The 144179-nt window shown below is 37.0% G+C and overlaps 2 protein-coding genes and 1 pseudogene across 6 annotated transcripts; 1 reads left to right on the top strand and 2 right to left on the bottom strand.

Moving 5' to 3' along the window:
* Positions 1-24117: 24117 nt before the first annotated feature.
* On the bottom strand, positions 24118-24659 carry LOC118617326 (annotated as a pseudogene).
* A 25980-nt stretch (positions 24660-50639) lies between these two features.
* On the bottom strand, positions 50640-79953 carry AP5M1 (adaptor related protein complex 5 subunit mu 1). 4 transcript variants are annotated; one of them, XM_036261473.1, is made up of 8 exons: positions 79602-79952; positions 68807-69452; positions 61410-61637; positions 59654-59793; positions 58674-58759; positions 58462-58580; positions 52108-52204; positions 50640-51618 (listed from the first exon to the last, which is right to left on the bottom strand). In XM_036261473.1, the coding sequence occupies exons 1-8, from the start codon at positions 79673-79675 to the stop codon at positions 51536-51538; spliced, it is 1473 nt and encodes a 490-aa protein (XP_036117366.1). In that variant the 5' UTR covers positions 79676-79952; the 3' UTR covers positions 50640-51535. The 4 variants fall into 4 exon arrangements, 3 of the variants coding, with proteins under 3 accessions (XP_036117366.1, XP_036117381.1, XP_036117373.1); XM_036261488.1 differs by lacking the exon at positions 52108-52204 and having other exon boundaries at positions 51592-51618; positions 79602-79949; XR_004959512.1 differs by lacking the exon at positions 50640-51618 and having other exon boundaries at positions 58462-58575; positions 79602-79953.
* A 142-nt stretch (positions 79954-80095) lies between these two features.
* On the top strand, positions 80096-118860 carry EXOC5 (exocyst complex component 5). Of its 2 annotated transcripts, none has more exons than XM_036261454.1 (18): positions 80096-80375; positions 91077-91171; positions 91700-91847; positions 93734-93928; positions 95246-95310; positions 98267-98295; positions 99450-99559; positions 100738-100782; positions 100892-101032; positions 102002-102084; positions 103113-103322; positions 104593-104740; positions 107689-107797; positions 111842-111962; positions 113692-113778; positions 115749-115857; positions 116054-116269; positions 116894-118860. In XM_036261454.1, exons 1-18 carry the CDS (start codon positions 80349-80351, stop codon positions 117080-117082), a joined length of 2127 nt encoding a protein of 708 aa, XP_036117347.1. In that variant the 5' UTR covers positions 80096-80348; the 3' UTR covers positions 117083-118860. The 2 variants fall into 2 exon arrangements, with proteins under 2 accessions (XP_036117347.1, XP_036117354.1); XM_036261461.1 differs by lacking the exon at positions 80096-80375 and adding an exon at positions 87572-87753.
* Positions 118861-144179: the final 25319 nt, after the last annotated feature.

Raw genomic sequence — 144179 nt, 5'->3', positions numbered from 1 at the left:
GTGAACTATTTTTAAATTTAGCATTCTTTATGACTCTATGACTCCTCCTGCCTCTGCCCTTGCTGGCCCCCTTTTCAATGAGTTACTACCTGTCCCTTACCCCTGGGACATCCTTGAATGAGCTCATTCTTTTGAGGCAAATCCAGAAGAGAATTAGTGGCTGCTGGTAGTACTGTGCTGAAAAAGATTCTGAAGACAAACCTGGGACATAGTGTTGCAATCAGTTAAAGATGCCACACCTGTCTTGCATTTGCTAACTCAGACCATGAGTATCATTATACATATCCTCCCCAGAGCTACATCACTTTCACAATTCTTCCCCAAGGTTAAGGACACAGGACAATTCAGAAGTTTTTGAAATTTGGCAAAACAGAAAACAAACCCTCAACACCTAAAGCCTTTGTGTTCTGAGTGGTCATTTGCATCACTACTCTATTTGGTCTCTCTGAGTGGCTTTAAAAAGTATAGGAAGGGTTGTCAATTGCCCAGAATTGTTCTACTCCCTTTGAGTGGTTCAATTTTCCTTGGGTGTTAAGAATTTTTATAATCTTATTTTCTGTATGATCACAATGTCTTGGAGTAATAGAATCAGATCTATTTCATTATTTTGATGCTGAGCATAACTACACTTATACTGACCCTGTTCCTTTTTTATTTTTTTAATCTCTATGAGTTTCTATAGCTTTATAATTCAGCATCCTATCTTTGTATGTTTACTTCTGTTATATGTAGGTCTATTAAATAATGCCTTATTTTAAGGTCTATCACACATCCTATTAAAATTATGTTTCAGATTCAACTATTGTATATTTTATTTTCTTCTCAGCTGAAAAATAACCAAAAATGTTAACAATCAATGTTTTGTTTAAAATTGTTTTTTCTATATTGATTTTTAGAGAGGAAGGGAGAGGGAGAGATAGATAGAAACATCGATGAGAGAGAACATCGATTGGCCGCCTCCTATATGCACCCCACTGGGAATCGGGCCCACAACCTGGGCATGTGCCCTGACCAGGAATCGAACCGGCAACCTCTTGGTGCATGGGTCATTCTCAACCACTGAGCTATACCAGCCAGGCTTAACAATTAATGTTGCACTGAAACTAACTAATGAAAATGTCCTTTCAAAGATTCCTTCAAACGGGAATCTTATTTTCCCACGTCCTTATAATCAATGGAAATGTCTTTGATAATCATAAATAGAAGTGATAAAAGATTTTTTTTTTTTAAGTTTAGGAGGGAAGGGTTATTCTATGTTTAACTTTATGAGGAACTGCTAACCTGTTTTCCATAATGGCTGCTCCATTTTACATCCATACCAGCAATGTCTGAGGGTTCCGTTCTTCACATTCTTGCCAATACTTGTTAGTTGTCTTTTTTATTACAGCTATCCTAGCGGGTGAGAAGTAGTACTTATTTGTGGTTCTGATTTTCAATTTCCTGATGACTTATCATCTTGCACATCTTTTTATGTGTTTTTTTGGTCATTTGTATTTTATCTTTGGAGAAATGTCTATCCAAATCCTTTGCCCATTTTTTACTTGGGTCATTTGTCTTTTTATTGTTCTGGTTTCTTTTTGTGAGTTTGTTAAGAGCCAGACTCACACATTATCAATATTTAAGAGTAAAGGAAAACTACCCTCATTAATTTTAATGGAGAGAAAACAATCCACATTTTCTTTTCTTCCACCATAGCAAAAGAAATACTAGACTTCCTTTTTTAAACACAAGGTAAAATAACTAAATTTTTAATACTTTAATGTGGATTAAAAATATTTGAATAGTATTATTTTATTTTTAAAATGTAAACTAATAATAGCTGTCTTACAGGATTGTTGCAAGAATTAAGTGAATATTAAGTTCACCACTACATCTTTACAGCGTAGTACAGTGTTTGGTATATAGTAGACAATAAGTATACGCTAAATGAATTTGTAAAGTACCCAGGGGCCCTGGCCAGTTTGGCTCAGCAGTTGAAGTGTTGGCCTGCGGTCCAGAGAGACCCGGGTTCAGTTCCTGCTAAGGGTGCCTACCTCAATTGCAGTTTGTCCCTGGCCCTGGTTGGGTTGTGCGGGTGGCGGCCACTTGATATGTCCCTTTCACATCGATGTTTCTCTCTCTCTCTTTTCCTCTCTCTCCCTCCCACTCTATCTGAACAGAAAATGGAAAAATGTCCTCAGGTGAGGCTAAAAAATAAGTAAGTAAGTAAGTAAGTAAATAAATAAATAATAAAGTACCCAGGGGAGTCTCATGTGCACATCGATAAGTATGAGTTTCCTCCCCCTCCTCTTCAGGAAACTTGAAGGAGGAAAGAATAATCACACTAGCAGACCCCTTTGAACCAGCTGGTCTGGGTACATTATGATAAGTTGTGTCACTTCCCTCCTAAATGCTGTGAGATTTATGGAGCCCAGTGATGTCAAGTATGTGAATGCTGAAACTCTACCTGTTTTCAGTGACAAGTGAGAGTTTGAATAATTTTGGAGAATGTTTGGGTTAGGAAAGATGAAAAAGGCCCCGTAGGCTACAGCATTCCTAACTTTGTGACATCGAGTCTCTTGTCAATGCATTTTCTTATTTAATGTTCTGAGTGTCAGTGACTTACTGAGCCCACTGTCGCTACGCCCTAAATAAAGAGTGGAGAGGCCAGCATGCCTCTTCCGGACATTGAGGTGACTTGAAGACAGGGATGTGGTTTGTTTTTTGGAAATAGTTGTAGGGCTACTGTCATATTGGACATTTCATAATTGATATATTGATTGATTGATAATTGAAATTCCAGGTAACTACTATCTCATGCCTGCCGGTATAACTAGTTTTATCCTCCAGAAATATTAAGAGAATATTGCATAAATCAGGAAAATTTATTACTCACCCTCTACTAGTATTTATGACCATGCACAGTCCAACACAACTAAAAGAAGTCCTGTTTATAAACAGTATTTAACTCTGGACTTGAGAAAGGGAGCTACTTACTGCAAATTGGAAATTCCCCTGTCTGTGATATAAAATTGCTTGTGAGGGGCATGGCAGTGTATAATACCTGGAGAGTAGAAATGACTTACTCCTACAGTTTAAAGTAATGTAACACGAATAGCTGAAGGCACAATTTATAAATCGCTAGTTTTTATACTTAAAACATAGAAAGATATATTTAAATTTTTAAAAGATACTCTAATAATGAATAAACTTCATGTTGCACTTTTTAAAAGAAGGACTGATTTTTTTTTAAAGATGTATTTTACATTGCTAAATACTCAATGATAATCTTGGAAACAAAAAGAAAGTTATCTCTTAAAGCCATCTGATACAGGGAAAGCATTATGAATCTACAAATCTCTTCTAGTTCCAAACGGAAACGGTAGTTAAATTCTTTTCTTGGAGGTATACCAGGCAGAACTGAAAGACCAAGATCTCCTGATAAATTTGATGAACTCCCCCTGGTCAATGATTAGGAATACATCCTCTAGCAATGACTAGAGACTCAACACCCGTGAATTCCGTTATCTTACTAGGTCTGAAAAGCAGAATTTCCTTTTCACCTCTAGTATTTCTTAGCAGTTGCTGTCTGTGGTATGATCACCAGATGGTGTACTTTCAGCCAGCTGAGTATCTTCACAGAGATTTGTCTGTCTTGAACATTCAAAGAAAAAGAATGATTGGTTATACATAGACGATCTTGTTAGCTAAGATTTAAATCATCCTTAGATCAAAGCTAATTGAAATATGCTGTGCATTGTGGGGGAAGGGATAGTAGATGTAATAATATTAAAAAACATTACAAATAATAAAATTGAAAAAATTATTTATGAAAACAGGTAAATGGCTGTTTTAGCTACTGGTCAAGTTCTTTGAAAATGGAAGCTATGAAAGATAATTATGTGGATCTGCAAGCACTCTATTACTCAGAAGCAGCAGAGGGTTTTTGCCTAATAGCCTGCAGGAGCAGAGAGGTGGCAGATGATAGCCATGGAAACCCCATCCCTGGGACAACTGGGTGCTATGAGGGCAGTCAGGTGGCTAGTGCACACAGGCAGAAGCAGGCAAGCATTTTAACATGACCAGTCATGCCCGCGGCTCTCGGTCTGGCTACTTCTAAATTGAATTTTGCTTCTTGAGTATGTTTTTCACCTGGGAAATTCAGAGTAAGACCAACAAAAGAACTTATGGTGTTGGCATATTTTAGATACTATGTGGAAGAAATAAAAGAGCACTGAGGATTCAGGCATTTAAATCAATTCATCTGCTTTATTCTTCAAGGTCTTTATTCTATTTTAAAGCCTGCTCTGGATTTTATTTCATGAAGTACTTGTTCTTCTGAAGTTTTGTGTGAATGCTACCCACATAGCCATAAGGACATGGCTTTAAATATATGTGATCAAATTTGTCTCTTGACAGATGATACTTTTGTAAATAGGATTTTCTTTTTTATGTTAGATACCTAAGAATCTGGAAAGTTTTCCAAAAACGTATTCTTCAATTCTATAGCTTCCAGCAAGAATGATTATGCTTATTATTTGTACACGAGGCAGAAATGGAAATTGTTGAAACAATTTGTCCAAATAATCTAACAAATTCACTATTGAGCTATAATTTAACCTGACTTTCTAGGGTTCTATCTTAATGATTTTTGCCACTGTTTGTTCTAATAAAAGAATATTGATTTTAAGGCGATCACAACTGAGATGTAGTTCATATTTCTAGTAATTTTCTCAGTAATACTGTTTTATTTCTCACCTGGAAGTAAAAGCATGTGTAAATGTGTTTACATTATGTATTTTGGTAGTCCAGTCTCTAGGTTTTCATAAATTAAAAAAAAGAATTATAAGATGGAGGCTTAGTCAGGAGTCAAAACAAGAAATTTAAGCTATTAACATATACAGTCCTTTTTATACTTTTTATTGCTTGGAGAAATAATAAAGAGAAGAAATCCCAGAATGTCAAATAGGAAAAACACGATATTGAGAGTGATCTCCTAAGTAACACAAGTACCTGTGTTTCTGTCATGTAAAGCAAAGCAACGGGGTTTATTTAATTGGCTAATTGAATTTTTAAATTTGAATTTGCAAATGTCCATCTTCATCAACTAGTTCCTTTGCTTCAGCTGAGACATAGATTATATACAGTGAACAATGATCACCTATTCATTTTCCTAAGATAAAGAGTTGATAAAATAAATTATGCTAGAAAACCTCTCTGGAATACTATAAAATTACCAAGAATATGGTCAGAGAATTTTATTTATATGGAGCAGGTTAAAACATTTTTTTTTTAAATTACTAATTGAAATTAATACACTTTCTAAGAAGAAACCAAAAACAATTGCATACTTAAGTATATACAAAGAAATAATATGTTTTTTGAAAATTCTAATAGAACACTTAAAGCTATATTGGCCTTAACATTAATGGTAAATATACTTTTAAATGTGCACAGCTTATTATTGTCAAAACCCCCAGCATCACATTGATAATTATAAATAATAGCAAGACAAGCATCTTGATAAACCAAAATATCATGGAAATACAGTTTGTAGTTGTATAGTTTTTTATTTATCAAAGTGTTTTCACATTTATTATATCATTTTATTCTTGATTTTAAAATAATGACTTATTTTATACCTCATATATATTCATATAAATAAAAATCTCTTTTCAATGAAGGAAAAACAACCAAATATTTACAGACATTTGTACTAATTTTTTAAAGCCTAAGTTGATTTTTAAATGCTATTTGTTATTAACTCCTACTTTACAGTCTCTGCTTTCCCTTGTATTCCCTGGAACACTGCTACCTCAGGAAAATCTTCATCTTCATGATCAGAATTCTTTTTGTTTTCTTTCCTTTTCCCATCGAATAGGACCACTCAACACCTTCCTTGATAACTATGGCATATTCTTCTTTGTATTGTAACACCAATCATAGTGTTTTGCAGCAAGATGTATTGTATTATTCAGATTATTTTCCATATTTCCTTAATTTGTACTTTTTTTTTTATCCTCACCCGAGGACATTTTTCCATTTTTTGTTCAGATAGAGTGGGAGGGAGAGAGAGGAACAGAGAGAGAGAGAAACATCAACGTGAAAGGGACACATCGAGTGGCTGCCACACGCATGACCAACCAGGGCTGGGGACAAACTGCAACCGAGGTACATGCCCTTAGCGGGAACCAAACCCGGATCTCTCTGGACCGCAGGCTGAAGCTCTAACCGCTGAGCCAAACCAGCCAGGGCAGATAGTTCTTAATATCCATAACTATCTTCTTATTCTTGACATTCATAATCACTAGAAGAAAGAAAATGCTTTTTCATTTACTTCTTATTGGAGAAAACAATGATATTTCTTAAAAGTTGGTATACCATGACAACTGGCAGGAGACACTGAAAAGAGTGGTTTGTGCCCTGGCCAGTTTGGCTCAGCGGTTAGAGCATTGGCCTGAGGTCCGGAGAGACCGGGGGGGGGGGAGGGGTTCAGTTCCCGCTAAGTGCATGTACCTTGGTTGCAGTTTGTCCCCGGCCCTGTTTGGGTCGTCCGGGTGGCATCCACTCGATGTGTTCCTTTCACGTCAATGTCTCTCTCTCTCCCTCTCTCTCTCCTTCCCATTCTATCTGAACAAAAATTGGAAAAATGTCCTCGGGTGAGGATAAAAAAATAATAATAAAATAAAATAAAAATGATTTAAAAAAAGAGTGGTTTGTGAGGATTCATATCACAGTAAACAGTAAATGGGTAATTGAAAGAGTTTGGGTTGTCAAGGGTTATGTGGGAGATATAAGTGCTAGCATTAGAGGCTACGGCTAATTCCCTATGCCTCGAGAGAAAGGAAGCTGCATTTGGGTTCAGTTATTAAAGAAAGAATTATTTTTAACAGTGGTGTCATGCCTCATTTTATAGTTCATTAAAGAAGAGCTCAAGCTTAGAATCGGTGAAGCCTGAGGAATAAAATCTCCATATGAATAAGTATCCAAACATATACAGAAACAAGGGCTTTCCATGGCCAGAGCCCAGTCTTCTTGCTGTGGAGTTTTCCAGAGGAGGAGATGTGGCCAAGCTTGAGCTGGGCGCAGGTGCAGCCGCTCTTCACAGAGAAGGAACAATGTCGGGAGTTGGCCGTCCCTTGGTCTGGCGTACCCCGTGGTGACTGCCAGTCGTTTGCAGGCTTTTGTCTATTCTTTGTGTACTGCTGGACTCAGCTTGAGCCAAAAGAACCAGCTGCTAAAGCTGGAGCCTACCTTTCTGTAGAGAGAGTAATGTTTGATGTTTCTGGACATTTTTGTAACACCTAACCCCTACTCCGAGCTCCTGCTGCCTTACCAGCACTTCTCAGATGAAAGTACAAGACTCAAAAAGCAGTACCTTCCACACACTATACTTCCATCGAGGAGGCAAGCAGACAGTGTTTTCTGACAGCTGGCTGTCCAGCTGGTGTTTGATCTGGGGCAGAAAAGCACGGTGGGGTAATAAGGGAGATGGATGTTTTTCTAGGTGACAACCCGGCGTTCCTGAGAGCAGACTCCCCTGGGCTCCCTGCCCTTCTGCCCTGCAGGCTGCCTCTACCCACAGGATGGCAGCCGCAGTCGTAGTGTAGTGCCGCTAAGCTCTCTCTATGTACCTACCTGGCTTTTTATTGATTTGCAATTTCTTGAGGACAACAAACATTTCAATCACTTGGTTATGCTGTTGTCAGTATGAATGCACTGGAAAAGGTTTTTGTTTTGTTGTGCTTTTTTTAACAGCTTTCAATCTTTTTCCTTTTTCATTTGTGCCTGAAATTCTCCTGGATTTTTATTCACTTTTGAATATTTTCTAGCCTCTCTGTTCCAGAAAACTAGGAGGAATATGTATGCTGGGCAAAAATTGATCACCTGGAAAACTGTTAAGCCAGGGATAATTTTTTAAAAATAGTTCAAATATCAACATACACATCACTATATTATACAAATCTAGTTTAAGAACTGTTCAGATAGAAATCTTCTGAAACAACTACATTTTAAAAAATTGCTCTTGATGTCTACAAAATATTTTGCACTTTTGACAAAATATTGTTGCTTTCCCAGTAATAAAATGTGAAGAAGTATTAATTGTGCAAATGTCAGAATTGTCTGATTTCCATTATTACAGATAAAATAATTATTTTTATTTTTTAAAATATTTTTATTGATTTCTTTTTTGAGAGAGAGAAAGAAAGGAAGAAGGAGAGAGAAAAACATTGATATGAGAGCAGAACATCAATTCACTGCCTCCTGAACACCCCCCAGCAGGGATGGAGCCAGCAACCCACGCCTGTGCCCTGACTGGGAATTGAACCAGCAACCTTTTGGTGTACAGGACAACACCCAACCAATTAAGCCACACTGGCCAGGGTGAGACTATTTTTAAAACAACGTGAATCAAACTTACAAAAACCAATCATGTATACACTTTAAACATGGAAAATAATTTATTTTTTAAAATATGTTTTTATTGATTTTTTAGAGAGAGAGGAAGGGGGAGAGAGAGAGAAACACTGATGTGAGAAAGAAACATCTATCGCTGCCTCCTGCATGCCCCCACTGGGGGTCGAGCCCACAACCCTGGCATGTGCCCTGACCAGGAATCGAATTGGGACCTCTCAGTCCATGGGACAACACTCAATCCACTGAGCCACACCAGCTGGAAAAACATGGAAAATATTTTGAATTTTATTTTCAGTCTTAGCATGTGATCTGAAAATGAGCATCACTTAGAATTGATTAAAGAGAAGTACCCAAAGTCTGTGACTTGAAAAGAAGCAACTCTTCTCAGCTGTGTGATTATTAGGAAATTTATTCCAGGAGGAAGGAAAAGGGTACCTCAGGGAGTAGTTGACTTTCTTACTGTTTAGAACACCTTCAGGATCGAGAAGCATTTTGCTGCAAAGATGACACCAGCCTTCTTTTTCCATTTCTTTCTATTTCTCCTCACATTTTTTGCCCATTGGCAGTGAGAGAGAGGCCATCATTATTAGCCATGGCCTGGCCTCTAGTCTCAGGAATCCTTTAGTTCACAAGATGGGAGAAAACAGTCCAGAAATGGCCAAACTCAGCCAGGCCCACTCTGGTCCTTGCTCCCACCTCCTATATTGAAAACCCAAGTGTTTTTGTCCTTCCCTAGTAGACAGAAGGAAACAATGGATTGGATATTCTTGCTGGTTGTGATGCCAAATCAGCTGGATTTGGGGGATAGCTAACATGGAACTCTGCTGTGGTTGCTCTCAACATAGAAAGATGACTGATAACATTTAAGGTTTCTAATAAGTGAATTGAGGATACTTCTTGGGTGTTAGGACATTACGTTTGCTTTATTTAAAATGGAAAAAATCTTTTATTTAAAGAAGCACAGTTTTAAGAGGCCTATTATGTACAAGCTAGTAGTTTAAAAGGTAAATCAAGGAAAGTCATGTTGTGATTACTGTTCCAGCACTCTGGCCACAAAGTCTGCGTCTCCGGAGCAGTTCACTGATTTAGCCCACTCTCCAGTAAAAGCTGAAAGATAAAGAAGCAAAAAAAGCCAAAAACTAAAAAAAAAAAAATGACCACAAAAGCAGAAAACTATTCACCACCTTAGTGGTTTTCCTTCAGATTTTGAATTCTGTCCTTAAACTCCATGATCTTTTTTTACTTTTCTGGGTCCTCAGGTAATTGCTTCTATCCTTTGTCCAGATTTTTTATTAATATTCAGTGGGAGAGACAAAGTTATGCATATAGTGTGATTAAATATATATATATATGTAAAAATATATGTATGTACATATAATACTTAAAAAAAAAAAAAAAAGACCAGAATGTCAAAATTATTATCATGGCTATTTTGGACTTGTGAGATTATATTTTTTCCCTCTGTTTTCTATTTTCTAAATGTTTTATAACACACCTTCCTCAACCCTTTAGAGTTAATCATTTTTTTTCCTTCTGAATCTTTGGTTAGCTGAGCCTTTCCTAAAGGATCATGTAGTTTACGACCGTTAGAAACCATTAAACTCTGTACCAGCTAGATTGCTTTCAGCAGCAAGAAACAGAAATTACCAACTCAGTGGCTTAAACAATAATGAAATATATTTCCTCGCATAATGAAAAATCCACAGGAAGGTAGCTGCAGGCTTGGTTGACTCTGCAGCTCTATCTTATCACCTGCCATCCCGACGTTCGGCTCTGGCCTCTGGCTGGTCTCCTTCGTGGTCACACAATGGCGACGCCCGTTCCAGGCGTCATTTCTAGACACGACAACATGTAGAGGCTTAAAATGGGCCTTCTCTTTGGATTACTTAGGATTTGGTTTGATTGTAAATGACAGAAACCCCCAAATAACAGCAGCTACGTGTGGCATCTTTTTTGTTCCTCCATGCACGGTCTCCATTCCCAAGGTCATTCCGGATCTCAAGTGGCTAGGTCACCCCGCTCTCATAGCCACACTCCACCCAGCAGAACAGAGAAAAAGGAGGGAGAGGAGGTAAAGGGCACTTGTCAGTTGTCTAATGAAGAAGGTTCCCAGGAGTTGCCACACTGCACCCCTGCCTTTCTCCCATTGGTCAGAAGCTATCAGGCCTAAATGTGCTACAGCAGAGGCTGAGAAATGTATTCTTTATTCTGGATGTCCTCGGACACAGGTAAACCTGCCGCTGTCACTAAGTGGAGCGTGCGCAGTGGGGAACAAGAAGCGGGCACTGCCACGTTCTTTGTGCCTCTCAACAAGCTTTCCCCGAAGCCACCAGCAGGTTTCCCTTTACGTCGTACTGGCCAGAAGAGCACTGCATGACCATGCTGAAGCCAAAATCCCGGCAAAGGAATGGCGCCACCATAATTCGTTACATCAATCAAGATTCGCCACCGAGGTTTGGGGCTCGGGCGTCCTTTCAGGAAAAGGCAGATGGCAGAGAGATACCTGAGCAAAGTCAGACTCTTAGGAAGGAGAAAGGGGGGTAGGAAAAGGAGGGCCCAGTGGAATTGGTAGGCAAGGTCACCGGCACCCTCTGTGTATGGAGTACAAGTGTCCATGGCCTGGATTTCATTGTAGGGGCCACTGCAATGCTTACCTGTGGTGGCTCCTGTCACTGCCCCATTTCTCCACAGCTGCTTGTGTGGGGGATGAGGGAAGGGGTGAAACAAAGCCTAACAAAATCCCGGTGTCTCCCCCAATACGCATTCTCTCCTTCTACCTAAGAGCACATTTGAATTAAGTTCTGAGTATTGAAGTTATTTTTATTCAGAAGTACAGATTAGATAAGTGTCTCAGAAACAAATATGTGTTCCTTACTTACGGTTGACAAGGAGGATCCGTAAAGAGAATAAAATAGAGCAAAAAAATTGGCATTTAAGATTTAGGGGGTTGTGATTAGTCACCTCCACTCTCAAACATTTTGGGGAGAAAAGAAACCAGCATATGAAAAAGGATGAAAAAATTAGATGGAAGAAAATGGTGATGAATGGAAGTAGGCGAAAGAGAAACAGGGCATATATGTGAGAGGGAGGAAAGAAGCTGTGTGGTTTTGTCACTATTATGTTGCTATGGTAATGAGGCAAAATTAGACTGATACTGCTCTGTTGGTTTTGTTTTGAATAAAGGACCAAATACATGCAAGCAGAATGACACAGTAAGTCTTCAGTAAACCAAAGAGGTAGTAGAACTGTATTTCGTCTAAAAATTCAGTATGATTTTGTAAGAACTCCTACATTGAAATAATATCTAAAGAAGATTTTGAAGATGTATACAATAATTTTGAAGTTTTTTCATGAATTAACTTTGAATTAAAACGTCTCGGTTATAAATATATAACTGTAGAAAAAAATTAAATACATAAAAGAAGAAAGCAGATGATTAAAAAAAAAAAAAAAAAAAAGATACCTGAACCTGTCTGTCAACTTTTAGATGGGCTGCTCTTCAGTCTTTTCATTTCTATGTTTTTACCCATTGGGCTCACACTTTATGTCGGTTGAATGTTTAGGTTAATTCCAGTTTTTATTGTCTTAGTCAGCTTGGGCTGCTAGAACAAATGGTCATAAACTGGGTGGCTTAAAATGTATTTCTTACATCTCAGGAGGTTGGGAAGTCCAAAATCAAATGTCAGCAGATTCAGTGTCTGATGATTGCCTTTTCCTTGGTTTATAGACAGCCACCTTCTGGTTGGATCCTCACATGGTGGAGAGCAGAGAAAGAGACAGAGTAAGCTTTCTTTGTCTCTTCTTAAAGGGCACTAATTCCATTCACGAAGTTTCCATCCCCATGACTTAATCACCTCCCAAAGGCCCCCATCCCTAAATACTATCATACTGGGGATTGGGGCTTCAACATTTGAATTTTGGAGGGACACAAATATTCATTGCATAGCACACTGTTTTAAATAAGATTTTAAGAAAAATATTTACATACTTTTTTTGGTGCACGTTCAAAAAGTATCTAGAGCTACTCTTGACACATTATAGTCATTCAACAAATAGGAATTATTTTCACTAACCACCACACCTAAGTTTAGTGTGGTCAATAATTATTTGTTGATTAATCAACTGGGTTGCTCTTCAAATGCTACAAAAGTGCCTTGCAGAGGTCCTGTTCAGGTGTATGGCTGGAGGGGCTAGCAAACCTTCTGCCAGAGGGTTCTACAGGGGGCATTTACTTTTCTATGGCTTTCAAACCTGAGGTTTTACAGAAACTGTATCCAGCTACATAGTCAGAATTTGGAGATGCCAATTCACATAACTAAATCCAGTAGAGATGGCTGAATTAATACAAAGTCTAATTGGCAATGAAAAATATAACTGCAAGAAAGATGGTGCATTCCATCTGCACAATCAATGTATTCTCTTCTTTAGTCAAACTACCAAAAAGAAAATCAGAAAGTTATTTAAAAACAAAACCAGCCCAGCCAGTGTGGCTCAGTGGTTGAACATCAACCCATGCACCAAGAAGTCACCAGTTTGATTCCCAGTCTGGGCAAGAGCAGGTTGTGGGCCAAATCCCCAGTGGGGGGCATGCGGGAGGAGGCCAATCGATGTTCTCTCTCATTGATGCTTTTCTCTCTCTCTCCTTCTCCCTTTCTCTCTCTCTCAAATCAATTTCAAAAAATTAAAAACAAAATAAACAAAATCAGATAAGATTTAAATGTGTATACAGCTTGTCATTCAGGTAGATCACTCTCTTTCCTGGACAGTTAATCTCTAATTTTGCTACTATACAATTCACCATATTAGTATTCCCTTTCTAAACACACTTTCCAGATTACCTTGTTTGGAATTGCGGGGTTCCTAATTGTAGTGGGTTTAAGTCACATGTTTACAAAGTCTTGATTTACTTCCTCAGATGGTTGTTCATGTCCATTATATGTTAATATCACTAGTTTAACTCTATGGGTCACTGAGCAATAATATTTCTCATTATCATCATATTCATCAATGGTCTCTGTTGGATAAGGCATTTTAGCAGAGAGAATGAAAAGGTTTCAGTCTATTTATTAAAATATTTATAGAACAAAAATGTAAAGGCTATACATGTAACTTGAAAATATTATTTGCTGAACAAATATTTACTGAATACTTACTGAAAAAAAAGTAGAGTAACTCATCAAGTCCAGGAACTGTAGATTTCTTAAACATCAAGAACGAGCTATCATTTTAAAATTGTGGGAACATTCACTGGCATCTTCTGAATTTCCTAAGGGGAGAAGAGAGGCCTTGGCCCAGGAACTCAACCTTGGGCCACTTTAAAACTACCTGGTTTGGAACTATGCAGAGGTGGTTGTGTGCAAGTCAGCTGAGCATCATCTGAACCAGGACATGTCAGGAGTATGTGAATATTCAGGTCTCAGTCAAAAGGATCATTCAGGGTGGTGATGGCCCACCCTCCGGCTGGTCAGTGTCTTCTGTGAGTTTCTCGTGATCCTATACAGACTCACAATCAGATCCAATACGATGACCCTTGTGGTCCAGAGTGGATAGGGAAGGAAGCCAAGCTGGGAGGAGGCTGGTGCAATGCAGAAATGAGCAAGGGACTGCAGACTGGGGTCCTGGATGAAGCTGAAGATTAGGTTAAGTGCGTGTGTGAGATGAGAGTGGTGGAGACAAAGGTGGGGCGAGCGAAGGCTGTGATGGGAGAAGGGAATTTCTGAGGTGGAGGAATTCCAGAAGTGCACATTTTCAGGGTGTGGTCATGAGAATGAGTTCTTATTCGGAAGGTAATGGATGGAGGGATGCTGAAAAGATTTGTGGCTTTGAATAGTACTCTTATACCCTTAGGGATATAATCCTTCCATGTAAATGGTTCTGGTAGAAACTGCTAGTCAATGCAGCCCACAGAGTTGGGCATAGCATCAAAGCCAATATGAATTCTTCCACAAGATTTTTCAATACTTGGTTGGGCAAATGGGTGGCAGAGGCAGGAAGGGAGTTCCTCTCTTGAGCACTGGATGGTAAAGACATAATCCTAGAACATTGCCTCAGTTCACTCCCAAATCTATGTCTCTGGCTCTGATCTGTCCTTTAGCCTCTAGAATACCTTCAGACAGCTCCATCTGAATGTCTCATTAACCCATAGCCCAGACAGAATTATTCATGTTTCCCCACCCAAATTGATCTCCATCCTTCGATATTGTCCGAGGCACTAGCCATCAAAGCTAGAAGTCATCCTTAACATATCCCTCTTCCTCATCCTCAAACACAATCAATCACTAAAACCTGTTGATTCTATTTTATGACTATTTACAAAATTCTTCTCTTCTCTCTATTTCCACAGATCTTTATCACAAGCTCTTACCTGGTCTTCTTGCCACCAGTCTTAAAAATCTCCAATGTTTCTGCCTGTTCCAACCCACCCTCATCCTGAGAAGGATGAGCCTTTTCCTTCAGCACTCCCGGGGTTCACTCCTGCTCCCCCTGCAGTCCGTTCTCTGGACATAGCCCAGCTCTTCAGCTGCACCCAACAGCTTGCAGTTGCCTGAATCGTCCATGTGTTTTCCCTGCTCTAGGCTTTCGCTCAAAGGCTGCTCGCATTGCCTCATGTACAGTTTTTCTTCGTGACTAACTCCTGTTCATGTTTTAAGATGGGACTTGGGTACTGAGCCTCTGCGCATCCTTTGGTGACATCTTCACCATTGCCTCCCTGGTTGAGATCCACTGGACGGCTCTCACAGCACTGTGGCACATGTTAGCCGAGGCCTCACTGCCCTGTGTCGTGAAAGCAGATCTGCTTGTCTTTCTTCCCCACTAAGCTGCAAGATCTTTGAGGGAAAAGGATGAGTTTTTTTCAAGTTCGTATTCCATTTCCTGGCTTGGAGTCTGACACATAGTAGACCCTTAATAAATACCTATCAAAGAATAAATAGATGAATGAGTGAATCCAGGGAGGATGCATCGCTACCTTTAGTTCTCTGATTCTGTGAACCAATTCCTGTTTTGAGCAATGATGGTTCTGTGAAGCACTGCTAAATCATGTCTTATCTGAACACTATATCCTCATTAAGGTTTATTTTGCCATCGAACTGTAAAAACAGTCAAATGTCTTCATTTTTACAGATGAAGAAACTAAGGCACAGACATGTTCAATGGCACTCAAAGGCACACAGCTGAGCCAAGCTGAGAGGCTCCTGGGCTCCTCCACTCCTATACACACACACACACACACACACACACACACACACACGCCACCATCACACACTATTAAGCTCCCTCCCTAGACAAATTGTAATTTCAAACACTTTTGATCTTGTTTCTTTGAGAAATGTGTTCGGTGCTTCTAGCCTTCTAGCCTCAGGAAATGAACACTCCAACCTACAGATGACTCTCAGTAGATATTGAGCTCCTGTCTAAAATGATTTTACTCTATATTTCAGGCTGGAGAGTTCAATCGAGCACCTTACAATTTGGCTACAACTGGCCTCCTCCACACACTTCAGAAATGCCCAGGAAGGAAAGTCAGCTTCTCATCTGTCTGGGAGGTGCACATGGGCTCTGAGATAGGATTGACTTAGTTGGGTAATGTGCCTCCCCGCTAGGTTTTTATAAAAACTATTCACAAGTAAGTCACGAAACAAAAGCTTCTGGTGCTAGAGGTGGTCGGCTGGGGGTTCAAAAAGCAAAATGCAAAGCTGAGAGGTGTTTCCTTGATCCTTTTTCATAATAATTTAGTCTTTTTAAAAAGGCTATTTCTGGTTTTAGTGCTTGCTTTAATTTCCCTCTTTCTTCCATTCTGTCTCTGCCCCCATCTGTTAAAATGTCTCTCCTGAATTTTCTCTGTTTAGTGCTCTGATCACTATACTTACTGCTTGTGGGATTTACACACATTCAGCAAGTCAGCTTGACCAAGGTTCTCTTTAGTTATAGGACATAACAATTTAAATATTTGATTTATTTGAATTGTTAAATTCAAATGCTGTTGGGTGTTTCACATTAATTTTTAAACAAACATGTTTTATGGATGGTTTGTCTGTCAAATTATTGCCGTTTTAAAATTTCTCAGATGCTTGCTTATTTTTTCTTGTAAGTGATTGTTATGGATGTTTAAATAACACCCCCCCCCCCCAAATTAAATAGAAGAAAAAAAAAAAGCCATAAGCTTGAAAACTAAGTGGCAAACGGATGGTGCACTTTCCAATTAGTGAGGTTTTTTTAGGTTCTACTTTGAACCATAGATTGCATGCTATGTGTACACATACACACGTGTGTGTACATATGTATTTGTATACTAATGTATAAGTATAGCCACCATGCATGCGTATTGGGGTGTCAGATCAAAACACCGTCAGAAGCATTCTTGACTAATGACAGGAATAATTTTGAGCTCTGGGGAAATTTCTAAGCAGCCTAATTAAAAAATCATTGCATGAGCAGATATTGCTTTTCTTGTATCAAATATTTAGCACAGAATTTTAGCTTTCTTAAAAAAGGGCATTCTAAATATTTACTAATAAAACCTTCTGAAACAATGTCTTGCTCACTGATAGTTGAGAAATAATGAAAATTCTAGGTGATGAACCTGAGTTTTAGGATTACACAGTAGAGAAATGATTCTGAGACTTGAATTCCACGGCAGCTCCCGTCAGGTGGAGGTCCAGCGTCCTCACAGATCCTGTGCCCCTGCCCATGCTTGCTCGCAGCCTCCAGGAAGGCCCGCTAGGCAGCCTCAAGCTTCCGGTAGGGGTTGCTGTTGTCTAATACAAGGACTATTGCTCTTACTTGAATTTGGTTATTGTTTCAGATCGTTTCCAACCTTTGCCCTTTCCCAGGATTTAATCTGTTTAAATTGATAGTGGTTATTTGCTCTTGAGTTTACTGTGAATTTAATCTTACGTTACTGTTTAATACATTAAAGTACTATTTTGGTTGCTGCCACTGTACTGATTAGCATTAATTTTCTCCAAAATGTGTTCAGAATATCAGTGAGCTTGTTTGGGAGAATGAAAGATGATTCCATTGTTTTAAAAACAGTAAGATATTTGATTACTTTATAAAAATGCATGAAGTGAATTTTGATGAGATTTGTTTTGAAATCAAACTAAGACTTTGAGAGGAACTAAAACACTAAGCTTAATATACAAGTTTTGCCTTTAAAATTTTGTTTTTCTGCTGGTACAGATGTATTATATTTGCATTTTTGAGCCTGAATAATTCTAATTTCATTTTTATTGTACAAACCCAAGAGGAACATTTACTTTGTTTTCACTGATTAGTTATACAATCATTCTTTTCAGATACTACATGGACCATGAACTATAATATTATATTCCTTGCTAATACATTTTGCAAAAGTATTTACATGAAAACACAATACATAAAAATAATGACTTTCTCAAATGAGTACACTGTTGCCATGAAGCAATCACCTTTATTTTAATACAAGTAAAATTCATTAAAATTTTCTCAATTAGCAAAGCGACTTTTCCAAATGAACTAGTGAAGGAAAAACATTGCCTGTTTTATCCTAACCCAGCTAATTTGCCTTTATTACCAGATGCCTATTTGGGGAGGAGAAATAAAAAAGAAGTGTTTAATTTTAATAAACTTGATGCAGTGCAGACTCCTAGGGGATTAGGTATGGTTCTGATACACTTAGTTTCTTTTTTGTAGTTTCAAAGTAGAAGTTAGATTTGAAAGCAAAATCCTCTGAAGCAGAGATACTACCTTCAAGACTCTCATATTGAAAGGAGGAACTTGAAGACCCAAATAAACAAATCCTTTGAATTGCAAAACTTACTTTTAACAGAACATATTTTATTTTTTCCTTTCACTAAAATGTTTAAATCCCATCGTAAGTCTAATAATCAGATTCTGTCATTTGACACTGACAGTTGAATTGAGCCTTCTATCTATAAGTACAAATGTAGCTTTTAGGAGAAAAATACAATTAACCTTGAATTCACATTTATGTAGTATAAATTTCAAATTAATTTATCTTAACTGTCCCTTTCTGAAGCAATTTTTTATTTCTGGTGTTGGTTATTCGTTTTATATGTAAAGTGAAAACATCTTTTTTCTCTCCTTAATATAGGTTTTAAAAAATGACACCAGCTATGCACACACTGAATGACTCAGAGTATGGGACTTAAAACCTGTTAGTTGTTTCTAATAAAAATGCAAAGTCTAAGTCTGAGTGCTAACTATCTTATATATTTATGGGATTCCTGCTCTTAAAATACCTAATATCACTGAATCTCATTCTTGGAAAGAATCTCTGTTTAGCATTCTTCAGATAGATTATAAAATGTTAATTAAATAACATTGCTAAGGGTATAAGGTTAAAACTTAAAATTCCAATTTCTAGTACTGTTTTTCTAGGATAAGAGACAACTAATATAGTCCTATCTAGTAGTAAGATGTTAAAATAAAATTTACATTAATCCTGACTTAAGTTACCAATATCTTTTTTTTTCTCTGGTATATCAATAGCTTTTAAGTTAGGGAGTGGGGAGTCCTTGAAAAAAATCACAACAATAAATTAGAGGTATGTGACTTTTCTAATAAAAAGAAGCAGGCTCCTTGGGAAAACGGCTGATTATAAGGTTGAGGCAGAGACTATTTAAAATGAGCCTGGAACATCCTATAATGCCTGAAAGTAAAGAAATGCTCAAAAAAGAAAAGAAAACCAAAAATCCAAACAAACAAAACATTGAGCATGTTTCAAGAGAAATAGGAAACTACCAGTGGACACACCTGGAACAATTTGTGCAACAAAATAAGTAAGCTAGTATTCTATTACAACCCAAAATATAAAATAAATATCCAGGAATCCACAGTTGAACAAACAATTAATAAATAAATAGGAGAGAGGAGATAAATCTTTTCTAAGGAAGAAGGCCAATTAATGTATGTAGCTACTCACCACAGTCCCTCAAAGGGTGGAACTGAACTCTTCACTCCTCGAGTGTGGGCTGTGCTTAGTGACTTGCTTCTGAGGAGTAGCGTGTAGGAAGCGGAAAATGACTTTACAATGAAGAAATGTGACAGAAGCTCTCTGGACCAGGTGATCAGGGGGAACATCATCAGTGATCAGTCATATTGAGAGCATATAGCCCTGATATGATGTGAAGAGAATGGTATTTCACCTCTGAGGCCCAGTCTAACCATGATAATAACATCAGACTAACCCAAATTGAAGGACATTCTACAAAATACTAGTTAGAACTCCTCAAAATGGCCAAGTCATCAAAAACAAGGAGAATCTGCAAAGTTGTCACAGACCAGAAGGGGTTAAGGAGACATGATAACTAAATACAATGTGATAACCTGGAATATGATCCTAGAACAGGGAAAAATTAGTGAAACAGAATAAACCATGGGGTTTACTTAATAGTAAAGTACCGACAATGACTCCGTAGTTGTGACAAATGAATTGTTATAAGATGTTATCAGGGAAACTGAGTGAGGTGTGTAAGAGAACTCTCTATACTATCTTTGCAACTTTTCTGTAAGTCCTCGAGAGTATTCTAAAAGAATTCTAACACAAAAAATTTATTGAAAACAAAAGGTATTTGAAATTTTATTTCTGTTACATAGGTCTTGATAGATTTGGAGGTAGTTGGAGGTGGAGAAATAGGAAAATGTGACTCTAAAACTAATCCTCCCTTAATTATTATTTTTTCTTTATTGATTTTTTTTTTAGAGGGAGAGGAAGAAAGAGGTAGAATCATCAATGAGAGAGAACATCGATTGGCCACCTCCTGCATGCCCCCCACTGGGGATTGGGCCCACAACCTGGGCATGTGCCCTGACTGGGAATCAAACCAGTGACCTTTTGGTGCATGGGTTGATGCTCAACTACTGACCCACAACAGCCGGGCACTAATCCTCCCTTTAAAAAGCATATGTGATTTGTGAAAAGTGTCCCTAACCCACACCCATTTCACCCATCTGGATCATAATGTAAATTGGGTTTGAAGACGTTTGTGTTTTGTATTAAACTAATAGTTAACATAATGGATTGTCTATTCATGTGAAATATAGGCTAGAATTGTGATTCTGACATAACCTAGACTGGCCACTGATTGCTTTTGTCCTGAGAACTCCCTTTGCCTTTCAAAATGTTTAGGATCCTCAGTTTATTGGACTCCCAAGTTTTTTTTTTTAACTGGCTTTCTCTCCCCACCCCCCCTTTTTTTGTGTGTGTGATGGTGGAAGGACTTCCTCCAAAGGTTACATGAAAAGGGATTCATAGGAAGCAAACCTATGGGCCCTGGAATCGCTAAAAATGTCTCACTTAAGTGATATTTTGAGAGAGCCTAGAGTAACAGAATGGAAATTATTTTCGCTCAAAATTTTGTAGGCAATACTCCATTTTTTCCCCTAGTGTCTTGTGTTCTTCTGAGAAATCTCATCTGATTCGCAATCTTGACTGTTTATGTGTAATCGATTTTCTCCCTTTGGAAACATCGTGAATCTTTCTTATTGCCCTCTGAGTTCTGAAAGCTTGTATTTATAAGTCTATTTTCAGTGCTTGTACTAGACCTTTCCAACATAAAAACTCGTGTTCTTCATTTAATTTTGAAAAGTTTTCATGAATGTTTTTCTTGGTGATTTCTCTCTCTCCATATTCCCTATCACCCTATTATTCAGGTGTGATATCTCCTGCATTTCTCTAATTTTCTTATGACTACTCATATTTTCTATTTGTTTTGTTTTTTTTTATCTAATTTCTGGGAGAGTTGCTCAATTTCTCTTCTAATTCATTTATTGAATTGCTCTTTTCTATTATTATACTTTTAATTTCCAAAGTTCTTTTTTTACACATTTCTTAATGTTTTTAATAGAATCTCCACTTTCATGGATGCAATAATATATTATTTCTCTGAACATTTTTTTAAAAATTTCAAACTCTCATTTATTAGTGTACCACTAATAAATCAAAAAGGTGGCTCCAAAGATCTTTTTTGTAAATTTTTTAAAATTATAGCTTTATTGTTGAATGTATTACAGATGTTCCTCATTTTTTCCCCATTGACCCCCTCCTCCCCACTCCCGCCCCCGCCTCCTGCCTTTTCCCACACTGTTGTCTGTGTCCATTGGTTATGCATATATGCATATAAGTTCTTTGGTTTATTTCTTCCCATCCCCCAACCCCCCTTCCCTTTGAAGTTTGTCAATCTAGCAACCAATTTGTACTTCTTAATCCCTTCACCTTTTTCACCCATTCCCCCATCCCCCCTCCCATCTGGCAACCAACAAAATGTTCTCTGTATCTATGAGAATGTTTCTGTTCTGCTTGTTCATTTTGTTTGTAGATTCAATTGTTGAAAGCTATGTATTCATTGCCATTTTGTTTGTTCATATTTTTTATCTTTTTCTTCAAGAAGACCCTTCAACGTTTCATACAATAATGGTTTGGTGGTGATGAAATCCTTTAGCTTTTCCTTGTCTGGGAAACTATATGGCCATCGGTTCTAAATGACAGCTCTACAGGATAATCTTGGTTGTAGGTTCTTGCTTTTCATCACTCTAAATATTTCTTGCCATTCCCTTCTGGCTTGCAAAGTTTCTTTTGAGAAATCAGCTGACAGTCTAATGGGAACGCCCTTATAGGTAATTACCTGCTTTTCTCTTACTGCTTTTAAGATTCTCTCTTTGTCTTGAACCGTTTGCATTTTGATGATGATGTGTCTTGGTGTGGGCCTCTTGGGGTTCATCTATGGGTTCATCTGTGCTTCCTGGACTTGTATGTCTGTTTCCTTCACCAAGTTAGGAAAGTTTTCTGCCATTATTGTTTCAAACAGGTTTTCAATTTCTTATTCTCTCTCTTCTCCTTCTGGCACCCCCAAGATGTGAATGTTGGCACGCTTGAAGTTGTCCCAGAGGCTCCTTACACTATCCTCATTTTTTTGGATTCTTTTTTCTTTTTGCTGTTCTGATTGGGTGTTTTTTGCTTCTTTACATTCGAAATCGATGGTTTGCTTCTTGGCTTTACCTACTCTACCATTGAATCTGTATAAATTATTCTTTTTTTTATCCTCACCCGAGGACATTTTTTCCATTTTTTGTTCAGATTGAGTGGGAGGGAGAGTGAGGAAGAGAGAGAGAGAGAAACATCGACGTGAAAGGGACACATTGAGTGGTTGCCACCCACACGACCCAACCAGGGCCGGGGACAAACTGCAACCGAGGTACGCGCCCTTAGCAGGAACTGAACCCAGTTCTCTCTGGACTGCAGGTCAAAGCTCTAACCACTGAGCAAAACCAGCCAGGGCTGTTATTCTTTATTTCAGTTAGTGCCTACTTCATTTCTAACTGTGCATCCTTCATTTCTGACTGGTCCTATTTTATGCTCTTGAGGCCCTCACTAAGTTCCCTGAGGTTCTCACTAAGTTCACTGAGCATCCTTATAAGCAGTATTTTGAACTCAGCATCTGTTAGGTTGCTTATCTCCATTTCATTTAGTTCTTTTCCTGGGGTTTTGTTCTGTTCGTTCATTTGGGACCTGTTTCTTTGTCTCCTCCTTTTGGCTGCCTCCCTGTGTTTGTTTCTATGTATTACTTAACATGAGGTATGAGGCCTGCTGAGACCAGATGCTGCTTGTTTGAAATAATTTAGGAAAACCTGAAGCAGGATCCAAGACAGGCCAATCCTATGGTTAAGCAAGTGGCAAGAGCTTGGGTGGGCCTGACAGTTGGGTGGGGTGGGGCCTCAGGGAATCACCAGGGCGGGGCTACCAGTGTGAGCCAGGTTGCTGGAGGCCCAGATATGGCTTCTGTCTGCCACCCCAGGGAAGGGCTCACCAAAGGAACAAAGGCCTCTGACAGCAAGTCTGTCCAGGAGAAAGCCCCATCTCCAGCCCTCGTTCCAGTGCCAAACAGCTCAGTTCTTCCCTGTATGTCTCTGGCGCCCCTCGAGCTGCCTTCCATCCAAGAATAGAGGGAGGGAGTCCGATAAGTCCATGCGCGGGCCCTTTAAGAGGAGCTGCCTGGGGCTCCAGCCACCTCAGCCTCCCTGGGCCTCAGTTTCCGCTGGTTTTTCCAGCCAGAAATTATGGGGATTCTCTTCCTGGCACTGGAACCCTGAGCTGGGTACCTCTTGCGGGATGGGGACCCCTCAGTCCTCAGGGGCGACTTTCCCAGCTGAGGTGTCCTGATTTTTATCCGCCACACATGGGTGTGGGACCAGCCCCTCCGCCTCCGCTCCCCCTACCAGTCTCGGTGTGGCCTCTGCTTTAATCCCGTAGTTGTAGGACTTCCATTCAGCATAATTTCAGGTGGTTTTTAATGATGGTTGTTCTGTAGTTTAGTTGTAACTTTGATGTGGTTGTGGGAGGACGCGGTACCGCGTTTACCTACGCCGCCATCTTTTTTGTTTTTATCCTCACCCGAGGACATTTTTTGATATTTTGTTCAGATAGAGTGGGAGTGGGGGAGAGAGAGAGAAACATCGATGTGAAAGGGACACATCAAATGATCACCACCCACACAACCCAACCAGGGCCGGGGACAAACTGCAACTAAGGTACGTGCCCTTAGGGACCGAACCTGGGTCTCTCTGGACCGCAGGCCGACGCTCTAACCGCTGAACCAAACCGGCCAGGGCCCTACCCACCATCTTGACCAGAAGTCCAAAGATCGTCTTATATCGTTCTTAAAAAGGAAACTTCCTTTAAATTTTACACCCACCCCACACCCCAGTTTCAAAATATATCATTTAATTGTCTTGGTCATGGACATTTCCAAGATGAGATTTTATATTTTGTTCCCATAGCTTCTGGTTATCAGAAAACCCATGCTTTCCTTTATTAAAGAAGTTTGGTCCTGCTGATGTTGATGTATCCCTTCCAATATTCTTCATCCTCATCTTTGCTTCTGGTGGCATTTCCTCTGGCTCTTCTGCTATCTTCATCTTCATTAAAAGCCGCTGCTACTGAAAGGGTTTTTGGAGCAAGAGTGGGAACAGTTTCTTTAGGTTTACTTGCTCCAAGTTTGATGGATCTGGCTGAGGCTTTCTTTGTCGTCTGACTGCTATGGCAAATTCGAACTTGGAGATCTTTGTAGGCTTTGTTGGGAGTTCTGCAGCTTCTTCTGCAGCTGATCACTTCTCAGTGCTACGACTGGAACTTTTCCCTCCATCACTGGAAGAAACAGTCTTAGTTTTCCCAGGTTTTTCTGCTTCTTCTTCAGGTCCTCGGCAGCTCCAGCTCGCTGTGACTTCTTCTCCGGCTTCTCCTCTCCCGCCTTCCCATCTGCCATTGTCCCTTCTCTGAACACTTAATGATCACTTTTAAAAAGTTTTAATCTCCTTCTACACTCTTTGTTTCTTCTAAGTTGCAATTCATCATTGGTATTTATTTTGGACTTTGCCTTTTTTTTTTTTTTTGTACGTGCCCCTGGAGGGAACTGAATCGAGACTCTCTGGTCCGCAGGCCCATGCTCCAACCGCTGAGCCAAACCTACCAGGGCGGATTTTGTCTCTTATGTTGAAGGTTTTCCTTAGATATCTAGGGATTCTTACCTGCTAGGTAATAATTAAGAGTGGATCATTTTAAAGCTCCATGGAAGTTCTCTGTTGGCCTGGGAGTTCTGATGACCATGGGTCTCACTGTACAATGGTTGGGCTGCTCTGTTTATGGGAATTTCCACTCACACCAGTATTTCTGCTCATTTTTCTTGGTGGGATCAAATTTCAAAAGAAGAAACTTTACCACTCTTGTGTGGGTGGTATGAACCTCGCTGTCTGCTTTCTGGGAGTCAAGTTGGGGAAGAGTGCTGGCGGTGGTTCCAACATTTAGTATGTATATATATTTTTCGTAATCTTCTTTTCAATATAGTGTCCACACCGTTAATTGTTCCTAGAGCCCCCCCTTTCTCTCTCTCTTTTTTTTATAGCTTTCTAAAGAAATCAGGCCCCAGTTCTCTGCCAGGTGGAAGAAGGAATGGATGCAGTTGTTTGTTTGTTTGTTTTTTGCTTTCCCCAGCAATGTCTTAGGATTCAACTTTCTCTGGTTTATTAGGTAAGATACCTGTTGTCCTACTTTCCAGCTTCCAACATTTTCCTATCATCTCCTTTCCCACTGTCTTTGATACTTCATGCCTCTTTTAAAAAAACTTTGTTTTTTGTAAGTATGTCAGAGGAAATGCATATGTTTAACCTGTCATTTTTAGATGGAAGTTCAACATGCCTTTATTGAGCACCTGCCCTGGACTAGATTGTGTTGGGAACAGTGGGGAATACACAGATATTCTGTTGGGTAATGTAACTGAACCATTGTCAGGTCTTAGTTTTCACCTGAAAATCTAGACTTGACCTTAGGAAGGACTGAGTAATTCAAGATGGTGATTTCTCTGTGATCGAGAGCCAAATTAAAGGAGGAAAGAAAGCTGATTGATGCAATGATTGTGACAGAATGAGCAAGAAAACCTTTATATAAGTACTTTATGTATTGAAATTTCTATATACCACAGTATGTTTTCTTCTTTTCTTTCACTATTAGATCAAAGGAAAATAATGAAGCAGATAGAAAAAAGAATGACTCCCTCATCCCCCACCTCTGAGCATGTCCAAGACAGTCTTGGAAAAATAACTCTTCGAAGGGAATCTTCTTGAATTTCGCCAGGATTCAAATATATTAAAATGAAAGCCAAACAATCAGATGTTCATAGGAGCCACCCTGGTACTATGTTCAGTCACATTGCAGAGAAATAATAGTACATAATAAAAATATATAACAAGACGCCTTTGGCCTCAGAGTTGGAGAGACTACAGGAAGCAATAGGAACTGTGGAGAACTGTAGAGGGAATGCCTTATTTAAGTGAGTCCTTGCTACAGAACTTTAGCCTGTTGTTGCCTTGTGGAAATGTAATCCAAGTTGTCCACAGAAACCAGACATCTATATTTAATATAAAATATGAAAATGAGATATTTTGAAATGGAATTTTAAAGTGTTAATATCAAATAACTCAATTTAAAGTGTTTAAACATTATCAAGTCATTTTTAAAATGTTTAAATACTGTACAAAGAGAACATTTGTAAACCAAATTGAAGTGCAGGTCTTCAATTTATAACCTATGCCATAGTCTTCTATTTGCCCTGGGTTCATTTTCAAGATTCTATAGGGTTATTAATAATTTTCATGGCAAATGTAACCCTAAAGTTTGATGTTAATCTCTGGGGAATAGTAAGCTTGTTAAGATATAGATATAGATATAGATATAGATATAGATATAGATATAGATATAGATATAGATATAGATATAGATATATATATAAGGAGATTTTGATTTACTAAAATATGGGGCTTGAAATTCTGTACACTTTTTGCCATGGAGTGAAACTAGTTTCTCATAGAGTTAACCCATCCCCTCAAAATCAGCCTACATTTCCAAGGTCCTTCTGATCAAAGTGGATCCTGTAGAATATAACTGCTTAAAGGAGCAAAGAAGTTCCCTACTCACTGATAGGAAAAGGTTGACAAGATACACTGTTAAGTGAAAACAGCAAGGTGGAAAGCAATATGTCTCATGTGACAGATTTTGTATTAAAATAGACTAAAGTAGACATATAGTCTTATAGTTGTTTGTACATGCATGAAGGAAATCAATAAGGTTACATAAAAAAATTAAGAATGTTAACCTGGGTGGAAACTGGGCAGATGGGACAATCTGGAGAGGAAGCTTTCACTATATACCTTTTGTTTCAGGCATGCTGTCCCCTTTTTGAAAAATAAAAACTTAAAATATATTTTATTTTAATCACAAATCTATATCCAATTAACTTAAGTTTAAAAAGGTGGTTTATTGGCTATGTACTGGAAGAGTCCAGTGCAGGGTAGCTGGAAGGGCACGGTTGGATAAATCAGAACTTGTTTTGTTTTCTGTCTCTCTCAGCTCCTGTGTGTTGGCTGCATTCTCTTTTGCAGCAGATGGCTGCCCCCTAAGGTTCAGGAAAAATGGTCACAAGATGCATGAGTCATAGGTTATATTATTCTGATGGCTTGCCAAAGAGGAAGAGAAAGCATCTTTCCTTCACTGGCAGTGAAGTCCCAAGAAGAACTTGGGACCAACTTGGATCACATATCCTCCTTGATCCCTGAACCTCATTGTAGTCAGGAGGGAGAATACTCTGATTGGCCAGGCCTAGGTCACATAGGGATGGTGAGGTTGCCCTCACTTGTACCACATAGAAAGGGGAGGAACATTCCCCCAAGCCAGGTCAGTGATGGGCAATGAACACATATCTACTATAAAGCCACGTGTGTTTAAAACCAGAAGAAACCTTGGAAACATTAAAAATGACTGTAAACTACACAACAGCATGTTCTCCATTGATATGGGTTGTGAAGCTGAAACTGGAAGATGACATCTTTCTCTAAGACCCTTCCTGAGTCAAGTTGTTATAAACTGGGAAACATATCAAGCCCCTTCCCTTCACAGACTGTTTATTCCCTTCTGGTATTAGTAGTTTTTTTAGTCTAAACTTAAATAATGAGACTAAGAAAAATGTTGGCCAAAAGGAATAATACAAGAAGCTCAGATATCAGAAATGCTGAATTAATCTCCACAGGCTTGCCACATTTTTTATAAAATATAAACCTCAGCTAAGTTTATTAAAAAGTCATCTAACCTGATAACTGAAGGCAAAAGGGTGTCCAGTTAGTGAGCTATCTAACTCATGCATCTTTCAGTTTTTTCATTTTTAAAATTAATTAATTTATTTATTAACCCTAACCTGAGGACATTTTTGCATTCATCTTCAGATAGAGGGAGGGAGAGAGAGAGAAACATTGATGTGAGAGACACATCAACTGGCTGCCAACCACACGACCCCAACTGGGCTGGGGACAAGCTGCAACTGAGGTACCTACCCTTAGCGGGAACTGAACCCGGGTCTCTCCGGATCATGGGCCAACACTCTAACTGCTGAGCCAAACCCGCCAGGGCTTTCAGTTTCTTCAGAACCTTGTGAAGCCCATCTGCTTCAAGAGAGAATGCAGGCACACTCAAAAATAGCTATACACTATGCATTGCGAGAGGAAGCCAAGTGAGCTAAGCCATTTGATAGCCTTGAAATACCAGTTTCCTTATCTGTAAGTGGAGATGACTGTTTTGCAAAATTATTGGGAGTTTGTATTAGTGCCTTCTTGCTGCTATAACAAATGACCACAAACTTAGTGGCTTAAAACAACACAAATTTGTTATCTACAGTTCTGGTGGTCAGAAGTTGAAAATGGGTTGGCAGAGCCGCATTCTTTTTGGAGTCTCTAGAGGGAGAATCTATTTTATTACCTTTTCCAGCTTCTAGAGGCTTCCCACATTTCTTGGCTCGTGGCCTCATCACTCTGACTTCTGCTTCCTGTGTCATAGCTTCTTTTCTAATTCTGACCCTCCTACCTCCCTCTTATAGTGACCCTTGTGATTACACTGACCCACACAGATCATCCAGAATAGTCCAGACCCTTAAATAATCACATCTGCAAGGTTCCTTTTGCTTAATAAAGTAACATACAGGTTTCAGGGACTGGGACATGGACATCTTTGGGAGGCCATTATTCTGCCTACTACAATAGTATAAAATGAAATAATATCTGTGAAGTTCTCAGCGTTGTGCTTGCCACATAACAGATACTTGATCAATACCAACCAGAAGGTTGTAAATTTTAACTACCCAGATAATTAACTATGCATCCTTTCCAGCATTAAGTTCTTAGATATTAAATATCCTAATGGGGGTGGAATACATAATGTTATGTTTGCAAGGATGCTAATGTGTTGTCTTTTTTTACATTTATGAGCTCTGTGTACTGATCTTAGAAGATAATTTCTGTCCAAAAATAAAGGAGAGTCCTTGAATGGAACAATTTTAAACAGCAAAAGAGTCAACATGCAAGTTCTCTTCAATTACACTTTAATAAAGACTAAATACAACACATGGGTTGTGGAGAGTTTTCAGATAATACACAATGTCCTAACAAATGTTACATCTTGCAAAAGATGGGAAAAGGGTTATTTCATTGTTATATGGTAGGAGGTCAAGATTTGGCAATACAGATGTTTGTGCCTCGACAGATCTCCTCATTTCTATTTCTCAGAGTCCCAGGGCAACCCAGTATCCCTCTTTGGAGAGGGTCCCCCTGGCTCCAAACTGTACTAAAGACAGCTTAGTGGCCCTGAATCAGAATGGCGAAATGTTGTTTTTCTCCTGGCTCATTATACTGCAAGGACTTCACAATGGCCAAACAAGACTCCCCATCACTTTGAAGAAGGTGTGTGGTGGCCTTTGAGAGCCCCGCCAAAGGATTCATGAAGCTCAGCTTATATATCTCAAGAAGGTAAAGATTAAGGCTCTCCTAATTTTAGTGGGAGAAAAAAGAATACTCATGATACCCAGAGGGGTCAACCTTTGCAGTAAAGAAGTTTATATTTGGTACGATGGGCAATCCCTCATATGTGTTTTTTGTGCCTAATAATAGTCTTTGTTTAGTAGTCACACTCCTAGGAGGGAATGCTAATGTAACACTCACTGAGTTTTCTGCTGCTGGCCTGGAATTATCAATAGGTCATAAATAAACGACCAACCCATAGGAAAGACAATAAGATTATATATACTCCTACTACCTCCAATTACGGTAAGAGCAACAATTATAAGGTTGTACTCCCAGAGCCACCCTAGTGAGAAAATGAGAGGAAAATGTTCCATTAGCTTAATGAAGAGAGCACAGCAGAGCTCCAGGCACGTGTTCTCACTATTAGCACCTGTGGTGTGCCCCAGCACACGGGGGAGGCGCGAGACGCAGGAAACAATGAAACTTTCTGACAATTAGCCCTACCAGGTACATTCCCTGAACCCGAAGGAGACTTTTCGAAGAATCACATTTATATATATATATATATTTTTTTTTTTTTCGTCTTCCCTATGAAGTTTGAGTGAGTCCTTTGCTTGTGGAAATGGAGGGAGTCAGGACCAAAAGTTAATTTTACAGATGACTCTAAAGGACTGTTGGCAGGCTGGCTGGATGGCACACAGCCACTGAATGGCATCATTTGTAAAAGGAGGGTTAAGAAAGACGAAAGCAGGGAAACGGTCAACCTAATTAGGGAAGAGATGAATTGGATTAACGTGAGTAATCTAACTTCCGTGTACCTAGGCTAGGAAGGGGACCACAACAGGGGAAAAAAACAAAAAACATCCGGAGTCTCTCATTCTCACAGCCGAGGAATGAGGTTTGCCTCCTGAAGGCGCTGTGCGAGAGGGAGCTGTCTTGAGAAGGGGCCCTGTGCTCAGTTCTGGCTCCACCACTCATCTTGTCAAACTCCAGTTCCTCTTCTGCAAAATGGAGGTACCACACCTCCATGGGGTATTGGGAGGATTTAAGAGACAGCGGCTATGGATTAATTGATGAGTGGAAAGTGCTTAACAAACGCTAGTTATTATTATCTATGTTCCAAATCAGTCTAGAACATTATACATTTGTACCTTGTGAGGAAATATGTGATAATTGGCACTCACAACATTTCCTTCTGGAGATGAGGATTGAAACTTTATGTGGTGGTAAACAGTGAAAAGTCGCTTGTTTTCATCTCCATTTAAGTAGTGAAAGATATTTGTGCAATTTGAAGATGTCTGAATTGCTCTACAAATTATCCATAAATACATGGATATATGTGGACTAATAAAGCCCTCTCCCCCTCATTATTCAGAGTGCAAGGAGCTTTTGCTTAGTTCAACTTCTCCACCCAATGAAGCAAAATACTACTGATCTGGATCATGTCAGTCCCCTCCTGTGCACCAGTCTGCCCAGTACCTCTGGACCAGGACTGGTTCAGCCAAGAACCTTCTCTCTCTTCACCCTTCCCTGGAGTTCACACCTCTGGGAATTAGGCAACTTGTCAGTTTAAACCCTCAAAACACCCTCAGAGGGATTTCCTGTTTTGCAAATTTCCAACCTCTGACTTCCAATACATTACTGATAGAAAGCTGAAGAAGAAAAATGGGAAGCCCAATAGCAGGCGGTATCTTATCGAGGAACAGTATTCCCCAGGATAGAGTGTTTCAAGTATTTGTGCTTAGTGTCTTGATTTTACTGGTGTGTCAGAGGCTAGTTTGCAACTGCAAATAGGCTCTAGATGTTTTGTCAAATCATTGAAGTTGTTTACAAATCTTTCAGTTTGGATCAAGATTAAGGAGTTTAAGAAGTAGAAGTACATCTCAGTTATACCTTCATCTGTTCTTGTGACACCTGCTGTCCTTGTGACAGGCAAGGACCAGGTCACTTCTCTTTCCTGAATAGAGTGTTTGCTACTTTTCATAGCATTTGTTGCTCTTTTCCTGATTACCAGAAGGTTTGCTCTTGCCCCCAACCCCCTTTCTGTGACAGTTATGCATCATGTTGTAAAAATTGTACCCACTTCCACCCTTCCAAACTCCTCATCCTTCTTTCTTCCTTTTCTTCTTCTTTTTTAAAAACTCCAAAGAATGTATCCCTGCCTGAAAGAGCACATCCTTTAGTGTCATGACTTTGTTAAATTAGCATTTGTTAACTAGATCCCCAGGATGTCAGGTGGTGAGCGGAAGGTTCAACAAAAGGCCACAAGAGACAGTGAAGTAAAGAAGTTTATTACTCTTAGGTCTTGGAGGAGATGCATGGAATGCTTGAGGGGCCACGGGGTGGGATGGGGGAGGCAGAGTGCAGGTGGAGGGAGCAGCAGAACCTGGAGATCATCTCTATTAGGATCCACGGGTGGGTGCTTTGGGATTCCCAGGCTAAGGCCTCATCAGTCCACTGAAACCAAAAAGAGTGGGGTTTTGGTCCGCTTCATGGGGTCGTTGAGGGAGTCATATCAAGAATTTAGAGCCCTGACTGATTTTGCTCAGTGGTTAGAGCGTCGGCCTGCAGTCCAGGGAGACCCGGGTTTGGTTCCCGCTAAGGGCATGTACCTCGGCTACAGTTTGTCCCCGGCCCTGGTTGGTCGTGCAGGTGGCAGCCATTCGATGTGTCCCTTTCTCATCTATGTTTTTCTCTCTCTCTGTCTCTTCCTCTGTCTCCCTCCCACTCTATCTGAACAAAAAATGGAAAAATGTTCTCTGGTGAGGATTAAAAAAAAAAAAAAAAAGAATTTAGATTTGCTTTGTGACTGAGCTGTTATCTAAGGCATGCACTTAAGTGAGAGGCTAGTGTCAGGTCAAGTCCTCTGCAGGCAGTGTCACCACACAAAGTGGATGCCAAGGCAGCAATATGACAGAGCAGTTTAGGTAAATACTCAACACTTACTATGTCTTTTTTGTGTGTGTCCCTTTATATAGTATAAGCTCCAAGAGAACAGAAGATTTTGTTTTATTCATTGCTGAATCCCTAGTCCCTAGAATAAGGCCAAACACAGCAAGAATCTGTGGATAGAACGTATCAAAATCTTTTTTTTTTTAATAAATTCTATAAGGGAAAGATCTTTTTACTTCCACAACTTCTCTTCCTAACCATGAGCTTTGAAATTGTTGTCAAATCATCATTTCCTATTATTAATAATTTGTCTACTCTCTTTCCCAAAATCACATGGCTACACATGATAAAATTTAGTCTATGTAATGCTTGCAAAGAAGGTGAAAAGGACCTTAGAGATCATCCAAGCATCTTGCCTTGTTCCCACATTTTTCAGCTGAGGACATTGACAAAAAATAATGTAGTTGTGGTTGCATAGCTACCAACACTGAATCTAGAGGTGTTTTTTTTTTAGTTTGAGGACAGAATGGTCTTGTGACTTTATAAAAAGATTTGAAAACATGTCCTGATCAGGATAGAAGCTCCCATAAGCTCACATTTGCAGTCATGAGGGAATCATTTGGGCTAAGTCACTTTATCAGGGTGGACCACACGAGTAAGGAGTCCTTGATGCCATACAACCTGAGAGGCAGTATGGAGGCCCTATACCCCAAATACCGAATACTCCCAGTGTCAGAAATTGCACTACTGGCCTTTGTTGCTAAGCTCTCCTCACTCTGCAATCCTCCTTGAAAAGCAAATCCTCTGAGTGACGAGACATACAGATTCCTAATACATTAGTGGGGACACAAACTTCAAAGTGACCCCAGAAATCTAGGACCACAGGAGCACTGGGATTCTAGGATTGGGGAGGGAACAGAGTGGAAACTAGGAATGTGCTTATAGGTGAAGCAAAAGACTGAGGATAAACTGCCTACTTATAGCCAGCTCTGTTTTCTCTCCAATTAAGTGTGTGTGTTTGAGTTTTAAAGGTCTTTATACCGTAAATAGTGGGGTATAGTGCAGAACGAATCATATTGTATGACAGCACTGGGAGGTGGGGACAGGGTTATTTAACAATCAATTTTACTAATGAATAGTACCCATCTCCTAAGTGGACGTTGATGAGTACGTAAAGTGAACTTTGAGTTTGGTGAGGGTCCACTCTGGATGCTTTCTGCAGTTGAGGTACCTGGCACAAAACAAAGCAGGTTTTGTGGGTCAAAATGAAATTAGAGTGTGTTGAGGGCAGGGTGGTCGCTCCTGATATAGGCAGTAAGGGCACTGTCTGTAGAGAAGCAAGCCAAGCACAGAATGAAATGGACCAAAAGTGGGTCTACTTTTTATTATGGTCACATGCCAACAATTCTACACAATGTTAGTGATGAAAAACAGTCCTCGTCCACACTGTCTCTTTTTGTTTATCCTCACCCGAGGACATTTTTGCATTTATTTCAGATAGAGAAGGAGGGAGACAGGGAAGAAGAAAGAGAGAGAGAGGACTTCCGGTCAAGATGGCAGGTAGGTAAACGCGGTATTGTGTCCTCCCACAACCACATCAAAGTTACAACTAAACTACAGAACAACCATCATTCAAAACCGCCTGGAATCAAACTGAATGGAAGTCCTACAACTACGGAATTAAAGCAGCAGCCACATCCAGACTGGTAGGAGGGGCGGAGGCAGATGGGCTGGTCCCACACCCACGTGTGGCGGATAAAAATCAGGATACCTGGGCTGGGAAGGTCCTTCCTGAGGACTGAGGGGTCCCCGTCCCACACCAGGTGCCCCGCTCAGGGTTCCAGTGCCAGGAAGAGAATCCCCATAACTTCTGGCTGGAAAAACCAGCGGGAACTGAGGCTCAGGGAAGCTGAGGCAGCTGGAACCCCAGGCAGCTCCTTAAAGGGCCCGCGCACGATCTTATCAGACTCTCTCCCTCTGAGCTTAGAGGGGAGGCAGCTCGAGGGGCACCAGAGACATACAGGGAAGAACTGAGCTGTTTGGCATTGGAGCGAGGGCTGGAGAGGGGGCTTTCTCCGGGAAAAACGTGCTGTCAGAGGCCTTTGTTCCTCTGGTGAGCCCTTCCCTGGGGCGGCAGACAGAAGCCATATCTGGGACTCCAGCAACCTGGCTCACACTGGTAGCCCCGCCCTTCTGACTCCCTGAGGCCCCACCCCACCCAACTTTCAGGCCCATTCAAGCTGTTGCCACTTGCTTAACCCTAGGATTGGCCGGTCTTGGATCCTGCTTCAGGTTTTTCCTAAATTCTTTCAAACGAGCAGCATCTGGTCTCAGCTAGCCCCATACCTCTCCTTAAGTAATACATAGAAACAAACACAGGGAGGCAGCCAAAATGAGGAAACAAAGAAACAGGTCCCAAATGAAAGAACAGAACAAAACCCCAATAAAAGAACTAAGTGAAATGGAGATAAGCAACCTAACAGATGCTGAGTTCAAAATACTGCTTATAAGGATGCTCAATGAACTTAGTGAGAACCTCCGTGAACTTAGTGAGGGCCTCAAGAGCATAAAAAAGGACCAGTCAGAAATCTTGGATGCACAGTTAGAATTGAAGGAGGCATTAACTGAAATAAAGAATAATTTACACAGCTTCAATAGTAGAGTACGTAAATCCAAGGAGCAAACCATCGATTTGGAATATAAGGAAGCAAAAAATGCCCAATCAGAACAGCAAAAAGAAAAAAGAATCCAAAAAAAATGAAGATAGTGTAAGGAGCCTCTGGGACAACTTCAAGCGTGCCAACATTCGCATCTTGGGGGTGGCAGAAGGAGAAGAGCGAGAACAATAAATCGAAAACCTGTTTGAAACAATAATGGCAGAAAACTTTCCTAACTTGGTGAAGGAAACAGACATACAAGTCCAGGAAGCACAGAGAGTCCCAAACAAGATGAACCCCAAGAGGCCCACACCAAGACACATCATCATCAAAATGCAAAAGGTTCAAGACAAAGAATCTTAAAAGCAGCAAGAGAAAGGCAGCTAGTTACCAACAAGGGAGTTCCCACAAGGCTGTCAGCTGATTTCTCAAAAGAAACTTTGCAGGCCAGAAGGGAGTGGCAAGAAATATTCAGAGTGATGAAAAGCAAGAACCTACAACCAAGATTACTCTATCCTGCAGAGCTGTCATTTAGAATTGATGGCCATATAAAAACTTTCCCAGACAAGAAAAAGTTAAAGAAGTTCATCACCACTAAACCGTTATTATATGAAATGATGAAGGGTCTTTTTGAAGAAAAAGATAAAATATATGAACAAACAAAATGGCAATGAATACATATCTATCAACAATGGAATCTACAAACAAAATGAACAGGCAGAACAGAAACATTCTCATAGATACCAAGAACATTTTGTTGGTTGCCAGTTGGGAGGGAGGTTGGGGGAATGGGTGAAAAAGGTGAAGAGATTAAGAAGTACAAATTCATTGCTAGACTGACAAACCTCAAAGGGAAAGGGGTTGGGGGGGGGGTGGGAAGAGATAAACCAAAGAACTTATATGCATAACCAATGGACACAGACAATAGTGTGGGAAAAGGCGGGAGGGGGGGCGGGAGGGGAGCGGAGGGGGTCAATGGGGCAAAAATGTGGAACATCTGTAATACATTTTACATTCAACAATAAAGATGTAAAAAAAAAAAAAGAAAGCGAGAGAAAGAGACATCGATGTGAGAGAGACACATCACCTGGTTGCCACCTGCACAACCCCATCTGGGGCCAGGGATGAACCTCAACCTAGGTACTGCCCTCCCGGGACTCTCTGGTCCACTGGCCGATGCTCTAACCTCTGAGCCAAACCGGCCAGGTCCACACTGTCTCATATTAGTCTAAATTCTAAGCAATTACCATGGCTATTGTTGAGTTGAAGTGAAATATATAAAAGTTTCAAATGAGCACATTGTGATAACTTATCTTTGCTTCTTGCATGTAAGTTAATTAGGTGCACCCCCAGTTACTGTTAGCACCTACATTGGACAAGGCGGCGCCCATTTCTTTCCAGAGTAAAAACAATGGTGGATTGTCGAAGCTTGCTTGCTTTGAAGCAATTCCTATCTCCAAATTTTGTGGTACTACATAATCCTATGTTTAAAGGGAATATTTGAAATTAGTAATTGAGCACACTGTGATTTGGTCATTCTGGGCAGGTTTGATGACAGTAGTGAACTAGTATGCTAACTTTGAGGAGTAATGTTTTTGTTTGAGAAGTATAAATTTTATTTCAAACCTCAAATCTTTTACTAAATTTGATATTTTATTATTTATTTTAAACAAAAGAGTACCTCAAGACAATAGAATGCTCGGTCAGTGGTATGATTTAGTTATTTAAATTGTACCTTTTGCAGGAGAAACATCTGTGACAAAAATAAGTTAATAAAAATTGCAAAAAAATTGTATCTTTTGCTGATGTTTTGTTTTATTAAAGTCTATTTATCAGAATGTTATTATGCATTACCATGACACACCAATATGTATGTATAAATTCATTCCCTTTTCCAAATACACTCATGTAATTTAAAAGTATTAATATATTATTATTTGCTCTGTAATAAATAATCTTATTTTGCATTTTTACTGGCATGATTACTATGATATATATGTACACAAACATACAAACACACACATATATGTATATGATACCTATACACACATATGTATACATTCAATAATAAACAAGTTTTACTCTCTTTACTATTAGAGTACAATCAAATACTCTAAGCAATTTTCCATATCCCTAAAACATAAGGTCAATGAATAAATTAAAGCAATACTTTAAATACATATACAATATGCACTAATAAACTATATTAAAATTTTTAAACACTTAACACAGAAGTACACATACATTTTTGCAAGAGTGAAGAATATTGCAAACAAGGTAACTTCTTTTCTAGATATCATTCTTATTTGTTTCATGATTATTACTGAAAATAATTTTGTCATATGGAGGTGATGGGTGTTAAAAAGTAATTCACGCCCTGGCTGGTTTGGCTCAGCGGTTAGAGCGTCGGCCTGTGGTCCAGAGAGACCTGGGTTCGGTTCCTGCTAAGGGCATGTACCTCGGTTGCAGTTTGTCCCCTGCCCTGGTTAGTCATGCGGGTGGCAGCCACTCAATGTGTCCCTTTCACGTCGATGTTTCTCTCTCTCTCTCATCCTCTCTCTCTCTCCCACTCTATCTGAACAAAAAAATGGAAAAATGTCCTCGGGTGAGGATAAAAAATAAAAAAATAAATAATAATAAAAAAAAGTAATTCACGCTGAGTATTAAATACTCTAGGTGTGCCACTAATGTCTACTATGCTGAGGTTTCCCATGATCTGTAGTAACTAGCTGAAGCATTGCAAACATACCTGCACTTTGGCTGATTTTTCTAGTGATTACTAAGCCAGCAATGGGCTATATATATATAAAAAATTGAATTCCATTTTTAACTGCATCAGCAGATAAGAATTCTTATTATTGTAATTGTTTTGTCTTTACTGGTTAAATTAACATTCAGCTTGTGCTTGCTATGAGATATTATTTTACCTACTGTGTGTTCAAAGCAGTCTTGTCACAGTAACAGCATGCTAGCATGAAAAGACTTATAACAAATAGGTAAATACATGTCTTTTGTGGATTAAAAGGGGGTAATTATGTCAGCCTTACTGCATTTGTGGGTGAATGGCTAAAAATAATAGAAGTAAAAATGTCAGGAAATAGTTAACATTAAATACAAATAATCACAAGATTGTCATAAGCATGAGAATGACCTATCAAACATAATTTTTAGTTTTTCTTGATAGACTATCCAAATTAGAATATAAAAACACATGCACAAATAATCTTATTTTCCTTTCATTTTAAGCAGTACCAAGCTTCTATACTATAGGTACAATTACTATAATTTTCTTGTCAAAGTAGATCTTTGTTATAAAGGACCCCCAAATTATTATTTTTATTTAAAAATATTTATCTTTATGCTTTATACAAACAGAACCCAAATAAATCTTGATATTGAAAATATTTTGCCTTCCTAGAAACATGTAGTATTATGCTGTATGAGGTGTGCTTATTACTGAGTCATTTGAAAACAAACACACCAGAACTTGCAACTGAGCTTCAAAATATTCTCTTTGGTCAAATCTTTCTGGGAATTCCTTTTTCTTTGTGAATGACCTTCAAAGCATGTGGCATATTTTTCCAAATATTTGATTTTCTAAAATTGAGCCCCATGAACATAAGGTGGTTGATTAAGCTAGGTAAAGTGGTTTTTATTTAGAAAGAAGAGGCAATCATAAGGTTCATTTTTCTTCTGTAGCTTTTAAGTTAGGTTCCAAGGCTTTTGCAAAGGGAAGTCCCCTAAATATTTTCTAGCTGTGATGGCTTCACAAGATTTGTGATAAGAAACACAATATCTATTTGAATACATTAACTGATATAATTGTTAATGATGTTAGTGTTATTTAAAAAGAAATAGTCAAATGGATTCTAATGGTTTTTGATGTAAAGCAATGATTGGTGGCATAACTAAGTTAGCTGTATTTGAGCAAGAATGAAATGCTTGAAGTTAGAAGTCACCAGGGAACTGTCTGATTTAATCAGTTTCAGGATCATATTAAATATTCTCCAATCTTTGTCTCTTAAATTTTGCCTAGCACATTATCAATGGTGGATTAATAACACTATTTTGCATATGCAATTATTCTTAACCTTACTCCAAAAACAATTTGAGAAAACTAACAACAAAAAAAGATATAATAGTATAACATTAATAAAGATCAATATAATAGGATAGTATAGTACATACAATAAGATAAGAAACACATGGAGCAAAGAGAAAATAAAGATAGAATAGTAAAATAAATACAATGGAAATATAATAACCAAAAATTTATATAAAAATACTCTGGAAGAGGTCAAATAAAGGTCAAAACTTCAGCTCTCACTTTTTTATTATTATTAAATTAAAGGACAATTTATTTATTTATTCATTTATTTAATTTATTTTTTAATCCTCACTGGAGGACATTTTTGCATTTATCTTCAGAGTGGGAGGGAGGGAGGGAAGAAGAAAGAGAGAGAAACATCAATGTGAGAGAGACACATCAGTGGTCACCACCCACATGGCCCCAACAGGGCCAGGAACAAACTGCAACAAAGGTACTTGCCTTACGGGAACCGAATCCAGGTCTCTCTGGTCCACGGGCCGGCGCTCTAACCGCTGAATCAAACCGGTCAGGGCCTTACTTTTTAGTTACCAAAGCAGAGAAAAAAATTGCCTGTTACAAGAATATATATGTATGAGTTCATTCTCTCTCTCTCTCTCTCTCTCTCTCTCTCTCTCTCTCTCTCTCTCTCTGAAAGAGAGAAAGAGAGACAGACAGACAGACAGAGAGAAGGAGGAGAGAGAGAAACAGTGGGGCTAGTTAATATAAATAGATAAAAATCTAAATCTGACTTTGCTATTACACAAACTTTTAATTTCTCTGTGTTGCAGAAATGTGGGGCTTTAATACTTCTCCTTTTCCCATTTTGCTAGCATATCACCAAAAAAATGTAGTGTAAATAATTGGGACCTACTTCCAGTTCATAAGTCTTTAAGAAAATAGAGACAGCTGGTATCTTACTAGAGAGTCAGAGGGAATGAAGCAACACCATCTATGTCCCACTCACTTTATATGTGCTGTCATTTCAGTCATACACGAGACTTATGGGGTAAGATTCCCAGTCTACAAATGAGGACCCTGGGCTCAAGGTTTACTTAAAGAGAAGAAGCATTTGGTCTACCTAATCCGAAATCCAGAGTATATTTTCCATTAATGACACTGCTTATTAACCCTTCCAAGGGCTTTACTTAAAAGTCTTAAGTAGCATATTAAAGTTATCTCTATTTCAGATTGACAGTTCACTATTAAAAATGTAAAACCAGGGTGTTTGCAAGAATGAAGTATAAAGAGAAATTATTAATACATGTGAACCCGTGCAGCCCTTAGGAAGCTCTCAGGCACCACTAACTGTGCACGTGCAGGACTGGAGTTAGTAAGCGCCTCCCCTCCCTGGGTGTAGGGGCGTGGTCTTCGAGTTTGCCTAGGGTCAGAGGCTTGGCCTTGTGGTAGAGACTCAGCCCTAGGGAAGGTGAAGGAATATGCCCACTGCTAATAAAAAAACTGCAGCTGCAGCTTAGAGTATTCAATAAATTTGCTAATTTGGGCAAAAGGGTTGGTAGAATAAAACAAAACAATGTTCTTACTCGATGAGAACAAATTATCTTCAGATCTTTTTAGCATTACTAAAATTTAAGAGCCCTTCTTCTAAAACTTCAGATTTCTAGGAAGGTAAATTTAACAACTCAAATAATGTTTCATTAAAACAATAATCAAACAATCTGATATTTAAAACATATGTTGTCAATTAAAATCAGTATTTTTCTATTGTTTTTAGATAAAAATACTTCAAGAAAATCCAAGAGATAAACAGCTGGGACTTAAAGCATTTCTATTATCTTTCAGATTATAAATTCTGGGAAAGCACTTAATCTTAACATATTTCCTAGAGCCTAATACAGTATATTACATAACAAAAGTGTATGTCAGAATATTCCAAATGTATTTATTTCATTACCAGACATCAAACTCAGTTTTAATCTGGTTTATTTTATAAAGAAATGATGTCCACTCATAGCAATTAGTTATGAATGGTGCAGACCATATCTTGGACTATATATATATATATTTTTTTATTCTCACTCGAGGATATTTTTCAATATTTTGTTCAGATAGAGTGGGAGGGAGAGAGAGAGAAACATCGACGCGAAAGGGACACATCGAGTGGTCACCGCCCACACGACCCAACCAGGGCTGGGGACAAACTGCAACTGAGGTACGTTCCGTTAGCAGGAGCTGAACCCGAGCCTCTTCAGACCGCAGGCCGACGCTCTAACCTCTGAGTCAAACTGGCCAAGGCCCTTGGCCAATATTTTAAAAAGCCTTCCAAAAGTTAATTGAGCTCTAGTAATAGTTTTTGGGTTATTACTGCATTTGTTCTGTGTGCCTGTGGATGAATTTCAGTTTTGTTCAATCCCATTTCTTGCAGAATATGACTATTTTTTTTTCAAATTTTGAGTAAATGTCTTTCCATGAATAATGATGAATCATTAAACATTAGCAAAACTTTATAGAACACTCACACCCACTTAATTCTAAGGCTGTTTCATTAACTCCAAGGCCACATTCAAGCAATATAATATACACCTGAACATTCAAAAACAAGGTAAAATGGACAATTCATATAATTTTGACAATTTCAGAGCATAACTAATTATAGGCAGAGCAGTTGAATGAAAAGGCCATCTTTAAACTCTGACACAGAAGGGAATGCATATTGACTGGATACCTACGCACTTAGAATTTGCTATCATTCAATGCACACTATAATCCTATGAAGCTGAGAAAGTGAAGACCACTGAGGGTTAATAATTTATTCAGGACCACCCAGCTTGTAAATGGCAGAGCTGGGATTTGAAATCAGGCCTGTATTAGTTGAAAGATTGCCTATTTCCTCTATACCATTCTGCCTCTATGGTCAATGAAAATGTTCAATATAATCACAATTGTTGGGTACTGGCAACTCCATTTCATCAGTACACGGGAATCACTGAAAAGCTGTGGCTTTATGGAGTGTGGGGAGTCATAACATATCAGGTCATATTATACTGAACAAAATCAGGATCAATTTGGGTGAACAGTGGGGAGCTCACAAAGCCATTGTAGAGTGAGTTCCAGAAGGGAATTTCTCAGATGGGAGGGCCAAGTGCTTTAAGGTTCACTGAAGCATAACTGCCAAGAATGTGACCTATGATGGGCAACAACTGCAGGCCTCAGCTGTTGCTAGTCTAACAGGTTGAGCCAAAGTTCTGCACAGTGTGTCTGAAGAGCAGTGTCACATTCTCTGAATAGTGCCAGAAATGGCAATCACAGGGCAGAAATCACCTGTACTTCATGTGGACCGAACACTGAACGGACTTTTTATACATGTGCAACAATCGCTAAAACATCTATTTATTTTAGGTGGGAAAACAACCTACTTTATTACATATTAACATTTTGCTACTTTATTGAATCAAGACTAGAATTTTTTTGTGTTTCTCATGGCACTAAGAATACAACGATGCGAAGATGAATGTTGTCCTTAAGAAGTCAAAATATTGGCATGAGAGGTGGAGGAAAGATTTACAAATATATCTGTAACCTGTGTTCTAGAGCTCCCATTTTTCTTGTTTTGTACACACACACGTGTATGTATATATGTAGATGTAGTCAACTGATTCAAGGCTAAGAATGTGTTCCAAAGTAGAAGTTCTACCATATGTATTCTAAAGAAAAATATAGCTTATCAATTGACTAATATATTATAACATTAAAATTATGTAACAGTTAACTTACTTTCCTCATAATCCTATTTATATGTTTTCTTCACTGGCAAAACAGAGGCAAATCTCATACTAGCACACGTGAACATGCATTCAAAATTAGTGACAATGAGAAGCAGAAGGGAGAGACAGAATGGGTGAGTATACATTTACTATGTAGGAGTACCTTCATATTTCTGTGCATACTAGGCTGGAAACTAAATATAGTATTTTTGTTAGAAGTTTATAATTATTTAAATACCCAAATCTCAAACATTTGGAAGAAAAAAATATTCCCTTGTGTGCTTATTCTTACCATATAAGATGTTCAAGTTTCTGGGATTCTGCTTGTCAGGCTGACCTAGAGAGATATGTTGCCCTTAGGATACCCTTCTTTCGTCTGCCTGATGAACTTCAACCATCACTTATTTTGGACAATTTCTATAAGTATTAACAATGTCTAGAAGTTTCCCATATTACAATTTTAAAACATTCCAGCTGTTATGCTACTCAAAATCAGGTGTTTTTTTGGTTTGTTTGTTTTTTGTCTTTTTCTAGTTCTGGAGTGGCATGTTATAGGAGCACAGTAAGTTTAACTTTTGAGTTTTTATTGATCAAATTAAGGTTTCCATTTCAACTAGATAATCAGCAGTTTTTAATTCCAGGTCATATTTTATGTTAATTGTGTTTAGGCTTTTAAAATAAAATAAAATGGCATGTACTATTTTAATATGTGTAAAGAAAATACATATTATGGGCATGAAGCCACTGATACTCATATTAGTTAAAAAGTCCATTTGCCCCTATTAGTTAACAAGCTATAAGTATCACTATTTCTGGGTACTTCCTTAGCAAAGCAGAGCTAGTGGCTTGCCATTTGCTTTATTTTAGATTTAAAAACTTTTTTTTTTTTTTTAATGTTATGGACAAAGATTGAAGTTCCTTAGAAAAATGTTAAATAAAATATTTAAATATAAATTGATACACAGTATTCATAACTTGTAAATAATTTTTATAAATTTTTTCTGGACTTTAATATGATGCTTTGTAAATACATATAGAAAGGGTAATAATAAAGTATCTGGCTAAAATGTTCTCAAGAGCCTACAGCATGGGTAATAATCTTTGCTGTAATAAGATTTTTAGGCTGAAATATATAAGACTAACTTTGCTGTTGGTGAATCTAATAAAGTAATTCTTTAAAAATTAGTCCATAAGAGATTACAGAATACTGAATTGTATGCAATAACACATGCCAAGAGATCTAGTAAAATATGGTACTTTAATATCTGCTAAATTCTATACTTCTCTTCTAAAATGTGACTTAAATTGTTCATTTTAGACAGGTGAAAGCTTAAATTCTTTCAGATTTTTTAATTATTAACTTTCCCCCTACCTAGTAGTAAATATAAAATTTTAAACGTCTGATTGGCATGCCTGTTTTCCACTGCTGTCTTGTCTATTCTCAATTTAGTTTTTATAAAGTAGCTCAAGATAAATGCTCACAAAAGCTCTCTCAATTATCAAGCTGTTTCTCCAATGAACATATTATATATTCAATAACACACTCACTTCAGTAATTTCACAATTGTTTTATTTTATTTTTGTTTGATTTTCAGTTTATTATTTATTTTGCATTGTAGTTTCTGGGAGGAAAGTTACGTAAAGCATTTGGAAATAACTGGATTGCTTCTCAGCCTTTTGGCTAAGATTGGGTGTGGAAATAATTGGCAGGTATAATTCAAGCAAATGAGGTTTGTTTTTTTAAAAATTTTTTTTCATGGGATACATTTCCAGGAGACAAACATCTTTAAAGAAGAAATTATTAAGTTTTTTACTTAAATATTTTGAAGGCAGTTCACAAACACTTAGGTTAAATGTCATTTATTTTTCTAAAATGTACAAATGACTTAGTTTTTATCATTCATGCACTATAATAGTAGGGAGAACAGCAAGTTGAAGATGCAACAAATATTCTTTGAACACTTTAATAAACACAATGTAAACATTCACTTTAATAATGTTTCATTTGTTAATGCAAAACTGAGTGCATTTCTTTCCTTGCCTCTGACTGAGCCATGACTAGCTGAGTAGCAACAGCAGACTGCTGGAAAGAATTTTTCAACAGCAATTTGCTTGTTCTAATTTACTTTTCAAGCTGATGATCAGGATCACGATGTTGATTGCAAAAAGATCTATTTCTTTTAATGTGATCCAATCATTCCTCTTGTTCTCATCATATTTAGTTCCCCAGGCAGCTGTAAGTGAATTAGAAGTGCCACCAGTGCTCAAGTTCTATAGTTTTAAATACAAAATGAACTCTTCTATCCTTTAGAAACAAACCTGTTATCCTCATTGAGAAAGATACAGAAATGAGTGACTCAGTTGTGAAACCTTTGCCCTTTGCTCTTCACACAGATATTCTCTTTGTAGTCGGTATACCTATGTAACAATAATGCCAAAGCATTACCTGCTCAATCCTAATTATGTTTGAATAAAGAATTTCTAAGAAGCTTGTTTTTTTGGCTTAAACACAATCATCACTCATCAATAAGATCAAGAAATATAATTCATGTAATTTAAAAATGTTACATGATGCACATTGAACAAGTAATACTTATTTCAAATATATTTTCTAAAAACATAATGGGGAGTAATCAGGTTATTCTTCAATAAATTTCAAAATAGCTAGATTTCCCCAATCTCCCTTCTGCGAGATTCCAATGTATACAGTTTCAATATTCAAAGAGCCCTAGCTAACTGATTTGGAAAAGTCAATGGTATTACATTCTTCACATTAAACACAACTATAAAATAAGCAAGAAAAAAAAACTCTTCCTTCAATCACTGGAAAATTAAAAGTTAACAATATAAATAAAATAGATCACATTTATGCAGGCTATGCTTCTAAAAGGGAAAAATCACAGGGTTATAAAAATAAATATAGCCATTAATTATTTCTTTACAACCTGTAGAGGGCACTCAAGTCCCTTGAAAGAAAAAGTAAAAAACTAAAAGGGAAAACAATTTTTAATTTTTCACTTTTGTTCTTAAAAGTGTGTTATCTAAATCAATTTAAAAAACTATCATTTAAAAAGACATTTAAAGGAAATATACACTTAGACTTTAAATATTTACTAGATTAAAATATACTAATTTTCACGGCCTGTTGGAAAAACAGTTCAGCAGGTGGTTGCCATCCCAGAGCATCCCTCAATCTGTGAACGCTGTCCATCATACATTAACACCACACTGCCAACAGTTACGCAGACTAGCCAGGGCCTTAGAGAAATCAACCTGGACCTCAGAGTAACCTGCTGACAAGGCAGTAAATTAGTAATACAGATAGGGCCTTGCACAGCTCCACGCTGTATGTGGATAGTATTATCATATCCTTAAAATGGTTGATGAAAAAAAAATTAGAAGCTAGTTGAAAAGCCTTCAGTTCATAAAAGTTTTACTCATTTTGTAAGAGGGATCTCATGAGTTCTTTGACAATTTTTATTTTAAAGAACCTCTTCATTACTATGAACTAACATTGTGTTTAGAGGAAAGATATTTGAATATCTGACTTTAAATGTTCTTCTTCCTCTGACATACTAAAATCTTTCATAAGAAAACCCATCAAGTCACACACACTAATATATGTATTATATACATTACATATACATACATGTACATATTTTATATAGATTTGCTGGTGGCATATATCAAAATATACTGCAACATTTTATTAACTAAATATTAATTGCATAGTGAATTATTAAAAATACTGATTTCTTAGCAACATAGCCAGGGGATCCTGCCTTTCATCTTATATTTTTTCTGATCCTCAATTTCTAAGATTAAGTAACTTGCTATCAAAAGATATTTGGAAACAGTTTGGTTACTAAATTGAAACTTGAGAGGCTCCTACCAAGGTAAGTTAGACAAGTACTTCTTTGAGTCATTGTTTCGATTTAGACTTTGAGCTAGAAAAATACAAATTATATAAATACATAACTTGTATTGCAAACTGCTACTAGAACAATGGACAATTACAAAACATTTAAAAACTATAGTATATAATACAATTAATCACTCATAATAAATTAATATTTAAAAACAAATTTTGTTAAAAATCATTATTTTTTTAAGGGTCTTGAACTATATATGAGGAGTAGATCCCCAAGTTTGTTATCTTGCAAGATAAATATTGACATTGATAAGTTTTTAAACATGAATTTTTTGAGAAACCCTAGCATTGAAACACATCTTAAAATTTTATTCTTAAAATAATGTGCAGAAATCCAAAGAATATTTCAAAGTTTTAGAGTCATGGAAGAAGAGGTACACAGTTAAATGAAAATAAGGCAGAAAAATAGTAAACAATACTGTGGAAAATGGTTATTTTGATAATTTAAAATAATTACTTAGAATTATTTTTGTAATAGCATCCTTTACCTTTCTTTAGGAGCAAAAATCTTTATTCTGAAAATAAATGCAATTATTATGATGGGAACATAAGCTGTTTTCCCCAACAAAGGACAGAGTTAACAAATAAAGCTTGAAATTAGAAGTCTTAAGATGAATACTTGTGTATTACATGTTTTCATCAATTGGATTTACCACCTTTTTTAATGGGAGGAGAGTGGGAAGAAACCTTGCAATTTAATAAAACAGAAGCATTTTCTCAACCTAAGTTGTAGCCACTGCTATGATTTTTGGGTTATCTCAGGGCCAGTAAGTATACACTCTAGCACATGAAACAAAACTAGAAGATACACTTAGAATGTAGTCTTTGTTTTTTCTTTCTTCAAAGTCTGTTTCCTACAATCATTGTTAGGCAAAGCAAAAAGAAATGTTTGTTTTATTACATAAGAAATAAACTTCATTTAATATTCAATTGACTTTCTAACTTAGCAGACAGGACTTTACATCTTCAAATACTGAAAATAAATTGCATTCTTGGCCCTTGCTTTAAAAGGTTAGAGAGAATAAACGCACACCCTGGTAGTGTTCTAGTGATCTCCCTAATCTCAGTTGCACTTTGTCAGAACGAGGTAACTGGTAGTTAAGTGAAATACCCTAGATCAAAGGGGGATTAATCACCAACTGAATCCTTGCTGAATAAACCTGTCATTCAAGAAAATTATTTCCACTGAACTTAGCAGAGGATTGAAGGTATTTGCATAACAGGGACCAACGTACTTCAGCCAGGTTAAAAGGTTCAGAATTCATCCTATGTTTAGCTTTTTGCCTCCTTTTCCTTTCAGCAGCGTGGTACAATGGTTTCTAATCTGATAATACAGCTAACTATCTAAATGATGTCAGAACAGGAAAGTATTGCAAAGTTTGGATGAGGGATGGATCAATTTCACTTTCAGTAACTCCTAAATCTGATTTGTTGGAATTTAAGATGTAATCCTAAAAAAGTCCCTTAAACCTGAGGACTGTTTATTAACATCCCTTTTCTGACCTTTGTCTTAGAAACAACCGTTCTGCGGTGGCAGCAGTCCCTGCAGAGGCTCTGGATGAAAACTAGACCTACCTACCTCCCAGGGGCGGTGCAGGAGTCTACGAATGGATATAAAGTGGTTTGAAATACTATAATAAAAAAAAAAAAGAAAAATATTAGCTCTTGTTACTATGTATAAAATTGTGTTTTGAGAGATATTAATTAAATCATACAATACATAAAATCACAATAATTTTAACTCAAATATTTAGTTGGTATAAAACACTTAAACTTTATGAGACAGACTAATGTTTAATCAAGAAAACATTTTAAAACAAATAATTCTCTTAAGAATTCCTGACAAGGCTGGTTACTTCAAACTTGATATTTGAATCAATTATTTATCAAAAAAAAAAGCCTACCCCTGTAAGGGTGTTGCTGGCTTGAAAAAGTTTTAAAAATATTGTTTAGAAAAGAAGGGTTTTACCAAAATCATGAACCATCCTTTCTGGAGCACATTTTCAGAAATTTAACACTTTTTGTAACTTTTGGATCTACTGAAGAATAATTACCTATATGATAGACAACAGATTTCATAATCATATTTTGGCACTAAAAGGGAATTTAGCAATTGTGCATCTAGAGTAAGTCTGACACCATCCAAATCTTTGGAAATAGGTGCTCATATTCACTGCAAACGCAAAGCATCTTTCAAGTTTAAAAATGCAAAGAATAGTTATCAAAGAAAATGAATAAAATCCATAGTGAGATAATTTTTTAGAAAATGATTGAAGTTTTAACCCAAGAAAGGACTCTTAGAGTGTCTTATAGCTTAGAATAAGAACATGTCAATCACGATTAAGCTTCTGGAATCGGAATCCCTTTGAAATGCAGCTGTTTCTTCTTTAATTGTGGCAGCGGTCTCTGAAGAAAAGAAAGGTCCAGCCTTAAAGATGAGTAAGGAATACAAAATAGCTCAGGATTAGTTGTGGAGTTCAAAGGTCGCTAATTACACTAAGGAGTTCCCAGACACAGGGAAAACATTAAACAGGTCACCTACCAAACGGGAAACAGACTTTGTCTTCAGAAATTATCACGAAGTGACAGGTTTCTAGACAAAATCAAAAGCATCACAATGTGTCCAGCTGATCTCAATGGGATAAAAACATGAGTTGGTTTTAGTTCTGTAGCGTTATGTTAGAATGGAATGGCAACAGATGGCCAAAGGTTGCTCATGGCCCCTACACTTTTCCAGTACTCCCTAGATTTTCCTCCAGTTTCTAGAACTGTCAAATCAGATTCACTGGTTTTGCTGATTGCTTATAAAGAAAGTTTTCTCTAGAGGATTATTATACTGAATCTCTGCCTACTCAGTAGATAAATGCCTCTTGCCTAGCTTAGTGTACTTTACTAAACATTTATATAATTAAGATGTCCAAGTGGCTCCATTAATATTAACATAAGTTTAATGATAAGCTTTCCTTGAGTTTAAGAGAGATCAAATAACTAAAGGGGAGTAATTTTTTATTCTTTCAAAAGGAAGGTTTTTTTTTACTACTGATTATCTATGATTAAGCTAGACTAACAAGTTAAAGTCCTGGTCAGGAATTTATTCTATTTCCTTTGGTATTTGGGATAATTTTGAATGGAGAACATTATGTTATGATAATGCCTTGCAGAAAATGGGAGTTTATAATGAGCAGGATTGGCCTTAATTAAAAAATCACATTTCAAATCCTAAATTTATATGTAATATCCCTTCAAACTATCATAACTCCCCTTCAAGGAGTTAGCAGCTTTTTCTAAGCTTTTCCGTAGGAGACTCATTAAAAAATAGAAACCAAGATATAATTTAATTAAATACTTATCTGTAATGTATATTTTTTCATAACACTTCTAATTCTGTTCTGTGAAAAGAAATTTGACATGGATTAAATTTTGAGGATCTTAAGATTTCATCTTTCCTTGAATGGTCATTTAAAGTCCAACTTGACAATGAACTGCTTTGGGAATGAAATGAGACATATAATTGTCAAGACAGGTAAAGAATAAAGAGTATGACTAGATGGTTCCTGAGAAAACCAAGAGAATACTAATAAGTGACAGAGTGACGAATTGAAAGAAAATATGCTACATTAATTCTTACCTGAATTTATTCATTAATGAATTTAATAATAATAAAAATGAATAAAGCAGTATTACACCTAAATTTATCTTTAAAAATTTGGCCACACACATTAAGTAATTACAAAACACTATGTTCATCTTCTAAAGATATACCACCCCTTTTACTATTCTTATTGACACCCTAAAGCAAATTGTTATTGTGGCAGATTAATAAGCTTACCTGAAAAGTAACTCTAGAACAGAGATAAACACCTTAAGTAGAATTATGCAGATTCTTCATAAGTCAATGAATAGTTCTGACTAAAAACAGTTTACTATTTAAACAATTTTTCTTTGTTTTCATTGGCTGTTTTTTCAAGAGATTTACAGTTGTTTCTAACGTGGCCTCTGGTATTCTGAAACAGTGCAGTGTAACTTAGTACTCAGGTTTGGAAGAGCAAATAGTTTTTTTTAATCTTGCATGTCATCTACAATCCAACAGGAGTGGCTGCCTGCAGCTCTGCAGTGAAGAGGAGCCAGAGCCTGTATCTGGGAAGCTCAGTGGAGAGAAGAGGGCTGTGATAGATTAGCTACGTCTGCCACAGGCAAAGGAAGGAACATGTCTGGCAGGAAGACCCAGGACTAGTCTAAAATAAGACTGAAATGAATCACTACTGGTTATGCTTTGAATCATATTTGAGTAAAATCAAAGGGTAACAAAAGTGGAGACATTAGTCTTTAAAATGTTTTTTTTTCCTTCCCCAAACTACATCAGACTAAAAACATCAAACAAGAACATCTTTAAATTTAAATCATTTAATGATTTCTCACTCATAGGTTATATGCATACACATTAAAAATAAAAGACTGTGATTTAATTTAGGCTATGTTACTATTGTACAGATCATATTTAAACATGAAACAATTACAGTAATAATGATCCATATGTTATTGGAGCAGGAGCTTTAGAATTCCAGATGTAATAGTCAGAAGAAATTAATTTCCGGTCTGAAAAATAAAAGAAACGATGAGACTGTATTAACAAAAATTTGGTAAGAGACTGATAATTGTGAAACAATTACTAATATTCCATTTTACAGATAAGGAAACTAAAACTTTGAGAAGTTCATTAACTTGCCTAAAATTACCCAGATAACAAACTGTCTGAGCTAGACTTAAACCCATGTCTGTCCAATACCAAAGCCCCTGTGAACAACCCCTGAATAAGTGTATTATAAACAGAGCAAAGTAAATCCAACTTTATACTAAAGCCCATCTCTCTGTCAATCCTTGCTCATCCAGACAATTTTATAAACAGAAGAAGGCAGAGGGCTATGTAAGATACACAACTGTTACAGCTAATAGGATCAGGCCAGAATTTTTACAAATTGGGATTATTCCCTGATATTTTTCTGTTACATTTTAATTTTACCTTAAGTGATAACTGCATAACACCATTTTAATTCCCTCAAGTTAATATAAATCTATACAACTCACGTGTACTTATTTTTGGTTTTCCCGATGCAAAAACTTGAACTGAATGTTGATCCGCATAACACCCAGTAAGTGTGTAATCTAAGATCCTAAAATGAAGCTAAAAAAAGAAGAGAAATGCACCAAATTGAAGAGATTCTTTGGTAAAAATAATGGTCACATTTTTTTCCTTGATGCAATTTTAGGAATTTACTTCACACAGTACACAAAATTTAAATCACAAATATTAAACCTGAATATTGTGTGTATGCATATGTTCACATATACACACACTATTTCCCCTTAGCCTTAGGGCCATTACTTCGTAAGGTTGGCATTATGAATTCCTTCACATATACAAGGCACTTCACTAATATGAACTCTAATCCAGATTGCAAGGTATCCTTATTATACAAATGAGGAAACAAGTTCAGAGATGAAGGCAATTAGCATCCCAGCATGTAAGTAGCAGAGCTGGCATTTGAACTCAGACCTGACTGATTACAAAAGCTGATGTTCCTTCCTCTATGGTGTCTGGTGTTCTGGATATTCTCTTCTATGCCTAAGGCTATGTGGTTGTGACATATTCAGATCACAATTCTCCTACAGGCAGAAATATATACATCTTCTACCAAAATACAGGAATGCAACAACTAAAAGAGAAACACCAGTTTATTCTGCTGTTTAGATGAAATGAGATGCTCTACTTAATTTTCCAGAAAACTGAAATTTAACTTTTACATAACTAAGCTTAGAAATCACCTCTTCTCTCACCTATAACCCTTTCTAAAATGTAATCCAGTTTCCAGATTTAATTGATATTGTAGCATCATCAGTATAAATGCCAACTAGTATGTTGGACTATAACAGAAAGGGCCATTAGTGCCTTCTCTGAAAGCACAGCCCTGGGTGCCTGAGTCACAATGATATTCACATTAACTGGGAAAGTTCTATATCTTACAGAGCTCCAGTCTCCTTTTGCTGTGGTTCTCTTCATCTTTGTTGCTAAAAGCTCCTGATTTTGTGGACAGTTTCAGACCACGTCAAAGCACCACCACCCAACCTCCTCCACAAGCTACACACTCATGGAGTGGACTCAGAGACCTGCTGAAGTCTTGCTTTGTGTTGTGGGCCCCTGTACAGCTGATTCTTCAAGGTAGTCAGAGGTCAGTGGTCAGTGGGCACAGCCAGTCCTTGTAGCTGATCAGCCTGAGTAAATCCCTCCTACTGATGTGTCAACAGCAATGAAGACTCGATTACAACAAAAGGGTGTGCAATCCACACTAGGGATGCACCTTGAGGGCCCAGCTGAGGCGATCAAGGGGGCTCTGCCACTGGACCCTACCAGACACATACCACAATAGGCTACCCCATAAAGCCTAGGAGACACAGCAACTCTACCTAATACACAGAAACAAACACGAGGAGGCAGCCAAAAATGAGGAGACAAAGAAACAGGTCCCAAATGAAAGAGCAGAACAAAATTCCAGGAAAAGAACTAAACAAAACAGAGATAAGCAATCTAACAAATGCAGAGTTCAAAAACACGGGTTATAAAAATGCTCAAGGAACTTTGTGAGGACCTCAAATGCATATTAAAGGACCAGTCAGAAATGAAAGAATCACTAATTGAAATAAAAAACAATTTACAGGGAATCAATAGTAGAGTAGGTGAAGCCAAGAAGCAAACCATCGATTTGGAATATAAGGAAGCAAAAAACACCCAATCAGAACAGCATAAAAAAAAAAGGAATCCAAAAAAATGAGGATAGTGTAAGGAGCCTCTGAGACAACTTCAAGTGTGCCAACATTCACATCATGGGGGTGCCAGAAGGAGAAGAGAGAGCAAGAAATTGAAAACTGATCTGAAAAAATAATGACAGAAAACTTTCCTAACTTGATGAAGGACAAGCATACAAGTCAAGGAAGCACAGAGAGTCCCAAACAAAAGGAACCCAGAGAAGCCCACACCAAGACACATCAAATCAAAATGCAACAGGTGCCCTGGCCAGTTTGGCTCAGCGGTTGGAGCGTCCGCCTGCGGTCTGGAGAGACCCGGGTTCAGTTCCCGCTAAGGGCATGTACCTCGGTTGCAGTTTGTCCCCGGCCCTGGTTGGTCGTGCGGGTGGCGGCCACTCGATGTGTCCCTTTCACATTGATGTTTCCCTCTCTCTCTCTTCCTCTCTCTCCCTCCCACTCTATCTGTACAAAGGATGGAAAAATGTCCTCGGGTGAGGATAAAAAAAAAAGAATCAAAATGCAACAGGTTAAAGACAAAGAGAGAATCTTAAAAGCAGCAAGAGAAAAGCAGTTTGTTATTTTCAAGGGCGCTCCCATAACACTGTCAGCTCATTTTACAACAGAAACTTTGCAGGCCAGGAGTGGCAAGAAATATTCAAAGTGATGAAGAGCAAGGACCTACAACCTGCAAAACTATCATTAATAATATATGGACATATAAAGAGCTTCCCAGAAAATAAAAGCTAAAGGAGTTCATCACCACCAAACCAGTATTATATGAAATGTTGAAGGGTTTTCTTGAAGAAGAAAAAGATAAAAATTATGAACAATTAAATGACAATACACATATCTATCAATGACTGAATCTACAAAAATAAGAAATGAACAAGATAAACAGAAACAGACCTATAGATATAGAGAACTTTTTGTTGGTTGCCAGATGGGAGAAGGGATGGGGAAATGAGTGAAAAAAAGTGAAAGGATTAAGAAGTACAATTTGGTTGTTAGACTGAGGAACCTCAAATGGAAGGAGGAGTGGGGCAGGAGAGATAAACCAAAGAAATTATATGCATATATGCCTAACAAATGGACACAGACAACAGTGTGTGGAAGGTAGGAGGGGGATGGGAGTGGAGAAGAAAAGGACAATTGGGGAAAAAATAAAGATAAGTTTAAAAAAAAAAAAAAAAAAGTTCTGCCCTGGCCGGTTTGGCTCAGCGGTTAGAGCGTCGGACTGCGGTCCTGAGAGACCCGGGTTCGGTTCCCGCTAAGGGCGCATACCTCGGTTGCAGTTTGTCCCCGGCCCTGGTCAGTTGTGCGGGTGGCAGCCACTCGATGTGTCCCTTTCACATCGATGTTTCTCTCTCTCTCTCTGTTCCTCTCTCTCCCTCCCACTCTACCTGAACAAAAAAATGGAGGAATGTCCTCGGGTGAGGATAAAAAAAAAAAAAAAAAAAAAAGTTCCTGAAAAAAAAAGCACTGTTTCTGCCTGGTTTTCTCTGATGCTGAGATGGCATCCCTGAGGCACAACCTCCTCTCTGTAGAGTTGCTATTAATCACGTCGCATCTTATGAGCTGCATATCAGTGATACTTATTTATCTATGGCCTGTTATTACAACCAAGACACGGGAGCACCTCTTTTTGCCGCATTCTTTGAAGACCAAGCTGAGGTGAAGAGGGAACATGCAAAGCAATTCCTAAGATATCTAGTAAACGGGAGAGTAAAATCTGCCTTCTGGTGATAAAGAGGCCTGACATAGATAACTGGGGAACTGGAATACAAGCTCTAGAGTCTGCTCTGGAGTTGGAGAACAAGTTAACCAACCTCCTGCAAAACCTGAAGACAATGGCTTCTGCCAACAAGGAAACCGATCTCCTACACTTCATGGGAAAGTACCTGGATAAACAGAAGAGGAACACAAACTACCTGGAACAACAGCTTGCATATCATAAGAGATTGGAAAAGCAGGTCCAGAAGGAAGACCCTTTTAAAAAGCCCGCTCAAGTGTCAGGTAAAGAGACAGATGTCTGAAGGTAACAAAGCAAGTCTTCCCATTGTAGTAGGTCCCCAAATCAGCTACTTAAGAATCTTAATTGTCTCCATTTAACTGAAGATGGCTTTCCTTCATTAGGGTGTGTACAAATAAACCTGTTTTTGCATTATAAAAAAAAAAAATCCTAATTTTGCAATATCATAATATCTTTTCTATACGCTTTTCTTCCATCTCCCATTCTCTGCAAATTTCTCCCATTTCCTAACTTTCTCCTTTGGTAACCAAATTAACTGATCACTTGCACAGAATGTAATTTTCAGATCTTTGCTATTTTTTTTTTCCTTTGCAACTCAAATTATCTCAATAGTAAAGGGTGTTTGCTTGCTTGTTTAGTAGGTATAATTCTGGATGCTGAAAGTTATGACAGGGCTGATATCCAAAAAACTAGATATAATAAAGTCTATTCAGTTAACACAAATATGTAGTACATGTTTTTCAATTATATTGTAACTGGTTAGGTGATGGAAATGAATAGAAAAGTCACAATCCCTACTTCTGAAAGATATACAGTGCAGGAACATCCCACATTTCTCTGAAAAATATCTGGACGTGGGAATTTTTATAATAATCCTTGAAATAAAGCTTATGGACATAGTTGAAACCAAGACAGAAGAAATGAATATTATGAGTGTACTTCTGACTTCACAACCATTTCCCCTAATCCTTTTATGTATAGATTTCAATCTCTCATCTTTGATACCATTCTATTTAAGTTTTCCTGCTACCTTTTTGATCACCTCTTTAATTTCCTTCATTGGTTCTTCCAAATCTTTCTCCTTATATTTTTCTGATCTTATTTCCACTGACTCAACTATTTCTTCTCCGTGGATAACTCCTAAATCCTATATATAGTTGAACTCTCACTTGAGAATCAAGCTCCAAGTTTTTAGCTACATATTGAACACTTACACTGGGATATGTTGCTATTACCAGCAACATACAAGATATGAACCCCACTCCCTCCCAGCTTTCTCCACATCAGTATTTTCTTCTAAGTACTATATTGATCCATTCATCAAATATTTATGTGGCAGGTACTGGACTAGATGTTGGTAGTAAAACAATGAATGAATGAAACTCACATGGTCTCTTCTCTCTTGGAGTTTCAAGTCTGGTTTAAGTTACATACTTTTTATTTCTTTTTTCTTTATTGATGTTAGAGAGAGAGAGGGAGAGGGAGAGAAACATCAATTGGCCACCTCCTGTATGCCTTCCACTGGAGATCAGACCCACAACCTGGGAATGTGCCAACTGGGAATTGAACCGGCAACCTCTTGGTGCATGGGTCAACGCTCAACCACTGAGCCACACTGGCCGGCTAAGTTACATACTTTTTAAATAACACCACCTATGAGTTAAAACTACTTCTTGTCTCTATATTTAATTAGTGAACAAGGCTTTACCTCTATTACACCTCCTATAGCAGTCTCTTCCTTTTATTCTCTTCCTTTCTCTTTTTGTGACACTACAGAAACTCAACATCATTAACTTATTACCTTATATCTGGAATACTAATAGAGCTAAATAATAGTTCATTTGTCTGTAGTTATTTTTTTCTCTCACCTTCCTCACATACTTTCTAGATTGATCTTGATAAAGGATCACTCTCTAAAACACCACTCTCCTATTAAAAAAAAAAGAACATTTTCTAACAAAGGAATAAAAGTCATATTAAAATCCTCTACGAACCAAATCTAGATCATTTATCCAGCCTTATGTGTTACTATTGTTCCTGGCATTGGTTCCTACGCATGCTTTGCTATCCTTCATTCCTCTAATTATGTTATCTCTTTAACCTACACAAATGTTAGTCAATCTTCAAGGCTTCATATTCATGCTTATTTGGGTCTCAGAGTTTTGCTTAAATTCCATCTCTACTACAACACTTTCTTTGATCACGTTGGTCAGAAGTGCTCACTCTTTCCTTGAAACACCTAAAGCAGTTAGCATTGATCAACTGTTGACATGGATCATTGAAAAAATCCCTAGGGGAAAAGAACTACTACATCTTACATTTTTCTTATATAAATCTCAAATGTGATAACTATAGCTGGACAAAATTAGATCGAATTGAGGTATTTAGGTCATACTTACCTGTTTCATCTTAAAAGTTTTAAAGTATTAAGTGAAATAGAACGAGAATAATACTAAACAAAAAGAATCTTACAAAAATTAAAAAAACAGCACAGGGAAAAAAACCCCAAGTTTATTTATTTATTTATTTTTATCCTCACCCGAGGACATTTTTCCATTTTTTTCGTTCAGGTAGAGTGGGAGGGAGAGAGAGGAACAGAGAGAGAGAGAGAAACATCGATGTGAAAGGAACACATAGAGTGGCTGCCACCCGCACAACCGACCAGGGCTGGGGATAAACTGCAACCGAGATACATGCCCTTAGCGGGAACCGAACCCGGGTCTCTCAGGACCGCAGGCCGACGCTCTAACCACTGAGCCAAACCAGCCAGGGCAAAAAACCCCAAGTTTAAAAAAAATGGCTAGAAAATATTAATAATCAATTAGATATATGCAATTTAAAAACAAAGGAAAGGTTTCCAAGGCAATGAGCCATACAAATATATTTACCTTTAAATACGCTGTACCCCCAATGCAAATGTGGTCAAATGGCTCCTTCTCATGGCTCCTGGCTCCAAAAGTTACAGTTCCAGAAAGACTAATTTCCATTGATTTTGGAAACTTCTGTCCTAAAAACAAAAATATATCAATCAAATATCCTAAATTAAGTAGATCCTACAGCAATTGAATGAAAAATAATAAACAAACAAAACCTGGCTCACCGATAATCCAGATCAATAAGCTTTTCTCTCGTAATACTTCGAGCTGGCCAAAACTAACTTTGTATTCCACATGTGTGATTGGACCTCTTTAAAAAAGCACACAAAACCAAAAAAAAAAAAAAAAAGAAATCACAGATATAACAATTTTAAGAAATTGAAGTGTTAATACAAGGAAAGCATAAAAGCATTTCTATATTCAAGTTTGCAGAATAGAGTGGAACAAATAACATTACATCTCAAAAACAACCAGACACACAATAAACATTTTTGGCAATGATATACGTTATTAATTCTAAATGCAACTCTAGAGTCATACAAAATGTATTAACAGTCACATGGATTGACATAACATTAAAACTGTAATTTTACTGGGTATTTAGATACCCTTTGAAAAGAACTATGCTATAGAACAAGTCTAAAAGAACTGATGAGGAAGTACAGTTGACCCTTGAATAATTACACAGATCCCTACACAGTTCAAACCCGTGTTGTCCAAGGGTCAACTTTTTCAATCCATAATTGGGAATCCACAGGTGTGGAGGGCCAACTGTAGTTAAGTTTTTGAGGAGTCAAAAGTTGAACATGGATTTTCCACTGCGCAGGGGTCGATGGCCCAACCCTCGATTGTTCAACTGTAATAAGACTAACTTAATTCACCAGATAGTTGATAGTTGGGCTTGACTTGTATGTAGAGTACAGAGAAATTGCTAGAAATAAAGCCAGGAGTGAAATAATCCCTGAGAAAGCTACGCTGGCTTAAGTTTATATTTCTTAGTAAGTTTAGCCAATAAAATAAAGACATAAAGTTAAAGAGATTATTTTTATGACTATATTTTGGTTCAGAATCAGCATTCATTAGAATAACATTAAAAAATCTTAAAAATAAGGTAAAAAACAAAGACAGGCAATTTATTGTAGGGCAGTGGGGATGTACTAATAAGGAAGGCAGAAATCATGGCATCATGTTATTTTATTCCTACCTATTGTAAAACGGTATATGAGCTTCACAGAACTCAAAATTATTTTTCACACTTTCATGAAGTTTTAAATTAATTGTTATTTTTAGTTGTACTTCTTCCTCTTTCATTTGATAAAAGCCCAAAATTGGTGGGACAGGAACCTGGAAAGAAACATAAACAAACTTTTATATACTTCTCAGGTTAATGGCTCTAAAATATCAATGGTGATTGAGAACAAAGTCTTGCAGTAATATACTCATTATTTAAAGATATGTCTTTAATTACTAATGGGTTACTCCAAGTTGTTTGGATAACAAATGATGGAGCTACATTCATTGTAAGGGTAAGGATTCTTCCATCGCTATTTGTTTTCAGAGATGAGAAAGGTGCCTTACAAAGGTGTGCAATACATTCTTATATTCTTTTTCCTACTTTTGCTTGTCCAGGTTCTCCTCCTCCAGAGTCTCTGACCTGTAATGTAGGACATGCACAGATACCCTGCCGATAGTTCCTGTTGCCGTATTTGTATATTGTGACTGCCCCCTGCCTCCCAGCTCAGCAGTAGCTTACTAAATTGTTTATCAATAATTGATTGAAAGAGATAGGCTGGGGTGAGCCAATCACTATTTCTGGTACATCTGAAGTAAGAAATAGAAAGGACCCACTTTTACAGTATACATCCTGGAGCTGGAAGAAATATATAAGGCAGAGAAAGCCAGTTGGAAGGGGAGACTGAGAATCAGAGGTGAGACAGACAGTACAGACCTTGAGTACAGAGTGATTTTAATTTGTTTTTCTGATTCTAGTTCCAGTATGGCCTGGGTCTACTTCCTATCCTTAAATGACAATGAAATTGCCTTACATTCTCAAAATAAATTCCATTCACTTAAGCTAGCTTGAGTAGGTTTTTCTAAACTACTGATTCACAATAACAACAAGAGACAAATGGTAGAGTAGAAAAGATGTTGGATTTTGGAATCTGGTAAATTTGGGTTCAAATTTAGACTCTGCTACTTATCAGTTATATGACCTTGTATAAGTCATTGAACTTCTCTAAGACTCTCCTCATCTGTAAAATGAGACTAATATTATCTATCTTAAGCATTCTAAAAATACTAGAGAAAATACATGTAAAGTGCCTAGGACAATGTCTGACACACAGCATTTATAAGCAATAATAGCCATTAATAATATTATAAATTTGTAACCACAGTGGCCTAACATTAGAGGCATTTTTTTTTTTTTTTTATCCTCACCCGAGGATATTTTTCCATTTTTTGTACAGATAGAGTGGGAGGGAGAGAGGAAGGGAGAGAGAGAGAGAAACATCGACGTGAAGGGACACATCGAGTGGCTGCCACCCGCACGACCAACCAGGGCCGGGGACAAACTGCAACTGAAGTACGTGCCCTTAGCGGGAACCGAACCCGGGTCTCTCCGGACCGCAGGCCGACGCTCTAACCGCTGAGCCAAACTGGCCAGGGCTAGAGGCATTTTTACATGTTCATGGTTCAAACCCTATCTAAGTCATACCAGGATCTTTCTTATGACCACGAATTCCCTATTAGGGAACATTAAAAAAATAATAATAAACTCCATGATTTTGAAAACATTCAGTGCTGTTATAGACACCAGATATAACAGGCATCCTATTCAAAGAATTGAATCTTCATCTTCATTCATCAATTACTGTCTGGTAAATAACACATCAAAAGTTCTTGTTTGAACCAAATATATGAGTGATTTGCAAAGTCTCAACTTTTCCAAGGTTGTTTACCTGGGAAGTGTAGTAGCATAAGTTGAATGACTCTAAAGGCGGAGTGAATGGAAATTTATAAGGTCCGCTAAATGCAGAATCATCCATTGCATCAATGCTACTAGAAGTCAGAATGGCAGAGTCAAGAGAAGTCACACAAGGATGAACTAGAATATCCTGAAGTGGAGATCCATTGGTGGGGAGACTCAAGCTGATGGTAACATTGGGCATGATTCCTTCTAAATCACACTGCAATACAAAAGGAAACATATTACCAAGATATTAGAAGCATACATCTTCTGGGTGAGGCTTTTCTGAATTTATCTGAGTCATTTTCCACAACTTAACTCACTTTTCTCTCAAGGTATTGTTTTCTTTGCTTTCTGTGTTCTCGTTAATAGTTCTATCATGCCCTCAGACACTCAAGCCAGAGACCAGGAGAGCCTTCCTGGAGCCCTCTGCTTATATTTACAACCCTTAAAAAGCTATTTTAAATCCAATGACTTCCCTCCACTCTTGTTGCAAACACACTGGTATAGGCCTTACAATTCTTGTAATAGTCTTTGAAATGTATTTAGATTTGTTTTCCTCTAAACAATCCACCCTCCATCAGTGTCGTTATCTTAATGAAAAATAATTCTAATTCTATTGTAGCCGTGCTCAAAACCTTCCAGTAGTTTCCTCTCAGTTTTGTATTACTTTTAAAGTCTGTCATTGTTTGGCTCCCACCTACCTCTTTAATCATTTTCTACCCTGCAATAAATGCTGTAGACATGTTAGATTCTTTAATTTCCCTGAATAACTCATAATTATGTCTTATACCTCCTTGCTTTATATGTGCTATTCCTTCCAGCTACAATCTTCTTTTCTCTTTGTAACCTCAGCTCATGTGATGCGTGGTGTGAAGCCTTATGTGCTATACTGTCACCTCCACAGCCTACCTCTGCAATGTAGAGAAGCCCAGGAGCTTTTTTCCTAGGTAGTCTGCCAATAGGGTTAGTTTGCCAATGAAAGGTACTCATGAGAGACTTGGAAGGTAGAAGGGAAAGGGAAGTCAGTATTCTAGGAAGACCATGGAGGCCAGATTTAACAGTTTCACAGACATCTTTTTCTTTACATCTCGAGTGTCTAGCACATTGCTATGTACAAGAGACACTCAAAAATGTTTGCTAAATGGATATAGTTTTCTAATAATGTAGTATATATTTGTTTTCCATTCTAATATGAAATGTTTCACCTTTTTAATGTTTTATCTACTACCTGAAATGTGCAAATTCAAGAATATAGGGACTTCTGGTCAAGATGGTGGCATAGGCAAACGCAGTACTCACCTCCTCCCATATCCACAATAAAATTACAACTAAACACAGAATAGCCATCATTCAGATTCCTGAAACTGAGCTGAATAGAAGTGCTACAACTACAAAATTAAAAAAGATGCCCTGTCTGGCCAGTGTGGCTCAGTGGTTGAGTGTCAACCCATGTACCAAGAGGTCACCGGTTTGATTCCCAGTCAAGACACATGCCCAGGTTGTGGGCACGATCCCCAGTGGGGGACATGCAGGAAGCGGCCAATCGATGTTCTCTCTTATCGATGTTCCTATCTCTTTCTCCTTCTCACTTCCTCTCTCTCTAAAATCAATAAAGGGGGGAGGGAGGCCCCATCAAGACTGGGAGGAGGTGGAAAGTATCATCCTAAGTGAAACAAGCCAAACAGAGAAAGACAAATTTCATATGATCTCACTGATTTGTGGAATATAATGAACATAACAGTTTGAGGAATGGGGTAGTCCCAGAGACGCAGAAGCGGGGTACAGACTGACAATCCCCTAAGGAGTGGGGAGGTGGGGGAGGGATGAAGCACAGAACTTATACGCATGTATGCATGAACAGTGGACATGGACAACAATCTGGGGAAGGGACAGGGAGGGGAGGGGGAGGGGGGAATCAGTGGGGGAAAAAAGGAGAATCATCTGTAACAAAAATTAATCAATAAAAAAGAAAAAAGAAAAAAAAAAGACTGGGAGGAGGAGTGGAGGCACAGAAGGGCTGGTCCCACGCTCATTTGTGAGGGATAAAAATCAGGAGGATACCTCGGCTGGGAAGGTCCTCCCTGAGGAGTGAGGGGTCCCCATCCCACACCAGGCGCCCAGCTCAGGGTTCCGGTGCCAGGAAGAGAAGTCCCCATAACTTCTGGCTGTAAAAACCAGCGGGGATTGAGGCTGAGGGAGGCTGAGGAGGCTGGAGTCCCAGGAACCTCCTCTTTTTTTATCCTCACTGGAGGACATTTTTCAATACTTTGTTCAGATAGAGTGGGAGGGAGAGAGAGAGAGAGAGAAACATCGATGTGAAAGGGACACATCAAGTGGTTGCCACCCACACAACCCAACCAGGGCCGGGGACAAACCGCAACTGAGGTACGTGCCTTTCTCAGGACCCGAACCTGGGTCTCTCTGGATCGCAGGCCGACACTCCAACCACTGAGCCAAACCGGCCAGGGTGCAGGATCCTCCTCTTGAAAGGCCAGCACAAGGACTTACTTGAACTTGCTCCTTCTGGGCTCATGTGGGGGAGGCAGTTTGAACGGCACCAGAGACATACGTGGAAAAACTGCATTGTTTGACAATGGGGTGAGAGCTGGAGGGGCAGCTTTCTCTCAGACAGCCCTGCTGTCATCTTGTCAGAGGCTGTTGTCCCAGGTCTATGGACAGGTGCCATACCTGGGACTCCAGCAACCTGGCTCACACTGTTTGCCTCACCCTGGTGATTCCCCGAGGCCCTGCCCCACCCGACTTTTGGGCTCACCCAAGCTGTTTCCCGTGGCTTCACCATAGGATTGGCCTGTCTCGGCTCATGCTTCAGATTTTCCTAAAATCTCTCAAACAAGCAGTATCTGGGCTCAGCAAGCCCTATACCTCTAGCTAAGTGGCCCCAGGCCCAGCAGCAGCAGCAGCAGCAGCAATAGCCAGCCTTGGTTCACAGCCTGGCCTTGCCCGGCCATCTCAAAGCCCAACACAAGAAGCAGCCATCAGCAGATCACTTTGTAGCTTATGCCTGGTGGCCCTGGGTAGAACACCAGCAGTGGCTGACCTTGGCTTGTGCCTCCCAAGAGGCCCCAGAGCCAGCGTACCCAGTGGACAGCTTCAGACCATGTTGAAGCACCAGGACCAAACCACCTCCACAAATAACACACTCAAGGGATGGATGGACTCAGTGGGTACCAGAGTCCTGCTGAAGTAAGTCTTATTCTGTGTGGTGGGCCACTGTACAGCTGATCCTCCAACACAATCAGAGGTCAGTGGTCAGTGGGCACAGGCAGTCCTTGTAGCTGATCAGCTTGAGTAAATCCCTCCCACTGATGTGTCAAGAGCAATCAAGACTCAATTACAACAGAAGAGTGTACAATCCATACTAGGGGTGCACCTTGAGGGTCCAGCTGGGGTGATTAGGGGGGGCTGTGCCACTAGATCCTATAGGGAATCTACTACTATAGGCCACCCATCAAAACCTAGGAGATGTAGCAACTCTACCTAATACATAGAAACAAACACAGGGAGGCAGCCAAAAATGAGGAAACAAAGAAACATGTCCCAAATGAAATTCCAGGAAAAAAAACTAAACAAAATGGATACAGACAATCTAACAGATGCAGAGTTCAAAGTAGTGGTTATAAGGATGTTCAAGGAACTTAGTGAGGACCTCTAGAGCATGATAAAAGACCAGTTAAAAATGAAGGATGCATTAACTGAAATAATAATTTACAGAGTATCAACAGTAGAGTAGGTGAAGCTGAGAATCATTGGTTTGGAATATAAGGAAGCAAAACACACCCAATCAGAACAGCATAAAAAAAAGAATCCAAAAAAATGAGGATAGTGGAAGAAGCCTCTAGAACAACTTTAAGCATGCCAACATTCACACCATGGGGATGCCGGAAGGAGAAGAGAGAGAGCAAGAAATTGAAAACCGATTTGAAAAAATAATGACAGAAAACTTCCCTAACTTAGTGAAGGAACAGACATACAAGTCAAGGAAGCACAGAGAGCTCCAAACAAAAGGAACCCAAAGAGGCCCACACCAAGACACACCAAATTAAAATGCAACAGGTTAAAGGCAAAGAGAGAATCTTAAAAGCAGCAAGAGAAAAGCAGTTTGTTACCTACACAAGGTCAGTCCCATAACACTGTCAGCTCATTTCACAACAGAAACTTTGCAGGCCAGCAGGGAGTGGCCAGAAATATTCAAAGTAATGAAAAGCAAGGGCTCACAACCAAAATTACTCTACCCTGCAAAGCTGTCATTTATAATCGATGGACATATAAAGAGTTTCCCAGACAAGAAAAAGCTAAAGGAGTTCATCACCATCAAACCAATATTATATGAAATGTTGAAGGGTCTTCTTAAAGAAGAAAAAGATGAAAAATATGAACAATAAAATGGCAATAAGTACATATCTATCAACAGCTGAATCTACTAACTAAATGAAAAAGCAGAACAGAAACAGACTCATAGAGATAGAGAACTTTTTGTTGGTTGTCAGATGGGAGGGGGTTTGGGGGAATGGGTGAAAAAGGTGAAGGGGTTAAGAAGTATAAATTGATTCTTAGACTGACAAACCTCAGAGGGAAAGGGGATAGGGAGTGGGAAGAGATAAACCAAAGAATTTATATGCATATATACATAACCAATAGGAACAGATAATAATGTGGGGAAGGCAGGAGGAAGGTGGGAGTGGGGAAGAGGGGTTAATTGGGGAGAAAAGCAGGACATCTGCCCTGGCTGGTTTTGCTCTGTGGTTAGAGCATTGGCCTGTGGACCAAAGAGTCTTGGGTTCAATTGTGGTCAAAGGCATGTACCTCGGTTGTGGTTCATCTCCGGCCCTGGTCGGGGTTATGCAGGAGGCAACCCGTCGATGTGTCCCTTTCACATCAATGTTTCTCTCTCTCTCCCTTCCTCCCCCTCTAACTGAAGATAAATAGAAAAATATCCTTGGGTGGGGATTTAAAAAAGCGGGGCGGGGGCATGGGGGAGCATATATAATACTTTCAACAATAAAGATAAATTAAAAAGGAAAAAAATATATATGTGCTATAAAATGTAAGCATTTAGAGAACAGGCAGGGATATAAACAGTACCATGTATAATTATAAAGGTCTTTTGGTGACAGTTATAATAATATCAATCACATTCAAAAACAAAAATGCCAAATAATCTTACTACAAAAATTAAAAATAGTGTTTCAACTTCTAAACCATCTGCCACTTCACTCTCTATATGTGAACCAGCAAAAACAAAAAAAGTTGTTTTTTGACAGATATTTACAAAGATAATAAAATAAGCAAATATTAATAGCAAATACTATTAAAATTTTTACATATGCAGTTAATATCTGTTAAATTAGCTTCTGACATTCTTTCAGGGATCGGAAAATTACAGCCATTATGAAAAACACCAATAAATTATCCACTTCCTAGGGATTTAAAATCAGCAGTCATTTATTAGAGAATGAGGACATTCATTCTAGAAGAAATCTATGTACTACCCTTTAAAGCAATCTGGCATATGTAGATTTGGACCTTTAACTAGGGATTATAAAAACTGAAGGGACATAGGAATTTATCTGATTTTCAAAATGAGAAAGAAATTTAAAAATTATTACTTTTCCAAAGACACAGAGAATTAGTGGTGGAGTGGGGACTAGAACTTTAGTCCACAGGCTTTTGGTTGACTACTAGGACTAAGATGACTAAGATAAAATGAAGATAATTACTTCCATTTACAATAGCTTTCACAACAAAACTCTTTTATATACTAAGCTCCTGAAGTACTTAAAAATGTTTGGCTAACAGGTATACTATTTACATACAAGTTTACAGAAACATTTAGAGTGTGGGTTAAGGTACACTGCTACTCTTTTTATATTTAGAAGAAAGTTTTCCACCATGATAATTTGTATCAAACAAAAAAACAGAAATCAAAAATTCCCAAATGCAATAAACTCGGGTCAGCTTATTAATGAGTTAAAACATTTGAACATCATGATATTAATTAGCAGTCAATTATACAAAACAAATTCTCTATTGATTGTCACAGGATGAAAAAACAGAAATGGTGAATTTCCTACTTTTATCTCACAGAATTTATAAGAACCTAACTGTGTTAAGACTTACAAATAACAAAATCCATGAACACCTCATTTTGGAGCTATTTACAATACTATTTCTAATAAACTTAATAACTGCTATGTATTTTTTATCATGATGGAAGTGAGTTTACAGAAATAAACACTTAAATCACTTTAAGGCTAAAATGGAAGAGGAAGACCCAATTTGTCTGCCAGGACTGTTCTACTTCTCTGTTCTTAAAATCTCCTTTTATCTATAGGATTTGTATATAGCTACTCAATATTAAGTTTGATATATAAAAAGTTTATATTCACAAGTACAGAGAATAAAGGAAGATAGAAAAATAAAGACATCTGAGAATATTAATACACGCTTGTAAAAATTATACTTGGAGAATTTTTATTATGGATGTTTATTCAACATGGTACTGATCGCTGCTAACTATATTATTATTTCTATCATCTTTTTCTATTTTCTAACTAGAGAATTCTATATTTAACTCACTGACTTGTTTAAATGAAACAAGAACTCTTCAAAATAGATTTAGATACTAAATCAGAGGTTTGTCAATTTCACCCCTCTGGAGAAAATGGATAATAGATATGGTGGTTTTAAATATTTTCACAAATTATTTGACTTTTTAAAAGGGGGAGCTTAATTCCAGCCCCCTTGAACGTGGAAGAGACTTAATGACCTATTTCTAATGAATGGAAAATGGTGGAAGTGATGCTATCTGACCTTTCAAGTCCCAGTAATAAAAAAAATTTCTCCCTGTGGCCCATGTCTACCTCCTGTCTAATTATTTGATCTACAGGAAACTAGTCACCAAGATGAGGACATTCTTAAGCAGCTTGTTGAGAAGTCTACATGGAAAGGAACTAAAACCTCCCGCCATTAATCAGCCATGTGAGTGAGCCATCTTGCAGGTAGATCTTCCAGCCCCAATAAAACCTTTAGGTGAAATCTTGACTGTGATCTCATGAGAGACTTCACACTAGAAGTTCCAGCTAAGCTGCTCCTGAAATCCTGACTCACAAATTATAAGGATAATAAATGTTCTTTGTTGGGACAATGGGACAATTCATTATCTTAGTAAGATGTAATTAATACAACTAGTAAGAAATGCAAAAAGGTAATTTTACCAAATTTGACACGAACCTAACATCTAACGACTGCTGTTTATGATAAAAATCAACAATGTCATATAACAATATAAACTAATGTTAGTAAATTTTACTTTTCTCCATAGATGTTAAATGGTAGGACAAAATAAGTACCAGAGAAAAATCTCACCTTGCAAGTGACAGTTCCAACTACTTGCCATGTATCTGCTATATCCTGTTTGTCATACTGCATAGATTTTACCTTTTCGGTGATAGAAATAGAAACTTGTGGTTTTCCTTTGTATGTTCCAGCTTTCCAGGCTGGCTGTTTTTGTGGATGAGTCAGAGAAGCAAAATTAATACTATCCAATGAATTCTGTAAGTTGACATCTAACAAAGTTCCAAATGGGCAAGCCTGTAGAAGCAAGTCAGGCAACTGGCTCAATTTTGTACTTAGCTCAGCATCATTTTTTTGACTTGAGTAAAGAAAGTCTTGTATCCCAAAAAGAAGTTCAAAGCCTTGTGAAATTGCACTAATGCTAATTAATGGTGGATGAGGGGATAAATTCTGTTCAACTAGTGGAACACAAGCATATACCATGCCATTCTTCAGAAAAGCAACAACTGGCCAGAGTTCTTCACCTCCTACTTTAAGTCCATAGACAGATGTTTTATTGATACGAGAACAACTATCACGGCTCTCCACGAAGTCCTTATCTTCATCCAATAATCTAAGTTCGAAGAGTAGTGATTTGAGAAAGGGGCCATCTTCAGGAATAGGCACATAACTTGCTCCATTGAAGACTCTGGCTCGTTTTTCAACAGTTGGATACCGTCTGCAGTATGGAAACAAATACATTACAAATGACTCTTCCAAGTAATATAAAAACGGAAGAATCCAAAAACAAAAAACAAACTCTAAACTGAAGGCAAACAGCAGTAACAAAATACACAGTAACAAACAAATACATACATGACCACAAAAATCACAACCAAAAAAATATTATTTTACATGTTACATGTTAAGTTCTGACTATAATAACTAACTGTGGCATACTTGGTATATTATCTCAAATGATAAAGTATCATTATCTATTACTAAAAATAATTCAGTTTAGTTGATTTTTAAAAAATAGGTAGCACGTGGTTTTAATTAGAAAACAGCTTCTTGGCCATTCTGATTTTCACTTGGTAGGCAAAGAGTATATACCTGGATACACTTTAGGCAGCTACAGAACTTTTTTTTTCTGATTCCATATTAGTAGAGCAGGATCAAAAGAAGTGTTTAACCCTCTACAACTTTGAATTCACTAGCTGAGAGGATACAATTATAAAAGGACTGTTCTATTCTACTTAACCTATAGCAAATAACTGGTACCCTGATTTTTTTTTTTTGCCAATCCCTACAAAAATATGAGTATTTTTTTTTAATTTTTTAAAATTAATTTTTGTTACAGATGTTTCTCTTTTTTCCCCTACTGATTCCCTCCCTGCCCTGTCCCCAGCTTTGTTGTCCATGTCTGTTGTTCATGCATATAAGTTCTGTGCTTTATCTCTCCCCCACCACCCCCTCTCCTGGGGACTGTCAGTCTGTACCCCACTTCCACGTCTCTGGGAGTACCCCATTCCTCAGAATGCTATGTTCATTATACTCCACAAATAAGTGAGATCATATGATATTTGTCTTTCTCTGTTTGGCTTGTTTCACTTAGGATGATACTTTCCAGGTCCCTCCATGTAGTCTCAAAGGATAAGAGATCTTTCTTTCTTACCGCTGCGTAGTACTCCATTGTGTATATGTACCACTGCTTTTTTATCCATTCGTCTACTGATGGACACTTGGGCTGTTTCCAGATCTTAGCTATTGTAAATAGTGCTGCTACAAACATGGGGGTACATATATTCTTTCTGATTGGTGTTTCAGGCTTCTGAGGGTATATTCCTAGAAGTGGGATCACTGGGTCAAATGGAAGTTCAATTTTTAATTTTTGAGGTAACACCATATTTTCCATAGTGGCTGCACCAGTCTGCATTCCCACCAGCAGTGTACTAGAGTCCCCTTTTCTCCACACCCTCACCAACACTTGTTGTTTGACGATTTGTTGATGGCGGCCATTCTGACAGGTGTGAGGTGATACCTCATGGTTGTTTTAATTTGCATCTCTCTGATTATTAGTGATGTTGAGCATTTCTTCATATGTCTCTTAGCCATTTGTATGTCCTGTTTGGAGAGGTGACTATTTAGTTCCTCTACCAATTTTGTAATTGGGTTCTTTGTCTTCCTTTTGTGGAGTTGTATGAGGACTCTATATATATTGGAAATAAACCCCTTATTTGATGTATCATTGGCAATTATGCTCTCCCATACAGTGGGTAGCCTTTTTGTTTTGATGATTGTATCTTTCGCTGTGCAGAAGCTTTTGAGTTTGATGTAGTCCCATGTGTTCATTTCCTCCTTTGTTTCTATTGCCTTAGGTGATGTATCAGTAAAAATTCTGCTGCGTATGATGTCTGAAATTTTGTTGCCTACAGTCTCTTCTAGGATTTTTATGGATTCATGAGTCACATTTAAGTCTTTTATCCATTTTAAGTTTATTCTTGTGTAGGGTGTAAGTTGATGGTCTAGTTTCATTTTTCTGCATGTAGCTGTCCAATTTTCCCAAAACCATTATTTATTTATTTATTTATTTATTATTATTATTTTTTATCCTCACCCGAGGATATTTTTCCATTTTTTGTACAGATAGAGTGGGAGAGAGAGAGAGAGGAAGGAGAGAGAGAGAGAAACATCGACGTGAAGGGACACATCGAGTGGCTGCCACTCGCACGACCAACCAGGGCCGGGGACAAACTGCAACCAAAGTACGTGCCCTTAGCGGGAACCGAACCCGGGTCTCTCCAGACCGCAGGACGACGCTCTAACCGCTGAGCCAAACTGGCCAGGGCCCAAAACCATTTTTTAAAGAGGCTGTCCTTACTCCACTGTATGCTCTTGCCACCTTTGTCAAATATTAATTGAGCATATTGCCTTGGGTCCATTTCTGTGTTCTCTGTTCTGTTCCACTGGTCTATATGCCTGTTCTTGTGCCAGTACCAGGCTGTTTTGATTACGGTTGCTTTGTAGTATAACCTGAAATCAGGTAATGTGATCCCTCCAACTTTGTTCTTCTTTTTCAAGACTGCTGTGGCTATTCGAAGTCTTTTTTGGTTCCATATGAACTTTTGAAGTACTTGTTCTAATTCTGTGAAGTATGCCGTTGGCATTTTGATGAGGATTGCACTGAATCTATAGATTGCTTTGGGTAATATGGACATTTTGATAATGTTAATTCTTCCAATCCATGAAAAGGGTATGTGCTTCCACGTTTTTATATCTTCCCCTACTTCATTTGTCAATGACCTGTAGTTTTCTGCGAATAGGTCCTTTATTTCTTTGGTTTTTATTCCTAGGTATCTTAATTTTTTTGCCGCAATGGTAAATGGGATTGTTTTCTTAGTTTCTCTTTCTGTGAGTTCATCATTGTTGTATAAGAATGCCATCGATTTCTTGACGTTAATTTTGTATCCTGCTACTTTTCCAAATTCATTTATTAAATCTAGTAAATTTTTGATGGAGTCTTTGGGGTTTTCTACGTATAATATCATGTCATCTGCAAATAATGACAGTTTCACTTCCTCCTTTCCAATTTGGATCCCTTTTATTTTTTCTTCATGTCTGATTGCTGTGGCTAAGACTTCCAGTACTATGTTAAATAAGAGTGGCGAAAGTGGGCATCCTTGCCTTGTTCCTGTTCTTAAGGAAAATGCTTTTAGTTTTTGCCCACTGAGTATGATGTTGGCTGTAGGTCTTTCATATATGGCCTTTATTATGTCGAGATATGATCCCTCTATTCCCACATTGCTGAGTATTTTTATCAGAAATGGATGCTGGATTTTGTCAAAGGCTTTTTCGGCATCTATTGATATGATCATGTGGCTTGAATTCTTCATTTTATTTATGGGGTGTATCACGTTTATTGATTTGCAAATATTGTACCAGCCTTGCATCCCTGGGCTGAATCCCACTTGGTCATGATGGATAATTTTTTTGGTGTATTGCTGGATCCGATTTGCTAGTATTTTGTTCAGGATTTTGGCATCTATGTTCATCAGGGATACTGACCTGTAATTTTCTTTGTTTGTAGTGTCTTTTTCTGGTTTTGGAATTAGAATTATGCTGGCTTCATAAAACGAGTTTGGAAGTCTTCCTTCTTCTTGAATTTTTTGAAATAGTTTAAGGAGAATGGGTGTTAGTTCTTCTTTGAATGTTCGGTAAAACTCCCCCGTGAAGCCATCCGGGCCTGGGCTTTGGTTTGCTGGGAGAGTCTTGATTACATCTTCAATTTCTTCTGTTGTTATTGGTCTGTTCAAGTTTTCTATCTCTTCCTGGTCTAGTTTTGGGAGACTACGTGTTTCTAGAAATTTGTCCATTTCGCTTAGATTGTCGAATTTGTTGCCATATAATTATTCATAGTAGTTGTTAACGATCTTTTGTATTTCTGTGGTGTCAGCTGTTACTTCTCCTCTTTCATTTCTAATTTTGTGTATTTGGGTTCTCTCTCTTTGTTTCTTGGTGAGTCTAGATAAGGGTCCATCAATCTTGTTAATCTTTTCGAAAAAAAAGCTCTTTGTTTCATTGATCCTTTGAATTGTTCTTTTTGACTCTGTCATTTATTTCTGCTCTGATCTTTACTATTTTCTTCCTTCTAATTGCTCTGGGGTTTCCTTTTTGTTTGCTCTCTAGTTAGATAGTCTATTAGAGATTTTTCTTGTTTTTTGAGGTAGGCCTGTAGTGTTATGAACTTCCCTCTCAGAATTGCTTTCGCTGTATCCCATAGATTTTGTGTTGTTGTGTCATTTTCATTGGTTTCCAGGAAGTTTTAAATTTTTTCCTTGATCTCCTTGGTAACCCATTCATTGTTTAATAACATGCTATTTAGCTGCCATGTGTTCAATTTTTTTTTATGTTCTTCTTGCAATTGATTTCTAGTTTCATGCCATTGTGATCTGAGAAGATGCTTGATATGATTTCAGTCTTTTTAATCTTGTAGAGACTTAGTGTGTGCCCTAACATGTGGTCTATCTTTGAGAATGTCCCATGTGCACTTAAAAATGTGAATTCTGTAGTTTTTGGGTGTAATTCTCTGTAGATATCTATTAAATCCATTTGGTCTAGTGCTTCAATTAGAGTCTCTGTTTCCTTGTTAATTTTTTGTCTAGAGGATCTATCCAGTGACGTTAGCGGGGTGCTGAAGTTCCCTGCTATGATTGTACTGCTATCAATTTCTCTTTGAAGGCCTCCAGAAGATTTTTGATATATTTTGGTGCTCCTATATTGGGTGCATATACGTTTATCAAGGTTATATCTTCCTGTTAGATAGATCTTTTCAATATTATGTACTGGCCTTCTTTGTCTCTAGTTATGGCCTTCATTTTGAGATCTATTTTATCAGATATGAGTATTGCTAACCCAGCTTTTCATGATCTTGATTACCTGATGCCATTTCCTTCTGGACTGTAATATTTCTGTTGAGAAGTCAGCTGAAAGCCGTATGGGGTTTCCTTTGCAGGTAACCTGTTGCTTTTCTTGCTGCTTTTAGGATTCTCTCTTTGTCTTGAGTTTTTGGCACTTTGATTACTATGTGTCTTAGTGTGGGTTTGTTTGGGTGCTTCTTACTTGGGGCTCTCTGTGCTTCTTGAACTTGAATGCCTTCTTCCTTCACCAAATTAGAGAAGTTTTCTGTCACTATTTCTTCAAATATATTCTCTAACACTTGTTCATTTTCTTCTTCTTCGCGGACTCCTATGATGCGAATGTTAATACATTTCAAGTTGTCCCACAGTTCTCTTAAGCTGTTTTACTGTTTTTTAATAGTTTTTTCCTTTTGTTTTTCTGATTGGTTGATTTTTTCTACCCTATCTTTTAATTCCCTGATCCAGTCCTCAGCTTCCTCTACTCTGCTATTTAGACTTTCCAATGTGTTTTTTATTTCTGATATGTCATTCTTCATTTCTTCTTGGTGGTTTTTAATTTCCAACTGGTTGATTTTCAACTTTTCTATGTCTTTACTCATGGTGCTCATGTCCTCACATATGCTGTTTAGCTTCCTCAAGATCATGGCTCTGAATTCTAGTTCTGTTAACTTGCTTAACTGCACCTCATTTATCTCATCTTTGGTAGAGGTCTCTTGTTCTTTCATTTGGCTTTTGTTTCTGTTTTTCACCATTTTGGCTACCACAGTGGGCTTTGAAGTCTGCCAAATTTTCCCTGTGGATGTTGGTGTTCTGCTGTTTGTGGCTCCCTCTCCTGGGTTTGGATGAGGCAGGGAGGGCCCACTTTAAACACCACTGTCAAGTCTTAACTTTCCTGGTTAAAGTTGCTAGCCCAGGGAGTGGTAGTTATCCTCTAGCTTTTTTGCCTGGAGGCTATTAGTAGCAGTCACCTGAAGAACATTTGGTTTCTGAGTGGACTGGAAAACTCCCTCAGGTGCTCAGTGTAAGAAAATTTCCCGAGGGTTGGGCAGATGCTGGTTGTTAATGGGCCTCAATTCGCATTTCAATGGCCACCGGGTGGGGTTGAATCTCCCAGGGAGGGGCCGCCACCACTCCCCAGGGCCCTGGGAAGGAGTAAGACGACCACAGGCCTGCGTGGCTGCACTCAGTAAAAGCTCTGAGCACCCTCCAAATCCCGAGTGTCCCCACACAGTTCCAGTCCAGTCTGCACTCCCTCTCCTGGAGCCCAAGGTGAGTGGCTGCTGCCAATTTAGCCTCTGTCTGGGCTCTGCACCGTGGAGCCGCCTGGGACTTTAACCCGAGGGCACTGCTCCCAGCTAAGGGCGTAGGACCCAGCCGAGGTGGCCAGTGGTCCCAGCTGAGGCCACAGGACCCAGCCGAGGGCGCAGCCTCAGCTGAGTCTGCTGGTCCCATACCAGGCCACTGCAGACAGTGGGTTCCCCGCCCCCGCTCGTGTCCTTGGTAGCCTACCAGGATTGAGTCAGTGTCCCTGGTTATGTGGTCCTCCAAGCTGCCTTTCCAAAATATATGAGTATTTTAGTAATAATGGTTTACCTCTCTGGCCCTGGAAGATAGTATGAGGTAATAAAAAGATTAAAATCTGAATAATATTTTATGATTTGTATGCTCTAGGCTGAATGGTGAGTTATTAATTCATCCCTTTTTTGGGGGAATCAAAATAGAGGTGCTTTTGTTCATTTACAGAAATGTTAATGGTTCAAAAAATATGTGTTTTCCATATTCCTTACCTCCCCACTCCACAGCCCCAAAGTCAATCTATTGGCTATTAACTTTTGTGTAAATCATCTAACTTCCCCAAGTATTTTTTTCTTATTTGTAAAATAAAGAGGTGGCTAAAAGCACATACCAGTAATTCTCATCAAGAACCAAGAACAGACCTGGTCAAAAGAATTTTTTTCACTAATTCTACTAATAAAATATTGATGTTTACTAATATTGTTTAAAGAGAAAAATAAGAATGTATTCAAAGTTATCAGTATATTATTGAACCACATTCATTTACATTCTGCTGCATTTTCTTCGTTGAGAAAGGGAAAGAACTAGCTAGCACTTTAGTAATGGAGTTGTGGGTAAATGCCATTGCTTTCTCTGTGTCTTTGAGTAAGAATACTTGAGAACTTTGGACTAAACTCTAATACAGTGCCTTACCTTCTAGTTACCTAAAAGATAATTAAAATTCTTCTTAACTGCAAGAATCTAATGGCTAAATGTAAACATAGAAGTTAACCTGGGACCTTTTACAATGCTTCAATGTGTGCTCAATAAATATTTTTGTTGGATGACTCAACCTGTCATTTCAGATTTATTTTAGGCCTTTTCTAAAATATCTTAAATGGCCCTACAACTATGAGGTACAATACCAACCTCAGCCAGACTTAACCTGATACCATTACTAATATCTGTTTCAGCAGCAAACATCTAAAATGGAATCTAAACCAAGTTTGTGTTTTTTGTGGGGGAAAAAGTAGTTAGATACAGGAAAGATCATCTGCCTTTTAAAATCTTAAATTATGGCCATTATCCTTTGGCATATGTGTGGGTAGTGATATGCTAGTTTATGGCTGTTTAGCCCTACCACCAGCCCAAGAAGTCAGAAATATGAAAATAATAAATCTTAACTAGTTCATTCAACAATACAGAATTAATAAGTGACAGATGAATTATGTGAACCCAGCTTGCTGCTTCCATAAAGATGTTGAAGCGCTCACTAAAATTCACCTGAATTTTTCTTCTGAAATATTCTGAGCACAGTGGGAAAAAATTCTGAAAACAAGCTTGACTTCTTCAAGGAGCTTATTTTTGTAAGTAGGGAAAAAAATCTTACCTCTATGAGATATTGAGTTAAGCTACAAAGCCACAGATATAAATACAGTATAGTATTTACACAAAAACAGAAAAATAAAGTAATAAAACTGAGAGACCAATGACTATATGGAAAACATAATAAACTATCAATAGCCCCACAAATCAATGAAGAAAATATGTATTGTCTGGAATAAACTGGCCCATAGTATAGAGAAAAACAAAATAGGATTGCAATATTAACACCATATTCAAAGATAGACTATGGATAGATTAAAGATCTAAATATAACAAATAAAATGATAAAGTTATGAGAAGATAATGTAGGAAGACATCCCTGGGAAACAAGGGTAGGGAAGGACTTCAACAGATCTCCCAAAGCACTATTTTGCTTGCAATAAACTTACTGATTTCTGTTCAATCAAGGGCACCATCAAGTTAATTGGCAATGATCAATTAAGAGAAACCATCTGTAATAGCTAAAACAAAAATAACATAGAACTAATATCAAGAATACACAGGCCCTGGCTGGTTTGGCTCAGCGGTTAGAGCGTCGGCCTGCGGTCTGGAGAGAACCAGTTCCGGCTAAGGGCACGTACCTCGGTTGCAGTTTGTCCCCGGCCCTGGTTGGGTCGTGTGGGTGGCAACCACTCGATGTGTCCCTTTCACATCGATGTTTCTCTCTCTCTCTCTCTCTCTCTCTCTCCCCCTTCCACTCTATCTGAACTATATATATATATATATATATATATATATATATATATATATATATAAAAACGTCCTTGGGTGAGGATAAAAAAAAAAAAAAAGAATATACAATGAACTCCTGCACATTAACAGAAAACAACCAATCATGTCTCAAAGAAAAACTGAACAAAGGGTATCTATAGGCAAGACACACAAGAGAAAACCCTAAGGGCTAACAATTCTTGCTACACAGAGAAAATCAAATGAAAATAAAATACTATACTGGCAAAAACTGGAGTGTTAGGAAAGAAAGGAGGTATAGGAACCCTCACTCACTGCTGGTGAAAGTGCAGACTGGAGAAAGTAGTATGAAGAGCCAATCATTTGGCAATATTTATTCAAAATCAGCATAGATATGCCCCATGGATCTTTGAAGATATTACTGCAGCACTGTCCTGATGGCACTTGAGGCAACCTGGGATACACATCACTGGGGAAGAGGATAGGTAAAGTATGGAGGGTGTAAACTATGGAGTACTACAGAGCAAGCAGAAGCAATGACCTAGATCTGCACTGTCCAATATAAAGCTACTAGCCACATGTGACTATTTAAACTTAAACAAAATTGAGTTCCTCAGTTACAACACCCACATTTCACAAGCTGCATGTAGTTAGTGGCTACAATATTAGACAGCACAGCTTTAGAACATTTCCCATGTCCATCATTGCAGAAAAGTCTATTGAACAGTGCTACTCTGGACAAATATAAAATAACATGGAAGTTTCTTTAAAATAATGCTGAGAAATCTGACACCTGTAAGAAAAGGGAATGAAGTCTATAGAACAATTATGTAATTTGAAAAATGCACACAGACACAAATGTAAGATCAGTAACAAAGATATAAGTTACCTATGAGGCAGGGAGAATGGCAGAAATAAAGATACTCAAGGGAATATGTAAATAAAATGAGAAGTACTTTGGATAGACTAATAAAGCGGATAAACTATACTAAAGAATATTATTAACCTCCTCACTTGAGGTACAACAACAAATGTAAGTCAGGTATCCCGTGGGAAAACAGTAAACTCCAACTCTGATGCCCTTAGTAACAAAAATTGTTTAGGTTGCAAAGCGGGAATTTTTCATGTCCACATTGCTAACCACTTTTCATATAAAATTACACTCATCTTTATCTGCTTTAGTCTCAATTCAGAGCTACTACTTCACTATACAGCTTTCTTCAGTGAAGAATGAATTTGTCGGCAAGATTTAACTGTTAATAGCTACTGAGAATAAAAGGTGAAACAAATTACTCAATTGCCACCCACATTTTAGGAAGAGTTGTTGTACAGAGCTATTTTGATATATGTGGCAAATTCTAAAAAGGAAACCAGATCAGCTTACACCATCTAAGATAACGAGAATACAATTTAATTCTTGTACCTTTTCAATTTTCTTCAACCATCAGGAACCTTAAAAGCAAACCACCTGAAATTTTCTAGGAATTAAACATAAGATGACAATAACAGTCTGCTATTGCTCAGCAAAGCCTTTCCAGAGAATGACTTAAAATGTCATTGACTCATTTTTATTAATGAAAGATTTTTAAAAACATGTGTTGTACTCAATACGTGTCCTTCCGTTCATCGTCTCCATAACAATACTAAGAGTTAATTTTAAGACACAGTACTATCAAACACATAATTAGTCTTCGAAAATACATACTTAAACGTGCCAGGCATCAACTCATTTAATTCTCACGACACTATGAGGTGGCAGTATCCAGACATCACTGAACAGACGACATGGAGGTGGGGTAACTCGCCCTGGGTGGCGGGGCAGGGATACAGCGCGCCACAAAACTACGCGGCAGGATCCATTCCTTCCACTGACCAGCCCTGAGGATTCAGACCTGATTTACCTGGAGAATCTGACGGTGCCACACGGTGCAGTTCCCGGTTCGTGGCTTATGAGCCACAGTGCTCGCTGAGCCATGATGAGCGACTAGAGCATCAGTCCACCCCTAAGGCCGCCCCGGAGGAAGAGCGCAGGCCGGCTTTCTCAGATGGCCTCTTAAGGAAGCCCCGAGGCTCCTTCCCGTGAGCCACCTTCCGTCCCACCGCACACTGGCCGGGCTCCGCGGAGAAGCTAGCTCCTTCAGCTGAAGTGACAAAACCTCTGAGCCCGTCCTGGCCAACACATGCCACAAGAAGTCCTGTGCATCCGCACCTACAATCCCGGGAATTTATTATTCCCCAGCAACCCTAGTCCGTGCTTCCTCTAAATTCCACTTCCGGGATGGTGGCCCGCAAGGATCACGGCTCCTCACTAGCCAAGCCTCGAGCCGCTCCGCGGTTCGCCAGCTGTTCGCGTCGCTCATCAGCCCCTCCCGACCGCCCAGCCGGCGCGCGCAGCTCCACTTCCGGCGTCGAGGCGGTGACAATGGGAGCGGCGCGGGCGGCGCCGGGAGGCAGCTGACAGGCGTCTACGGCTTCGCTTCATGGCCGCTCTCCCGCCCCGCCTGGGCTCGGTGAGGAGTCGGGGAGCCCGCGGCGTCCGGGAGCCGGAACTGGCGAGCGGAGCGGGGACCTGTGCGCCGCGCCGCTGAGGCGCAGCATGTGAAGCGGAGACGGCGTCCAGCGCGAGGCGAGCCTCTCAGCCGGCCGGGATGGCTACGACGGCCGAGCTCTTCGAGGTGGGTCCCCGCGGCTCTTCGGGGAGTGGCAGGCCCGGGGTGCGGGCGGCGGGGTGGGCGGGCTGAGGAGCAGCCCTCGGAGAAAGGTGCCCAAGCGCAGGGGAGGGGTGGCGGCTCCGGTGTCCGCGCGGGCGGAGCGTGCAATGGGGGAGGGGTGGCTGGGGTCGGGGTGGGGAGGTGGGCCGGGAGGGAACCCCGAGTCCAAGCCTGGAGGGAGGGAGCCGGGAGGTGGGGGCGTTGGGAGATGTGTTCGGGATGAGGGGCGCGAAGGGCCGGCTCAGGCGCGGAAAGAGGAGTCGGGAGCCCAGGTCGGGCGAGCCCCCTCGTCGCTGGGATCCTCGTGTAATTTTCTCGGGGGGCCACCTGAGCTCGGGACGACCGGGGCTCCCTCGTTGTTAGTAAACAGAAGTGGCGCTCAGTTTACCCTTCCCTTGGAAAAGGCCTGAGTATTTTATTTTATTTTATTTTATTTTTGGATAACAGGCCTGTTTAGCCCTTCAGATTGAATGGAGGCAAAAGTAAAATGAACATGTGTGTGCGAGTCGCAGGGAATCGGTGTGTGTCACCAAACCGCCTCCCTGCCTGCCCGAGACTGGCGTTCCGATGGGTTCCCCTTGAGTTTCCACCTTCACAACTTGAAATGGGATTTAGTGAAATCCAGGGTGAGGAGCTGTGACGTTTGAGATAACAGACTAGGACAATTCTAACGGGACCACAAAACAATGAAACGTGTCAGGAAAGGGTCTCCTTTTGTGAAGGAAATTATAACCGAGATGACCAAAAAGGAAGGAAAGACCCTTTCAGTGCGTGCTTGTGTCTCACATTGAGTAACAAAGTAATTGAGAAGACGGCGGTTGACAGTCATTTCTCCATAAGTGAAAATTGGATCCTTTTTCTGCTTAAGATTCAGCAGGGTTTTGTGGGGTTTGGCGGGGAGGGGATTTATTTATTTATTTTTGTTTCAAGTGTAAATGCCAAGGTTTTTATAACAACTGGGAACGATTCACATTTGTTACTGTTACCATAGCTCCGGGTTTCTGTCAGTTTTTGGATAGATAAGGCTCTTGTTGAGAGGAATAACATGCCATCGTTATAATAAACTGTAATAAAATAGAAATTGGTGAGTGAAGGATTTATCATTAGAGGAAAGAATTTGGAAATACTAATTTCCTATTCTCAGATTTAAGTATTAGGAGATACACTGCATTTACTTCTCTAATTCCATCTGTTTATTGACACAGGATCAGGGAAACATTGTTTTTTCTAAAAACTTTTACTGTGTGTTGATGGGAAAGATACTAAAGTAGTTCTGTAGTTTCTCGTTTTATTTTTTACATCTTATAAAGGTAGAAACAATTTATGAAGTTGAGATCTTTAATTTACTTAATGAAGTACTTGACTAGCTAGGTTTTACTAGAAAACTTACTTTGTCATACAGTTCGGAAGGCATTAATCTTTGAGTTAGTGAATACTGCTTGACATTCTCAGTTGTATTTCAGACCATGTTATGTCTATTTTTCTTTAAATGTTTGACCACATCCATATAACTTAATTGAAAATGTATTTGATTTCTGCCCCCATGGGGGAGGGGTGCAGGAAAGTGGTAGAGAAATATATATTTTTCTTTCTAGAGTCTCACTATTTAGTAAAGTATTTAAATCTAATTAGGGTTTAACTTAACGCAGTGACTCCAGTTATGTGATAGCTGGTAATACTCACAGATAGAGCAGTGTTTTTTCAACAGGTGTGCCACTAGAATTTTTAAAACATGCAATACCTGTTTAGTCAGGGACACTGACCTCTTTTTCCTTAGATTGTTAAATAAAAAAATGACAGCAGCCAATACAACAATAGCCATTTGGTGTGAACAGATCAACATTATACCTATTTTTTTTTTTTTTTTGTCAGATCAGTAAGCAATATAACATTTTTTTGGTGTGCCACAGAATTTTCATAATTAGTTTGTATGTGTCATGAGATTAAAAAAAAAAAAAAGGTTGAAAATCACTGCAGATAGTGATGATAGAGAGAGACGACTGTGGCCAGAGGGTTCATAGTGCTTATGAATCTTAACTCATATGACTTTCTTTTTCCTGACCATATGTAGCTTGTTGTTTCATCACTATGAAGAGCATTATTACATTAACCGTTACAATTAAATGTTAATAGTATGATTAAGAAATATATATATTTTTTCAGCCTTACAATGGGCTCTACTCTTGAATAAATTTTCATCTTTAAGTGAAAAGTTAGTCTCATTGTTTTAGAGGGAGGGGAGAGAAAAAAAAAAACACAAAAAAACAAACCTTAGTCATTGTTGCTGTTTCCTGTTGCTACTTCGATAGGATCTAGGTTGTAGGACAAGTCTGGGAGTATGTTTTTCTCTTCTTTTTCTTAGTCACAGCTGGGAACTGTGGGAAGCAAAGGTCAGGACGGAGTCTAGGATATTTTGTTTTTATACATCCTTATTTTAATGCATTTTTAAGTTGAATTTTGCTTTCATGTTTCCACTTTGAAAGAGGTCAAATCAATACAAAATTATGCTTTGAATTCATGAAATTTCATGTGTTAACTCTACTTTTAAAATCTTATAATTGGTCCCATGAGATGGCCTTTTTTTTAACATAAACATCTTCATACAACAAAATCAACTGTAGGATGTTTCCTCAGGTGACAGAAATTATTAGTAATAGCTTATTCAGTTATTTTAATAGTGAATATCCTGGAAATTGACCAGAATACTTGATTAGTTTTAGCCCTTCTTGACAAATCTATCTAAAAAGGATCTATGTGCATTGTTTCCAAATGTTCACCTCAGGAAGGACATTTTAAACAGGAATTCCTGGGTGGTTTGGATTAATTATTTCTCCAGATGTAAAAAGTGGCTGGAGTAGTCAATTCTTGTTCTGTTGTTGCAAATATTCTTCTCTTTTCTTACAGCACCATGGAGGACATTGTGCTTCTCACTTGCTTTTTTTTCTCTCATTCTGGAGTCTTCTCTTTGGGAAAGTTACCTTAATGGGAGAGTTCTTTGTTAGATAGGGACAATTAGCCATTCATTCAACAAATATTTGCTGAGTAACTATTAAGTTCAAGATAAGGTGCCAAGATTAGTGTGGTTGCATAGAAATATTAATCCTATGTAGTGCATTGTAAAAACCCCAAAATGGTTCAGAGGCCAAATAGGTTTAGGAAATGGGCATACCTTTTTTTTTTGTTGTTAGAGATTTACAATATATGTTAGTATGTTAAAAATTCTGAGCTCATTTTCCAAACTTTATTGACCATGAAACTTTTATTTTGTAGTGCTTATTAATTTTGTGGATTTCATGGAAAATGTTGAATTATATTTAGAACCTGTCCTTATTGTTAAATAGAGGGAGGGACATACTCTTGAAATAAAGTTATAAATGGTGTCAAAGAAGTCTAGATAAAGTGATATAGGAGTTGAGAGAATGGAAAGATTACCTCTAGAAGTGTGAAAGGATTAGGAAGTGACATTTGATTGATATACAAAGGGTAAGTTTGATTTGAGTTTGTGAAATTGGTTGGGTGAATTTTCTAATAAAGCAGATAGTAAAATCCAAGACATGAAGGTAAGTGTAGATCCTGGAGAACAGGGGAAAAGTTCATTTGGCTGGAGTATAAGCATGCATGAAGAGGAATAGCATATGTAAGATAGGTTGGGAGTTAGTTGTAGAGGTCTGAATGCCAGAATTAGGAATTAGGTTTTGTATTTTATTTTTTACTGTAAATGTAGGTACAATGCCTTGATAATAGTATTTGAGGTCAAGTAATTTGTGGTGACAATAGCTTTTGACTTACAGATTAGAATTTGAGTAGCCAAGAACACATTTTCACGCATAAATTTATGTCTTATTTTCTAACTTAGTTACAAAAGCTATTTAAACAGACTTATTGAAAGTTCTCTTGTTAACTAGCCAAATATATATTAATGAATATGAGATATACAAGTAAGGACCACTGTTTTACCTTTAAGGTGCTGAAATGTTACTTGTTTCAACCATTTTACCTGTTAAATAAATGTTTGTGGAACCTGGCTACCAATTACAGTATCATGTATGTGAGAAAATGTATTTATTCAGCAAACATTTTATTGAGTAACTTAACTATTCTAGGCCAGAAGTCATTCTGAATGCTGGAGTTAAAAGATGCTTTGAGTTAAAAATCTAGTTGGGGAAGTGAAAGGAACTCTTCTCTCAACGTTCTATCATTAGTTTCTGACACTAGATGTGTGGGGGTTTTCCTCACAACAATTCAGTTTTCCAGTAGACACTGACTGGGTGTCATATAATTCAGTTTAATCTGACACACACCACCTGGAGTTAGCATCAGATCCCACAGGTTAAGGGCTCAAGTCCCACAAAACAATCCCTACTTCTGATATCAGTTGCAGTCCAGATTGTTACCTGTGCTTCTGATGTACTGGGGGTTCTCATGACCCCCTCTTCAGATTTGATAATACGCTGAAACAGCTCACAGAACTCAGGAAGATAGTAAGTACTAGATTACTGCTTTATAATAAAAGGATATAACTCAGAGACAACCAGATGGAAGAGATGCATAGACTAAGATATGGGGGAAGAAATGCAGTGCTTCTGTGCCCTTTCTGAGTGTGCCACGTTCCTAGCATCTTGAGGTGTTCAGCAACCTGGAAGCTCTTTGAACCTCCTACTTTAGGGATTTTTTAGATTTTTAAAAAAAATTTTAATTTTTATTTTTGGTACGTGCCCCTAGTGGGAACCGAACCTGGGACTCTCTGGTCCGCAGACCAATGCTCCAACCGCTGAGCCAAACCGGCCAAGGCAATGTTAGGGATTTTTAGGGAGGCTTCATCATGTAGGAATAATCGATTATTAACTCAATTTCTGTCCCTTTTCCCCTCCCTGGAGTATAGAGGGTGGGACTGAAAGTTCCAGGCTTTTAATTATGCTTGATCTTTCTGGTGATGAACCCCTAGCCAGGAGTCCACCAAGAATTGCTCCAGTAGAACAAAAGATGCTCCTATCCCCCAGAAAATTCCAAGGGATTTAGGAACTTTTTGTAAGTAACCAGGGTCACATACCAAATGTTAGAACAAAAGATGCTCCTAGTGCTTTTATCACTTAGAAAAGTACAAAGATTTTAGGAGCTTTGGCCAGGAACGGAACACAAAGACCAAAATATGTATTAAAATATCACAACATCACAGGAAGATATTCATTAACAGATAATACAGTGTAGTGGAAGTACAGAATCTCTTCCTGGATAATTAGGAAAGGTTTTATGTAGTAATGACATATAAATTATGTGTTGATAGATGAGTTGAAACTTTTTGGAAAAGGGCATTCCAAGGCAGAGATAGAAGATGACTACAATTTATAAGGTGAGGTGTATTCAGGAAATACTTAGGAGAGATAGGATCTATATATGCATGTTTTAGGGGTGGGAGTGGTGGCTCATAACAAGGTATTGAGACCACAGGGGAAGTTGGGAGAAGCTTTAAAGTCCGTGTTTAAAGAAGCTAACATGCCTTTTTTGGTGGGGGGAGAGGAGTGAAGACAGATATGGGTGATTGTAACACATTGTATTAGATCTATTTTGGGAAAGATATTCTAAGAAAATATAAAAGTTTAGTTAGATATCTCAAAGAAACAATTTTAAATTGGGGATTTATGTTCCTGTCCAAGGGCTTGATGTCTTAATTTTTAATAGAAATGACCACAAATCCCATGTTTTTCTCACAATTTGTAGCATATGTAAGGAGTATGAAATGAAATCAGTTTAATAGAGCAACACAGTAACCAATATGTAAAGTTGAACTTAAAAAAAATTTTTTTTTCTTTATTGATTTTAGAGAGAGAGGAAGAAAGAGGGAGAGATAGAAACATTGATGAGAGAGAACATCGATTGGTCGCCTCCTGCATGCCTCCCACTGAAGATTTGGCCCACAACCTGGGCATGTGCCCTGACCAGGAATCCAACTGGCGACCTCTTAGGTGCATGGGTTAACGCTCAACCGCTGAGCCACGTCGGTGCTGTAAAGTGGAACTTAATGTGATAGTATCTTAGTCTGTAGTGTATATTCTTCAATTTTTGTTTTTGTTTTGGCAATGTTTGCTTTTAACTATTATACTAAAGTAGAAGGTGAAGATATACTTTTTTCAGGTTCATGAAATTCTAAAAGATTTTTGGGGGAGACTTGTTTACAGATATGTTTGAGAATCCTCTTGGGAGGTGTTGGTCATTTGGAGGTCTTAGAATTTGTTAGTTTGGTTATCCTTTTCTCATTGTAAATGCCTTTGAAGCAAGGTTGAGTGTTAGAAAGCAAGTAATTGAGATTTATTTGGTTTTATATGCCAAAATATTTTTGTTTTGTTTTTTGCTTTTTTGAAACTTCATTTACATTGAGATTAGTAGCTGATTTATCTTAAACCTTTGTGGTAATTTGATTGCCTCTGAAGATAAAACCTGTACAGTGATACCTCGGTTCTCGAACATAATTCGTTCCAGGAGGACGGTCGAGAACCAAATTATTCGACCGAAGCAATGAAACCCAATAGGAAATAATGGAAACTGGATTAATTCGTTCCAAGCCCCAGAAAATGCCTATTTACTGGCCTAATTTGTATATAATATGTAGAAAAACATAAGTCTCAACAAGAAATAAAAGTGTACAGTATGTCTAAGGGTTAAATTCAGTGTAAAGCGTGACTCTCTCCACAAAGCGTGACTCTCTCCACAAAGCGTGACTCTCTCTCTGCACTCACACTGATGACGCAAGCAAGGCGCGCTGGGCCGAATGAACGCCATTCGGCTCAACTCGGCTCATCTCGGAAGTTCGAGTTCCAAATATTTGTTCGGATTCCAAGACAAAAGTTTCTCGAATTTCCTGGTCGAATACCGATTTGGTCGAAAGTCAAGGCGTTCGAGAACCGAGGTATCACTGTACTTTGTTTCCAGAACACTGTTCTCTCCTAATTTTTCTTCCTCCTACACTGGACGGTCCCTCCTGCTTTTGTTGTATCTTTTTCCTCCCTCTTTCTCCAAATGTTGGCATACTCTTCTTCCTTCTATGCTCTCATCTAATTCAGAGATTTTAAATAATATCTTTCAAATTATATATAGCTTCAGTTTCTTCCCTGTAATACAAATTTATTTTTCTGATTGTGTGCTTTCACTTGTATATTTAATAGGCATCTACAACCTACCTAATGCACCCCCTCTACTGCCATTTACATCTGAGCCATTATCATCTCTGTTTTGACTACTGCGGTGTTGCAAGTTGAGTTCTCTGAGAAGATGACTTTGAAACAGTTTAGTGGGTACAATATTTTTTAGGAAATACCCTTGGAATGAACATGTGTGAAGCAGCCGGGTAAGGAAGCAAGTTTGGGCCAGTGATAGTGTTGGTGACCCCTGTGGGGAGTTCTGGAACTAAAATGACCATTCAGAGTTGTCCTGCTTTGGACCAGAGTGGTCAGGTCAGGCCTTTATAATCCCAGTTTTAGTCAGTCATGGATATAGGCCCTGTTAAGAAAGGTATAGCATTGAGTGAAGTGGCTCTTTGCAGCTTAGGGGATCCCTGAAAATACTGGCAGATGAAGGCTGTCAGGGGACAGCACTGCTAGGAACTAGGGCAAGTCCCTTCTTGAAGGGCAGTCTGGATGACACATCATTGTATCTACCACAGACCAACCCAGTGCCACTGGACTCCACTTCTTTATACACATTTTGGGAGCAGCTCCTCCAGCTTTCCAGTTAGGGTTCTTATCTTGAGGAAAATTAGAAGTTTAGTGGGATGAACAGCAGGTCTTGGGTTGCAACTGATATTCACTGTTTCCCTCCTTTACTCTTCGTTCTAACTGCCCCCCCCCTCCTTGTCATCTAGTACCTCTGCTGTTTTTGGTGGTTTAACTGTTTACATAGCCTTCTTAGGCCAGGGTTCCTACACTTATCCATGTACTTTAGAGTTGGTCAAAAGAGTGTCAAGATCTTGATTCCCATGAGGAGATCCATGTGTCAAACATTATTTCCTGTATCCATTGTGTAATAGTAGCTTTGCTTCCTTATGATAATCAGAGTCAGTTGCTTCTGACAAAGATGGTCACTCCTCGCCTTTTATTCCCTAAATATAAGCAGCCAAAGTATCCAGGCAGCACCTGTAGTTGCAGTTTAATGGGGCTTGTATTATGTTCCTAGGCAAAAGTGTTCCTCCTTTGGAGAACAATGCCTGTAACCCTGTGGACCCTAGAATTACAGGAATAGCAAGCACAAATTAAGGGTCATTATAAATAGGGACACTTCTGCTTTTACTTCTTGTTCCTAGACTCATGTGTTTTTCCTTTTGAGGGCACAGTATCACATAAAAATTTTTAGTTCAGAATGTATACTACATACATACATTAATTGTGCTGCATCTTTATAGAGTATTGTCTCTGAACTAGTGCTTCAGCTATGCCTTCATCAGGCTATTCCAGGTCTCTGTCAGACTGGCAGCTACTGGGTGTTGTGGTTGTAATATGACCAGGGTCACCTCCTTTGCTCTAAAATGGGTCCCTTGGTCTGATATGATATTCAGGATGTTATGCCAAGGGAACATACACTCCCTCTAATGAGAGACAAACCCAACTTGGAATGTTTTTAATTTTTGTCAGAATGAGTTACTTTCCTGACTGGAAAGGGCCAAATGTAGTCATCTTGCCACCATGTGGCTGATTAACTGTTTGAAGGATGGGGCTGTTTTCAGGCTCAGAGTTGGTCTTGTCAATGTTAGGTTAGATATTTGGCTTTGACAGTAGCTGAATCAGCCTTGGTAAGTAGGACCTCATACTGTTGGGGTCATGTTCTATCTGTACTGTGTTTGCTCTGTTTACTGTGCTAATGCTGGGCAGAGGCTGGCTAATGTCAGCTGGCAGAGACATTTTGCCCTCTGTTGTTTAATTCTTTTTCTGTGGTGGATGTCTGTGCTCTGGGGTTGTTAACATGTGATACTAAGATCTTCATACTTTATGCCCACTTTCATATATCCATCCATATGACTCAACCCCAGACCTTCCTACCTTCACCTTCTATTCTTTGTCCTCTGATAGCCAGGCCCTTTACCACTGTCTTTGAGTCTATATATCTTCTAACCTCTCTGTCCACCCAAGAGGATGATCAGGTATGTTTCCCTAACCTTTGCCTATTAGGAAGATATTTTTCTTGCCACTGAGTTTTGTGGATGAGGTTGTAATTGTAGCTGCTGTCCATTTTTAGTAGGCTCTCACATGCCTAGCTGACTCTCCATGAACCAAGCCCAGCGACTTAATGAATATCCTAATTCCATCTCCCAACTGCCTCCAGTTATAACAACCCACTCAGCAATTTTAATAGTGAAGTTTGTGCATGCATTTTGAATTTTACTTATTGCATACTATAGCATTCATAAATACTTTTTCCTATTAGACTATGAGTTTCTCAGGAGTACAGTTTGTGTTTTCTGCATGTTTTTATTCCAAAGCCTAACAGAGTGCTTGACACTGGAAATTTTATTGTTCAGTGAATGCTTATCAGCGAAAATGTTTTTAAAGTATGATTAACAAATGGAAGATTTTATAGATATAAGAATTTAAACAGGAATCGCCAGCAAATGTGATCAGCTTAAGTTGCGTGCTAAATGGAGAGCAATACATGATATTCATTTGCAAGAGGATAATATGGGAAATATGTAAATTATTGTGTATTAGTAAAATGTATTTTCAGCCAATGGTGAACATTTGAATATATATTTTTATTGGTCCTTCTAATATTTTTTGTTTTGTTTTAATTTTTTTTTCTTTATTTATTTTAGAGAAAGAGGAGGGGAGAGGGAGAAAGAGAGAGAAACATCAATGAGAGAGAACATTGACTGGCTGCCTCCTGCATGCCCCCCACTGGGGATTTGGCGCACAACCTGGGCATGTGCCCTGACCAGGAACTGAACTGGTGACCTCTTGGTGCATGGGTCATTGCTCAACTACTGAGCCACAGTGGCTGGGCTTGTTTTCTAGTTAATGCTTTTTTTTGGAGAAAATTTTGTATCCTGCTTTTTCCATCAGATATTGTGAGCATTTTTTCTCATTTTATAATTTTTTTATGACATGATTTTAATAGGAACATAGTTTTTCTCTTAGAAGTTTACCATATTTTTTTGATAATTATTTTGTTGAATATTTATGTAGACAATTTTACAGTGTGTGTAGTACTCAGTGAACATTCTGCAAAAAAAATTTGTGTTCATATCTGCTTTTCCCTGAACATTTTAAAAGTAGAATTACTGGGGAAACGGTATGAACATTTGTAATACTGTTGATATTACCAAGGTTTTACCTGTTGCCTCCAAAAATACTGTATCTGTTAACATTTCTAACAATAATGAGAGTGTGAATTTCATTTTACCCTCTCCCGAATTACATATTATAATTTTAAAAAACTTTGTCACTTTGTGAGGTAAAAAGGGATAATTTGATTATTAGTGAAAATTCATATTTTTTGGTGTTTCTTGACCATTTGTATTTCTTCTATAAATTGTTTGTATCCGTTGCTCACTTTTCTGTTGGGTGTTTTAACTGGTATTAGTAATTTCATTTGAAGTTCTCACATAGTAGAACCTGTTTCACTTTTTTAAGTGATATTATCTTCTAGGAAATTTTTTAAAAGAACATTTATTTTGTAAACTAGGAACCTTTTGTGGCAGATGAATATATTGAACGTCTTGTATGGAGAACCCCAGGAGGAGGCTCTCGAGGGGGATCTGAAGCTTTTGATCCTAAAAGGTGAAGTACATTTTTTTCATAGACCCAGTCTAGTATAAATTTGTGTTTGAAATAGATGTGACTGTTGGAATTTCTTTTAACATTCCTTTTATCTTAGAGAAGGACTTCAGCTGATATGAGGGAAGGATTTTTGTTACATTATAAAAATTTTATATTTTCTCCAATTAGTAATAAATTAGAAAGAGTTGGTAATAAAAACATGTTGAATGCGTTGTTTTAAAAATAGTTGTAAATTGGGGAACAGAAAGTCACTGTACCCCGGAATGCACAATATTATTTTTATGTAGTACATTTACCTTTTGACTGTTTCTTTGAAATTGGTTTCTAATTAAGTATTAATGGAGATTGTAGGTGAAGTTTTCCTTCATGCCAGAGATAATCCCTAACAAGATGCTCTAGAGAAGATTAACACGATCATCCTTAGTTCAAGAAATGCTTAATAATACCTGATTTACAATTGTAAATGAACTGATTAGTTCCTAAAATTAATCATAGATGGATTGATACATTCTCATTTTCCTCTGTTAGGCTATTAGAAGAATTTGTAAATCATATTCAGGAACTCCAAATAATGGATGAAAGGATTCAAAGGAAAGTAGAGAAATTAGAGCAACAGTGTCAGAAAGAAGCCAAGGAATTTGCCAAGAAGGTTCAGGAGCTCCAAAAAAGCAATCAGGTAAATATTTAGCTAAGCAATGAATAGTTTATATAGGCTATAATCTTTATTTCCTTCCATCTTTTAGTTCTTAATAAAAATCTAGACAAATGAGATTAACTGTTGAGGTTTCTCTCTTCTACTCCCATGCCATGGGATAAAATGTTAATGAATTGCTATCAGATACTCTTGGCGCAGTGTCTTACTATTGAATGTTAGTTTGAGATCACAGTACTCCTTTCTTAGGATGTAGTGCTATCCAGAATAGGTGGTCCTTGCTTCTCCTCTAACAATGCAACCTTTTAGGAATGATGCTTCAGCAGACCTGAATCTTTAGGGGTTCATTGTTAGCTTGGATATTTAAGTAGGCAGTGGCATTTTTATTTAATTAAAAACAAAGTAATACCAGACTAATAGCTGTTGCCTGGATCAAGTTTTTCCCTAGAGGAAGCTTTGTCTGGAAAGTTCCACAAAAGTCCTGAGGTGTGTGCTCTATTAAGATTTATAATGTAATTGTGGGAAAAGTGGGTGCAGAATTCTTCCTCAGTCCATTTTGGATTAAAAAAGAAATTATTAGACTGGCTGTGGGGCTAAGTAGGCTAAGCTTCTTAGCCATTCTTAGGTCTTAGGCTTAATCTGGAACCTTCAAACCCCTTGCACAGCCTGGGCCTGATCTAGAACTTGATTGCCCTTTATAAGTGTATAAATTCGAGGAACAGTGTTTAGCTCTGTTGCCTCTCGGGGACTTTTTGTTTTTTAGCATTAGAGATTAGCAAACTGATCTCTGCTCAGATTTCATTTATTTAGATTCCTTTATTTAAGCATGTATGGCTGTGAGGAGATATTTAATAAAGAAATCAGTAATTTACATAAAATAGAAAATGTGTTTTTAAGTAGTTAAGATGATAGATTCCAAATACTTCTAATGCAATTTTCCCTTGGTAATAATAGTATTAAAAGTTAATCTAACAAATGCTGGGACCAGTGTTCTCTACCAAATATTAGCCATGTAATCTCAAGCAACTCAACCTTTCTGTGCCTCATTTTTTTCATCTATGTATAAAATAGGTTGTTGTAAGGATTAAATCAGTAAATACATTTAATATGCTTAGAACAGTGTCTACCGTAGAAGATACCTTAGTAAATGTCCGCAGCTTTTTCCCCTCAATTTAAGGTTAGAACAAAATTACCATACTGAGTTACCAGCAATTTTGTTATTGGCAATTTTAAGGTATTCATGGTACATAATTTTTATCTACCACAGGACAATCAGTGTACCTTGAGGAAAGAGATATTCTAGAAAGTAATGTATCTTTGCCTCACTAGAATAATAGTAATATTTTCTGTTTTCAAAACTGAGCAAAAAATATTTAACCTTATTTATAATACTAACATTGCTCTTTAAATATTTAAAATAAATGTTTGTTAAATATTCTTTTTAATCAGTGTCTTTTACTTCTGACATGTTTTTTAACTCATTTTAGTATAGTAGCAAATGAGCTGTTCAGATGACTGGTCCCTTTGATACTTATAAGTTCATTGTTTTCAGAGTCATTTATGATAAGTGATACTGGGAACTTTATTAAACAGGATGAATAGTAAGTAACCTTGCTGTTTTGTTAATTAGCAAATGTATTCATGATAAAATATGATGTTAATAATTAAAAGTATAAAATGGCAACTTTGTTAAAAAGTTTTCAGATTTTGTGGTAATCTAATGGGCAAGAATTGATTATTTAGATCATCTCATATAACTTCTTTGTTATCTTTGAAGTTTGAGAGTAGTGATGAGTTAGTAATTTAGTTTTGATATAAATTATAAGTTAATTTGGGCTCTAGGCTAATTTTATTATAAGTAAAAATTGGGTTCTGTCATTGTATTTTATGTTTATGCACATTTTTTCTAGGTTGCCTTTCAACATTTCCAAGAACTAGATGAGCACATTAGCTATGTAGCAACCAAGGTCTGTCACCTTGGAGACCAGTTGGAAGGGGTAAACACACCCAGACAACGGGCAGTAGAGGCTCAGAAATTGATGAAATACTTTAATGAGTTTCTAGATGGAGAATTGAAATCTGATGTTTTTACAAATTCTGAAAAGGTGAGCACTGTTAGAAGGATAAAAGCAAATTACAGCATTAATAATAATGTCCTAATTATACAATTATTACTTTCCAGAGAACTTCAAATCACCAAGTAGCCAGCCGACTTATTAAAAGATTTTATTGTTCTGAAATGTAAATGAGTATACTAGCCTACAGATTGCTGATATTGCTTATATCCTTATTTTTAAACGGATTACTTGGCTTTTTTAAATGAGATTATGTGTGGTTTAGAAATGCTGAGGGTGATTGTTAATGAATATTTCTTTTCTGTAATTGACTTTTAATGTTAACAAAATTTATATAGATTTTGAATAGTTACATTTCATTGGATGAGGGTGGTCTGACCTAAATCATTGATAAGTTGAAGTGGCATTTTTGTAGTTTTATTCACTTAGCTTAAAGTGGGATATATGCAGCAGAATGACCTGAATTATTTTCATATATCCTGTTTACCTTTTTGGGGTTCATAAACTCAGAAGAAACTTACACTTCTGCTTTCAGTAAGCAATGAGTTGAATTTTTTCATAGTAAATGAATTGCAGGTTTCATTGGGAGGCTGATTGTGGCATTATGAAATGGTAAGATTTCAGTGCCAGAAAGACAGATGTACAGTCGTCACTCGCCTCTTCGTGCTTTGACTTTTGCAGCTTCATCCTATTGCAGTTTTTTCAAATATTGTACTATATTTCAAATACTATTCTATATTTGAAAAAACCGTGATAGAGGGAAATCGTGAAAGTTGAGGCATGAAGTGGCGAGGGACAACTGTGTATCAATAAAGAATCCTACTTCACAGAAATTCATTTATGGCAGTAAAGTCTGGAACTGATTAACCGCGATAGACGAGGGCTGACTGTATATGTTTTATTGACTCATTGATGATACCCCAAATGTATTCCTGTTGCTCAAAAAGGTGTATTTGTGCCCTGGCTGGTTTGACTCAGCGGTTGGAGCGTCAGCCTGCGGTCCAGAGAGACCTGGGTTCAGTTCTCGCTAAGGGCACATATCTTGGTTGCAGTTTGTCCCCAGCCCTGGTTGGGTTGTGCGGGTGGCAGCCACTCAATGTGTCCCTTTTACATCGATGTTTCTCTGTCTCTCTTCCTCTCTCTCCCTCCTACTCTATCTGAACAAAAAATGAAAAAATGTCTTTGGGTGAGGATAAAAAAAAAAAAGTGTATTGTGGATTTTAAATGAAAACTGTTTGGGTGAGGGTCTGTGGGCATACATAGTGGAATATTACTATTTTTAAGTATAAACATCTTTTTGATATGTATAAGGGTTTTAAAATAATTATTGCTTTTATTTTTTAATAGATAAAGGAGGCAGCAGACATCATTCAGAAGTTGCACCTAATTGCCCAAGAGTTACCTTTTGATAGGCAAGTTTATTTATTTCACAAGAGCTAATTTGGATATATGATATAATTTATAAGATAAACTTGTATTTTTCCCTGTATAATTTTGCTCATTCACTCAACAAGAATTTATTGAGTACCTCCTTGCCTCAGTTTCTAAATTTAATAATATACCTTGAAATAATTTCAGTCCTTTGCTTTCCTTCTGGGGAAAAAATGATGGAGAATTTGAAATTTACTTAAGTGAGATTTTGAATTTTCATTTTTTGGACTTTGATAACCAGGGTTGGAGGGGACTGAGACAATTTAAACATGGGACCATTCATCTGCCTTTTCCTATTTCTAGATGAGAGTTCTCAAATTTGTTAAGATCTAAGGCTCCTTTGAAGAGCTGATGAAAGCTATAAAGTTTCTTCAAAAAATTCAGATACACACAGATTGTTGTATACGATTTAATGGAGTTTCATACTCATTAGCTAATCCACAGATTCCTAGGGACTTCAGGTTTAGAACCCTTGCTTTAGTTGTAAGGCCCTATGGCCATCTAAGTCAGGTATTAATGGTTTCATTCTAAAAGAGTTCACTGAGATGGAAATTTTTGCATGATTTCCTTCAGTCTGGAATGTCAGACACTTCAGTAAAATATTGGTAGTAGTAGTTCCCCCATGTAAATATCTGAAAGAAATATGTCTTCTTGTTATAACAGACATATATCTGTTATTCTTTTGGTAATACTTGAAGATCCTCTAGTACAGGTAGAATATAAATGTATTGCCATACTTAATACTTAACCAATATGTCCCAAACATAGAGTTCCCTACTCCCAAAATATATCTTATTTTATTTCAACTCTATGTCATTATAAAGGATTAGCAGTAATGGTCATCTGTTACTTAGCTATTATTATTAATCTCATACTTGCTCAGCATGAGAATAATGATTTTTAAAATGACCTACAAAAACCTCTCATTTACCTTTATTTCATTTCATAGTTGGGCCATTTACTTAAATGGATAAAATGTGTGGCTCACAGCCCTGGCTGGTTTGGCTCAGCCACTAGAGCGTTGGCCCATGGACCAAAGAGTCTCGGGTTTGATTCCTTGTTGGGCACGTACCTGGGTTGCAGGTTTCATCTCTGCCCTGTCTCTCTCTCATCGGTGTCCCTCCCACCCCCGACTTTATCTAAAAATCAATGGGAAAATATCCTCCGGTGAGGATTAAGAAAAAAAGTGTGGCTCCCTATCCTCTCCTTCCTCTATAAAACACCCATGCACATGCTCATCTTCCACTTCTCAATTATGCAATTGCGTACTTACAGTTTTCTTTTTAGCTTATCTGCCAGGTTGGAATTGAATATATGTCCTAATCAGATTTAATTTTTTTCCATAAGGATTAACATGATTTTATGTGCACTCTGATCTGCTATGACTTTGATACAGTCATGCCCCACATAATGTCGTTTTTGCCCTTCCATGACCACATATATTATGGTGGTCTTATAAGATAATAATGGAGCTGAAAAATTCCTATCACCTAGTGACATTGTAGCTTTTGTGTAGCACAGTGCATTACTCATGTGTTTGTAGTAATGCTGATGTAAACAAACCTGCTGTACTGCCTGTCATATAAAAGTGTAGTAAAGTACGTAATACTTGGTAATGATAATAAGTGACAATGTTACTTGTTTATGTATTTACTATTTATCAATATTTTAAAGTGTATTTTTTCTACTTATAAAAAATGTTTGCTGTAAAATAGTGTGCCTGATTACATCTCGGGTTTATTTCTTCTCTTGATTTCATCATTTTCTCTTGTGGTTAATCTTGTGTTGTTTTATACAGCAACATGCTGTATAGGCTTATAGTTTAGGAGCAATAGGCTATACAATAATATAGCATAGGTGTGCAGTAGGTCATACCATTTAGATTTGTGTAAGTACACTGTATGATCACACAGCAGTGACATTGCCTAACGTCCCATATTTCTGTCATTAAGCAGCATGGACTGCATATCAGTTTTGTAAAACTCTTAAATTTTTATTACTTTCTTCATCTGTCTTTGACATCTCTTTTGCCAGCCACTTTCCTCTGTCTTCAAACTGATTGTATAGGATCTCTCAGCATCCATTTTCCATGATGTGTACACCACCTTGATACTTAAGATTTGAAAAAATTCTGATGTATGGTTTGTGTGATATTTTAGTTTCTGAATTTGCAAAGATTGGTTATTTTGCTAGGTACATTGCTTGATTTTTTTTATGGTTTCTATACTAGTTTTAAAATAACATTTGTATATACTTTTTTTTTTTTTAAATAACAGTAATTGACTATGTGAAAAAAATCCCAACAGAGGTGGGAAAGAGGCAAATATCAAGTAAAGTTAAAATGCCAGTGAATATGACTAGGGGCAATAACTGAGAGTTGGAGCTGGCTGGATTGTTAAGGTCTTATACAATTCTTCCCTGTTTAACAAGGGAATTGGTTACTCAGTGTGAATTTCCTAAATGAGAACCAGCCACCCCATCTGAATATCCCAAATTTAGTTTTGTCACCTGGCATGCTTCCTAACAGTACTCTCTCCCTTCGTACTTTTTCGTTTACTTCCTTTTTTTTATATATATATCCTCACCTGAGGACACTTTCGCATTTATCTTCAGATAGAGTGGGAGGGAGAGACGGGAGAAGAGAGAGAGAAACATCGACTGGCTGCCACTCATATGACCCCAACTGGGGCCGGGGACAAACTGCAACCGAGGTACGTGTTCTTAGCAGGAACCGAACCCCAGCCTCTCCGGTCTGCGGGCCGACGCTCCAGCCACTGTGCCAAACTGGCCAGGGCCGTTTTCTTCCTTTATGATGATCTTCAGTACAGAGGATTCTCATCTATCCCCAAACTCAGTTTCCCCTTTTATTAATATTTTACATTGCTACGATACATTTGTCACAACTAATGAACTTCATTATTGGTTTTTATCTTTCAGATTTTCAGACGTAAAATCCAAAATTGCAAGTAAGTGGGGTTCTATTTATTTATTTAACTCTTTTAAACAAGTAATAAATTATTTGTGTAAAAGGAAAAAAAATAGTAAGAGGAGAGATAATGGAAACAATGTCATCCTTCCACCCTACCCCTGACTTTGATTGCTTGTCCTTGAAACAAACATTACTTGTTTCTTGGTAGTCTTCCAGAGTATTCTATGCATATATAAACATAGGACATAAGTCATGTATATATGTGTAAAATTTACTCCTACCATCCCCATTAATTTAAAAATAATTAGTAGCATACTATATAAGTAGCTTTTGCCTTCTGCTTTTAATTTAACAATGTATCTTGGAGATTGTTTTGTATTCATACAGAAATCTCTAAAATAGTTTTTTTTATGTGTATTGTTTTTAAAGCTAAGCTCATATGAGTGTTTTCATGCCTATTTAATTCCTTATATGATTAGTTTGATTCTTGCCCATTTTTGGATTATATTTTAGGCAGATCATTCTAGGTTTCTGGAAACCCACTATATTTGCCAGCTCCTGGGGTCACTGGGAGGCCATTTTGCATAGACGGTTCAAAGAACTACTGATTTTCCCAAAATAGGATAAAAATGACACAGATAGTTAGACTTCTGCAATGTTTTTGACCACTATGGATTAGTCCAAATTCATTTATTCATTTAGAGCCATATAACCTCATAGCCTCAAGAATGTAGTGAATCAAATACCACATTATCTTAAGGTGAAATTTGGTGTTAAATCCACCATTGTTCAAGGTAAAGGCATCTGAAATCAAGTACAAATTTCTGTATTCCTCCTTACCCTTTCTGTACTTTCAAGTTTAAGAGTTTTCCTCCCTCTTGCTCTCAGAATTGCCATCAGAGAGATTTTCCTGTCAGCTGCATTTTAAAGTAATAGTGGTAAATAGCAGTCAGACTTGGGAGCTCAGCTGTTTTATTAGTTTGGAGAGCTTTTTTTTGGTCTTGAAAATACAGATTTATATAACAGTACATTGTAGGTTCTAGATTCACTGCCTGTAATCTCATATTGTTTTTGTAATTTTTCAAAAGAAGGCTAGATCCATAGTCATTATAAATAATTCATATACTAACAAGTAATTTGAATACATTGTCTGTCTCGTATACAGCTGTATGACTTTCTTTTTATTTTTAGGTAAATACCATGATTTAGAATGCCAACTGATTCAGGAGTTTACTAGTGCTCAAAGAAGAGGTGAAATCTCCAGAATGAGAGAAGTAGCAGCAGTTTTGCTTCATTTTAAGGTAAATAATAAAAATTGTAAATGAAAATTAGTCTTCAAGACTGTAGAGATTATATAAATTCTACATATTATAGTCTCTGATTTCCCTCATTAGTTGTATGATTATTGTGATGATAATTTTTGTTTTGAATAATCTGAATGAACATTTCATGTCTCTCTCCATAAGTGATGTTAAATTTTATGTAGTTAATATTATTGAAGTAGGGATTTTATGTTCTATAACATTAATATTTTCTCAAACATCATATATATATTTGATATATATCAAGCTGTATATGAATTTTTATATAGTTTGACATAGAAAATGATTGTTTGCTTTCTTGGTTTATACTGTATTTTTTTTCTTCAGTCAAGTATGTTATAAAATAGGTCAAAAGCAAGAAGGCTTGACCTTAAGTATCTGGTGGAATGTAGGAACCACACAGGAGATGGAATGTGACTAGTAAAAGACTTAAATTAAATCCAGAGGATCTCAGGTGGTAATACAAAGAAATATTCTATTATGGAACTATCTTCCTGGAATTTGAATTAGGGAGAGAACCCTATATGGGATTGCATTTCTGTAAACAAAGTGCTTAAAGAAATAGTGCTTCCTTTAGTCTGTTTCTTTATATTTATATCAGATAAGGGAAATATAAGCCATTTGTCGAACTTCCCATTTAAGGACTAAGAATGACTCTTGAGACAATATTATACTTTAAATTGCTTACCTTACTTTTTTTTAATGTATGATTTGTTAATAAGCAAAAATCTCATTATAGTGAACTTAATATGATAAATTATTATATTCAAACACATTCTATTACAATAGATTCAATTTTTAAAGTAAATTTCTAGACTGTCAGTTAAATACAGCTCTGTTCATATTCTTGCAAGGGAATGCAAATGCTTTGAATCCAAAAGAGGAAAGAAAGAAATATATATACCAAAAACCTTTTCTCAAGACCATGACTCTGTGTGTGTGCATTTGTGTGTGTGTGCATGTTTTGGAGTTGAAGGAGGTGACTAGGTGATGATTGGGTAAAATGACTATAAAGAACTCAGTTATACCTTAGTTTTCTTCTTTGAAGTTCAATGACTATTGGCCATTCATTGGGTCATAGGCGTAGCTTTGTTACTTAGGTATTATTATTATAATTTAACCAGAACAGTGATAATGTATTTCTTTATTCTTCATAGGGTTATTCCCATTGTGTTGATGTTTATATAAAGCAGTGCCAGGAGGTAACATAACAGTATACTTTATTGGATTACATTTTATTTTATGCTAATTTATGTTTTAAAAAACATTTAAAATGATGTATTTACTGTATAAAATGCCTCTACTATTTAGGGTGCTTACTTGAGAAATGATATATTTGAAGATGCAGCAATACTCTGTCAACGGGTGAATAAACAAGTTGGAGATATCTTTAGTAATCCAGAAACAGTACTGGCTAAACTTATTCAAAATGTATTTGAAATCAAACTGCAGGTAATTTTAAATAAGGACTAAGTTGTTATTAAAGCAATATTTGATTTTTTTCTCTGTGTTTTAAAAGTTTTTAAAAAATTAGTTTAATATGTAATGCTCATAGAAATAGTAATCTACTTATTCAGTGAAGGGGGGGGATAGGAGTGATAGTGTCATGCTTTTAAAAACATGTTTTATTGAAAAAATATGCTAATCACTAAGTGTCATCACAGCACATTTGAATTTTGTTTACCAATAGTACTAGTAATATAAGTAGCAGTAACAGTTTATAGTAGGGTGGCTTCAGATTTTTATTTTTATTGGGTCCCCACCTTTACCAATAGATGGCATTTGTGCAATTACAAATGTAGTCTGTAGAATTTTTTATAATAAGGTACTAACATGAAAAGAAAAAGAAAAAAACACAGCCTTTACTCTTATAGCACTATGTTTACCACTGAATTAAGAAACATTAAATGTGTTTATTTTTAAAACAATTCAGGGTTTTAATAGCCTTTAACGGTACTGATGTGTGTAAGTCTGTAGACGTGGGAGTATAATATACAGTATTTCCCAATTTTAGAGTTGCCTGGTAATGTGTCAAGGACCCTAATGTTACCAAGACCACAGTTTGGTAAATTCTTCTTTAAGGAAATGACTATTTTGGTATAACCTCAGGTTTTATTTTTTATTTATATTTATTTTTTTTATCATTGTTGTTTTAAAAATATACTTCAAGGGTCAGGGTAGGCCAGAAAAAAAAAGATATTTGAAATTAAATCCCAAGACTGATGTAGATGGACTACTAAATATAGCAGTAAAATTTTAAACCTATTTTTTTGCCCATTGGTCTATTTTTTATACATTTCCTTTTCCATTGAATTGTAAGTCAGAACAGTTTAAGAATGTGGAGTTAATTTCAGAGAAAAATACATCTTGAGTATGTAATTTAGTATTTGCTTAATTGAAAAAATGTTGACTTTTTTTTAGAGTTTTGTGAAAGACCAGTTAGAAGAATGTAGGAAGTCCGACGCAGAGCAGTATCTCAAAAATCTCTATGATTTATACACGAGGTATATTTTTAATTATTATAAAATAATAACATCTTAGATTTTGGGGTTTTTTTTTTTGGAAAATGGGGAAATATTCAAGTATTTTTGAATAACAGTTTGGCAGATAGCAATATGCCTTTTAGCATTAAATGCTTGGCTATATAGACTAGTATTGTACAAGAGTAGCATTGTTAGTACGTTAATTTAAGATTGGATGCTTTATATTAATGTATCTTAATGAAACATAATGCTTTGTTTACACTGTTTAAGACTTGAGAATTTTGTTTCTGATTTTAATTGTAGGCTAGTTTACTGTTCTTTATTTTTTTTCTCCTAGAATTAGTATAATTACATTTATCTGCAGTTGAAACTTTAGAAATTGAGGAAGTGACAATTCTTTAAAAATGACAATTTCAACCTTAAGCCTAATGTGAGAATTTGTCTTGTTTTAAAAAAAGGCAGTGTTAGACTTAGACATACTATATCAGAATATGAATATGAATATGTAGTTTTTATTCAACCCTATTGCTATTCTTCATAGTCATCATATTGGGAGGAAAGTTTTCAAAAGTAACCATAATCCTAAAGTTCTTATCGGTAACATCATTATTATGAGCCTATCTTCAACAATGGGAAACACAATTAGAGAAAAGTCCACATGCACAAAGACCAAGAGAGTGAACAAAAAGTAGACCTCTCAGTATTTTGACTTGTGTACCATGTCATGAATGGCATTATGGCATACTTGAAGATATTCTGCCACTTATTGCCATTTCTGGACTGGTTGGTTGCCTCAGTTTTCTCTCCTAAGTCATCCTTAGGAGTTTGTTGCAGCTTCAGAACCATAATGTTGTTTCTATTATTCATTCTATTTTATATATAACACTAAAGAGCTGCTCTCTGTGTCCTAATAAGTATCATCCCAAATTTTAAGAAATGGTGGTTTAATATAAGCTATTAAAGTCACTTTGTAAAAATATCTATTCCTTAGTAGTATTACTATACCTAAAATATATATTAATCTTTTTTCCCTCCTCTTCTATGAAAAGAACCACAAATCTTTCCAGCAAGTTGATGGAGTTTAACTTAGGTACTGATAAACAGACTTTCTTGTCTAAGCTTATCAAATCCATTTTCATTTCCTATTTGGAGAACTATATTGAGGTGGAGACTGGGTATTTGAAAAGCAGAAGTGCTATGATCCTACAGCGCTATTATGATTCAAAAAACCATCAAAAGAGAGCCATTGGTACAGGAGGGTGAGTGTTTCTGTTAAATTTTATATAATGAGATTAAATCTATTAAGAACTTTATTATATTTTGGCAAAGCTATCAAATATTGAGTCATTGGAATTTTCTGTGAAGAACTCTTTTAACCCAGTTTGTATATACCATTGATCAAATCCTGTCCCTTGAACCATGTGTTGAAAATGACGTAACATAACATGGTTAAAATGTAAAGCAGAATACCAGTACTATAAAGAGCTCTATAGACTTCTATTTTAGTTTCAAAATCAGTGAAGTATTTTAGGTTATTAATTAGGAAGCACATTATTTTTTTGTTGATTATTGCAGGTGTGAAAAAAAAAGCAAATAGTTCACAATTTAAGTATCCTGAGCTTTTTAATGACTTGTACATAGCATTATTTAATTAACACCTTAAAACTTTTGATTATTCATATACTAGAAGAAAGTGATTTGCTGAAAGAATTGATGGCACCTCAGTAATCCAACTATCCAGAGCTCAACTATCCAGAACCTAGTTGATTTTAGGATGAAGCAGAATGGCTTCTGTGGAGCCATATAATCAGCCCAGGGTGCACATACATAAATAGTCAAATCAGTTTCTTATTCCCCATTTGTCATATATTAAATAATAATCAGGGAGAGGTTATAATTAGGAATAAAAATTGACATCTGAAAAGCAGTAGCAAGTAAAGGAAAAGAAAAACTAAAGAACATAAAATTTTTTTAAAAAATTAGTTCACAGTAGTCTGGAGCTATATATTTTAGGAGCAAAAAAAAACAAAAATAACCTTCTAATAATACCACCATATAATAAATGTTCAAAGTGACCCTTTAGTCATTAAGAAAAGCTAAATTATGTTTAATATATTTTGTTTAATAATGAAGGAATGTGCACTATGTTTATTGAGATTATTGTAACCATTATATTTAAATTGTAAAATATATTTTTAAAACATTAGCATGTTAAAGTTTATTTTAAGCAGGACCATTTAGTTATCTGGAGTACCATAAAAGGAGATTTTGGGTATTGAGTCAGAATTGTAAACATGAAAGAGACTTTAGAGATCATAACTATAAATCTCCTAATTTTTCAGATGAAAATCTTCTCTTTAGAGATTTCAGTCTTCTCTTTACAGAACTAATTGTTGGAATTTGAACTTTTAGGTCTTCTGGCTATTGGTCCCTTTTTTGTTGTTGTTTATGTAAACTAAATTTGAGAATACTTGAAAATCTATGTATAGTGAAGTGTTCTTTTTTAATTGGTTGATATGATGCTCTTAGTATTCAAGATTTGAAAGAAAGAATTAGACAACGTACCAACTTACCATTGGGGCCAAGTATTGATACTCATGGGGAAACCTTTCTATCCCAAGAAGTGGTGGTTAATCTTTTACAAGAAACCAAACAAGCCTTTGAAAGATGTCATAGGGTAAGAGTAATTGTAAATTTATCTTATTTAATTTTGTTTGTGTATTTTAAGTTTTGCCTTGTTTATACTAAGATATAAATCTGCTGTCTGGTTAGCAACAACTATTTTTTTTTTATAGTAGAAATATATAGGATTTTGTTTTAGAGAACCAAAATACTTAAAATTATTTAGAAGTATATTTGTATAAATGTTATGGTTTGACACACCTGGGTGGGTGATAGGTATATTTGATACAGTAATATATTTAATTTTATGAATGCTGGAAATATGTTAAAATATTTCTAAAATTTCAGATCATCTAACATGTAGCTATTAAACATATTGTTTGAATCATAGCAACTTTGAATCATCACCTTCTGTCTGGAAAGTCACAAGATTAAAATTCAATTCAATTCAGTGCAACCTGATCCAACAAATATTATGTGTTTACTTTGTACTAGCTGTCATGTTAGATGTTGAGGATATAAATATTAGATATGTGCACTACTTTTGAATAGTGTGGAGAAAGAAGGTAGACATACAAAGAATGAGTGCAAGGTAGATCTGCATTGCTGCAACCAAAAAGGAAGCAACAGTTCTGCCTGGTTAAGGAATTGAGAAAAAGTATTTATCAGGAAAGATTTCAGAATGAAGGAGACATTTGAGGCCTGGATCTTCAAAGCTAAGTAGGGTATCTTTAGGAAGGTGATTCTGGCAGGCTGTTTTAGGCAGAGAGAATAGTGCATGTACAAAACTCATACGTGCTGCCTGAAACGCTTGAAATAAAATGTACATGGGTAGAGTAATAAAAGGCGGTTGAAAAAGTAGAGAAAAACTCTTTATATACCATGCTTAGAAATTTGGACTTGACCTTGTAGATGATGATGGCAGTGTTTTTTTTAAAATTTAAATTAATGTAGTTATTTTTGTTACAGACGTTTTCCCCCACTGATCCCCCCACCCTCTCGCTCCCCGCCCTCTCCCCAGCTTTGTTGTCCATGTCCGATGTTCATGCATACATGCATATAAGTTATGTGATTTCTCTCCCCCCTCACCCCCTAATGAGCAAGTAGGTTGGTTTTTATTTCCTTTTTAAAGAATAACTTTGAGATATTGACATTCAATAAACTGTATATATTAAAACAGTTTGGTAACTTTGATAAATTATGTGTACATTTTTGAAACTAAAACTGCAATCAAGACAATGAAAAGATTCATTATACCAAAAAGTTCACTGTTTGCCCTTTTATGGTCTCCTTTTTCCCTCCCTCCACTTCTGTCCTCAGGCAGTTCCTGATTGGTTATATGTCACTATAGATTCATTTTTTAAAAGAAGGGGACATTTGAGAACTAAGTCTTGAAAGCTAAAAAGGATATCTTCAAGAAGTTGATCAATTTTCTAGAATTTTTATAAATTGGATTATAGTGTGGTGTGGTGTAGTTTAGTATATACATGTGTCTCTCGCTTCTTTCACTCAGTGTAGTTACATTGAAATTCATTCCATGTTGTGTGTATTAATTAGTATGTTCCTTTTCATTGCTGAGTGTTTTATTGCATGAACATAACACAATTTGTTTATTCATTTACCTACTGATGGAAGTTTAGATTGGTTCCAGTGTCTATTATAAATGAAGTTGCTATGAACATTCATGTATAGGTCTTTATGCAGATAGAACTTTCACTGCTGTTGGGTATAGACTTAGTAACGATATATTAGTAGTCATTAAGATACTGCATGTTTTTCAGAGTTATTTCATTTGACATTACTACCAGCAGTATGTGGGTGTTCCATTTGTTTCATGTGATCTCTCCAGCATTTGATATGATGAGTCTTTTTAATTTTAGACAATCTAATAGTGTGTGTAGTCAGACCTAATTATGGTTTTATTTTGAATTTCCTAATAACTAATGATGTTGTGCATATTTTCATTTGCAATCCATATAGTGTGGGGCCAAAGTAGGTTTACAGTTGTTCATATGGAAAATAATACAATAATTAATAAATAATAGAAGAATAAACTCTGCGTTTCACCACTGTAGACCTACTTTTGCTGAGCCCTGTATATATTCTTTGGTGTATTTTTGTGCATTTTAAAAACTAGGTTGTCTGAAGTTGAGAGGTAATTTTCTAACTTTAAGAGACCTTTTATTTTCTCAGCATAACTACTAATAATTATTTTACTGAATAGTTAATCAGCAGCAGCAGCAATATCAAAATGAACATTTATTGTGGGCTTACTTTGTGCTAAGTACTATGCTAAAAGTACTTTACATGCATTTTTATATTTTATTCTTACCTCAAGACTAGAATATAAGTACAATTCATATCATTCCCACCTTACAAATGAATAAATTGAGGCTTTGTAGGGTTAAATAACATCTTGAGGGTTCACTCAACTAGGAAGTGATAAAGCTGGGATTTGATTCATATTTTACAGTGCATCAATTTATTGTTTCCCCATCACACCCCCAATAAAATAAAGAGTACTTTTTGTTCTTAGTATTACTAGAATAGCCTTTGTTCAGTTGGTGGCTCCGAAACTTCTTTGACCATGCCTCACAATAATAAATGCAGTTTCTATGGCAGCCCAGAATATATGTGTGTGTGTGTGTGTGTGTGTTTTTATGAAACTATATTTGGTTTTACTATGCACATTAAGAGGGATTTTATTATATTTTATTTTCTATTGGTTTTCTCTCCCTTCTTTTATCACAACCCACTAATGGATTACAGTACAGGTCAGAAAAACATTGATCTAGTCTAGTCTGAGCCAGGAAACTTGAAGGTAAATATGGAGCATTATATATATATATCTCAGAGAGGTGCTGGAGGTGGGGAGAAAAAGGTGTAGGTTATTATTTTGATACAGATTATGTCTTATACAAAGTTGATTGCTAAAAAAAAGAAAGTTGCCTTTTTTTTAAAGGTAGGCTCGAGGAATGATGTATTTGGTTTTTGTTTTTAAAGCTCTCTGACCCTTCTGATCTACCAAGGAATGCCTTTAGAATTTTTACCATTCTTGTGGAATTTTTATGTATTGAGCATATTGATTATGCTTTGGAAACAGGACTTGCTGGTAAGTATATTTGTATTATAATTTGTGTTAAGTTTCTTTGATCCTGCTTGGTTAAACTATATGCATATTTTACATATATTCAACTCTGTATGTCTAATTCAGTTCAGTGCAATGAATAATACCTTTTGAGCTTCTGTAATGCAAGGATTTGTCAGATGCCGAAAGCTGTACAAAGACACAGTTCTCTCACATTGCTTACATCAAGCAGGGCAGGGTAAACTACGTAAGTCACTATAATATATAGTAAAATGTAGTACAATGCTGTAAGTTATAAAATGTCAGGGGAATAAAAATGAAGATAACAGTAATTCTGGTTGAAGCAACTGAGTAATGAAAGGGAAATATTCCAAAATAACTGTGAAAAGGATTAGATTCATAATAAAATTTTTCTTTTGCTTTTGGTCTTTTGGGTTTACTGGTATTAATAGGATATTAATTACTTCTCTAAATTCTACTCCTGTTAATCCAGTTGCTTCCTTGACTTCTCCATATGTTCAGTGTACATCTCAAATTTAACATGTCCCAAATGAAACTCTTTATGTCACCCTAAATCTGTTCCTCTTCCATTTTTCCCTGTGTCTTTAAAAAGCATAGCTATTTATCGGTTGTTCAAGTCACAAACAGGAGTTGCTATAATTCTTTTTTCATCAACCCTGTATATGTCCAATCATAATTCAAATTAACCTACTTTTTTCCATCTCCACTGATACCACTGTAATTTAAACACTATCTCTGTTTCTAACTTGTTACCCTGTATTCATTCTTGCCTCTCCAAGTTACTGACTCCGTGTAACAGTTAATTTTTTTTTGTTTCAGACCCTTTAGTGACTTCTTATTACTCTTAAGGGGAAAACAACAACAAACTCTTTATAGAAGCTTGGCTTTTTAATCTGGTTTCCTCATATGTATTCATCCTCATCTCACATTGCATTTCCCTTCTTTATCCTAGCCATTCTGGCCTTCATTCTTTTTTTTTTTTCACTCAGGCTCATGGCACTTTGTTGTTTCCCCATCCCCCAAATTATTTCCCTTCAGCTCTTCTCATGTCTGGCTTTTTAACTTTCTTATTATCTCAAATAAGATGTCACATTCTCATAGAGGCCTTTGCTTATCACCCTAGGTAAAGTAGTCCTCCTCTCCCAGCCTAGTTACTCATTTCATCATTGGATTAACTTTTTTTTTTTTTTTTTTTATCCTCACCCGAGGATATTTTTCCATTTTTTGTACAGATAGAGTGGGAGGGAGAGTGAGGAAGGGAGAGAGAGAGAGAAACATCGACATGAAGGGACACATCGAGTGGCTGCCACCCGCACGACCAACCAGGGCCGGGGACAAACTGCAACCGAAGTACGTGCCCTTAGCGGGAACCGAACCCGGGTCTCTCCAGACCGCAGGCCGACGCTCTAACCGCTGAGCCAAACTGGCCAGGGCTGGATTAACTTTTTTCATAGCACTTATCACAATGAAATTTTCACCTGTTAATGTATGCTTCCATTCACCAAAATTCATTCATTCAGCACATACTTATTAAGTGCCTACTTCTGCATCATGCAGCTTATATTCTTGTGGGAAAGGTAGACAAATGACTAGGAAGAAAAATAAAATTGAGTAAGGGACAGGCAGGGAATAGAATGGGGAGATGGGATGGGGAATTCAGGGGCAGAGGGCTTTTATAGAAAGGAGAGTGAGAGAAGGCCTGTCTGAGGAGACATATACCAGAGAGCTATTTGGAGAATGAGTATTTTAAGTAAAAGGAACAACATATAAACTCTTGTGGGTAGGAATCTTGTGTGTCTTATTCACCATTATAGTCTAGCACCTAGAAAGTGCATAGCAGGCACTCAAAAAGTATTTATTGACTATATATAACATTATTCCATAAAGTTTCTAATATTTAAGCAAAATTGCCCATAATTTAGTAACCTTGTGGTTTATTATTAGCCACTGTTTATATAGTTGCTCTCAGGATGTAGATAAGCATTTGTATCCTGCTTTTTTGTTGTTGTTTGTTTGTTTCTTTATTATAGCTGACTCCTGACATCAAATATTTAACATTTGCCATTTGCAGATGACTTAAAAATGTGGTAATTTGTATTAGGATAATAATACCTTAAAGATACAAATATTTAAAAAGATAGTGAAGAAAAGAATCCATATAGAATGAAGGATGTGTTATTTAGCTAGTGTGGAACTCTAGCATCTTCATTTTAATACCATTATTTGCAATTTGGAAGGGCTTAGAAAATTTCCTAGTAGGATAAGAATGTTCCTTATGTTTGTAAATATTTTCTATGTATCTTTTTAGTTAGTTCTTACAGCTATTATTTGTAGTGATTGTATAAAATTCTGTCATATGTATATATTATATAAGTTAACCATCCCTATTATTAGACATATGGCATCTCTTCAGCAATTGAGTAATATACATAATGCTACAGTGAACATTGTAGAGCTTAAAGTGTTTTCCTTATTTTGAATTATTTTCTTTGGATAAAATTCCAGAAGTGATATGAACAGATCAAAGTGTGTTACAAATTTTTACAATTTCTATACATATAAACTATTTGTAAAGGGTTTTTTCCTCCACTAATTTATACTACTACTGGTATGTATGACTGTACCAGTTTTTCACATATCACTGAATATTCTTTTGTTAAAAACTTCGATAATTTGGTGGTTAAAAATAAGTATACATATTGCCTTAGTTTTCATGTTGTTCATTAATAGCAAGAATTAGCATTTCCTACGTGTGTATTGACTTTACTTTTTTCTCTTGTAAATTTGTGTTGGGGTCTTTAATTATCTTACCAATGGGTGATTTTGTCTTTTGTGGGAAAATAAAATACCTTTGATTTTCATTTTTAAAACTTTGAAAATACCTAGAAAGAATTCTAAGTATTAGATTTTTATTTTCTCATTTTCTGCAAATATTTTTCTAGCCCCTTATGCCATTTATTCATTTACTTTTCCATCAGACAATTTTTTCCAGAGCTTTATTTGCTCTTAGGTAATACAGTATATTTCGGATATTATACTTTTTTAAAAAATTGAATTTATTGGGGTGACAATGGTTAGTAAAATTGTATAGGTTTCAGGTATACAGTTCTGTAATACATCATCTGTATATTGTATTGTGTGTTCAGCACCCCAAGTCAAGTCTCCTTCCATCACCATTTATCTCCTCTTGACCCTCTTCTACCTCCCTCTACCCCCACCCCACATCTTTCCCTCTGGTAATCTCCAGACTGTTGTCTTAGTGGTCTGTGTCTATGAGTTTCTTTCCTGTTTTTTTTTTTTCTTTGCTTAATCCCTTCACCTTTTTCACCCAGCCCCTAATCCCCTTCCTCTCTGGCAGCTGTCAGTCTGTTCCCTAGAAATATAAGTATCTAGGGTTAGGGACCTTAGAGTTTATTTATTACTCTATTACAAAAAAAAAAAAGGGAATTGAAATTCGTAACAGTCAGCTGTCTTTTTTTGGGCCAGAGTGTGGAGCAGCTTGAATGCCATGCTGAACATTGAGAATTTATTTTGTAGAGAGTGAGGAGAATGAATATTTTTGAGGCAGTAGTGGAGAATATGGTGAATGAAATAAGTAAGTGTAAGTATGTTGCTATGGCATAAAAGATAAGGAGATTTGAACCATGAAGCTAATAAAAAAATTATTTTAACTGTTATTAAAGATGAAGAAGCCTAGCTATAAGACAAATGGTAGAGTGTGTTCATGGCTCAGGTGAATCATTGGACACAAGAGAGTGGGAAAAGGTATAGCTTAAAATGATGCATTTATTGATTTATTTTTTAGTTTATCTCAGCAAATAATGAAGACTGAGTAGATGGTGAAAATCTGGCCATAAAAACTTTGGATGAATTTTGTTACGTTAACAAGTTTAATTTTACTTTTCTTTCCACAAAAATCATTGTTAATTTATTAAAACAGCAGTTACTTTTATTCATATTGTATATATAAAACCACATTCCATTTTCTTTTGTCAAGACGAACTTCTTAAAGTATGATTCTAACATATACATACCTTCCAACTTTAGGAATTCCTTCTTCAGATTCTCGGAATGCAAATCTCTATTTTTTGGATGTTGTGCAGCAGGCCAATACTATTTTTCATCTTTTTGACAAGCAGTTTAATGACCACCTCATGCCACTAATAAGGTTAGTCAAATTTTCATTAGTAGTTCAATAAATATTAAAATATTCTACATATTTTTTGTTAAATATTAAAAGTAATACATGTTCATAATAACATCAAAAAAGACAGGAAAGTGTGAAATAAAAAGTAAAAGTCCTTTTTCTTCCTTGCTCCTATTTTTTCTTTCTTCTGTGGTGTTAATTTTGGTTTATTTGAAAAGATTGAATCTGTCATCAACCTATATCTGATGTGAAAGAGGACTTACAGGGTGTACCCATTTGTTGTAATATAAAGACATACAAAACAAATTTTATAAGATTAATAGGATAGATTTTGACGAGGCATTAAGTAAGGTTTGGTTTATATCTTCCTATCAATTTATGTGGACTTTTTAAAGCACATGAGGATTAAATTAAGTAGTGTATTTGTTAACATGTTAACATATAAAACTGTATGTGTACTACCATTATTATTAAAGAGGAAAACTATTCATATAAAGATAAAATTCCAGACATTTTGCTATAAACATTGATATGCCAAGAAATTTGTCCAGAAAAAATCTTAAAGATAAAAATCACTTGTGATCTCTGAATCACACTTTGAAAGGAAATTTACTTTTTCAAGAGTTATAATGCTATAATTCTATAGCAAAGAATTCACATAACTATTAGGGAAGAGTAGTCCTTATTATTTGGGGGGGGTTTGATATTTATGTAGCATTCAGAGGACAAATGTGACTGTTAAGTTTTTTTTGTTTTTTTTTAATGTAAGAAAGCTAAATACAACTGTTAGTCTCCAAATTTTAATTAGTATAATTTACTATGTTTTTAAAACTCTGGTGATAGTCTTTGACTTTTCTTACTATTGTAACAAGAAAACCAAATAATTTCAAAATTTCAAAATCACATTTTTATATTCTTAAGGGATGTCTTCTCAGAGATTAAAGTAACATTTAAATCTTCCTTTTCTGTATTAACTGGTTAAGTTTTCCTAGTGTAACTATTCTAATGAATACTAAATACAGTTGACCCTTGAACAATGTGGGTTATGGATGTCAATGCCCAACCCCGCCCCTGCAGTCAAAAATCTGTGTATAACTTTTTTTTTTTTTTTTTAATTTTTTTTTTCTTTATTGATTTTAAAGAGAGAGGAAGGGAGAAGGAGAGAGAGATAGAAACATTGATGAGAGAGAACATCAATTGGCCGCCTCCTGCACACCCCTCACTGGGTTTTGGGCCCACAACCTGGGCCTGTGCCCTGACTGGGAATCGAACTGGCAACCTCTTGGTGCACGGGTCGATGCTCAACCACTGAGCTACACCAGTCAGGCTGTGTATAACTTTTGACTCCCCAAAAACTTAACTATACTAATAGCCTACTGTTGACCGGCAGTCTTACTGATAAGATAAAGAGATTAACACATACTTTGTATGTTATATGTATTATATACTATATTTGTACATTAAAGTAAGCAAGAGAAAAAATGTTATTAAGAAAATAATGAAGAAGAGAAAATACATATACGATATTTATTGAAAAAACATATAGTGGACCCATACAGTTCAAACCCATGTTGTTCAAGATCAACTGTGATTACTTTACTACTTAATGTTTTTTGGATTTGTGACCATATTAAAATATTGTATGCATGTGTATAAATGTATATAGCAATACATGTATGAATATGAGAAACTTAGAATTGTAAGGCTAACTAATGTGATTTTGTTTTTGTTTTGTTTAAACATTCAATAGCTCTTCTCCTAAGTTATCTGAATGCCTTCAGAAGAAAAAAGAAATAATTGAACAAATGGAGATGAAATTGGATACGGGCATTGATAGGCAAGTTGTTAGCTTTACGTTTTTCTCTTACATTTCTAAAAATAATAAAAACACCATTATAGCAACATAAAAATGATTTTCAGAAAAGAAAAGGGTCTCTCTTAATTTCACTATCTTGCTATACCATTTATTTGTCTTTATTTTTGCATGTTGCTTTTATCATTATTAGAATTATATTGGATCCTTAATCTTATTATTTCTGGAAATCACTATGTTTAGATTTATTTTTAAACCAGATTCAGTTAAAAAACCTTTTTTGTAGCCCCCCACTCCTCTCTCTCTCTCTCTCTCTCTCTGCCTTTTTTTTTTTGTCTCTTTCCAAAGTCCTTAAAAATGGTATATAAAAGAAGGTTTTATTTTCATTTAGAATTTTTAGGCATATGTCTGAAATGCTTTGAATAAATATACTAATTTTCTAACAATAACTTCCACTAAGTGAACATAAACTCTACATTCAAAATATTTTGTAATGTTTATTGTTATTAATTTCCTGTTTATAGTGTAGGGCGGTAGGTCTCTATTTTTTTTCTTTTGAGATGATGATGGGCATATATTTATTGGTGATTATAATAGCTACCATGCATCAAGCATATGTTATGTGCCAGGCACAGTGAAAGGATCTTTAACTGTATTATTTCATTTACTAGGTAGGAAATATCTTTCTATTTTACAGATAATGAAATGGAGGCTTAAAGAAATTACATAATTTGCTCAGTATCAGTTAACGTTGGTAGAGCTGGGACTCAGATTCTAAAGCCATTGTATTAGGTTTGAGCACTTTTTTTATTTACTATAATTCTGTTTCTTTCTCTTCTATTCAAGAAAACATATTTGAATGCAAGTTAGTTACCATGCTGTTATAAAGAAAACCTGGAATCCATTTTATTTTATTAAAAAATAAATAATTTTTACTTTATTAGTATTAACAAACTTGCAAGTCACCTCCCAGTTATCCTCTCACTAAGATCAAGAACTACCATAGAGTATGTGGTAATAAGGAAAAGAAAAATCAAATTGAAGGATAAAACTGGAATAAAAAGGATGTTACAGAATTACTGAGACTAGTTTACTGAAGAACTAAATGCTTAGAAGAATCCTAGAAACTGGTCCCTCCCTTTGTTTTTAGTCTGGACCACATGAGATTACACATATACAAAACTTCTTTCATATCCCGTTAGACCTTGTTATCATTGATAACAAAAACTTTGAACCTGAATGATCACTCTCTCCTTACAACCTCCTATTCTTCCAACTCCATATACCTGCTTTCTGACCTTAGTAGGAACGCTAGCCTCTAATATCTTCATCTTTTGCTAATCTGTTATTCTTTTCCTAGCTTTACTTGATTAATTATTGTGCTTAGATTGCTTGGTCTGTCCGATAATTATTCTCATAATTACCCTAAAATCCATTTTCTTTAACCGTAACTGTCTTAAAGATCCTAAACTCTGGATCCTGTAATCTTTTTTATTCCCATAACTAGGTGGCTGATTACTATTGGAGAATATCACCTAACTCAAACATTATTGATGTTGTTATAAACTCATGCTCTCCTTTTTCAGCTTGGTGTTCAGTATCATTTGTCCCCAGCCTCCTGCTTGTCTTTAGACTATGAAACTCATGTTCTTCTCACCTGTTCTTCCAAATTTAGCCATTCTTCTTAAGCCCTCTATCTTCCCCTTTTCCTAAGCATTCTTTATATATAGTTGTTAAGGAAATAAATTAGTGACAGACTTCTAATATTTTAAAGGTATAAATGAAGTATTAGGCAAATGAATCTTTACCCTGTTTTGAGCAGAAAGCTAATAAAACCGAGAATTCTTTGCCATAGATTTTATTTTTTCTAAAATCTAAAGCTTACCAATAGTAAAATAGTTTTATGGTGATAACAAATTAAATAATTTCAATTCAATTTAGTCCAAATAATATAAATTAAATGGATCAAATATATGCTGTTCTCAATTCTCTAGGACATTAAATTGTATGATTGGACAAATGAAGCATATTTTGGCTGCAGAACAAAAGAAAACAGATTTTAAGCCAGAAGATGAAAACAATGTTTTGATTCAGTATACTAATGTGAGTAAAATGATTTGATATGCTAGTAAGAATATCTACTTTCTTAATACTTTTGTTAACATTTTTATTGGTATATCTTACTATATAGTCTAAATTTCTTTTTATACTTAGAGATTAATGAGAAACTATATGTATTTTCTCCTTAGCTAACATGATACACATTTCTATCTAATTAAGTGTTGAAAAAATTTTACAGGCCTGTGTAAAAGTCTGTGCTTATGTAAGAAAACAAGTGGAGAAGATTAAAAATTCCATGGATGGGAAGAATGTGGATACAGTTTTGATGGAATTTGGAGTACGTTTTCATCGACTTATTTATGAGCATCTTCAACAATATTCCTACAGTTGTATGGGTGGCATGTTAGCAATTTGTGATGTAGCTGAATATAGGAAGTGTGCCAAAGACTTCAAGGTACGTATTCACAAATACCAAATTTGTAAATTGGCTCAAGAATATAAATAAGTCAGACCATTAAAAATCTGTACTGACTTATCATTTGTGAAAAGTTTATAATTTTTGTTGATACTGTAATGAAATGTAACATTTCCTAACTGAAAAAGTATTATTCTAATCAAACTTTCAATATTAACACATTTTTGCTTCATGCTTTATTTTAGACAAAGCCATATTTCTATTCCACAGTCCAAATGACCTTGTTAACTTCCATTACTAATGCTGTATATGTCACACATTAGCAAAATATGTTCTTTCTTGTACATCTCTCTGAAATCACTTTTGGTTAAGTTTTAAATTATTTAAGAAAAGTGCTAAATAATAACTAGTTCTAGTCCACAAAAGTATGAGATTGTTACTATTAAAGAAAGTTGACAAAATATGTATCTTCTCAGATTATAGTCAAATTTATGTAATGACTGAAATATTTGAGTTTTAACACTTGAGCTTTTATAAATTCTAATATATCGAACTCTCTCACATTAGTAAGTTCTGACCAGCTATATATGTGAGAAGATTTTACAAACTAATTGTAAAACTAGAAATTATTTTAATGTTTTTTCTTCTCTTATCTCAATTTAGATTCCATTGGTATTACAGCTTTTTGATACTCTGCATGCACTTTGCAATCTTCTGGTAGTTGCCCCAGACAATTTAAAGCAAGTCTGCTCAGGAGAACAACTTGCTAATTTGGACAAGAACATTCTTCACTCCTTCGTACAACTTCGTGCTGACTATAGATCTGCCCGCCTTGCCCGACATTTCAGCTGAGGTTGAATTTATAAGGGAAATGTATTGTACTTCTACAGGCCTTGGTTGATAGAAAGCACAGGAGATTTCTTATGACGTAGCCAACACTTTATGGAAAAATGACTGTTTGGAAAAACAGCAGCCATACTTACCCTTGAAATTTTTTTTTTGAAATGTGGACTCTACTAGGCATATCCTCCCCCCTCCCCCCTTGGGTTGATTTTTAATACCTTTCTTGAACATAAAAGTTTAAAATTCTGTGAAACTACATGTCAGAGTTTTCATCCTGGAAAATCTTAGTGTCAGAAGGCAAATGAGATGTTATCAGTGTTCCAATTCATGTTCTTTAACATATTCCATTGGGAAGTTTCACCATCTTGTTTTATCAATTTTAATGACCTTTTCAGCACTGGTGATTATTAGTCAAGTTAATTTAGGTATTCCTAGAGAACTTTTTGCCTCTTTCAAAAGATTAACAGTTGAGCATAATTTATGTAATTGATTGATTGGATTTTCTGAGGTACAACCATAATACTATTTCAAGAAAAATATTATACACTAAACTAAAGTTATGAAATGTTTTATGTAGATATTAGGAATGGATCAGAATATCTGCTTTCTGGGTAAAAAAATACTTAAAAGTTTACTGTTTCTTATTTGGTAAACAGATTTTAAGTCATTGCTAGCAAGAAAGTAATAAAACTACCTTATTTTATATTTCACTTAAGCTAAGGTGAAGGACCTTATAACACAAAGACCATATTTATTCATTATATTAATATTATAAGGGAAGTAAAAAAGTGAGGTATAGTCTAAATGGTGTGTATGAGAAATATTGACAGTGTTTAGCAACAATGCAGTACTTTCATATTTCTATCTTAATGCTAAACTGGAATAAGATGGGATGGCTAAATATGCAGATAGTCTTCTATTTTAAGAGGAATTGGGAATTGATAGATAACATATATCCTAAGTCTGCAGACAAGCTTTGCAAAGTTAGTTGGTTTTCAATTCCATAGTTTCTGTTATCTTTTCCAAGGCATTTCTGAAGCAATTCCTACTGAATGTAGTTAATTGAATTGGCTTAATATGATGACATAATAAATCACTTATAAAATTTTAAACATCAAGTGGAAATTTAGAAAGGCCATTACTCTATCATCTTGTTCTGTGAGAATGCATTCTTAACTATATGTATGTAGTGTTTCAGTTTCCATTATGTTGTTCATAGTCTTATAGGTACTGATAAACTTTAATGTTCAACTCATTCCTGGCATTTTTTCTCTTAATGTAGGCTTTTTGGCCTAATTTTGGAAAACTGGTTTTCTTTTAAGGTTTCTGAATGTTCATTCACTTTACCTAAACTTTCAGGTCTAGACTGAATTTTCTTCATTTTCTGTTTTGCCCAGTGTTACAAGGTAAGCAAGAGAAATGAAGTATGCCAACTTTTATTAAAGCATTGAAGGAAATTGTGGCAGTTTTAGAAGGCTGTCTAGTCTTCTGTTCCTTAGCCAAGAGAGAGCCAGACAGGATTTGGATACTAGAGAAAGTTATATGCTTGTACTAGTGCCATTTTAGAAAGCTCTGATATGAAGTCAAATTATACCTCTGTTACTTAAAGCCAACAATTTTAAAGCAGTAGTTTTACTGGCCATTTGAACTCTTTGTATACAGTGTCAATTTGTAAAAAAAGAAAAGTGGGGGACCGCCAATAAAACGTGAAAGAACATTTTAAGACTTCCAAATCAGAGAAGCGCTTCAAATTATTTTGTTTGGGTTTTTTATATATATTGCATATTCTTGTTACATACCTATTTTGTTAATTATTATTTCCATGCTTGAATTCTGTGCAATATTTTTTATTATGTCCATTGACAGGGCAGTGACAAAGAAAACTCGTAAGTGAATACTTAATTTAGAAGTGCTAACATTAATGCTCAATAAACAAATTCCCTACAATTGTTTTTTTTTTTTAATTTCACTTTATTTTTTACATTTAAGGACATCCATACTGAATTTTATAAATTACTTTATCTATTTAAACTTTTAAGATGTTTCTTATTTTTTATGACATAGGTCTTCTCACTTTATTTTTTAATGGAAAAATACTTTGCTATATAACTAAGATTAGAAATTTCACCTAAACAGATTCTCTAAGAAAAAAATTTTTTGTTGTTATATAATGCAACATACATTTTTTATATTCTGATTTTTAAAGTATTTTTGATATTCACAGCCCCTACAAAATTTTGCCCAAAATTTATGGCTCAAAAGGGATGATTAATGAGTGAAATGTTTTTTGTATGTACATGGTAAAATTTCAGGTAGCAGTAATGGAACTTTGTATATTAGTAATTTTAGCCAACATTTGAATAAGGATAATCTTTGCAATTTTCTGGAGTTTCACATAAGTGAACAGGCAATATTTAGGTAATGCTTTGAAGGTGAAAATATGCTCTAAAACACTGGAAATTATTTTTCTAAAACTTGAGTATATTATGTTTGCGTAAACTGCAGAACCCAAGTTCAAGAGGGTGGTCTAGCTTCCATAAGTTACAATATTGAAAAAAGACAGAATAGGTAAATATTTCTTACGAAGAATAATTAAATAACAGCTGGATGGATCTTTAGACTATTAGCTATCTAACTATTCCGAGACACTTATTAGCCTCATTTTATGAGAATCACCATGGTTGCAAGTCCCTAGCACCTTGTTTTAAAAAGAGCTGGTAATCCTTGGCTGGTATGGTTTGGTTGGGCATCATCCTATGTACCTAAAGGTTACTGGTTCCATTCCTGGTCAGGGCACATGCCCTGGTTTCAGGCTCTATTCCCCAGTAGGGAGCGTGCAGGAGGAGGCAGTTGATTTGTTTCTCTAATTGATATTTCTCCTTCTTCCTCTCTCTCGCTCAAAAAAATCAATAAAAACATGTTATAATAAATGAGACTTTCACACACACATACACAGCTGCTAAGTGAGTTAATTTATGGTATGTTTTAGGCCATTTTCTTTCATTTTAAATATTTCACTATCTGAATATCTGATGCTTAGTGAAATAATTTAATTATCAGCCAGTAGATTGATTCAAAGTGGAGAATGTACTGCTTCCTTAAAATGCCTTTTTTTCATCTGTGCTGTTGAATATTTACATGTATTCAGATAAAGAGATGTTGGTTCCCAAAATGCCACAAAACCCCTTAAGGTGGTCATGTTTATAATGCAGTGCCTGAGACATGCTTGAACTGTATGTGAGAGTAATTAAGCTTCATTCAGTGCATAATTTGTTAGTGATTTAAAAAGCTCACATCTGGGAGTTTTAATGCAAAAATAATTCTGCATGTTACTCATATATTGCCCATTGACTCAGAAATGTGACATGTTTTTCAGTAGCATACTGAGTTCTGATTTCTAATGGAGAAGTGTAATGGATACACAAACTTCTGGCTTTTATCCACTCAATTTAATTGTATTTGATTCCTGTAGTACTTTTTTCTGCTTGAGAAAGTCTGCCCTGAAATACATGTGTACTTTGGAGGAAAAGATCAGTTCATATTGTTAGAGTAAATAATTCTACATAAGGTAAAACAGCTATTTTTAAATTTTGATGCATAGTAAAGATAATTATAGCTACATTTATTGATTTAAGTCCCATGCACTATGCTAAGCCCTTTGCATATATTATCTCATTTGATTCCAAAGCAGCCCTAGGGGTTGGGTCTTATTATATTCATTTGACAGATGAAACACCTAAGGCACAAAAAGGTTAAGTAGACCTGTTCAAGGTCTATAACTAGTAGAAGGCTGAGATTGACACCTAACTCTTTCTTGCTCGCTCTGTTCTGTATACAATTCTCCTTATGTTACATTAAATGGGGCCTTGTTTGGTAGGCTCATTAGTTTTGCTTAATCTGATTTTCTTTCATCAAATGTTTATTTCTCATTATAGTGTTTAGATTATGAATTTGATATACATTGTCAATATCTAATTTGCTATTGGATTTTTTTAATGTGTTCAATGTGTGGTCATACTTTTTAAATTTGGTTTTTAAAATTTTATAAGTGGTCATGAAATTTTAATTGAATATTAAGTTTGTACCTAATAGAAATATTTCCATCAAAAAGTTCTCTTTAGTTGTGTTATATTACATAATCACAATACTGTTTCTGCTTAATAATTTTTACACTAGAAAGAGTCCGGGTATTTTGTACCATGTCTTGTGACATGGGGAGTAAATGACAGTTCATTGGGAGATATGAGGAAATCAGTATTTCTGCCTTAAAAAACAGACTTTTCATGTCATAAGCCTGCCAATTCTGTTATTTAGCAGATTGGTGGTTTTAAAATGGCTAATGCTGGAGGGGAAAGGTACTCAGTGTATTAAGAAGAGGTAGGTATTTTTATGTATCAAATATTGGCTGTTAAGTCTTTTTTAAAATTGCCTTAACTTTTAACTTTTATTTCTGCCACTGATCAGTCCTTTCTTTTTCCAAATTTAGGGGAGAAACAACTCCTGAAGTGTATGTGAGAGAGAAACCTGATATTTTAGAGCGTAAGAATTTTAATTGGTGATTTGGAGCAGCTAGGCTGATAACTGTGGGCTTAACAAGATTGATATTTGTAAACTAGGTCCTGTATACTTTAACACTATTATTTGGGAAGTACAGTAAACTTCAGTTCTTGTGATTAATATCATTTTGGGGGGAGAGAAGTCATTAACCACACTTGCTCATTTTCAAAGTGCTTTAGAAGGTTGCAGTCTGCCTCACCATACAAAGCAATTTAAATATGAATATATCACATCATACTCCAACAGCAAACAACCTCAGAGGAAAGTCATTTATTCAGAAGACATAGATTTGCGCTAGACAGCAGTGATGCATTACAAATATATAATTATTTGCACTAATATTTGAGCAGGTGGAATGGATTAGAACATGGTCAACATTATGCTGCTGATAACATGTATTTTTCTATATTAATATGTACTGTGCAACATGTATTAAAATTGTCAATAATTCATTTTAGCCAAGATACTAATATTTATATTATTGTGTTGAAGAGACAGTATCCAACTGAGCCACTTTTAATTTAAAAGTCTGAAACTGGAATTAAGTTTACTTTCAGAAACCACTTAAATTACTTTATAATTACTGGAAGGTGAGTAAAACAGAATTATCAGTGACTAGTGACTTAATAGGAAGAAATATAGAGAGTTAAGAATAGGAATAGAAATCTTGAGTAAGTTAAGTTTCATTTATAGCTCAGATGAGTGGCTCCCTCTTGTTTTCACCGTGGGCAGTTTTAAATGAAGGAAAATGTTTTATCCCTTCCAGAGTATCTTCATATTAATAAAGACAGCTTGAAGATTGGACAGAACCAACTCCAAGGAATTAATCTCCAGTGGTGGACTTTCAAATTTCTTAGATTAAACTTGGAGAGATAGGAAGCCTTCTTCATGCCCCTGTTATCTTAAATAGGCAGGTGCTTTTGAATGAGCCCATTCCTTTTTACCTGCCTATCATTTTAATCTTTATACTGTGGGTAAATTTGGTTCCTTTGAACTCTGATGTTTTGTTATGGCAGTTCTATTAAACCTGTAGCCTTTTGCTATAGAGAATATTATCCAAACAGAATCTGGAAAATGCTGACCTAAAGAAAACTGAAACTACCTCTAAGTATATTGTTTGCAAATGCTGTGTGCAGTTTAGAGGATTCACATGAAATTATGTGAAAATACTTTATAAGGAATAATTATGTGCCTCTATATTAGAATTCTCCAGTGGGATGTATTTTTAGTTTTTGCCACACGGGGGAGATGTTATTTTTATAGTAATACCTACATTTTTGTTTGATTTTAAATATAGAACTCACATATCTTCTCTCTACTGAACAGCACCCGTGAACATATGACTATCCTAAAGGAGTGTGTGCGTGTGCGTGTGCGCATGCTTTTAAAAGATTCTGAAAGTGATTTGTCAGAAAATTTGGGGTGAATTAATGACAAAATTAAAAAACTTTTGAACATGTGCACAGTGGACACAGGAGTTGGAAAAAGTCCGTTGTAATTAAAGTTATGTTTTTTAGAGTTATGTATCTCATTAATTCCTTTATCAACTCTAAGAATAATAGGAATCTATGGATTGATTCTCTGCATTCTGCTTTGTAAAGAACAATTTTTGAAACAGTCTCATCTTACAGAAAGGTTGTAAGTACTTACAAATAAAAACTTTCCACTTTGAGAGTAAGTTGCTGTCATGATGCCACATCACCCTTCAGTACTTTTGTATTTCCAGAAAGAAGGAATTCTGTGTAACCACAATACAGCCATCAAAATCAGGAAGTTAACATTGATCCATTACTCCCATCTAATCCACAGATACCATTCAGGTTTCACTAGTTGTCCAGATAATGTTTCATAGTGATTCAGTTCAAAATCATGTGTTACCTTAGGTTAGGATGTGGCTGTCTCATTTCTTTCACTCTGAACAGTTCCTCAGTCTTTCTTTGACTTTAGTTACCCTCGGCACTGTTGTGGACTATAGGCCAGCTATTTTGTAAAATGTCCCTAAATTTGGACCGCAGGTCAATTTACCTGTTTGCTCATGATTGGATTCCAGTTGTGCTTTTTGGGGCACAGATATTATGGAAGCAAATTTGTGTTCTCATTGCATCCTATCAGGTAGTGTACAGTTCCAATTTGCCTTATTTCTAATGATGTTCATTTTGATTAGTCGGTTAAGGTACTACCTACCATGCTCCTTCACTGTAAATTTAGTGTTTTTACCTCTGTAAGTATTTTGTGGGGAGGTAGTTTTAAGCTATGTATATATCTTGCATCTAATCAGAATTTTAATTTATTAATATTAGTAGAGATTTGTGGTTTTCTAGTCACTAAATGGATTATCTGTTATTTCTTTTGACTCTCAAATTGTCCTACATTTGACCAGTGAGAATTTCCTTCACTGTGGTTCCTGTGTCCTTTTGACGTGTTGGTTCCTGTGTCCTTTGATGTGTTGTCATCATTTATTTTAAGCACTATCTTACTTTTGGGTACACAGAGTTTTCCAAACTCATCTTGTACTTGCCTTGTCTCAGCTCTGGAATCAGCCATTTTTATACCTTTTAGTGGAAATTGACATATAGAAGCCACAATTTGTGCGTGAGATGTGCTTATTATGATTGGGATGTCACTGCCCTCCTCAGTGGACAGTGCTAGGGGGCATTGTATGTGTGTACAGCATACACATGCATATATTTTAAATGTACAAACACACACTCCTTTCTTTGTGTGACACCCTTCTCACCCCACTTGAACTCCAACACTCCATGTTGGGTTTTTCTCCTCTTCACGCAAGAGGAGGGCTTCCTCACCCCATTCAGCCACCAGAGCTTTGGCTTTAGGATAAAGTTGGGGGAATGAAAACAGTCATTAGAGAAAACATGTAAAGATTTTAAAGTTCTAAATAAAAAATACTCATAATTTTATTCATAAACAATTATTTTTTTGGTGTATTTTCCTTTTACTGTAGTGAGCAAATTAGTAAAGCTGAATTGAGAAGGGTCAAGTTTTTTTTTTTTTTATCCTCACCGGAGGACATCCCTCCATTTTTTGTTCAGGTAGAGTGGGATGGAGAGAGAGGAACAGAGAGAGAGAGAGAGAAACATCGATGTGAAAGGAACACATCGAGTGGCTGCCACCCTCACGACCAACCAGGGCCGGGGACAAACTGCAACCGAGGTACGTGCTTTTAGCGGGAACCGAACCTGGGTCTCTCAGGACCACAGGCCGACGCTCTTAACCGCTGAGCCAAACCGGCCAGGGCGAGAAGGGTCAAGTGTTTATGCCCAAAACATGGAACTTATATTTTGAAGGAATTAAACTTCAAATGCACACCATGTTTTTCTATAATGTATCTCCTTGCTACTATGAGTAGTTGCTAATTAATAATATAGAACATCAGAGAAACTAATAGTGTGACTGGAAATCTGACCATTAAGGACTGAATACCATTAGGATATTTTTACTAATAAAGTTCAAAGGAAAAATCATACAATTGTTGTTTTGTAGGCCAAAAAGTAAAAATACATTTAAGTGAGATTGACTTTATGTGAGAAAGGAATCTATAGCTGGATTGTATTTAATGCATGTTAAAATAAACTTTATGTGAACTAGAAGTCTATGTACATGGGAAAATTACTCAACTCTCAGTTTTCTTGTTAGGTGTCTGATCATTTATAGGGCTAAAATTCTAAATGCAAGAAAATTCAGGCTTTCTATTATGAGCTTATAATAATGTCAGACATACGTTAGCTGAAGAAGTCACATCTGAGCCAAACTGAGAATATCTGAGAATCAAACCCTCCTGTGGTGCTACCAGCGGACCATCTATCATTGTGATTAAGAGTGAAGGCTCTTAAACAAATGGCAGATGTGCATTTTGGCTTTGTTACTTATTAATTATATGACTTTTGCAACTATTGTAAAATAAGGGGAAAAAGGAGATTTGTGGTCATTTTTCATCCTTACCACTTTTATTAGCTTTTTGAAGGTTTTTCCATTCCTGTGTGGAATCACTTCATTCAGTCATTCTTCATCTGACAAACAATGAAATGCTGGTTTTTTGGTGTTCTTTTTGTTTTTTTGTTTTTTTTGTCAGGCACTGCATTAGAAGTTAGGGATAGTAAGATAAATACAAAGATCCTGCCCTTAAAAGTCTAGCCTAGTGAGAGAGTTAATGTATGCAACAAGTTATAGTACTCTCTTGTAAGTGCCATAGTGGCATGGAACCAGGTACTGTAAGAGCCCAGAGGGAACTGTTATTAAATTTGTGGACTAGTGGGGGAGAGGGGAAGTTAAGTGATTAAAGCTATTAAAGTTACCTTTTATTAAACACCTACCAAATGTCAGGCATCTTGCTAAGAACATATTGCACTTAATCCTCACACTGGAACTCAGGTACTATTATTATCCTCATTTTCCAATTGAGGGAACTGAGGCACAAAGAAGTTAGATAACTTGGCCAAGGTGCACCTATAGGCTTCCAGAGCTAGTGTGTTAACCATTTTATTCTATTACCTCTAAGAAGATTTCAGAAAAGGAGATTACATTTCAGCTGGGCTTTACAAAGGCAAGGAGCATTTCAGGAAGTGTGGAGCAGGAGAAGGGGCATTCCAAGTAGAAGAGACTCACACTTGCAAAGATGTGACATGTGAGTCACTGGTATATTCACTGAATGGGAGGACTCGACTATCAAAATAGGCAAGTGAAGCTGGAATACTTGGGATGGGGTGAGTTTATTAAGGGTTGTCATTAAAGATAACAGAACCAAACATTGATGATTAAGTAGGTGAAGGACATGAACAACTTTTAAAAGGTGACTGATAGGAAGGTATGCATTGGATGAGAAGGAAGCAGAAGGTAGGCCATTGCATTAATCTGGATGTTAAAGGCCTGAACTAGAAGAGTTGATGGACTATGGGAACACTTGGGAGATTAAACCAATAGGACTTAACTTACTGTTACTTATTGGATGTGGAAGGCAAGAGAGAGAAGGAATCAAAGATCTTTCTAAGATTCTTCACTTATATATCTTGGTGAATACTAATTATAGACTTACATTATATACATTAGCAAACATAGATTTAGGGAGAATGTCAGTGAGTGATGGAAGAACATCTATTCTCTTACCAGGAAAACTTGGTTAAGTTCATGTAAAAAGATTTAAGTTACTTTTAATTTGCATATTTTTCAGTAATACTAGAAATGTGGCAGAAGAAAAAATCCATTTTCTTTTATGTCTTTAGAACGTAGGGGAATGGTTTTGAAATGTGAATAATACATTATTTGATAAATGTATAATTGTTGAGTTTTTCTTAAAGCAAAAAACAATTTCTAGTATTTTAGTGTATGAATATAATGGGTAGACTCAAATGCAATGACGCCTGTTTCCCCCCCCGCCCCCCCCCCCGAAGTCAGTCCTTTAGAAAGTTTAAATTGCGAAGTATATAGATGACTTACTATAGTTTATAAGCTAGGAATACTTTACACTTTGATTTCCACTTCTGAGCCAGAATTTTCCACTTTAATTCTGAGGATGTCAAGTAGCTTCTTCTAGAAAGATATTACAGATTTATGACATAGTTTTTAGCCATTGTATTTAACTGTGTTTATCTCAGCACAGTTAACAAAAATGACTTCTTAGCAATAATATGTGGAAAGTGTAATTACAAATTACAGATATACCACAAACTAATTATCTTGTATTTGATGGATTTCAGATAGGTGTTTTGAAAGCATATTTTTGGGTATTTTAGAAGTTTGACATCACTGGGTTTTCTAAAGCAGGCTACTAGTTAACCAAAAGGTAAGCAAAGTTTTGTAGAGGTAATTTATTTCTAAATCTGATAGAAAAAAAAAAGCCCACATATTGTCATCCTTCTATTTCAATGCTTTCTATTCTGCTTTAGCCATTTTATTAGCAAAGTCAAATAAAGGTATTTACATTGTGATTACTAATGACTTTGATCAAAAGAACATTTCCAGAATATAGAATATTTTTAACTAAGAAATTTGTGGATACAAATTTTGTTAAATTCTGAAATATGGCTGGTTTGGCTCAGCAGTTAGAGCATCAGCCCGTGGACCAAGGAGACCTGGTTTTGATTCTGGCCAAGAGCACGTACCTCAGTTGTGGTTCATCCCCAGCCCTGGTCGGGGTCACACAGGAGGCAACAGTCGGGAGGCAACCAGTCTATGCGTCTCTCTCGCATCAGTGTTTCTCTCTCTCTCTCTCTCTCTCTCTCTCTCCCTCCCTCCCCCTCCCCCCTTTCTTATCTGTCTAAAGATAAATGGAAAAATGTCCTTGGGTGAGGATAAAAAATATATATATATTTAGTAAGTATATTTTAATACATATTTAACTTTCATCAGTAAAGAGATGTCTCATTAAAATATATTTTAATAATTTGATTTTTCTGTAAAAATACATCAAAGTAAATAGTCACAGATAATACAGGAAACATACTTATTTGAAGTGTGCACAGAAATTTACAAAGTTGATTATGTGCTAGACTGTAATGTCCTAACAGTTTTCGAAAATTTGTAATTATTCAGAGTATGTCCTGTCACTACAGTGGAATTAAGCTAGAAATAAAAGTTGACTAAAATTTTTTCTTACACTTGGAAACTAAATTTCTAAGTAACTCAGGAGTCAAAAAATTACAATAAAAATTAGAAAATATTTTAACTGAATGGTGAAAATACAGCTGATCAGAACTTGTGGGTTGCAGCCAACGTAATGCATAGAGAAAAATGTAAAACCTTAAATGAATATATTGGAAAAGGAGCAAAGGTAAAAAGTTATTTAAATATCAATTTTAAAAGGTTAGAATAAGCCCTGGCCTCTTTGGTTCAGCAGTTAGAGCATTGGCCGGAGGACCAAAGAGTCACCGGTTCAATTCCTACCAAGGGCAGTACCTGTTGCTGTTTGTCCCTGGCCCTGATCGGGATCGTGAGGGAGGCGACCAATTGATCTCTCTTTCTCACGTCACTGTCTGTTTTCCTCCCTCCCTCTGTGTCTGAAGATAAATGGAAAAATATCCTTGGGTGAGGATAAAAAATAAAAGGGTAGAATAAAGTATCAAAATAAACACATAGTAAAGAAGGAAAATAAAAGATAAAATATTACAGGAAAGAGGATCAGTAACAACAGTTTTATATCCCACGTATGAGTGAATCATATGGTTCTTGACTTCTTCTTTCTGACTTATTTTGCATAGCATGATATTCTCAAGGTCCATCATCTTGCAAATGGCAGTATTTTATCTTTTCTTATGGCTGAGTAGTATATAAAACAAAAGCAACAAATGAACAAACAAAACTCATAGACACAGACAATGGTATGGTGGTTACCAGTGGGAAGGAGGATGGGGGTTGTAAAGGGTAAAGTGGGGCAAGTATATGGTGACAGGAGAAGATCTGGTTTTGGGTGGTAAACGTGCAATGCAATATACACATGTACCATATATAGTTGGCCATTGAAGCCTATATAATTTTATTAACAAATGTCATCCAAATTCTATTTAATAATAAAAAGCTGTTTTTCTGAAAAGACTAATGAAATGGATACATCTCTGCAAGAACTGATCAGAAAAAAAGAGAAAGCACAAACCAAAATCAGAAGAGGGAAACTTCTGTACGTGTTCTACAGACATTAAAGGGAAACAAAAGGTTAATATAACCAACTCTTTGCCAATAAATTTAAAAAATTAGACTAAGTGGTTATACAAGACTGCTGTGAAGAAAACTTAGGCTCAGATGACTTCCTCAATTAATTCCTCTAAACATTAAAGAAAAAGATAATACCAATTTTTCACAAACACAATAGAAAAGGAGGAAGAAGTCTGCAACACTTTTATGATGTAAACATAACCTTGATGCCAAAAAACAAAGATGTTACAGTAAGAAAGAAAAATTATAGAGCAATCTCTCTCATGAGCCTAGATGTTAAAATCCTAAACAAAATATTAAAACTCAAGACTCAGTGATATATAAAAAGGAAAGCATACCAACCATATTAGGTTTATTTTAAGAATGCAAAATTGATCAAATATTTGCAAATGAAATTTACCATGTTAACAGAATTAAAGGGGAAATGATCTCATAGAAGCAGAAAAATGTTAAATTCAATACCCATTGATGATAATACCACATTACAAATTAGGAATCAAAAGAAATTTCCTTAATCTAACAGTATCTACAAAAAATTATACAGGTGAGCCAAAGTAGATTTACAGTTGTAATATAAATAATACAATAATGAAATAATAGAATAAACTCATGTACTCACAACTGTAGACCTACTTTTGCCTACCCCTGTATATAGCAAACTGGTAAAATAATGGAAGAAATGCTCCTGAGATTAGTAATGAGGCAAAGATGCTTGCTATCACCACTTATGTTTAGCATTGTAATGGAGATTCTAGCCAATGCAATAATGCAAGAAACAGAACTGTTAAGGCAGACAGGAAGAAATAGAACTCATTATTTGCACATGATGCAATTGTGTACATAGAAAGTACAGAGTCTACAGATAAGTTATAAGTGACTTTAGCAAGGTTGTTGGATTCAAAATCAATATGCTACAAATTAACTATACAAATGATTACTTATACCAATAATTTGAAAATAAAAAATTTAAATACCTATTACAAAAACAGCAAATACCTAAGAATAAAGCTAGTGAAAGACATGCAAGACATCTATGAATAAGACTAACATGAGAGAGAGGCATTGAAATTATTTATGGATCAGAAGGTTCAGTATTATAACTCAATTTTCCACAAAATAATCTACAGGTTTAATAAAACCCTAATCAAAATTTAAGCTAGCTTGTTGAAATTGACAGGCTAATTCTAAAATTCATATGGAAATGCCAAGGTCCAATAATAGCCAAGATAGTCTCAGAAAAGAAAAAAGTTGGTGAACTTTAATCAATAGATGCCAAAACATTACCAGGTTAACATAAGACTGTAATATTGAGAAAGAAAAGAGAAATAGACCAGTTGAACAGAGGTGGTCTAGAGATAGACTGATATGTACATGGATAATTGATTTATGACAAAGTTGGTGTCGGGGAGTATATATATATAAATCTTGATCCCCCCCTACATAATACCATACACAAAAATAAATTCCAAGTGGATTATGCACCCAAATGTGAAAAATAAAGCTTCTAGAAGATAATAGGCAAATATCTTTATGATTGTATAGGCAAAAATATCTTTGCAAATAACTAAAAGAATTAATTCTAAGTTGGATTACATTAAAATGAGAAATTTCCAATCATGCTAATGCAGGAAAAAGAATGGATTTTGCAATTAGGAGTGAGGGGTTTAGAACAGAAAGCCTCAGAGTCTCTGGGGCCTGTGGTTTTGGGAACTAAATTTAAAGGGATGAAGATCTTGAAGAAATGTATTGATGGGAGTTAAATTGAAAAGGCAAAAGAGAGTAGGAAAAATATTTGCACTATGCATAATTGAAAAAAGATTCATATTCAAAATATATGAGAAACATCTGCAAATCATTAAGAAAAAGACATTCCAATAGGAAAATGGGCAAGAGATTTGAAACACAATTTACGAAAGAGGTTATCTAATGCTCAGTGGGCATATGGAAAGGTGTTCAACCATATTGGTTGTCAGGGAATTGCAAATTAAAAGCACAATAATATACCATTACACATTCCCCAGAATGGGAAAAATTAAGAGGCTTTGACAATTCCATTTGTTGGCAAATGTGAAGCAGTTGGAATTTATGTACATTCGTAGTGGTAACATACATAGCTCTCCGGGTGATGATTTGCTATTTTCTACTGCGTGTGCACACCCAGCCATTCCCCTCTCCTTCGAGGAGAAGGAAAGGAGGGTAGTGTCTCAAGAGCAAACCCTCTGCAGTGCTGTTTTCTTTCTTGGGTCCAGTTACGTGAGTGTGTTCGCTTTATAATAATTTATAGAGAAGTATATTTATAAACTGAGCACTCTTCTGAATTTGTTATATTTTAACAAAAACGGTATTTGATGCCCTGACCAGTAGCTCAGCTGGTTGGGCATCATCCCATGCACTGAAAGGTTGCAGGTTCGATTCCTGGTGAGGGCACATGCCCAGATTTCAGGCTCAAGCCTCGGTGTGGGACGTGCAGAAAGCAGCCGGTCAATGTTGCACTCACATCAATATTTCTCTCTCTCTCTCCTTCTCCCTTCCTCTCTATTTTATATATTTTATCCTCACCCGAGGACATTTTTCAAGTTTTTTTTGTTCAGATAGAGTGGGAGGGAGAGAGAGGAAGAGAGAGAGAGAAACATCGATGTGAAGAGACACATCAAGTGGCTGCCACCCGCACGACCCAACCAGGACCAGGGACAAACTGCAACCGAGGTACATGCCCTTAGCGGGAACCGAACCCGGGTCTCTCCAGACCGCAGGCCGACGCTCTAACCGCTGAGCCAAACCGGCCAGGGCTTTCCTCTCTCTCTAAAAATAAATAAAAATATCTTTTAAAAGTGGAAAGGGTATTTAAAAGAAAGTAATTGAAAGAATTGTTTCAATTTTGTAGTCATAGCCTTTAATGGTGCTGTTAAAAATACTGTAGAATTCAGAGGCACATTTTCTGGAACTTTCTGAATTGTGCTGTTTGTTGAATAATTAACATCATCTGACCTCAAAAGATAAGACCTCACAATAGTAATTTCTGTGTAGATGGATTTAAACATGTATATATATAATATTTTTTCTCTTCTCTCATTTCTAAAGTAATATATACATGCTATAAATACTTCAAATATTACAGAACTAGACAATGTACTATAACTAGAAATACATAGTGTGTACTCCTGCTCTACAGGCTTGGTCTACAAAAGGTCAATTTAAAAATATTAAAATGTTACAACTCCAGTCTAATACCTTGAATTCCCCCCAATTAAGGTCCTAACGGTTAGTCAAGCTTTACTGCATGCTTGGGGAGAGCCAAAGAACAGCTCCAAAAGTGATTTAGTCTGCCATTGGCAGTGATTTTTCTCAGGTTCAAGAGCTGAAATTCAGTATCAGGGACCCTGTGGAGTTTCTATCAGGCTCCCAGATATTGAGGCCATTTAATGCCCATCAACAAAACTCTCCACGAACTTTCATGCGCCAAATCCAGACTCAAAGAGACTCTGCCCCATCCCCACACTCCTGATTCCAAGGCCCATTTCGTTTTCTGCTTTAAAATGATTGAGAGAGGGACTAGAAGGCTAGTCACAGTAGAGTGGATTTCTGAAAGCCCAAATTAGTTTATTTTAAGCGCCACATAAGAACACTGAGAGTCCTATCTGAATCTACATTTAGGAGAAGCATTTCTCCGGTGCTTCAAGAGCTCAGCAAGGCCAACACCGTATCTATTTACTAAAGAGAACTAATGATGATAGCTATCACTCACGGAGCATATCCTTTGTGCCAGGTGTGATTTTAATGGTGCATTCAGTCTATACAAAAACTCTGTGAGGTAGATAGTAATATTGGCATCAGCTTTTATGGATAAAAGAGTCGAGGCATGGAGAAACCCAGTGCAAATCCACCCAGGTAGGGGCAAGTAGAGACAGGATTGAACATGGGCAGTCAGACATCAGTACCTATATGCTTAACCACCATGCTACATTTCTTTCAAAATCAGCTGCTGAGATTATAACATCTGGATTTGGATTTATGTTGACTTCACATATTTCTCAAAGATCAACTGATGAATTCTTAATTTCGTGTAACAGAAGAACCTATTCTGTATAATTGCCCCCAAAGATTACGTCTCAGAATGTAATGGATTTGTCTACTACCAGAAATCCAATCTACGCGGCAACCCCCACACGCCAGATCATTTTACAAAACAAACCAGAACACTTAAAAAGTGAAAAATCCCAATACTGCTTAAAGCTCAACTCTGTTAATAGTCACACAGTGGATTTTGATTGGTGTAGCTTTTCACACTTGTTCTTACACTTAAAGAAATCCATAGTTTTCATACTTAAATATGCAGCAAGTTGAATATCGATATGGCTTTTCACAGCATGAGCAGAGGTGGGAAATACCTGAGCCAACCTGAAGAATTGAGGAATGAGCCTTTCCTATGTTATTTAGAGCCAGTGGGTAAGAATTAATAGGCCAATTGGCAATAATGTTGCCTAAATATGTGGCAAGGCCAGACCCAAAGCTTAGTCCAGGTTCAAAGATGGGCAACAGAACAACGTGGGCCCATTTTAAGGTTATTTTTACCCAATGAACAAACCTGCACGTGTGGCAGTATAGCATGTGAGTGGAGAGTCTCAGAGTCTCCTTTGCTTTGCATGGAAGAGCGCCCAAAGTTCAGAAGTCAACACAGCGCATTCCCAGTGCGGAATCACCACCGAGTTCAACCTTTTTCATCTCACGGTACACACAAACTAATTACCAAAATTCTGCGGCACACCAAAACATATTTTTATTGATCTGACAAAAAATAGGTATAATTTTTATTTATTCACGCTGGACAGCTATTGTGTTGAGTGTTGTCATTTTTTAATTTGACAATCTAAGGAAAAAGAAGGAAATAGGTATTGCATGTTTTAAAACTTCTTGCAGCACACAGGTTGAAAATCTCTGCCCTACCTCAAAGTTTTATTGGGCTAGGATAGAGGCCGTATCAGGACTCAAGGGTTCATTTTATCATTCATTCAACTCAATAAATATTTACTGAATACCTACAGTGTTCTAGGCACAGCTATAGGCACAATGGGATACATCAGTGAACAAAGTCCCAGATGATGTTGAGCTTACATTTTAGTAGCAAAAGCCAATCAATATAATTAATAAGTAAATTCAATAATACTTTAGAAGATAAGTGCTTTGGGGGAAAATAGATCAGCATCTAGAGAAAAAGAAGACATGACAGGGAATAGTTTTCATTTTAAATATGGAGGTGGGATGGCGGGGTTGGCTTTATATGTGTGCAACCTGTGTAGTTTCACAAGTCCCATGCTCAGAAGGGACCACAACTTGATTAAATACTCTGCTGACATCATCTTGAAATTCTTAACGATTTCATCTTTGAATTTATGTTTAAGTGAAGTTTGATGGGACAGTGGAGTATATGTATAAGCAGAGGGAAAATGCACAATTTGCAAGTCTGCCATGTCTGTGGAGATTCTAACTGAAACTGCATTGGTATATTAATTTGGGGGCAACTGGCATTTTTAGAATATGAAGTTCTTCCATTTCAAGAAGATAGTATGCTTTTATATCTGGTTTTATGTCCTTCAGTGGTGTCATATACAGGGTGAGGCAAAAGTAGGCTTATAGTTGTTTGTATGGAAAGTAATATAATAATTAATACATAATATAAGAATAAACTATTCTGTGTATTCAGAACTGTAAACCTACTTTTGCCCCACCAGCTAGATATTTTCTATTTAGGGCATATTTCTAGCTGTCTTTTGCTTGCAAGTTTATTCTTCTCACTTGAACCAATTGGAATAGGATAAATAATCCCTTTCAGGGGAAAACAGAGAGATCAATGAGCCTCAAAGTCAGAGTAGTAGTGGACAAGACAAGGCCCACACTGACCATGAGAACAGACAGCTCTGTGGGGTTACTTGTTGGGATAGCCATGGTTGTCAACAAGACCAAAGAGAAGTAGCCAGAGAGGTCAGTGACCCCATGGCCTCTTGGGTGAGGTCTACATATTTACCTTTGTCACTGATGGTCAATGAGAACTGAATGCAAAGATCAGCACAAGCAGGGACCACAGGGGCAGATGTGATGTGTGGCCCAGGCCTGATTTGTGCAAACGAGGGAAAATGGAGTTCATCCCACATCAATAAGGCTATAAGTCTTATTGTAAACCACAACGGACACATTTAGTCAGCAGAAATATTTTCACCAGCAGTGTAAAATGTGCAAATGCAGAGATGGAGCAGCTAGGTAAAAATGAAGAGCAAAATCTGAAAAGCAGCAACTGCATCATAGCAGAAATAGGAGGACATTCTAAACTAAAGTTAAATGGACACAGAGGCATTTGGTGTGTGGCTGCAGCCCAGCAGCATATTGCTGGAGGCACAGGGACTCACAGAAGGCAGCCAGCCCAGCAAGGAGGAGCGTGGCCCCAAGAGGAGACAAGGCAGAGGGAAGGTACAAGACGGGGTCAGAGACGGCGTCCATCCTCTTCGGACTACAGGAAAATGCCTAGCCTTAGAGAACATAGGTGGAATGTAGTGAATTAGATGTGGCCCAACAAACCAGTTTAGTGGACCCACATGCCATTTACTCATACAGACGTAGTTTTTTTTTACCAATTTATTCTTTGTTAGCAGCGGCCGAGGAGATCTTCATTTAGGTATTAAAACACAATAGAAACAAATGAATCTGCACCCAGCCAAATGTCAAGCCATGATACTGGTTTCTACCAGAACATTTCATTGCCAGCCCCCGTTTCGCACACCCTGCAGTTCTGAGGCTACAGGAAGGCAGAATGAGAGGCTGTTGTTTGCGTCCAGATGGCAACACTACTATTCTTGAGTATTCATTTTTCAGCTGAGCATTGCGTGACCCACAGGCAGGGAAAGAGTTAAGTATGTCAAACTGCATACATGAAGTAAGAGAGAGAGAGGGAGAAATGTTACTAGCATATTTTAAAACAAAAGACATGAAAATGGCAGCTCTTCTTAGTCGGAAAAAATTTTCCTTTTCATAACATACTGACAGCCAGAGGGGGTTATTATTGAGAATATGAGTAAAGTTACTGCCAGCTTCTGCTGGTACTCATGTTTAAAAAGAAACTATGGAAACCAGGAGAAGGAATATTAATTAAGTTCAAATTTGGAATGTCTTTGCCAGGGGTAGATGAATGAATTCAATGAAGCAACCTGTTGGGTTGTAATTCAGTGTTTTGTTAGCAATTTAATAGAATGCTGAACTTTTCAAAAATTAACACTTTAATAATCTTATTAAAAGGTTATTTCTTGATAAGACTAATGCTGGAATGTGATTTGTTTTAAATTTAAAGAACTAGTATATATTTTATTTTTTATAATCTTAAATAACTGCACAAATGGTCATTACTAAAAAATGCTTAATACTTTTATATGTTAAAAATAAAAAGCACAAAATAATATAGATAAATAAATGTCTTTCCTATGTCAGACTCTTAGTCTCCTCTTACCGCTAAATGAAGTGACTTGTTATTAGCTTCTTGTGTATACCTTAGAGATTATTATTATTATTATTTATATGAACTTTTAAAAAGTTATAATAGGTCTAACAAACAACAGAATTTGTGAATTTGTATTATATATGTGTATATATGTATATTTGTATTATATATGTATATATATTATATATGTATATATACATATATATATATACAAGGCCCTTTGATGATGACATCTTTGGGGTATTACTCGCTAAGAACACATGCCTTTTAAAATAATATTTTCTAATAGTGCAAGTAATATGGATGTCTAGAGAGGATAATGCTAATGAGAAAATACAAAATGGGGAAATTATTCACCTGAATAAACCTGGAGAGTTTACAAGTAAAGCTCCACTGGTCCCTGCAGGGTTTAAAGGAAGTTCCCACTTTACAATGTGAATGTGTTGTGGTCGTCTTAGTTCTTAGACTAATTTGCTTCTTTCTGGTAGGGAGGATAGCAATGTTGAGAAAACACTGACTAAACCGAAAATCAGCTCCATTTAAATGTGAAGCTGGGTCCTAAACACGAGCAGGGCCTGCTGAAGGGCTCCGGCTTTAAGCTGCATGCCTTGCTGAGTTTTATTCCAAACAGACGACAGCAGATGGTAACAATGCACTTCTCATCGATGGTAGGAGGGAGGCAGTCTTGTTTCAAGTAATACTGTTTCTGGGCGGTAATCCAAAATGCACAGTAGTCAGAAGTTAAAAGGAAGCTCTTGCTTTTAGGTTTTTAAAATATATCCCTTAATCCTGGGTGATGATTGACAATCATGATTTAGAGCATGAGGGGCCTCTCTTTAATCTGGCAAGTTTGATGTTATTTGCGTATCTAGTAGGGCTTTTATTCAACTAAAACTAAGTGGAAGTCTATGCAATTGATGCCACATTTCAGAATTGATTCCTGGCCTGGTACTCTATTTACAGATTAGTAAGTACACAGGATCCCTCCTCTCCTCCTCTTTTTGAAATTTAAAGGTTCTAAAAGGCACATTTACAATTAAAATGTTTCTTGCAGTGTAAGACTATGACCAGGAGATGATTTTTCCCCCTATAATTTAATTTCTTGATGAAAGGAGTCAGTAAGATTATAATAATCCTGATTTGATTCTTAAAATATAATGTTAGCTATTGGTATTTACAGTAATTGAAATGTCATTACTGGCTTCATGTGGGTTGTTACATGTTCTTGGGAGAAATTTTAGTGAATCACCACCAAGCCTCCTCCTCCTGTTACAAGTTTTCTAGTGAAGCTTTGGTAAAGACTAGATCAATAATTCAGCCACTGTATTCCTGTTGTTTTATTAGCTGTGATGATAAATTGATTTAAAAGCACATCTTATTAAAATATAATTAAATCATAAATTCCAAAACAAGATATCACTAAGAAAAGAAAATGCACAGGGATGAAAGGTACCAGATGAATTTTACAACAGTCACAGTCGTGTTTTCGCCGAGACACTTAAGCACTAGCATTAACGTCTCCGTCACAGTTGCTCTGAGCACAGCAACGTGGGCTGATGAGAAATGAGAAAGAGCTATATGCGAAGAGCAAGTAATCTAGTGTTTGACCTACACTCTCATTATTATGTATTTAATTATGTAACTGTGGAAAAAACGTTTTAAGTAAAACATTCATTTAAAATTTTTGGAAAATACAGAAAATCCCAGTTTTCATAGATAATCACAGATGCATAGTCATCAGTTTTTCCCCCTTACCTTATTGTGTTGTAAAGGTCTGGATTTAAGGGCTAAAATACACCTCCCAGGAGACATCCTGGCTGCTGGGAGCATGCAGAAGTGCTCAGAGTTTCTTGCAGCCTTCGGAGTGGAGGTGAGTGGCTCAAAATGCTGCAGGTTTGGTCTGGGTTTTGTAGCTGCATCAGCAAAGCTTTCTTCTTACAGAAACCCCAGTGATGGAATCCTTTGTGTTTAGAATATGTTCTAACCTAATAAGTGAATGTTGATAATACCTCTTTCTGTTAACATCTCAAACGCCCATTTTTGCTGCAGTATCATGTGTTTGATATTTAAAGGCTAATACAATCAATCCAAGTGGTAGAAAAATAGTATGAAAATCATATTGGAATATCCATTGAAAATAGTTATTAAACCCAAATTTTCTTTTTGCCTTTGGACTTGGACTTTCTTGCCAGGGAATGATTGAGTGATTGCAAAAACGGAAACACTATTTTCCTACAGCTGTGCTGAACTAATTCATAAGAATTGCATAGGTAAAACTCATCAACTCTTAATGAGGATTTTCTAAGTATAGTACATACACCTAAGTCTACAGGCTCAAAAAGGAAACTCAGCCCTTCAGAATGCCAAATCCAAGGAAAGTCAAGGGCCTTGCTCTCCCGTGAGTGATGCCCTTGTCCCAGAAACCTCTCCCATGGTTTCCCTTGGCCTGGCATGCCCTTGACCTCCCTACCTCCCGCCCTCATGTCACTCGTCGCACTTTTCCTTCGAGATGCTGCTCAAATGTCTCTGGTGTCATAAAACCTTTGCCTATTGCCTTGGGCAAGGTCCCTGGCAGGCCCCCTCTGCATTGCCAGGGTGCTTCACACACACCTCCACTGCAATTCTTATCACTAGTTATTTACTGATGGTCTCCCCCCTACCTGTGAGCTCCCACAGCCCAGTACAGCATTGAAAAAATGATTTGTTGACTGACTGAATTACTAAATAGATGAATAAACAAATGGATGGGTGAATTTGCTCAGGAGATAAAGGCGTCCAGCACTCAGTCTATCGGCACAGTTAGTACTCATAGTAGCGAAAGTCCCTGATGCTTATTACTCTTACTGAATAGTTATCAGACACTGTGTTCAGTACTTTAATGAGTTCTTCGTTTGTGGTGATGTTAGTATCCTTATTTTACAGAGGAGGAAACTCTGAAGCTTGAAAGGCATAAATCACTTTTTCAATGGCATATAACCTGCAAGTCACAAGGAGGGGACTCAAACTCATGTTATCATTCTAAAGCCTGTGTGCTTACCCTTATCAAATACTGTCTTTTTCTGCAGTGGGCAGTCCATACTTGTTGAGTGAGTGAGTGAGTGAGTGAGTGAGTGAGTGAGTGAATATCTCCCTCTGTGGGAGGAGTTTTGGTAAGAAGTAAAAAGTTATAATAAGACAGCGCCAGTAATATAGTTAAGTGCTCCATAAGTGGCAGCACTATTGGCTTTGTTAGCATACAGAATGCATGGAAACAACCAGCCCAAAATAGCATCAGTGAAATCTAATATGAAATGAGGGCTGAATTAACATGTGAGCACTGTGGATGTTGAAAATACTTCTTCAACGTTTGTTTAGTGAGGAAGGGGTCAACACTGGCAAAAATGCTTTTCTTTTCTCCCTTTTAATTTCCTCTGAAAGGTCATTTACTTCAGTAGAATGGGATATGTTACATTTGACCCTTCCTTATATTAAGAGGTATATATGGAGACCTAAGTTCACTGGCAATACATTCTGTGGTATTGATACCACAGGCATTTATCTGGTTGGTTCACCCCATAATCTGGCTCTATATACAGATCGAAGTTACTATGACAAGTGCCAAAAGAGGTCACAAGTTCCAGGTGATCCACATGACTCAGAAATTCTCAGTCTTGGTTTTGAATCAGCTCATTTGGCGAGTTTTAAAGATTTTCAAATTCCTAACACCCAATCTCAGAGTTTCTGATTAAGGAGACTGGGGAGGATTGTGGCTGACGTGTGGTTTAGGAAACTCAGCCCTGTGGTTTGGGATGTGCAGCTTATGTTCAGAACTAATGAGGCATGTATCTAAACACCTCTTTAGTGTCAGGCATATAAATATAAAAATAAATATAAATATAAACTTTCCTTACCCGGAACCCTCCTAAACAGGATGGCAGACAGAAAAAGGGAACAGGGACTTATTTCCAGCTTCACTGGAGGGAGAAGGGAATCTGGCTGTGGATATGCTAACTGGTTACACAGGTACAATTCAGTAGTCCACACACTTGGCTTTTCTTTGGACTCAGGGGAGTTAAAAAAAGATAACCTGAGTTCATTGTCAACATATTTCTGTAGTATTATTAGAACCGCTAATATATTGATGCCATGGGCCCCTATCCCCAGGGACACAGGCTGGTTGCTCAAAGGCATCCTCTTGGACTAATTTTTCTGCCACTACCAAAGTCTAACCCTTAGAAAGCAGGTCTTTGTTTCCAAGGCAAGGAGAAAAAGAGGCAGTGAGCATGGCTAACATGTAGGAATCTCTGGTTTACTAGAATTTCTAGATAGGTCTCAGGAAGCATTTTGTGGAGGCACTTCTTTATTTTATACTTTTGCTCTACTTTTATTCTCATTAAGGAAGCTCCTGCCCTGAATTTAATTTCCTAAACTAAGGTGTAGGCTAACCAACAGGAATAGTCCATTTGGCAAAGGTCTCAATAAAAATGGTACGTTGGGTTATGACCTGTGTCGTAGAGTAGTGTGAGCCACCTCATATAGGGCTGATCAATCTCAAGTGCAGTGATAAAGCTGTGGTTCAGAGCCCACTAAACTGAGAACCAGACCCTGCTTTCTCGGTGATCCTACCAAACTGCCACCCATGAGACTTGTGCAGAAAGAGACAGCCAACTTTAATCCATCTGTTCATAGGAAGACCCAGGGCCTGTCATCACAGCACTTACCATGTTAAATCACTTGGGCCCCTTAGCTGAATGATGGAATGATGGACAGATATTTGAATCAGGCGTAAGAGGAAAATAATCCAACAGCATGGAGAAAAACAGGTAACTGAAGGATCTAAGTGTAGGCAACATGAGGACCCGTCAAAGGGTGCTGTGTCTAAGAGGCAAACCACATCCTAAGACAAATGTGCATCTACATGACCCTCCAGTCAGCATTCCCACAACGCTCACTAATGGAGATGAAAACCAGAGACTGTCCACCCAAGCGGGCATTTCAATACAGGGCTCCTCTCTTCCCCTACAGTTCTCCCTGGACTCTCTGCATCAGTCTCGTGGCCTGCTTGAACACTCCCATTACTAAGGCTTTATTATGATATAAATGTCTCCAGAAAGGGTCATATATAAGCCTTTCCATGAGTGTATATGCAGTGTGTCTCAACCCTGGCTTCCTGATGAATTTTTAATCCTCATCAAGGATATGCTTTTACAGATTTTAGAGAGAGAGAAAAGGAGACGGAAGGAGAGACAGAAACATCAATTGATTGCCTCCCATTTGACAGGGATTGAACCCACAACCTGGGTATATGCCCTGACTGAGGATCAAATCCAAGACCCTTTGGTGCATGGAACAGTGCTCCAACCAACTGAGCCACACTGGCCAGGGCAAGAATTTATTTTTGTAAAACACTGAAGCCAGCCCTGGCCGGTTTGACTCAGCAGATAGAGCTGTGTCAGCAGATCGGCCTGTGGTCCAGAGAGACCCGGGTTCGGTTCCCGCTAAGGGCACGTACCTTGGTTGCAGTTTGTCCCCGGCCCTGGTTGGGTTGTGCGGGAGGCAGCCACTCAATGTGTCTCTTTCACATCGATGTTTCTCTCTCTCTCTCTTCCTCTCTCTCCCTCCCATTCTATCTGAACAAAAAATGGAAAAATGTTCTTGGGTGAGGATGAAAAAAATAATAAAACCCAGAAGCCAGAGCTCTGTTGTCAAAGATTCTGATTCAGTTGGTTTAGGATGGGGCCCAGGCATTAGTATTTAAATGTGTGTGTGTGTGTGTGTGTGTGTGTGTGTGTGTGTGTGTATAGATAGATAGATAGATAGATAGATAGATAGATAGATAGATGATAGAGTGATTTTAATGTGCAGCTGAAGTTGGAAACTATTGGTCCAGAGTGTGAACATTTTCATCAGATTTTGACTGGGGAGGAAAGAAAACTGAGTCCTTGGAAGAAGGGAGGTAGGAGAAAATACCAGGGGTTTTTATAGAAAGATGAGGAGAGTGGAGATTAGGGATGAGGAGGTGGTGCTGAAAATAAACTTCTCTATTTGTCAGTTTTGCCTAGGGCTGGCTCTGACCCAGGACACAAGGGAGATAAGAAGCGAGGAGGAGAATGAGCTTAGGGGAAAGGTGCATCTTCATGAATACATATTTAAAAACTGGTTCAACAAGCATTCTCAACATCACAGGGTTTCGGAAATTGACGACCCCTAACAAAGCAGTTTTAGTTCCTGTAGTACTGTTTCTTCTTGGAAAATCTTAAAATAAAAACTAGTGAGAAACTGAGTATTAAAACACATCTATGGGAGTAGTGATGAGTGAGGTGTCTGCTTACGGATCCTCAGGACAGTTCATATAAAAACCTTGAAGTGTGCCCTCAGGGAAATGTCTTATTTTATTATTGTGTAATTGCTGTGTAATTGTCTTTAAGAAAAAAACAGTTCCAAATTGTATCTTGTTTTTTTTTATTTTGCTGCTCCATCATTTGCTGGCCCAATAGCTTGCCCCTTGTCCTGTTCACTTGTCACTTTGCTTGGCATGAAAAATGTTAATTCGTTTTGTTGGTTGTCCTACTCATTTTGTTTAGGACATTTCCCAGGGCTGCTGCTGTCTGTCTGTTCCATGGCCTGTGAGAGGCAGTGTGGTGTCATACACTGAGCGTGAGTGGCCTGGGTTTAAATCTCAAGTCTTTGACCTTGGGCAAACCTCACTGATTTCCATTTCCTCATCTGTGAAATGGGGATGATGCTAATCCTTACACTTGTAGAATTATAAGAACCAAATGACACTACATGTGAAAATTAATTTGTAAACTATAATATGTGGTGCAAAGGATTCCCCATCCCCCTTCTTAGGCCCATTCCGCAGGGCAGGCCTGTTAAATCTCTTCAGCGTAGCATGAACAGGCTAGATTATTTGGGGATATTTTAAAGCCATCTACCCTTGGTTTATGGGTTATTTAAGAGTAAATATGCTCGCCCTGGCCGGTTTGGTTCAGCGGTTAGAGCGTTGGCCTGTGGTCTGGAGAGACCCGGGTTCGGTTTCCCCTAAGGGCGCGTACCTTGGTTGCAGTTTGTCCCCGGCCCTGGTTGGGTCGTGTGGGTGGCAGCCACTCGATGTGTCCCTTTCACGTCGATGTTTCTCTCTCTCTTGCTTCCTCCTACTCTATCTGAACAATATATATAAAAAAAATGTCCTCGAATGTGGATAAAAAAAAAGTAAATATGCTAAGATATCCTCTGGCCTGTCTGAAGCCTAAGCTCGAGTCATTGTCACCACCTCTGGGTACATCACTTATTGGGTGCTCTGCCCCAGAATCTGGCATCAGAGAGCTTTGTATGGACTGCTGGGTTTGTGGATCTGACATTGGGTAGGGCACTAGATTAAGCCATTTTAGTTTGGGATTATCAGAGTGAGCCATCTGGCCT

This window comes from Molossus molossus, unplaced genomic scaffold (assembly GCF_014108415.1).
Source record: "Molossus molossus isolate mMolMol1 unplaced genomic scaffold, mMolMol1.p scaffold_m16_p_1, whole genome shotgun sequence".
Lineage (NCBI taxonomy): Eukaryota > Metazoa > Chordata > Mammalia > Chiroptera > Molossidae > Molossus > Molossus molossus.
Note: the sequence above shows the minus strand (reverse complement) of the source record. Positions and strands in the feature narration are given on the sequence as shown.

Coding starts and splice junctions, on each gene's coding strand:
- AP5M1 (XM_036261473.1), bottom strand. CDS start 79,675: ATGGCTCAGCGAGCACTGTGGCTCATAAGCCACGAACCGGGAACTGCA. Junction 58,760..59,653: donor CATATACCGTTTTACAATAG/GTAGGAATAAAA, acceptor GCTTTTTTAAAG/AGGTCCAATCACACATGTGG. Junction 52,205..58,461: donor GGGGTACAGCGTATTTAAAG/GTAAATATATTT, acceptor TTCTTTTTTTAG/CTTCATTTTAGGATCTTAGA.
- EXOC5 (XM_036261454.1), top strand. CDS start 80,349: ATGGCTACGACGGCCGAGCTCTTCGAG. Junction 101,033..102,001: donor TATTTGAAATCAAACTGCAG/GTAATTTTAAAT, acceptor ACTTTTTTTTAG/AGTTTTGTGAAAGACCAGTT. Junction 115,858..116,053: donor TTTTGATTCAGTATACTAAT/GTGAGTAAAATG, acceptor AAAATTTTACAG/GCCTGTGTAAAAGTCTGTGC.